Below are 142,500 nucleotides of genomic sequence, written 5' to 3'. Positions count from 1 at the left end.
GAGAGAGAGAGAGAGACAGAGAGACAGAGAGACAGAGACAGAGAGAGAGACAGACAGACAGAGAGCGGGAGAGAGAGAGAGACAGAGAGCGGGAGAGAGCGGGAGAGAGAGAGAGACAGAGCGAGAGAGAGAGAGACAGAGAGTGGGAGAGAGAGAGGCAGAGAGATAGAGAGATAGAGAATGGTGAGATTTCAGAAAAAGCTCACTCAGCTCAGCTTAGCTCAGTGCTGTAGCTTGGCTGAACTCACCATGAACTGGGGCAGATTTATTTTCTTCTGAGCCTGTTGCTCTCCCGAAGGAGGCCAGATTTACACGGCTCTCTCCCTCGTTCCCCACTCCCTGGGCCGCTGAGGACCTGGGCTGGGGAGGTTGGGAAGTGAGGATGGGGATGGGGGGGTTGCAGGGAAGGAGTGGGAAGGAGTGGGAGGGGGCTCTGGATGTGATAGTGATGAGATGGGGGATGGGGAACGAGAGGGAGGCAGGGAGATATGGAGGCAAGGAGGTAGTGGGGAGGAGGGGGGGGTGACTCTGGATGTGAGTTGATACAGCAAGGCCTGCTGGCTATATAGCCTGCACTCGGGGCCTAAAATATTCTCCTTCCCTGTCTGAGCTGAGCTGAGTGTTCACCAGGTCTGTGTTCTAACCAGAAACACTCCATCCATTACCAGGGGTGTTTCATTTAAACATCATTTAAAAACCTGATTCATGTCCTTCTCACAATGAGGTGGGCTATTAGAGCCCTGGTGCCAGAGACCCTGTGTAGAGGAGTGTGGGCCTCTGGTTCTCTGATTATTTCCCCCCCTGAAATAATCAGTATACTGACTGTTCACTCAGAATGTACAGTACAGTCCCTCACATACTGTTCTAGCCTACTCCTGAGCTAAAGTCAATCGACAGTACCACGTCAGTTTCCCAGTGGCAATCCCCACTCACAGCTTTACTCCTACACACACAGTGGATCTGTCATGCCAATGTGGGATACCCACAGTGTAGTGACCTCCACTCAACTTCCTCTTTGGTCTGTTACTATTTTTACCTTAGGAAAAATATGAAATATTTGAGGGCAAATATTGTGGTTATATATTTTGCTTTCCGAACACGTTGATAGAGGATATGGCTGATTTGGACAGCAGTTACGTTTCTCTCTGTCCTCTCTTTTTCTGTTCATCTTTCTCCTTGCCTTGCTGTAATGCCGTAGAGTAGTAATATGCAGGCTCATGATACAGCCACGCTAACCGTCCCCCAAAGACCTAACTCTGGCTCTCTAAAGGAAAGCTCATCTCTGGCTCAACTCTCAGTGAACTGTAGTGTAGAGTTGGAGGTCAGCCTCATTGGGTTTCTCTCCTTCACTCCATCCTTCTCTGTTATTGTTGGGAGTTCAGGGGGGGGGGGGGGGGGGGGGGCGGAGGCAGGAAGGCCCTCAGCTCCTGACCCCCAAAGTTCAGGGGCGTGTGTATGTGTGCGTGTGTGTGTGTGTGTGTTTGTTCTAACCCCCTCCGACTGACAGGTACTGTTCAACCCCCCTGGAGGAGAAGTAGAAGGACATATCTGACCCACAACAGAGAGAAATAGAGAAGTGTGGGGGGGGGGGGGAGAAAAGGAGGGCTGATATGTTATTAGACTGGGATTTAAATGTTTATTTAGCTATTTGTGTGTGTATGTGTGAGAGAGAGAGAGAGAGAGAGAGAGAGAGAGACACTTGCTTTGGCAATGTTAACACGTGTTTCCCATGCCAATAAAGCCCTTGAATTGAATTGAGAGAGAGAGTGTGAGTGAGTGAGTGAGTGAGTGAGTGAGTGAGTGAGTGAGTGAGTGAGTGAGTGAGTGAGTGAGTGAGTGAGTGAGTGAGTGAGAGAGAGAGAGAGAGAGAGTGAGTGAGTGAGTGAGTGAGTGAGTGAGTGAGTGAGTGAGTGAGTGAGTGAGTGAGTGAGTGAGAGAGAGAGAGAGAGAGAGAGAGAGTGAGTGAGTGAGTGAGCGCTGCGAAAAAGATTGATTTAGACTTGGATAAATGTAGATAAACTTAACATTTTTACGCAAGGACTTATACAGCATATTAACCTCAACATTAAAACCTTCAATCCAAATCAAAATTCTATACCTAAAACCTTGATTTTGGACAAAATGACCTGAATGGACTATTACTAACAAGGACTATCAAGGAAAAAAACTTCTAACAAACCAAAAACCTGCAGAAGAAACACAGTGGAACCTGGAAATACCCTCCAACACAAAACTGAGTGAGTAATATTCAGTCCGAAGCTACTAGCCAAAAATGAAAGGACAATAATCTCTAGGTAATTTTGTTATGTAAAGCTACTGTAAACAAGCATACTAAGCTACCAAGCTGCTAGGACAGAACAGCCCTGGCAGCCCCTTCAATTAGCACTGAAGTCTGATGTGTGAAAACTCTTGAGCCCAACAATGGCAGGAGAGTTTCACAGACAAATCCAGAGGCCTTGGAAGCCCCAATGGCTTCTCCCTGTCCAGAGGTTATTACAATACCACATGGATATTAAAAATAACCCTGCGCCTCCCGGGTGGCGCAGTGGTTAAGGGCGCTCATTTCGCAACAGCGACCCCTGTGGCGGGCCGGGCGCAGTGCGCGCTAACCAAGGTTGCCAGGTGTTTCCTCCGACACATTGGTGCGGCTGGCTTCCGGGTTGGATGCGCGCTGTGTTAAGAAGCAGTGCGGCTTGGTTGGGTTGTGTATTTGAGGACGCATGACTTTCAACCTTCGTCTCTCCCGAGCCCGTACGGGAGTTGTAGCGATGAGACAAGATAGTAGCTACTAAAAACAATTGGATACCACGAAATTGGGGAGAAAAAGGGGTAAAATTTAAAATAAATTGAAAAAAATAAAAACCCTGCAAGGAATAAGTACAAAAAAAGCTCCTCAAGGACAGTTCAGAGACACTATTTGCTGAGCGCTACACATTTCCACACAGATCATCCCCTGGCATTGCACAGTGCTATAAGAGCACACTATTTGCTGAGCGCTACACATTTCCACACAGATCATCCCCTGGCATGGCACAGTGCTATAAGAGCACACTATTTGCTGAGCGCTACACATTTCCACACAGATCATCCCCTGGCATGGCACAGTGCTATAAGAGCACACTATTTGCTGAGCGCTACACATTTCCACACAGATCATCCCCTGGCATGGCACAGTGCTATAAGAGCACACTATTTGCTGAGCGCTACACATTTCCACACAGATCATCCCCTGGCATGGCACAGTGCTATAAGAGCACACTATTTGCTGAGCGCTACACATTTCCACACAGATCATCCCCTGGCATTGCACAGTGCTATAAGAGCACACTATTTGCTGAGCGCTACACATTTCCACACAGATCATCCCCTGGCATGGCACAGTGCTATAAGAGCACACTATTTGCTGAGCGCTACACATTTCCACACAGATCATCCCCTGGCATGGCACAGTGCTATAAGAGCACACTATTTGCTGAGCGCTACACATTTCCACACAGATCATCCCCTGGCATTGCACAGTGCTATAAGAGCACACTATTTGCTGATCGCTACACATTTCCACACAGATCATCCCCTGGCATTGCACAGTGCTATAAGAGCACACTATTTGCTGAGCGCTACACATTTCCACACAGATCATCCCCTGGCATTGCACAGTGCTATAAGAGCACACTATTTGCTGAGCGCTACACATTTCCACACAGATCATCCCCTGGCATTGCACAGTGCTATAAGAGCACACTATTTGCTGAGCGCTACACATTTCCACACAGATCATCCCCTGGCATTGCACAGTGCTATAAGAGCACACTATTTGCTGAGCGCTACACATTTCCACACAGATCATCCCCTGGCATTGCACAGTGCTATAAGAGCACACTATTTGCTGAGCGCTACACATTTCCACACAGATCATCCCCTGGCATTGCACAGTGCTATAAGAGCACACTACCACTATGTCAAGAGAGAGGATATTGGCCCAGAGTGGAAACTCCAAATACTGGAGGAAATTGAAACAACCTCGTATATTCCCCCCCCCCCAGCACTGAACACACCCAGGTCCCACAACTGCACTGCTCCTCTATCACTGAGAGAGATACATTCACAGAGCCTGGAGGGCAGAAGGTGGAGATGGACAGCTGTCAGAGAGCTGGCTGCTCTACGGACTGAGGTAAAAGAACTTAAAGGGGTACAGATGGCACTGAAGGATGAGGTCAGAAAGCTGAGGTGTGACAGAGAGCAGGACAATCCCCCAACCCAACAGACCCCACACCCTATTAACAGCCCCCCCCCCCCCCACACACACACACACACATCCACTGAGGACACATGACAGAGACTGTGCTCCTCATTGACTCAAATGGCAAATACATTCAATAGGATAAACTTTTTCCCCAAACACAAAGTGGCTAAACCCTGGTCCCCAAACACAAGGCATGTCCTGGAGCTATTGTCAGAGGACAGACTAGGGTTCCACAGCCACATAATTCACACAGGCACAAATGACCTGAGGGCCCAGCAATTAAGGATGGCAACAGTACTCAAGGGAGTGATTGAAAAAGCTTCTTCCACTTTCCCCAACGCACAAGTGATAATCTCCACCCTGCTACCACGAAAATACTTTCACACTGCCACCTTACAGTGGGTGAATGCAAGCATTTCACGAGACTGTGCCTCAAAACATAATGTTTCCAGTGCCTTGCAAAAGTATTCACCCCCTTGGCATTTTTCCTATTTTGTTGCATAACAACCTGTAATTTAAATGGATTTTTATTTGGATTTCATATAATGTACATACACAAAATAGTCAAAGTTGGTGAAGTGAAATGAAAAAAATAACTTGTTTAAAAAATAAAAAATAAAATGTAATGGAAAAGTGGTGCGTGCGTATGTATTCACCCCCTTTTCTATAAAGCCCCTCAATAAGATCTGGTGCAACCAATTACCTTCAGAAGTCACATAATTAGTTCAACAATGTCCACCTGTGTGCAATCTAAGTGTCACATTATCTGTCACATGATCTCAGTATATACACCTGTTCTGAAAGGTCCCAGAGTCTGCAACACCACCAAGCAAGCGGCACCATGAAGACAAAGGAGCTCTTTAAACAGGCCAGGGACAAATTTGTGAAGATGTATAGATCAGGGTTGGGTTATAAAAACATATATGAAACTTTGAACAACCCACGGAGCACCATTAAATACATTATTAAAAAATGGAAAGAATATGGCACCACAAACCTGCCAGGAGAGGGTCGCCCACCAAAACTCACGGACCAGGCAAGGAGGGCATTAATCAGGCAACAAAGAGACCAAAGATAACCCTGAAGGTGCTACAAAGCTCCACAGCGGAGATTGGAGTATCTGTCCATAGGACCACTTTAAGCCGTACACTTCACAGAACTGGGCTTTATGGAGGAGTGGCCAGAAAAAGCCATTGCTTAAAGAAACAAATAAGCAAACACGTTTGGTGTTCGCCAAAAGGCATGTGGGAGACTCCCCAAACATATGGAAGAAGGTACTCTGGTCAGATGAGACAAAAATGTAGCGTTTGGGCCATCAAGGAAAACACTATGTCTATGCAAACCCAACACCTCTCATCACCCAGAGAACATGTTTTTCATCGGCAGGGACTGGGAAACTGGTCAAAACTGAAGGAATGGTGGATGGTGCTAAATACAGGGAATTTCTTGAGGGAAACCTGTTTCAAGTCTTCCAGAGATGTGATACTGGGATGGAGGTTCACCTTCCAGCAGGACAATGACCCTAAGCATACTGTTAATCAACACTCGAGTGGTTTAAGGGGAAACATTTAAATGTCTTGGGATGGCCTAGTCAAAGCCCAGACCTCAAACCAATTGAGAATCTGTGGTATGACTTAATGATTGCTGTACACCAGCGGAACCCATCCAACTTGAAGGAGCTGGAGCAGTTTTTCCTTGAAGAATGGCCAAAAATCCCAGTGGCTAGATGTGCCAAGCTTATAGATACATACCCCAAGAGACTTTCAGCTGTAATTGCTGTAAACGGTGGCTCTACAAAGTATTGACTTTGGGGGGGTGAATAGTGATGCACACTCAAGTTTTCAGGTTCTTTTCTTATTTCTTGTTTGTTTCACCTTAAAATATATTTGGCATCTTCAAAATGGTAGGCATGTTGGGTAAATCAAGTGATACAACCCCCCCCAAATATATTTTAATTCCAGGTTTTAAGGCAACAAAATAGGAAAAATGCCAAGGGGGGTGAATAATTTCTCAAGCCACTGTACCTGGCCCACCACTCCACCCTGGACTTGAACAGCCTTTACGACCAAATCCACCTCTACAAGGCAGCAATCCTAACTTTTGCCAGGACTCTGAAGGACATCACCCTCAGCTGCAGCCCCAGCACCTCACACAGGAGCAACAGAGCAAAAGACACCCTGCCCAGACCAGCGAGACACCCTCCTAGACCTGCAAGACCCCCTCCCGAAGGACATGCACAGAGAGAACCCCCGCCAAGAGGACCTACACTCAGACCACAGCATCACCAGCCACACCCCAACCAGCTAAGACCACCCCAAGCATACCCTGGCCACACCCTATGTAGGCCACCCCATATCAGACCTATGACCCTTCTGCCCTGCCCAAGCCCCCCGCCCTTGCGGCACGGACCTTAACATGACAGCAACCCCCGCTATTACACCAGCCCAAGTCCCATCCTGCGACCTAAAAGGTATGTATCAGATGCTCAACATGCTCTGCTCACACCTACTGTGATGGTCCGTACATAAACCACACAAAAACAACACTAGACACGATGGAACACAACGCTTTTACTATCTCATCTTGGAATATATAAGGTCTGAGGTCATCTGCCTTTGACCTAAAGAGCAGGAACCCAGACTTCATCAAAGAAATCAGAAATACAGACATTGTCATCCTGCAAGAAACATAAAGGAGACGGACCCACTGGTTGCCCTCTAGGTTACAGATAGCTAGTAACTACCAAACTACCAGGTGTGAAACAGGGAAGAGACTCAGGGGGTATGCTAATTTGATATAGAGCAGACCTATTCCACTCTATTAAATTAATCAAAACAGGAACATTTTACATCTGGCTAGAAATGAATAAGGAAATGATCTCAACAGAGAAAAATGTCCTCATGTGTGCTACCTATATCCCCCAATAGAATTTCCTTACTTAACAATGACGTCCTAGAGGAAGGACATTTTCAGGCTCAGGGACATGTGCTAGTCTGTGTTGACCTAAATGCTAGAACGGGACAAGAACCCAATACCCTCAGCACACAGGTGGACAAACACCTACCTGGAGGTGACAGCACTCACTCCCCCATATGCCCCCCTAGACACAACTACGACAACATACTGTAACCAACAAAAATGGGTCACAACTCCTGCAGCTCTGTCGGACACTGGGTATGTACATAGTCAATGGTAGGCTGAGGGGACTCCTACGGTAGGTACACCAATAGCTCATCTCTTGGCAGTAGTACTGTAGACTACTTTATCACTGACCTCAACCTAGAGTCTCTTAGAGCGTTCAGTCAGCCCACTGACACCCCTATCAGATCACAGCAAAATCATACTCTACTTGAACAGAGCTGTGTTCAATCATGAGGCATCGAAGCCAAAGAAACTGAATAATATTAAGAAATGATATAGATGGAAGGAAGAATGTGTGGAAAACTACCAAAAAACTATTAGGCAACAACAAATTCCATCCTTTCTAGACAATCCCCGGACAAGAGGTTTCAGTGTAATAGTGAAGGTGTAAACTTGGCAGTAGAAAACCTAAACAGTATATTTGACCTCTCAGCTTCCCTATCAAATAAAAAAATGTCAAGCAGACAACCTAAGAAAATTAACCAACAATAGTAAATGGTTTGATGAAGAATGCAAAAACCTAAGAAAGATATTGAGAACCTATCCAACCAAAAACAGAGACCCAGAAAACCCGAGTCTACGCCTTCACTATGGTGAATCACTAAAGACAGAAATACACTACAGAAGAAGAAGGAACAGCACGTCAGAAATCTGCTCAATGTAATTGAAGAATCCATCAAATCTAACCACTTCTGGGAAAATTGGAAAACTCAAAACACACAACAACACAAAGAGTTATCTATCCAAAACGGAGATGTGTGGATAAACCACTTCTCTAATCCTTTTGTCTCTATAACAAAGACCAAACAGCAAAAACATATACATGATCAAACACAAATCTTAGAATCAACTATTAAAGACCAGAACCCATTGGATTCTCCAATTACATTGAACGAACTACAGGACAAAATAATAACCCTCCAACCCAGAAAGGCCTGTGGGGTAAAATATACAGACCACAAATTCTGATTGGCTATACTTAAACTCATTAACATCATCCTTAGCTCTGGCATCTTCCCCAATATTTGGAACCAAGGACTGATCACCCCAATCCTTAAAAGTGGAGAAAAATTTGACCCCAATAACTACCGAGGGATATGAATCAACAGCAACCTTGGGAAAATCCTCTGCATTATCATTAACAGCAGACCCATATATTTCCTCAGCGAAAACAATGTACTGAGCACATGTCAAATTGGCTTTTTACCAAATTACCATACGACAGACCACGTATTCACCCTGAACACCCAATTGACAAACACACAAACCAAAACAAAGGCAAGGTCTTCTCATGCATTGTTGATTTCAAAAAATCTTTTGACTCAATTTGGCATGAGGGTCTGCTATACAAATTGATTGAATATAGTGTTGGGGGGAAAAACATACGACGTTATGAAATCCAAGATGCAACTTAAGCCCCACCCTCTTCAACATATATTTCAACGAATTGAAGAGGGCACTATACAGTCTGCAGCACCCGGCCTCACCCTACTAGAATCTGAAGTCAAATGTCGACTGTTTGCTGATGATCTGCTGCTTCTGTCCCCAACAGCAGCACCTGGAACCTAGAACCGATTCTGTCAGACCTGGGCCCTGACAGTAAATCTCAGTAAGACAAAAACAATGGGTGTTCCAAAAAAGGCCAAGTTGCCAGGACCACGAATACAAATTTCATCTAGACACCGTTGCCCTAGAGCACACAAAAAACTATACATACCTCGGTGTAAACATAAGCGCCACAGGTAACTTCCACAAAGCTGTGAACGATCTGAGAGACAAAGCAAGAAGAGCCTTCTATGCCATCAAAAGGAACATAAAATTCAACATATCAATTAGGATCTGGCAAAAAATACTTTAATCAGTTATATAACCCATTGCCCTTTATAGTTGTGAGATCTGGGGTCTACTCACCAACCAAGAATTCACAAAATGAGACAAACACCAAATTAAGATTCTGCATGCAGAATTCTGCAAAACTATCCAACATAAAACACCAAATAATGCCTGCAGAGCAGAGTTAGCCCGATACCCGCTAATTATCAAAATCCATAAAAGGTCCATTAAATTCTACAACCACCAAAAAGGAAGCGATTCCCAAACCTTCCATAACAAAGCCATCCCCTATAGAGAAATTAAACTGCAGAAGAGCCCCCTAAGCAAGCTGGTCCCGGGGCTCTGTTCACAAACACAAACAGACTCCGCATAGCCCCAAGACAGCCACACCATTAGACCCAAACAAATCATGAGAAAACAAAAATAATTTACTAAAAAACTGAGCAAACTAGAATGCTATTTGGCCCTAAACAGAGAGTACACAGTGGACTGACCCTAAATCAAGGAAAACTTTGACTATGTACAGACTCAGTGAGCATAGCCTTGCTATTGACAAAGGCCGCCAGAGGTAGACCTGGCTCTCAAGAGAAGGCAGGCTATGGGCACCCACAAATGAGGTGGAAACTGAGCTGCACTTCCTAACCTCCTGCCAAATGTATGACCATATTAGAGACACATATTTCCCTCAGATTACACAGACCCACAAAGAATTTGAAAACAAATCCAATTTTGATAAACTACCATATCTATTGGGTGAAATACCACAGTGTGCCATCACAGCAGCAAGATTTGTGACCTGTTGCCACAAGAAAAGGGCAACAAGTGAAGAACAAACACTATAGTAAATACCTATATTTAGGTTTATTTATTTTCCATTTTGTACTTTAGCTATTTGCACATCATTGCAACACTGTATAAATACATAATATTACATTTGAAGTGTCTTTATTATTTGGGACTTTTGTGAGTGTGTTTAATGCTCATTTTGAATTGCTTATTTCACTTTTTTTATTATCTATTTCACTTGCTTTGGCAATGTAAACATATGTTTCCCATTCCAATAAAGCCCCTTAAATTTAAATTGAGAGAGAGAGAGAGAGAGAGAGAGAGAGAGAGAGAGAGAGAGAGAGAGAGAGAGAGAGAGAGAGAGAGAGAGAGAGAGAGAGAGAGAGAGAGAGAGAGAGAGAGAGAGAGAGAGAGAGAGAGAGAGAGAGAGAGAGAGAGAGAGAGAGAGAGAGAGAGGAGAGAGAGAGAGAGAGAGAGAGAGAGAGGGGCTGAGTTGTTATACTTAGCTGTAGATGTATGATACGGTACACACACACATTCCAGACACACGTGTATGCCCCAGAGGTATTTTTATGTGCCCCAATATATCAATCATAAAGTCATCTTCACATACACATACACATACACACACACACACACACACACACACATAAAAACGGTCACCCAAGTCATAGACTGTTCTCTCTGCCACCACATGGGTAGCAATACCGATGTACCAAGTCTGGAACCAAAAGGACCCGAACAGCTTCTACTCCCAAGCCATAAGACTGCTAAATAGTTAACCAAATAGCTAACCGTGCCAAATAGCTAACCTGCATTGACCGGACTATAACACTTTGTCTCACCACATACGCTGCTGTTTATTATCTATCCCGTTGCCCAGTCACTTTAAATCAAATCAAGTCCAAGTTTATTTGTCACCTGCGCCGAATACAACAGGTGGTAGACCTTACAGTGAAATGCTGACTTACCTACATGTACTGTACATACCGACCTCAATTACCTCGTACCTCTGCACACCGACTCGGTACTGTTACTCCGTGTATATAGCCAAGTTATCGTTATTCAATGTGTATTTTATTCCTTGTGTTATTCTTTTTCTATTATTTTTCTCTCTGCATTGCTGGGAAGGGCCCGTAAGTAAGAATTTCCCTGTTAGTCTACACCTGCTGTTTACGACACATGTGACAAATACAATTAGATTTCACATCTATCGGAACAGGGTGGGGAAGAGTGAAAACACATGACACGCGCAGAATGACAGAGTACAATCATTCATTACTGTAATTACAACCTGCGCCTGTTCCCTATTGCATTCAGTGAGAGGAGAAAAGAGAGGGAGGGAGTGCTCCTGTGAGCAGCGGGGTTTAACACAGAATGCACTGGCCAAGCGAGCACTGATAACTGCGTTCCAACCACTACCTGCCTAGGATGGAGAGGCCGGAACCTAGAGATGGTTCCCTTGTCAACCCCCTGGGAGAGCGAGACAGAGCACCAGTGTCCCCTGCTGGATAGAGCCAGTACTACAACTTCACTTCTTAAATTGGGATAGACACTGTTGGAAGAGGCAGGCAACAGTCTGGGGGGCGATGCTCAATCGGAGAGTTTGTTCTCTCCTCGACTCCTTCTTCCTCCTCTTCGCCGTGACCCAGGAACCGATAAGTGACCGTCATATGTAGGAGACTGTCAATTCACGTTTGATCCTTTCCTCCACTGCCTCCTCCGGAATAGAAATACTCAGGCGTATCCTACCCCGGAAGAGTTTTGAAATCCACCACACCCCCTTTGTGTCAGCAGTGGTGTTCTCAGAGAAGAAAAGCACGCGCACATTTAAAAACAACACCTACCGCTATAAAACAACTAGAACAACCAGCCAAGAAATACCACTTCACACACGTGTTTTGGGATTCCTCTGTCAGCGTCACTCGACTGATGCACGAGTGGAGAAGTAGCCTCACGTCACACAAGCGCATTATTTCCACCGTTCCCTCGCTTTCCCGCCCCTCCTCGGTTATCTTTGACCTTACTTCTAAAAGAGGAGAGCAGAGAACGGAGGAGACGACCCGAGGAATCGAGGGAATCCAATTGCAATTCTCCCTCTGTCTGGTTTTACACTGACAAACAGAGGATGACCGTGACCCAAAGCACAGAGTAATATGTCCTCAGTCAAGTCACTCTTTTTGTATAGTATATACAGTATAATAAAAATATATAAAGTGCCTTGAGACCAATGTGAAATGCACTGTATATAAACCTGACTTGACTGTGTAAGGAAGAGTTAACAGGAGTAGCCTATGCTACGCTGGGTGGTGGGCTGTGTCAGGAGCTGTGTCAGGAGCCGGGCCTGTATCGGTCAGGGCTGTAGTGGGGAATCAGGAGGTCTGGAACAGTACTTGCAGTTCAAAATAAGATTCCGTTTCATTTCCCTATTCATTCACAATTCTAAAGTTCGGGAGAAAAGGGAATGGTAATGAAATCACAATGGAATTCTCGCACTCTGCTGGCCATCTCCTGCCCATGAGAACATTCTAGTTCTCAGTAACCCACACTGGTGTGTGGAATCTCCGTGCTCCAGTGAGGATGCATCCCACTGATCCCCATACTGTACAGCCCTGACCCCTCCATCTCCCTCCTGGTCTCAATTACTTATAATGGAGAGGCAGGGGTCTGGTGATCAGTGGTATGGGCCCAGTCCTCCCTCCTCTCACTCTGGTTCTGCTCTGGCCCATTTGAATCCACACACACATGCATGCATGCACGTGTCCGTGCATACTCACACACACAGCCTTCCATTGGTTGGGCAGCTGTGTTCCAGATCTGTGCATGGTGCTCGATGTTTTGGATTGGGGTTGATGTACGTGTCTGCATTAGTGTGTGTATGTGTAATCTGTTCACCTCGGTCTCCTCTCCTCTGGGTTTGGGGGACCAGCACGTCCCTTACCGCGGTAACTCAGAGCAGATTTGGCACGCTGAAACAGGCGCGGCGACAAAATTCCTGCTCAGCGGGAGGGAGGCACGGAGGGTTTGTGTGTATGCTGTGACCACCCTGCCCATCTCTCCATCCCACCAGGCTGACACATTAGTTAGCTGCTGCGGAGAATGTGGACTCAAATCCCTATGAAGGCAGAAGAGCTGGAGAGGAGAGGAGAGGAGAATAAATGAGAGGAGAGGAGAGGAGAGGAGAGGAGAGGAGTGGAGAGGAGAGGAGAGGAGAGGAGAGGAGAGGAGAGGAGAGGAGAGGAGAGGAGAGGAGAGGAGAGGAGAGGAGAGGAGAGGAGAGGAGAGGAGAGGAGAGGAGAGGAGAGGAGCAGTACACACCACCATTCACTTCTTTAACTGAATCAGACAGAGGTAGAAATGGGGGAGAGAGAGGGCATGAGAGAGGGAAGGAGAGAGAGAGCTGGAATCCATCTTTGATCAAAGTGACCGTTACTCAATGAGAATTGGCGGTGGAGGGGCAAAAGGGAGTGGGGGGGTGGAGAGACAGAGAGAGAGAGAGAGAGAGAGTTCTTTGTTTTTTCCCTTTCTTTTAAGGATATGAAAATGCCCCAGGGAGGTCGATACAGGGGTCATGACCTTTCCACCCCTCTAGGGGGGGGGGGGCAGTTTGAGGCTTGCACTTGAAGAGGACGCTGGCTGTCGTGTTAACTGTCTAACGGTCCTTTCAAAGATTCTCTCACTAACTGTCTTCTTATAGACAGGCACTTCTGTCTCTCTTTCTTGCTGTGTCCTCAAGGGGGACTGTGTGGGGGGGACTTGAAGAACCTAGTGGGGTCTAGGTTCTTCAAGCATCTGCTGTTGGTGTGTGTTGGGTCAAATAAGAGAAATCAGGAAGGAGGGGAGGGGGGTTGAGAATCTCATAAGACATGTGTAACTGTTATAGACATGGTGTTATTGACTCTTTTGTTATATCTGCCTCCGAAAACGTTGAACCGGAATGTTTGGTTATTAAAGGAACTGTTTGTAAGCTGCTCAACACATTCTGTACCAACAGCTGCTGTAAATGTGTAATGTCAGTTATTTCACTGTAGGATTCTCAAGAATTACGACAGGCCTGATACTTTTATTTAACCCCCTAGAGTCTATTGACGCACCGCTGCGTCAATTTAAGTAACATTTCAAAAAATAATCCCCATCAACATCCGTCAATTCAATCCACCGCAGCTGCCTATGGCAGCCATCTTTATCTGCTGTGGAAGGTGCTGCATTTTTTTTATACCTACAGGAGTCCTACAATTCAAACTCAAAAAGCCAAATGATCCCTGGCATGACCATCTTAAAACAATTCCATTTGTCAGCTTGGAATCCCCCCCTCCTAAGGGTTAGACTCTCTTAAGAACTCGTTTCAAAAACTGGACCAAATGTAACATACCTACAACCACACCGCACAATTCAAAGGATCTCTAACCACCGAAATGATGATCTCTAACCACCGAAATGATGATCTCTAACCATCGAAATGATGATCTCTAACCATCGAAATGATGATCTCTAACCACCGAAATGATGATCTCTAACCATCGAAATGATGATCTCTAACCATCGAAATGATGATCTCTAACCATCGAAATGATGATCTCTAACCACCGAAATGATGATCTCTAACCATCGAAATGATGATCTCTAACCATCGAAATGATGATCTCTAACCACCGAAATGATGATCTCTAACCATCGAAATGATGATCTCTAACCACCGAAATGATGATCTCTAACCATCGAAATGATGATCTCCAACCACCGAAATGATGATCTCTAACCATCGAAATGATGATCTCTAACCATCGAAATGATGATCTCTAACCATCGAAATGATGATCTCTAACCATCGAAATGATGATCTCTAACCACCGAAATGATGATCTCTAACCATCGAAATGATGATCTCTAACCATCGAAATGATGATCTCTAACCATCGAAATGATGATCTCTAACCACCGAAATGATGATCTCTAACCATCGAAATGATGATCTCTAACCATCGAAATGATGATCTCTAACCACCGAAATGATGATCTCTAACCATCGAAATGATGATCTCTAACCACCGAAATGATGATCTCTAACCATCGAAATGATGATCTCTAACCATCGAAATGATGATCTCTAACCACCGAAATGATGATCTCTAACCACCGAAATGATGATCTCTAACCACCGAAATGATGATCTCTAACCACCGAAATGATGATCTCTAACCATCGAAATGATGATCTCTAACCACCGAAATGATGATCTCTAACCTCCGAAAGTGCAACGTTAGAAACATTAGATGACAAGACGTTTGACTGATGTAATGTCCATTAGACAGAGAAGCACCTGGATGACAGTGATCTTATTTCTCACAGATTTTAGTGAGCATTTCTCCTTTGCCAAGATAATCTTAAACCCTGCAGTCAAATGAAACGTAAGATCCCCCGATCATTCTGTTGGATGGATTATCTTGGCAAAGGAGAAATGCTCACTGAAATCTGTGAGAAATAATATTTTTGTGCATCTGGAAAATGTCTGGGATCTTTTATTTCAGCTCATGAAACATGGGACCAACACTTTACAGGTTGAGTTCATCTTTTTGTTCATTGTATAATATATATGTATATAAATAGTTTGTTCTATTTTGGCGGACTCTTGTGGTTAGTTTCCTTCAGTTTATTCAGTCAACAGCAGGGGGCACTATGGGGTAACACTTCATTTGGATAGTCCATCTGCAGACTATCAGTAGCATTTCAACTAACTATCTACTAACCCTAATCCTTAACTTAACCCTCACCTTAACCTTCACCCTAACCCTTAACTTAACCCTCACCCTAACCCTTATTCTAAACCTAACTCTAACCGTAACCTTACCAAGCGGTTGCTTAGCGACAGATAGTTTGTTGATAGTATGACCGTCTGTGGAGCATCTACAGATGGATAATCCTGACCATCCAAATTAAGTGTCACCCAGTACGCTTCTAAAACTGTGAGGTGACAACATTATCTATCTTGTATTATTGATATCAATTCAATTGGATGGAGGGATGTTTTTGTTGTTGTTGAAAGCATTAACACCTCTGTCCTCCCCCAGATACATGCTCATGAAGACCAATAGGAACGTCAGATACTAATGCATAACTCACTCATTTTTTGCACAAAGCTCTGGGTTACCTCCAACACAAGAAAGGTGTGAAGAACGGCTTGAGTCTCAAGCGAGGACCTCAACGAGCCAAGGCCAGTACTGCCAAATATGCACAATGTGGGCACAATAGACACAGGAAAACACCTACTGTGACAATAGAATATAAAAGTAGAATATCACAGTAGAAACTAACAGTCATATCGCACCGCAGAATCTCACAGTAGAGTCTGACGACCAGAGCAGAAGTGTGTTTTCTCCTGTGGTTTAGCACAGTGCTAGGGTTTAACCTTGGCTAGATCACTACAGAGGGAAACACCCATTCATTACATAAACAAGCCAGCAACTGAGGAAGGCCAGAGAGTGTGTACAGACACACACGCACACATACACACAGGCACACGCTCGCATGCACCACGGATTGAGTGGTATGGGTTTGTGTTTGTCTATAAAACTCTGTACTGTACAGCTGTTTTTCCCTCCTCTCTCCTCTGCTGTTTTCTACTCCCTCTCCTCTGTCTGTGTCTGGTATAGTCATCACTCTGCCCCCCTCCAGCCCTACAACCCTACAACCCTCCAGCCCTACAACCCTAAAACCCACACCCCTCTGTTTTTCAGCTCGCTCCATGAAATCCAGCTCAGCCCCCCCCCCCTGTCTCTTTTCCTCCTCTCCCATTCTTCCTCCCTTCCCCTCTCTTCTTTCTCTCTTTCCTCCTCTCCCCCGTCTTTCTCCGTTCTCTCCACCTACAAGCTCAATCTCTGTTTTCAGCTGAACACTGTCAGGGCGATTGACTGTCTGTCTATGACATCACCCCGGGTATCAGGGCTCACCGCTCATCTCCTGTTCACCTCAGAAAAAGCTGGCCCGGGGACATGAATGTGACACCTGATGACTCACAAAGGAGTAGAGGGGAGGAAGTGAGGGGGTGTTGTTTTCTGGACAAGCCGGACTTGGCTCTCCGGTTCGCTGTCCCTTGGAAGTAGAGAAGTCACATGAAGAACCTGTGGTGGGTCTCTCTCCCTCTGACAACAACAATAGACAGCCTGGTGTTGCTTCAACACTCCTCCTCTCTGTAACTCCCTTGTCTTGTGGATGTCTGTGTGGGCTTTACACCTCTACCGTCACACAGATAGTTACACACACACACTACAGTCTCATTCTCTATCCCCAGGCCCTCTCCCGCTTTCTCTCTTTCCCTCACTTCCCCGTCTCCTCCATTCTCTTTCCTCCCATCTCTCTCTTTCTATCCCTTCCTCTCTCCTGTTCTCTTCTTCCAGTTGATTTCCCTGTGGTATTTCCCAAAGTAAACAGACGGCATGTTGTGTGTAGACAGATCACATCTGTCCACAGTACCCGCCGCGCTGCTTGACACACACACACACACACACACACACACACACACACACACACACACACACACACAGTCTGTCTTGTCTGTGGGAAACACCATGAGTGATTGAGATCTCCCGATGCCTGTGGATCCGATGTGTGCAAGCGGATGTTTTCACTCAGCTCCTTCAGTCTGTTTTGACAGTCAGCAAAACACCATGATTTGGTTAGTCCATCTGTAAAACCAAGGGAGGAAGAAGAAGAACACCCTGCCCGGAAAATATTTAGGACGAGCTTCCTTCCTTTTTAGAATTTGCATCTATAATAAAAAATGCAACTTAAAGTACAGTAAGCGCATACAATTTAGTGTGTGTATGTGATCGATGAAGGAAATGAACCCATGACCTTGGCATTGCCACACTTCTACTAACTGAGCCCTGCACGAGCTGTAGTAGCCTACTACTGCAACAGCCCCAGCCTCTGTCTGTCTTCTTGACAGCGTGCTGTGAACGTGGCTAGTTTTACAGATCCAAGCAGGATGGAAAACACTGCTCAACAATTATGGCTAGTGGTCCCTGGATCAGCTGTGGATGGTTGAAGTCGATGCACACGTAAACACACGCGCACACACACACGCGCACACACACACACGCGCACACACACACACACACACACACACACACACACACACACACACACACACACACACACACACACACACACACACACACACACACACACACACACACACACACACACACACACACACACACACACACACACAGACACACACACACTGAGGCCAGCACTGACCAACAGAGTGTAAACATGTTGCCTGCATGGGGTTCTTCTGGTTAGTCCTCCTCACATAGAGAATCCACAAGATGAGAGCGTGCATTGTAGTTTAGATCTTTATACTGTCATCATCAAGAAAACCGCGAGGAGACGCATATTACTGTACTCACACAAGCAAACACAGGTGTACGTACGGCACGCACACGTCCGGAGCATCACGCCATGTAAAATGAAGCCTCTCCTGAAAGGCGTTTTTGTGTGACGTACAGTAGATGAACAGCCACCAATCCTTTAGCCCCAGTGATTTAAAGATCACTGTCTAGCCACACTCACACGATCCGAAGCCACTGTCCTACACGCTCACAAACACACGCACACACGCCGTACACACACACAGTGCACACACGCGCATACGCACACACACAGTCTGCACCCACTGCCACCATGTGCTGGCCTACGTCTCACTCATAGTCACTTGACCAGAGTGGATTTTACAGGCTGGTGGAGAGATGAGTTTGTTGAAAACGTGAACACAGCCAACTAAACCACTCACTATAAACCCTGTTACAAAATGGCAATGGTGAATCATGGGATGTGAATATTGAATATGATATATATGATTATAACATTATTATACAGTATACATATTGTGATTAAGAGTGTAAGCGGAGGGTTGGTTTCCATTGCAACGCCATCGACCACAGTAACGCTAACTAGCCTTCACCCGCAGGTGTCTGCTTTGTCAGCTCCAGCACAACACCACAGCTAAACAGACCACACACAGAGTTACTAGGAAAGGAAGAGGGAGAAGAGGAGGGGAAAGACAGAGCCAACGAGGGAGAGGTAAAGCTAATGGCCTTGTCTTAAAGACAGAAAGAATAAAGAAAAACGTTTCCCCCCCCCCCCCCTTTCTTTCAAACATTTTATTAGACATTTTCCGTACATCACAGTCACCAACAACAATGCAAAACAACCTAAACATACTTTGTGTAACACGTAACACAAAAGCAACAGGAGATGTCGAGGTCTTCCAAAAAATAAAACACGTCAGAATAAAGCAAATGAGCAAATAATGTCGTTGTATTTTACTCAACTCATTCCTCTGGTCCGAGGTATAATAACATCATTCATGAACACTGCCTGTTGTCTCTTTCTTAGTCAAATGAAGCTCTTCTCTTCCAGTGCTTCTCTCTCTCTCTCTCTGTCTCTGTCTCTGTCTCTGTCTCTGTCTCTGTCTCTGTCTCTGTCTCTCTCTCTCTCTCTCTCTCTCTCTCTCTCTCTGTCTCTCTCTCTCTCTCTCTCTCTCTCTCTCTCTCTCTCTCTCTCTCTCTCTCTCTCTCTCTCTCTCTCTGTCTCTCTGTCTCTGTCTTCTCCTGTTCTCCTCTCATCTTTAGCTGTGTGTCGTCCTCCCTCACGTTGCTGCTGTAAAAATGGGATTTTGTTTATTTTCTTTTTATATTGAGTTTCCATCATGTTGTTCCACTCCTCTCTGGCTGTGGTTCCCTCTGCCTGGCCAAATGGCAGTAGCACGGCTCCCAGGACATCAAGAGGGAAAAACAGACCTATTTGTTGGCCTAACTAAGAAAAGCTCTCCAGTCTTCAAACAACTGGTCAACACGTGAAATGGTGACATGGACGAGCCAAGGTTGTACAATAAAAAGCTGTGGCAAGGTTAGGGGCTCCAATATTGCAACCTGTAGTGGCCAATCACAATCTTCCTTTCAATCCAGGTCACTGGCGTTGACAACCAATGAATGGGCGCTGAACTGGGTGATACTACTGGCTCAGTAGTATCAAGGTTTCCTGGTCTTTCTTCAGTCCTGGTCTAGTACAGTCCACAGACGCATGCAAACGGCAACGCCGTACAAACATCAATGACATCACATCCTGGCCTGAAACTGCACCTTTTTGTTTCTCTCTGTAGCCCACGCACTTTCAATATTTCAATAATAAATCAGTCGATTTTTCATTATGTTAACGGTGGCTGATTGATTCGTTTCCACGTTTTAGTATATGTTTCTCAAGATGAGTGATGAGAAGAGAATCGTCCAGCCCATTGGGTGTCTCACTACACCCCCATATGCCATGTCTTGAAATATGCAGACAGACGGATTAAAAGTATGTTTACATTGTCATACTTCAGACAGTCAACTTTCTAGCTCCGCCCACAATTTCCAGACTTTAAGGCATTCCCAGAAAGCATGGATTATTGAGTCAGTAGTCGGCTAAGCGAACCGAACGAATGTGTTCGCAAACTCCCTTAAAATACCTCCGCTTGAAAAAAAAAGGTCAAAAGTGGGAAAAGTACTGTTAGCCCATTTTGAGATGTTGTATCTAGTATACACTTCCTCAAAATAGTCTGAAATTATCTAAAATAACTCAAGAAATATTTCATTCATTTTGATTTTTTTGCTGAGGAGATCTTAGTTCAGCAATTTTCCAACTAACCAAGATGTTTAGTGCAGTATTTCTCAAAGAATCAATGTCCATGAAAACGAGTCGTCTGTCGTTGAATGACAACAAAGAATTTATTGAAGAATCCCTCCTGTTGACCAATCACCTACGAAGGGGTGTACACTTCTCTTAGCGACTTCGGCTTGCATCCAGAATTTTTTGTGTACCCGAACAGCCGGATTCCGAAGTCCAAAACAAACAAAAATGTCACAAAATGTGGTCATAATATACAGTGCCTTGCGAAAGTATTCGGCCCCCTTGAACTTTGCGACCTTTTGCCACATTTCAGGCTTCAAACATAAAGATATAAAACTGTATTTTTTTGTGAAGAATCAACAACAAGTGGGACACAATCATGAAGTGGAACGACATTTATTGGATATTTCAAACTTTTTTAACAAATCAAAAACTGAAAAATTGGGCGTGCATAATTATTCAGCCCCCTTAAGTTAATACTTTGTAGCGCCACCTTTTCCTGCGATTACAGCTGTAAGTCGCTTGGGGTATGTCTCTATCAGTTTTGCACATCGAGAGACTGAAAAATGTTCCCATTCCTCCTTGCAAAACAGCTCGAGCTCAGTGAGGTTGGATGGAGAGCCTTTGTGAACAGGAGTTTTCAGTTCTTTCCACAGATTCTCGATTGGATTCAGGTCTGGACTTTGACTTGGCCATTCTAACACCTGGATATGTTTATTTTTGAACCATTCCCTTGTAGATTTTGCTTTATGTTTTGGATCATTGTCTTGTTGGAAGACAAATCTCCGTCCCAGTCTCAGGTCTTTTGCAAACTCCATCAGGTTTTCTTCCAGAATGGTCCTGTATTTGGCTCCATCAATCTTCCCATCAATTTTAACCATCTTCCCTGTCCCTGCTGAAGAAAAGCAGGCCCAAACCATGATGCTGCCACCACCATGTTTGACAGTGGGGATGGTGTATTCAGGGTGATGAGCTGTGTTGCTTTCACACCAAACATAACGTTTTGCATTGTTGCCAAAAAGTTCCATTTTAGTTTCATCTGACCAGAGCACCTTCTTCCACACGTTTGGTGTGTCTCCCAGGTGGCTTGTGGCAAACGTTAAACAACACTTTTTATGGATATCTTTAAGAAATGGCTTTCTTCTTGCCACTCTTCCATAAAGGCCAGATTTGTGCAATATACGACTGATTGTTGTCCTATGGACAGAGTCTCCCACCTCAGCTGTAGATCTCTGCAGTTCATCCAGAGTTATCATGGGCCTCTTGGCTGCATCTCTGATCAGTCTTCTCCTTGTATGAGCTGAAAGTTTAGAGGGACGGCCAGGTCTTGGTAGATTTGCAGTGGTCTGATACTCCTTCCATTTCAATATTATCGCTTGCACAGTGCTCCTTGGGATGTTTAAAGCTTGGGAAATCTTTTTGTATCCAAATCTGGCTTTAAATTTCTTCACAACAGTATCTCGGACCTACCTGGTGTGTTCCTTGTTCTTCATGATGCTCTCTGCGCTTTTAACGGACCTCTGAGACTATCACAGTGCAGGTGCATTTATACGGAGACTTGATTACACACAGGTGGATTGTATTTATCATCATTAGTCATTTAGGTCAACATTGGATCATTCAGAGATCCTCACTGAACTTCTGGAGAGAGTTTGCTGCACTGAAAGTGAAGGGGCTGAATAATTTTGCACGCCCAATTTTTCAGTTTTTGATTTGTTAAAAAAGTTTGAAATATCCAATAAATGTCGTTCCACTTCATGATTGTGACCCACTTGTTGTTGATTCTTCACAAAAAAATACAGTTTTATATCTTTATGTTTGAAGCCTGAAATGTGGCAAAAGGTCGCAAAGTTCAAGGGGGCCGAATACTTTCGCAAGGCACTGTATGCACGTTGAACATTGAGCACACAGCAATGCATTCTCCATAGACAAACATTGGCAGTGGAATGGCCCATACTGAAGAGCTCCGTGCCTTTCAACATGGCACTGTCATAGCAGGCCACCTTTCCAACAAGTCAGTTCATCAAATGTCGGCCCTGCTAGAGCTGAAATGTCTAGGAGCAACAATGGTTCAGCCATGAAATGGTTGGACCGCCGAGTGCTGAAGTGCGTAGCGCATTAAAATCGTCTGTCCTCGGTTGCAACACTCACTACCGAGTTCCAAACTGCCTCTGGAAGCAATAACTGTTCGTCGGGAGCTTCATGAAATGGGTTTTCATGACCGAGCAGCCGCACACAAGCCTAAGATAACCATGTGCAATTCCAAGCATCGGCTGGAGTGGTGTTGGACTCTGGAGCAGTGGAAACGCATTCTCTGGAGTGATGAATCACGCTTCACCATCTGGCATTCCAACTGACAAATATGGGTTTGACGGATGCCAGGAGAACACTACCAGCCCCAATGCATAATGCCAACTGTAAAGTTTGGTGGAGGAGGAATAATGGTCTCGGGCTGTTTTTCATGATTTGGGCTATGACCCTTAGCTCCAGTGAAGGGTAATCTTAACGCTACAGCATACATTGACATTCTAGATGATTCTGTGCTTTCAACTTTGTGGCAACAGTTTGGGGAAGGCCCTTTCCTGCTTCAGCATGACAAAACCCTGCAGTGCACAAAGCGAGGTCCATACAGAAATTGTTTGTCGAGATCAGTGTGGAAAAACTGACGTCAACCCCATTGAACACCTTTGGGATAAATTGGAACACCAACTGCAAACCAGACCTAATCGCCCAACATCAGTGCCCGACCTCAATAATGCTCATGTGGGTAAATGGAAGCAAGTCCCCGCAGCAATGTTCCACCATCTAGTGGAAAGCCTTCCCAGAAGAGTGGAGGCTGTTATAGCAGCACAGGAGGGACCAACTCCATATTAATGCCCATGATTAAGGAGCAGGTGTCCACATACATTATTTTTTATTATGTTCCAGCCCCCTGACCATTCGCTCAAGAAGAAAATCAGCCCGCGGCTGAATCCAGTTGATGATCCATGATGTAAACCCTGTAGGCCTGACAGGCAGACATTGTTGTGACTGGGAGCACTGGAGCACATTGTGCAGCTCAGGCCAGGCCAGCCATCCAGCCACTCTCCTTTCCAGCCAGGGCCCTAGATAGTGCTCTGAACATTTCCTCTGCAGCCCCAACAGACAGACACAAGCCAGTGATAAACCAGCAGCTGAGCTATTATACCAACAATGGGCTGAGAGAGAGAGAGAGAGAGAGAGAGAGAGAGAGACAGAGAGAGAGAGAGACAAAGAGAGAGAGAGAGACAAAGAGAGAGAGAGAGAGAGAGAGAGAGAGAGAGAGAGAGAGAGAGAGAGAGAGAGAGAGAGAGAGAGATTAGGACTGGTGAGCTGGCTGATGAGTGCTGGCTAAAATAAGGAATGTTTAGAGTAGCAGAGGGGAGAGTAGCAACACAGTACATTAGCTATGTTCAGACACAAGTACATATATACCATATACAGTAAACTCAAAGAATCAATCATGATGTTCTGAGGACTTAATAAAGACTTTATACACCGAGTATACATAACATTAAGAACACCTGCTTTTTCCATGACATAGACTGACCAGGTGAATCCAGTTGAAGTCTACGATCCCTTACTGATGTCACTTGTTAAATCCACTTCAATAAGTGTAGATAAAGGGGAGGAGACAGGTTAAAGAAGGATCTTCAGGCCTTGAGACAATTGAGACATGGATTGTGAATGTGTGCCATTCAGAGAGTGCATGGGCCAGCATCCCTGTGGAACACTTTCGACACCTTGTAGAGTCCACGCCCTGACGAACTGAGGCTGTTCTGGGGGCAAAAGGGGTGTAACACAATCAGTGCCAGGGGTTCCTGATGTTTGGTATACTCAGTGAATATGTGTTACAGAAGTGTGTTTGTGTGCTTTACTGTACTACATGTAATGTAATGTTCCATTTCTTTACACCTACCACATTGACCGTGTGTGCGTGTGTTTGTGTGTATGTGTGTGTGTGTTGTATGTATGTGTGTGTGTTGTATATGTGTGTGTTGTATATACAGGTGTGTGTGTGTGTGTGTGTGTTGTATATACAGGTGTGTGTGTGTGTGTGTGTGTGTGTGTGTGTGTGTGTGTGTGTGTGTGTGTGTGTGTGTGTGTGTGTGTGTGTGTGTGTGTGTGTGTGTGTGTGTGTGTGTGTGTGTGTGCGATTATTGCTTTTTGAGGTCGGTTGGATTTCGGTTTAACATTTTTGGGGGGACATTAAATGCACTATGCAGGGGGTTGAATACTGTAACAACACAGAATACATAAATGAATAAAAGTCACATGATGGTAGTGACTGCCCATTGCTGCTTATCATTTAGCAACCATCATTCATCCACCGAGCTGCAAAACCTGGACCCGTACAAATCAGCTGGGCTTGACAATCTGGACCCTCTATTTCTGAAACTATCCGCCGCCATTGTCGCAACCCCTATTACCAGCCTGTTCAACCTCTCTTTCATATCGTCTGAGATCCCCAAGGATTGGAAAGCTGCCGCAGTCATCCCCCTCTTCAAAGGGGGAGACACCCTGGACCCAAACTGTTACAGACCTATATCCATCCTGCCCTGCCTATCTAAGGTCTTCGAAAGCCAAGTCAACAAACAGGTCACTGACCATCTCGAATCCCACCGTACCTTCTCCGCTGTGCAATCTGGTTTCCGAGCCAGTCACGGGTGCACCTCAGCCACGCTCAAGGTACTAAACGATATCATAACCACCATCGATAAAAGACAGTACTGTGCAGCCGTCTTCACCGACCTTTCGACTCTGTCAATCACCATATTCTTATCGGCAGACTCAGTAGCCTCGGTTTTTCTGATGACTGCCTTGCCTGGTTCACCAACTACTTTGCAGACAGAGTTCAGTGTGTCAAATGGAGGGCATGCTGTCCGGTCCTCTGGCAGTCTCTATGGGGATGCCACAGGGTTCAATTCTCGGGCCGACTCTTTTCTCTGTATATATCAATGATGTTGCTCTTGCTGCGGGCGATTCCCTGATCCACCTCTACGCAGACGACACCATTCTGTATACTTCCGGCCCGTCCTTGGACACTGCGCTATCTAACCTCCAAACGAGCTTCAATGCCATTCAACACTCCTTCCGTGGCCTCCAACTGCTCTTAAACGCGAGTAAAACCAAATGCATGCTTTTCAACCGTTCGCTGCCTGCACCAGCACGCCCGACTAGCATCACCACCCTGGATGGTCCCGACCTAGAATATGTGGACATCTATAAGTACCTAGGTGTCTGGCTAGACTGTAAACTCTCCTTCCAGACTCATATCAAACATCTCCAATCTAAAATAATATCTAGAATCGGCTTTCTATTCCGCAACAAAGCCTCCTTCACTCACGCCGCCAAACTTACCCTAGTAAAACTGACTATCCTACTGATCCTCGACTTCGGCGATGTCATCTACAAAATAGCTTCCAATACTCTACTCAGCAAACTGGATGCAGTTTATCACAGTGCCATCCATTTTGTTACTAAAGCACCTTATACCACCCACCACTGCGACCTGTATGCTCTAGTCGGCTGGCCCTCGCTACATATTCGTCGCCAGACCCACTGGCTCCAGGTCATCTACAAGTCCATGCTAGGTAAAGCTCCGCCTTATCTCAGTTCACTGGTCACGATGGCAACACCCACCCGTAGCACGCGCTCCAGCAGGTGTATCTCACTGATCATCCCTTAAGCCAACACCTCATTTGGCCGCCTTTCGTTCCAGTTCTCTGCTGCCTGTGACTGGAACGAATTGCAAAAATCGCTGAAGTTGGAGACTTTTATCTCCCTCACCAACTTCAAACATCTGCTATCTGAGCAGCTAACTGATCGCTGCAGCTGTACATAGTCTATCGGTAAATAGCCCACCCAATTTTACCTACCTCATCCCCATACTGTTTATATTTATTTACTTTTCTGCTCTTTTGCACACCAATATCTCTACCTGTACATGACCATCTGATCATTTATCACTCCAGTGTTAATCTGCAAAATTGTAATTATTCGCCTACCTCCTCATGCCTTTTGCACACAATGTATATAGACTCTCTTTTTTTTCTACTGTGTTATTGACTTGTTAATTGTTTACTCCATGTGTAACTCTGTGTTGTCTGTTCACACCGCTATGCTTTATCTTGGCCAGGTCGCAGTTGCAAATGAGAACTTGTTCTCAACTAGCCTACCTGGTTAAATAAAGGTGAAATCAAAAAATCAAAAAACTCAAATATTTCAGTTGTTGTGTTTATTACATGTGCTTTGTTAGAATACTTTATTATTTCATTTCATGTCATCATCTCATCATTATAGAGCTGCTGCCTATGCTGTCTGAGAAAATCACAATTACTTCTTCGAAGGAAGTAAGTCATTATTTTATGACTGCTGAATACCAAGTATCAATCACTCAGGTAGAGATACCTCGTGAATGCTTTTTATATCTCTTGATCGCACATTCTCTCTTCTCTCCGTCTCCGTCTCCGTGTCTGCTCCACGCAGACCCGACAAGTGGGCGCACGTGCAATGGATTATGGTCATTGTAGTTAATTACCATATTTTCTGCTAAACTATGTCGAATATTAGCCTGTTGGAAACTGTCGGAAACTACAACTCCCTGCTACATCACAGAGTTCTGATTTATCTCTTGAGAAACTGCTCATCTAGCTCACAGAAGAATTCAAATAATTTAACCAATGTTGGTTAAACTAATTGAATCAATTTGTCACGCCTTGGTCTTAGTATTTTGTGTTTTCTTTAATTATTTGTTCAGGCCAGGGTGTGACATGGGTTATTGTGTTGTCGTATTGGGGTTTTTGTAGGCATTGGGATTGTGGCTGATTAGGGGTGTGTCTAGCATAGGCTTGGCTGCCTGAGGCAGTTCTCAATCAGAGTCAGGTGATTCTCGTGGTCTCTGATTGGGAACCGTATTTAGGTAGCCTGAGTTTCACTTTGTATTTCGTGGGTGATTGTTCCTGTCTCTGTGTAGTTTCACCAGATAGGCTGTAATTAGGTTTCACGTTCCGTTTGTTGTTTTTTGTATTTATTATAGTTATTTCATGTATCGCCTTTTTTCTTCATTAAAGACACGAGTAACCACCACGCTGCATTTCGGTCCGACTCTCTTTCTACAAACGACGAACGCCGTTACACAATTAGTTGTTTAAAAACGGAAAAATAACTGACATTTCGGGTTAATCGCTCAGCACTAGTGTGTGTGTGTGTGTGTGTGTGTGAGTGAGTGTGTATGTGTGTGCGCGGCTGGTATTGACCTCATCTCTCCGTGCTCTTTACTGTAGGTCATAAGCCCATAAAAACTGTGTGTGTGTCATCCTGTTTTTAGCTGGTCTTTTATAATAGCGTAGATTTAGGCATTTGTAAATTCCACTTATGGCACCTAAACTGTGAATTATGTGAATTATTTGGGTATATCACACACGTGTAACCGGTGTAAAATGGCTAGCTAGTTAGCGGTGCGTGTTAGTAGTGTTTCAATCGGTGACGTCACACGCTCTGGTCCCAGATCTGCTTGTGCTCTATAGCCAACTTCTATGGTCATTGTCATGGGCTTGTACGAGATGTTTTGTCCTGGACAGCCAGTCCTATGTTGTGTCAAAACATGACAATGACCACAGGCGATGACAAGACAGCACAAACCGATCTGGGACCAGGCTACCATCGCTTTACTCACTGAAGACAACTGCTATGTGCTTATGTATCTATATGGAATCAAACCTCTTCAACATCAGCTCTGCAGATGGAACTGCTATGTGTTTATGTATCTATATGGAATTAAACCTCTTCAACATCAGCTCTGCAGATGGAACTGCTATGTGTTTATGTATCTATATGGAATTAAACCTCTTCAACATCAGCTCTGCGGATGGAACTGCTATGTGTTTATGTATCTATATGGAATTAAACCTCTTCAACATCAGCTCTGCAGATGGAACTGCTATGTGTTTATGTATCTATATGGAATTAAACCTCTTCAACATCAGCTCTGCGGATGGAACCACATTTGTTGACAAACCACTGAATATCTCATATCAGACATAAAACCATTGAAACCAGGTAGATCGACTGAACTAGGGCAGGTATTGTAGGCTACTGTGTGTATCTGACGGCTGAGGTGGAACGTAGTAGTGTTTAGTCGGTAGAAACCCAGGTCTAAAACAGTCCTGATTATCCCCTCACAAAACTTTTACAGCCTGGCTAATGATTCATTAATAGTTCACTCTCACACCACAGTCTAAAATCTTTCTTTCCAGTAAAACTGTAGGTGATTAAACAGAAATAAGACATTAGGCTATACTGGACACTCACAGAGGACAGACTTATAAACAAAACAATACAGTCTACTGATTCGTGAAATATTTCAGGTTACTACTAGTTTATTGAAACGTTTGCGGTCAAACGCACACACTTAAATCATCATTAATCATCATTAAAAACATAGGTGCTGGGCTATTAAAGAATACCAGTATAGAACAAGAAGGCCGCACACTGTTAAAGCTCCCAATTCGACGATTTATTGAGAACGTTTCGACCCGAAAAACGGATCATCCTCTCATATTCTGTTTAAACTATAGTAATAAGCTTTCTACCACTTACAACACAATCAATTCTCAAATAAAATCAGCGTTGAGCTCTGATGCAATATCCTGTGCAGTTCCTACCATAGTTCCTGGCACAAGTGGGCTTGACTCCCTGCGAAATCTGATCCTGCATTTGGCCCTTTAAAGGAATAAGGGATGCATTAAGGGACTGGAGAATCGGGATCCACGGCACGGTGACACAGTCCCCTGAACTCTCTCAGTCTCTCTACGTGCATGAGAGACACGGACAACCGGGGTTATACCGGACGATACTACAGCATGAAACGTTGAAAGAAGAGGAATAAGTAGGCTAGGAATACAGTCAGAGAGTGAGTGTTAATTGCAGCGTGATGTGATTTACCAGGGCGAGTTTACTAGGCTTACGTGAAGCAAGAGAGAGCAAGAGGGAGCGGACTGACTGCAGGACTACAAAGTCACAAGGTGAGAGGTACTGGTGTTAGAAATAGGTCCGCTAGAAGCTAGAAGCAGCAACGCGTAAGTTGTTGTCTATTTCCGATTGTAGCATACTGCTCATCCGCTTTGATTTATGCTCTCTGACAGGGACCTACAGTAGTTATTACGAGTCTGCGCTATTGTAGTCTTACTATTCGTTTTACATCGTTAGAAGAGAAACGCAACACGAGTTTAGGATTGAGCATTGCTACTTTGCTATAGACGTGTTCATGGTGGTTTATAGTCCAGTGTGTGTGTGTGTGTGTGTGTGTGGCACACCTGTGCGTTGCTTGTGACCATTCTTGGACAATATCACACCAGCAATGTAACTTTGACGTCATCCTCTTGGCATGCAAGAAGAAGATCTACAGAAGATGATTTTTTTATGCAATAAACATACAAACTTTTGCAGTTTCTGTGTGTGTGGCCACATGCCTGTTTGCGTGTTTGTGTTGTGGAGTGTTTTGGTGTGTATCTCTCGCCAGCTAGCCAACTGTCTGTGTATCACATTCACATCCATAATAATGGTCATACTAATGAATACATGTATACCTAAACAGCCCAGGTGTTATCCAAGGGCACCAGGGACAGTGGCCTACCATCTGTCCTGCACTGCCACTTCCACACTAAATGCATTCGGTTGGGTGTTGGCAATTCAGCTTTTTCCACCATCAGAATTGGATCAGGTGGTATGTACAGTACAGTAGCATCTATTTGATCGGAGTGGTAAATCACAGAGTCTTATTTATGACATGGGTATTAACCATGACGGTATTTCATCTCGTTCCTCCTTTTCTTTCTAACTCTAAATATGTAGGCTACAGTCGGTACAGACAGAATCCCAAGCATGGCAGATGTGCACTTATTAGGTCAGTTCAGACTCCACACCTAGTTCCCCGTGTTGAGCTTTTGATCGAGGACCTGTGTCAAGGCATGCGCTGCTATATGCCTCTACCCTACTGTATGTCCGAGCTGGGGATTATGTTTACTCTGCTGCAACGTTTTCCCCACAGCACAGTCCTGCTCCCTCCTCTCCTGTAGTTAGTCATGCATTGTTGAGGGGAGACAGGATTGTGTGTGTGTGTTTTCCGCTATGGGACAGCAATGCCCTGGTCTGTATTTACGGCAGAGACTGATAATGAGTGTGGTCAGTTTACAGAGAGCCTGTCATTAGACTACCCTGCTTGCACACTCAGCTTCCTATAGAGGTAGGGAGGGAGAAGAGGGGGTGAGGAGAGAGGGGTAGAGGAGAGAGAGGTGGAGAGGAGAGGTGGAGAGGAGGAGAGAATGAGGAGAGGGCAGGAGAGGAGAGAATGAGGAGAGGGCAGGAGAGGAGGGCAGTAGAGGTGAAGAGGAGGAGGAATAGAGGAGGAGAGAGGTGGAGAGGAGAGAATGAGGAGAGGGCAGGAGAGGAGGAGGGCAGTAGAGGTAGAGAGGAGGAGGAATAGAGGAGGAGAGAAGGACAAGGGGAGAGGTTGTGAGGAGAGGGAAGGAGAAGAGAGGAAAGGGGAGGAGAGAGGTGGAGAAGAGAGAAGATAAGGAGGAGAGAAGAGAGAAGGAGGAAAGTAGAGGAGGAGAAAAGAGGGGGAGGATAGAAGAAAGGAGCGGAGGAGATGAGAGGTGGAGTGGAGAGGGAAGGAGGAATGGAGTGGAGGAGGGAAGGAGGAGAGAAGAGGTGGAGTGGAGAGGGAAGGAGGAATGGAGTGGAGGAGGGAAGGAGGAGAGAAGAGGTGGAGTGGAGAGGGAAGGAGGAATGGAGTGGAGGAGGGAAGGAGGAGAGAAGAGGTGGAGTGGAGAGGGAAGGAGGAATGGAGTGGAGGAGGGAAGGAGGAGAGAAGAGGTGGAGTGGAGAGGGAAGGAGGAATGGAGTGGAGGAGGGAAGGAGGAGAGAAGAGGTGGAGTGGAGAGGGAAGGAGGAGTGGAGTGGAGGATGGAAGGAGGAGAGAAGAGGTGGAGAGGATAATAGAAAGGACAGGAAGGAGATGGGTGGTGGAGTGGAGAGTGGTGGAGAGAAGAGGAGTGGAGAGTGGTGGAGAGGAGAGAAAGAGGAGATGAGAAGTGGAAAGGATATGAGAAGAGGAGAGGGGAGGAGAAGAGAGGAGAGGAGGGGAGGAGAGAAAAGGAGGAGAGGAGCGGAGATGAGGAGAAAGGTGGAGAGGAGAGAAGGAGGAGAGGAGAGGAGGGTAATAGAAGAGAGGAGAGGAGGAGAGAGAAGGAGAGGAGGAGAAGAAAGGGGGAGAGAGGGGAGGAGAGGAGAAGAGAAGAGGGGAGGAGAGGAGGAGAGAAGAGGGGACGAGAAGAGGGGATAGGAAGAAAGGGGGGGGTCCTACATTGGCTCTTAGGTGCCCCTGCACATGCCAGTCTTTGAATGTACAGCTGTTACAGACCCTTGAGCTGCATAATGTGTATAAAGCTGCATTCATAAAACCACTAAAGTTGGGGTTTGGACAGTATACCATGTAGAGGTCGACCGATACCGATTATTGGAGGACCAAAAAAGCCGATACCGATTAATCGGCCAATTCTTATTTATTTATTTGTAATAATGACAATTACAACAATACTGAATGAACACTTATTTTAATCTAATATAATACATCAATCAAATCAATTTAGCCTCAAGTAAATAATGAAACATGTTCAATTTGGTTTAAATAATGCAAAAACAAAGTGTTGGAGAAGAACGTAAAAGTTCAATATGTGCTATGTAAGAAAGCTAACGTTTCAGTTCCTTGCTCAAAACATGAGAACATATGAAAGCTGGTGGTTCCTTTTAACATGAGTCTTCAATATTCCCAGGTAAGAAGTTTTAGGTTGTAGTTATTATTGAAATTATAGGACTATTTCCCTCTATACCATTTGTATTTCATTTACCTTTGACTATTGGATGTTCTTATAGGCAGTTTAGTATTGCCAGTGTAACAGTATAGCTTCCGTCCCTCTCCTCGCTCCTCCCTGGGCTCGAACCAGCAACACAACGGCAACAGCCACCATCGAAGCAGCGTTACCCATGCAGAGCAAGGGAAACAACTACTAGAAGGCTCAGAGCGAGTGACGTTTGAAACGCTATTAGCGCGCGCTAACTAGCTGGCTATTTCACTTCGGTTACACCAGCCTCATCTCGGGAGTTGATAGGCTTGAAGTCATAAACAGCTCAATGCTTGACGCAAAACGAAGAGCTGACGGCAAAACGCACGAAAGTGCTGTTTGAATGAATGTTTACGGGCCTGCTTCTGCCTACCTCCGCTCAGTCAGATACTTAGATACTTGTATGCTTGTATGCTCAGTCAGATTATATGCAACACAGGACACGCTAGATAATATGTTGTAATATCACCAACCATGTGTAGTTAACTAGGGATTATGATAGATTTTTTTTTATAAGATAAGTTTAATGCTAGCTAGCAACTTACCTTGGCTTACTGCATTCGCGTAACAGGCAGTCTCCTTGTGGAGTGCAACGAGAGAGAGGCAGGTCGTTATTGCGTTGGACTAGTTAACTGTTAGGTTGCAAGACTGGGTCCCCCGAGCTGACAAGGTGAAAATCTGTCGTTCTGCCCCTGAACAAGGCAGTTAACCCACTGTTCCTAGGCCATCATTGAAAATAAGAATGTGTTCTTAACTGACTTGCCTAGTTAAATAAAGGTATAAAAATAATAATAATAATAAAATTAAAAAATCTGCAAATCGGTGTACAAAAATACCGATTTCCGATTGTTATGAAAACTTGAAATCGGCCCTAATTAATCAGCCATTCCGATTAACCGGTCGACCTCTAATACCATGTTCACTTCACCGTAAAGTTGCACGCTTCTGTTTAGACGTCTAGAGTAAAAGGCTGGTAATTTAAATCTCTATAGCTTAGTGTTTATTTTGTTTCCAATAACAAACCTCCTCTTTAAGAACACACTCAAAACAAAGTAAGGAAACCCCATAAAAGGTGTGTGTGTATGTGTAATCTTTCCTTTCTGCTTGCTAATCTAAATGGAATACTGTAGCTACTTTGGTGGTAAAGTGAGGCACTGAGACCAAAACATTGAGTCATAGTTTTAAACAAGAGTGTATGTGTGTGTGTGTGTGTGGGGGGGGGGGGGGCTCTGTCCTAGATAGTTATGTGAACCAGACAGGAAGACCATACTGGATATATCTATGTAATGTAACCTGTCCCTGACCACTCCACATCTATAAACATAACTCTCTCCTTGTGTTGTTTTCTGTCTCTTTTTCTCTATTACACGCACACACGCACACACACACACATTTAGACACTTGGTCCTCCCTGATCTGAGTCATTCTGGTTAAAAGACAGTGGGGATTTGAAATGTCTACTGGGATGATATCATCCCATCATCGGCCCAATCACCTAATCTATTACATCACCCCAGCTGCATGCTCAGCACTGTGTATGCATGTGTGTGTGTGTGTGTGACAGTGAGAGAGAGAGAGATAGAGAGAGAGTGGGTGTGGGTGTGTGTGTGAGTGTGTGTGACAGTGAGAGAGAGAGAGGGAGAGGGAGAGAGAGAGTGGGTGTGGGTGTGTGTGTGAGTGTGTGTGTGTGACAGTGAGAGAGAGAGAGAGAGGGAGAGAGAGAGTGGGTGTGGGTGTTAGTGTGGGTGTGGATGCGCTTACCAGTGTTGAAGATTTATGGCTGGCTGGGGAGTGTGTGTTTGAAATGGTTGCTAATTGAAGAGGTAGTGGTTGAGTATGTGATCAACTAGCGAGCTCTCTATGCACTAGAGACCAACACACGCCCTCCGACCCAACACACACACACACACACTGTCCACAATGTTTAAGCAGTGAGTTAGCCATGTACATTTTTGCACATAGCTCATCATGCTCAGATTATTGCCAAACATTTAAGTCAATAGCCATTGTCATGGAGCCAGACGTTTTCAGAGTTACTGAGTCAGTGTAGCTCATATGTAGATAACATGTACACTGCCGTACAAAGGTTTGGGATCACTTAGAAATGTCCTTGTTTTTGAAAAGAAAAGCACATTTCTTTGTCCATTAAAATAACATCAAATTGGTCAGAAATGCAGTGTTGACATTGTTCCTTGTTGTAAATTACTATTGTAGCTGGAAACGGCTTTTTATGGAATATTTACATAGGCGTACAGAGGCCCATTATCAGCAACCATCACTCCTGTGTTACAATGGCACGTTGTGTTAGCTAATCCAAGCTTATTATTTTAAAAGGCTAATTGATCATTAGAAAACCCTTTTGCAATTATGTTAGCACAGCTGAAAATTGTTGTTCTGATGAAAGAAGCAATAAAACTAGCCTTCTTTAGACTAGTTGAGTGTCTGGAGCATCAACATTTGTGGGTTCAATTACAGGCTCAAAATGGACAGAAACAAATAACTTTCTTCTGAAACTCGTCAGTCTATACTTGTTCTGAGAAATAAAGGCTATTCCATGCGAGAAATTGGCAAGAAACTGAAGATCTCGTACAACGCTGTGTACTACTCACTACTTCACAGAACAGCGCAAACTGGCTCTAACCAGAATAGAAAGAGGAGTGGGAGGCCCCGGTGCACAACTGAGCAAGAGAACAAGTACATTAGAGTGTCTAGTTGGGAAACAGATGCCTCACAAGTCCTCAAATGGCAGCTTCATTAAATAGTACCCACAAAACACCAGTCTCAACGTCAACAATGAAGAGAGTTCCTCTGTCCAGTGTTCTTTTGCCCATCCTAATCTTTTATTTTTATTGGCCAGTCTGAGATATGGCCTTTTCTTTGCAACTCTGCCTAGAAGGCTTCTTTAATCAGCCGCACAGTTTTCAGCTGTGCTAACATAATTGCAAAAGGGTTTTCTAATGATCAATTAGCCTTTTTAAAATGATAAACTTGGGTTAGCTAACACAACGTGCCATTGGAACACAGTGATGGTTGCTGAAAATGGGCCTCTGTACGCCTATGTAGATATTCCATTAGAAATCAGACGTTTCCAGCCACAATAGTCATTTACAACGTTAACAATGTCTACACTGTATTTCAGATCAATTTGATGTCATTTTAATTGACAAAAAATGTGCTTTTCTTTCAAAAACAAGGACATTTCTAAGGGAACCCAAACTTTTGAATGGTAGTGTATATCTTGGTTCCAGCGAACTGCTTGCAGCAGGGTTTCAGTCCAGTATCCCCCAGACAACTAGTGTTTTCTCAACTCAGTAGGTGTTTCAAGGTCTCCCAGCTGGAGAAGAAGGGAGCAGAGGAAGGAAGACCCACAGAAGGCCTAGACAGGGACCAAGGGAGGGAAGGTCCAGGGAGGGAAGGCTCAGGGAGGGAACACCCAGGGAGGGAACGCCCAGAAAGGGAAGGCCCAGGGACGTAAGGCCCAGGGAGGGAAGGCCCCAGCCCAGGCTCCTTGCAGCAAGAGGAGAAGGGACCAACCCTGGCCCACTCTCTCCCCCCTATGTTAAACAAGCATGCAGTGCTAAAGGAACTAAATGAATTGTTCCATGGAGAATTAGCATGGTCATGCTGAAAGTGTTTAACCAGCAAATGGTTTGTTTGCACCCATTAGCTAGCGTACTGGTGGAGGTGGCCTGGCCTGGGCTTACCATAGCAGAGATGTTTTGGCCTGGTCTGGTCTAGCCTGAATGGACTAGCAGGGCCTACCATACCAGGGTTGGCCTGGTTTGGCCATAGCTAGCTGGGCCTACCGTAGCAGGCCAGCTCTATGCTAGGCTGGCAGGGTCTAGCATGGCAGTCTGCTTTCACTCCTGCTGACCTCTCCTCCCTTACACACCGTGTTTCCCTTTGCCTGGCTGGTTCTCCTAAACCTCCAGAGAGATCCATCCAGCACTCGACCAGGGTCTAGGCCTTGTGGTGGGCCAGAGGAACCTCTGGATATATGGCTTCTGTAATTAGCCTGCTAGCCGGTGCTAACCCTACACTTATGAGCAGGCTAATTGCAGAGAGTACAGAGAGAACTGGCTCAGTTTCAACAGCCATCTGTTTGTCTGGCCGGCAGGCTGGTTAGCTAAGTGGCTGGTTGTCTATCTGTTTGTCTGGCTCTCTGGCTGGCTGACTGGATGGCTTCTCATCTGTCCGTCTGTCTGTCTGAGTCTGTCTTTATGAGTTACACATTCAACACTTTGTTATCATTACTATAATCAACTTTTCCCCCCATTGAATTCCCGCTTGAGCCTTTATGAATAAACATGCTAGAGTGTCCGTCTAGCCATAGAAAAAATGAGAACTAGTCCAATCATTTTATTTGTCACATGCTTCACAAACAACAGGTGTGGACTAACAGTGAAATGCTTACTTACGGGCCCTTCCCGACAATGCGTAAAGAAAAAATGGCAAAATAGTCAAACAAATAAATAAGGCAAAATAATAACACAAGGAACACAATGAGTACCGATAACTTGGCTGTATACACGGGGTATCAGTGCCGAGTTGATGTGCAGGGGTACGACGCAGTCGAGGTGGATATGTATGTTGAACGCTGAGCTCTAGTCGATGAACAGCATTCTCACGTAGGTGTTCCTTTTGTCCAGGTGGGAAAAGGGCAGTGTGGATTAGAGACTAGGTCATCTTGGGACGGTATGCGAATTGGAGTGGGTCCAGGGTGTCTGGGATGATGGTGTTGATGTGAGCCATGACCAGCCTTTCAAAGCGGTCCATGGCTACAGATGTGAGCGCTACGGGGCGATAGTCTTTTAGACAGGTTGCCTTGGCATAACGGGATTTCTTACAAGTTTCCGGATTAGTGGCAGCTCTAGCCTTGAGCTGAGTGGGGATGTTGCCTGTAATCCATGGCTTCTGGTTGGGATATGTACCTAGGGTCAGTGTGGGGAGAATGTCGTTGATGTACCTATTAATGAAGCCGGAGACTGATCTGGTAAACTCCTCTATGCCATCGGATGAAGCCCGGAACATATTTCAATCTGTGTTAGTGGAACAGTCCTGTAGCTCAGCGTCCGCTTCATCAGACCACTTCTGTATTGAGTGCGTCACTGGTGCTTCCTGTTTGAGTTTTTGATTGTAAGCAGGAATCAGCAGGATAGAGTTATGGTCAGATTTACCAAATGGAGGGAGAGGGAGAGCTTTGTATGTGTGTGGAGTAAAGTTGATCTAGAGTTTTTTCACCTTTAATTGCACAGGTGACATGCTTGTAGACACACTATTGTACCGGCCTGGATCCCGTTTCACTCCTGCCCTGTAATTAAGAAGGGATTGCCTGGTCTGGCTGGGCTGGGGAGAGCTGGGGGCTGGGAGTGGGGGTGGAATACATGCCTTGCATGGCCAGGCTGCGCTAGGCCTTGGCAGCACATATACTAAAGCCATGGAGATCTTGGTGTGGGACTGACACTGGGGGTGGGGCACAGGGACTGGGTTAGGAGGCATTAGGTCATTTAGTTAAAAAGCACGGCCTGGGCCTGCTGTGTGTAGAGCTAAAGACAGTTTGAGGTTCAAAGAGGAAGCTTTTATTTAACTGTCATAATGAAGTCATCGCTGAGAGGTGAGTGTTTGCTTTTCTCACATTGCCCCACTGAGTCACAGGAAGTGAAGTGAGGATGAGTTGTAAGGTGAAACTATTTCCATAAGATCTTCAGAGGGGTTTCACATGATTTTGCTTAGCAAAAGATGCTGTATCTTAATTTGATCATCCTATTGTTGCAGGGATTTTTCTGTACAGAAAGGAAATACAAGCTTGTATTGTATTCAAGGTTTAAAAAGGCTTCTAAAGTTTGTCATTTCCACTTTAAAATGTCAGACTGGATTTACTCTAACAAATCATTTATTTACTTGAATGTCCATTCATTATAATCCACATAATAATAATGTCCTCTTCAGTGTTGTGATTAGTTACTTGAAAGTAACATATTACATATTTCTAGTTAATGCGTGACATTAAAACATTACTTTGTGTGGAAAGTAACACGCTATATTACTAGTTCTATTACTTTGCGTTACTTTCATGAAAAAAATCGGATTGTTTGAGGAAGCAAGGCGAGCCGCACACACACACATACCAAAGATAGACTACTTACTAACTCACCCAATGATGCGCAGCTCACGCACCAGAGATGACGATGTGCTCGTGCCAAAAACCTCTCTCTCTCTTGTTAAACAATGCTGTTGGCTCAATATGCCTATTTGGAAGTTGATAGGATATTTTGGAACAGACAGATTCGATTGTTCTATTTTCAGCAGGGGAGCTATTTGCTTTCCAACCTGTTTTATTCTTCCCGCGATTGTATTTGAAATATTGTGAAGGCCTGTTTTGGCTGCATGCTGTTCACTAGGGCTGGGCGGCATTCTGTATTTTACTAGGGTTGGGCGACATACTGTATTTGACTCTATACTGGTGTAGCAATATTGATGTTACACAGGAAACGGAACCCAGTTGTTACTTACTTCATTAATGTGCTGGTTGACAACATGCCTAGTAAAGTCAAGTTTGCTTAACTATATATCTTTGTCTGTCGTGACCACAAACACAAAGCATATTGAAACATGGTGGCAGCGGGAGTCAAAAGAACCTGGATCTCATCGATGTAAATGAAGGATACATCCCAGGCGGCAGTTTGAAAAAGCGCCGCGTTTACAGGCTAGTCATCGTGCCGAACGTCTACGTTAGCTGGCTATCGTGAGAGACTCCGTGCTAAAAGCTAGCTGGCTATTGGACACAAGCAGATTCGTGAGTAGCCAACGTTCCATTCTACCAGTAAATCGCCATTGGAAAATGCACTGAAACCTCCGGGAAAAATAGACTTTGATGATTGTATTTTATCACTTCTCTACGGTTTGCAAAAGGGTAGGGACCAGCAAGAGAAACAATAGTCCTGGCAATGGAAAATGCATCAGCTGACTCAGAGAGCGGTGAGGATGTTCTGTGCATCACACTAGGGCCAAAGTCAGAGAGCATCAACGTGGTGCAGGAGAAAACCACAGACCCCAATGCAGCTCTCTTTGCAATCATGCTGGTCAACAAAAAGTCAGTCAGATTTCAGCTAGATTGTGGTGCTAGTTGTAATGTTATCCCTGCAAACCTCATAAAAGCCAGTCACCTAGAGCCCTGCAGTCGGGTATTGGTGATGGACAACAAGTGTACTCTGACGCCACTGGGGCAGTGCGCACTTAAAGCGATCAATCCACGCAATAAGAAAACCTACCGAGTTGAGTTCATCGTAGTCAACAAGAATGTGCACAGGCACATTCTAGGCAGTAAGGCTATCCAGGCAATGGAGTTGATTACTGTGCAGCATCACAACATCCTGGCCATCGATCCTGGACTAGAGAGCCAATTAAACAGGACTACGCTGATGTATTCCAGGGAGATGGATGCTAACCCGGCAAACTGAAGCTGGAAGTGGATGAGCGAGTGGAGCCCGTCCAGCTGCCAAAGAGAAGAGTGCCAGTAGCACTATATAAACCACTCAAAGAGGAGCTCAGTGGTCTAGAGAAAAGAAGGATGATTAAAGCAGTTGAAAAAAGCACAGATTGGATTAGCAGCCTGATTGTAAGTGAAGAAACCGTCTGGAAAACTAAGAGTGTGTATTGATCCGAAACCTCTCAACAAGGCGCTCGAGGGGAGCCATTACCCACTTCTCACTATTGAAGACGTGCTGCCAGATCTGAACCGGGCACGCGTGTTCTCTGTTTGTCATGGAAAAAAAAGAAGGATTTTGGCATGTGGAACTGGAGGAGGAATCCAGCTATCTCACCGTGTTCTCTACTCCCATGGGACGCGACAGGTGGCTGCGCCTGCCAATGGGAATAAGTCCAGCCACAGAGATCTTTCAGACGAAGTTGAACCAGGCAATGGAAGGTCTTCCAGGAGTCAAAATCACTGCAGATGACATCCTGATTGTGGGACAAGGAGACAACGATGAAGAGGCGACTCTGGACCATGACAAAAACCTGAAAATGCTCCTGGACAGATGCAGGAAGCTCAATATCAAGCTGAATCCGGAGAAGCTGCAGCTCAGGCTGAAGGAAGTGCCCTACATTGACCACCTGCTAACATCGGAGGAGTTGAAAGTGGACCCAGGAAAAGTGACAGCCATCAAACAGATGCCTAGGCCTACAGATGTGCAGGGGATGCAGCGCTTCCTGGGCATGGTAAATTACCTAGCCAAGTTCTGCAGCCATGCCACGGAGCTCTGCGAGCAACTGCGATAGCTAACACTCAAGGACTCACTGTGGGAGTGGTCAGAGAGACATGAGCAAGCTTTCAATAAAATCAGGGATACCATTGCACAGACCCCTGTACTGAAATACCACAACCCAACAGAGCAGCTACAACCAATAGCATACGCCTGCAGAGCCCCGACGGACTGAAAAAGGGTATGCACAGATAGAGAAGGAGCTGCTTGCAGAGCCCTGACAGAGACTGAAAAAGGGTATGCACAGATAGAGAAGGAGCTGCTTGCAGACCCCTGACAGAGACTGAAAAAGGGTATGCACAGATAGAGAAGGAGCTGCTTGCAGAGCCCTGACAGAGACTGAAAAAGGGTATGCACAGATAGAGAAAGAGCTGCTTGCAGACCCCTGACAGAGACTGAAAAAGGGTATGCACAGATAGAGAAGGAGCTGCTTGCAGACCCCTGACAGAGACTGAAAAAGGGTATGCACAGATAGAGAAGGAGCTGCTTGCAGAGCCCTGACAGAGACTGAAAAAGGTTATGCACAGATAGAGAAAGAGCTGCTTGCAGACCCCTGACAGAGACTGAAAAAGGGTATGCACAGATAGAGAAGGAGCTGCTTGCAGACCCCTGACAGAGACTGAAAAAGGGTATGCACAGATAGAGAAGGAGCTGCTTGCAGAGCCCTGACAGAGACTGAAAAAGGGTATGCACAGATAGAGAAGGAGCTGCTTGCAGAGCCCAGACAGAGACTGAAAAAGAGTATGAACAGATAGAGAAGGAGCTGCTTGCAGTGGTGTTTGGCATGAAGAGGTTCCACCAGTTCACACATGGACGAACTGTGGAAGTGCAGTCAGATCACAAGACCTCTAGAGAGCATCATGACAAAACCTCTCCACAGCGCACCAAAAAGAGTACAATGCATGCTCATGAGGCTCCAAAACTACGAGGTCAGTCCCCGATACATTCCGGGAAAACATGTGGTGCTGGCCGAGACCCTGAGCAGGGCGTACCTCACAGAACAAGCCAACAGAGGCCCTGTGGAGGTCGAAGTGGAATCAATTAATATGATACACTACCTCCCTGTGTCAAGCGAGAGACGAAAGCACACCCAGAGAGCCACTGAGCTGGACCGGGAGCTCCAGACACTGAAAAAATGTGATCCTGCAGGAGTGGCCTGAAGTGAATAGACATGTACCCTTGGAAGTAGCCATGTATTTTCACAACAGAGATGAGCTGAGTGTGCAAAATGGAGTTATCTTCAGAGGTGAGCGAGTCGTTGTGCCTACTGCCCTCAGGTCAGAGTTAATGCCGAGAATCCATTCGTCACACATAGGAACAGAGGGATGCTCTGAGTGTGTCTACTGGCCTGGCATGAATGCACAGCTGAGAACATACATGGCACAATGTAGTACCTGCACTGCATGGGGTATGAAGCAGCGGCAAGAAACGTAGAGACAACACGAAGCACCAAAGCATCCCTGGGGAAAAAAATAGGGACTGACCTGTTCCAGTTTAACGACAGAGACGACATGGTCACAGTTGATTATCTCTCCAACTGCTGGGAAGTGGACCATTTGGAGAACACGCAGTTGAAAACAGTCATTCGAAAACTGAAGACACACTTTGCACGCTATGGGGATGCTTGACATCCTTTACTCAGACAATGGTCCCCAGTACTCGTCAGACGAGTTACAAAGTTTCAGCAAGGCTTGGAACTTTATACACAAAAAACATTGTCTCCAGGATACCATCAAAGTTTTGGGAAAGTGGAATCGGCAGTGAAAACAGCCGAAAAACTGATGGCAAAAGCAAAGAGAGCAGGTGCTGATACATACCTGGCCATGCTGGATCACAGAAATACCCCATCACAAGGAACAGACAGCAGCCCTGTAATGCTGCTCATGGGAAGACGAACAAAGACTACTTATAATGAGTGAAAATCTTCTGAGACCGGGGATGGCGAACTGTCAGCTGGAGAAGTTCAAAGAAAGACAACAGAAACCGGCAAAGCACTACGACACCTCTGCTAAGGATCTCACAGAGCTGCAACGAGATGACAGGGTGAGAGTTCAGCCACGCAGAGGACAGAAACAGTGGTGGCAGAGGGCCACAGTAGTCAGACCTGTGGATTAAAGGTCCAACGAGGTGAAGACAGAACAGGGACAAGACTTCAGGACGAACAGGCGTCACCTGAGGAAGAGCAGAGAAATAGAGGAGGATTTCCCCACTGTTGAGGGGCCTGGCACAGAGCCAGTAAACAGAGCACCATCTGACGCCCAGCAGGGTGCTGAACACAACCTAGAGGTGAACACTGCACCTCAACAAGAAGATCCAAACATCTCAGGTCAAGCACCTCCAGATGTAATCAACACTCCCCATGCAAGGTCTGGTAGGGCCATCCGAAGACCTGTACACCTGAAAGAATTTGTGTGAAGGTAAAAAATGATAATAATTAATAGACAGTCAGAGACAGTAAACAAACATTCAGTTCACATTCCAGTTTATTGCAGACATGGATACAATCCAAAGTTAGGTGGACGCTGCCTTTGTTGTAAAAAAAAGAAAGAAAAGAGAACATGTAGCAATATTGATGTTACTCATATTGATGTTACACAGGAAACGGAAACCAGTTGTTACTTACTTCATTCATGTGCTGGTTGACAACATGCCTAGTAAAGTTTGCTTAACTATATATCTTTGTCTGTCGTGACTACAACACAAAGCATATTGAAACAACCAGTATTTATGCACGGACCGGTTTGAGTTTTTACTTTACCTTCTACAATGGCATTTTAATGTTTGGTTTGTTAAATGTAATGCGCCATGTGTAACGTCCATTTTTATAGTTTACACCGCTACTTGAGTCATCCCTCTCTGCTCTCTCTCTCTCCATGCGGCTTTCCACACAGACCTAACCCCGCCCCCGTCACTCAAGGAGCGCGTTTGTTGTTGCTTGACAACGAGACACTTGCGTTCAGTCTGCATGGGCAATGCAGCACATGCAACAATGTTGATGACAACGTTGCTGTTTCTACTTTGATCTTAATATAAATCCACAGGCATTCTATAATTACAATATTAGTTTGTGTTTCTTACATCTGCAAACAGCTAGTTTGTATTTTCTTTGCAAGTTAAGCTAAATCGTGTTAGCCACTAATGCTAATCGCTAGTTAGCTGGCTAGCATGTTGTTTGTGCAACAGTATCTTCTAAATCAAAGAGCAATAGGCAAAGCATGAATATGTTGGCTATATGAATGAAGATTTAATATAACCAAAGATTATAGGGTCCACTCGAAAACACTGATCATCACCTTGGTTCCTACCCTGTTACAATAACTCGTCCATGGCATTTTCATCCGTTGTCATGTCAAACAACACTATATTCAAAGTGCCCACTATTAGTTATATTATAACTATAGAATTATAATAAACATTCTATTTCCACAATTCCAAAAGTTCAAATCGCAATTGCAACATTTGGTTAAAAATAAGGCCTAGTATTTCTGCCCATATCGTGGCAGTGTGGAAATGATCTCAAATGAGTGCAGGAAATGCAGAAATTGGTGGAAATGCAGGAAATTATTTTAGGTTGAAGTTGAATTGAACAGTATAAACCAATCAGAATGGAGACAGACCCATTGAAATCATTTAGAATATATGTGTTTCCACCCTAGGGTCACACTCTACTCATAAAGCAAATTTAGAACTTTTATTAATCAAAAACATAAAATACTGTCAAATACCGTCATACTGTCAAAATCATACCATGATAGGATATTTTGGCCATATTGCCCAGCCCTACTGTTCACTGACAGATTTTCCGCCATTCTGATTGGGATACACACAATCCACAGCTAGGCAATAAACAACAACAACAACAAAAAACAATTCTTCTTCCGTGTCTAAATTATAGGCCTACTCCTGGTGTAGTATTCTGAATTATTACATTTCTTTCTGAACAGACAGCAGTAATTCTATACATTTGGCAAATGTATTTCAATTTATCAGTGGTGCTGCAGCACCCTTCCCACAGCTATGATTCTATAGAGAGATGGTAGTTGCAGGCTCATGTCTATCAGAACAGAGAGAGGGAGAGAGATAATAGAACGTTCATCTCATTCTAGTTCTGTGAGAGATAGGCTGCAGGCATGCTTCTCTCTCTCACCACAGCAATGGGTCACACATTGGTCTCTAGGCTACAATGTTGTGCAAACCATAAACCCGGGCCGACCAACCCAAATCAATTCTTACAATATCAGGAACGGGCTGAAAATCTACATCAACATTCGCTTTTATTCAAATTTTCACCTCTCAGTGACAAAAAATTGTTCATGCCACAAGAGGTACCGAATCCTGGCAAATAGGTTCAGGAACGAAACCGAGAGGTGCTAGATCCAGCTCAAATGACCCACAGTCGTTACTTTTGTAAGTCGTTACCCCCCCCCCCCCCCAACAATCTCTCACAGGCTCACGTCAGAATTAGAAGTTCATTCATGTTTGTCAAACGTAAAATGTAGAAGTTGTTCCAAACGTCAAATTTCAAAGTGTTTAAGGTTACGTTTAGGCATTAACTCTGAATGGTTAAGTTAAGGTTTGGGATAGGCTTAAAACAAAAATATTAAAAACAACTTTCTATCACTGGATTTGAACATGCAACCTTTGGAAACAGAAGCAGATGCTTACACACCGATCCACCATCCCTGGCCACAAAACCCTAGCAAAACCTGCTTGAAAGTAACAGCACTCACTGTTGCCCCAAGTGTCTGGTTTTCACATCATCTCCCAATGTCCTCAGACATGGATGGACGTCGAATACTGACTTGTACCACGGGTGATCTGGCTGTACCCCCAACACTAGTCCTGCAGTATTATTAAGAAGCTCCATCTGTAGCTATCTGCTCATCCATTCCTGTGGCCTGACGCTTGACATCTCTTTGTGTGAGTGACGTGGTGCTATGTGCTGTGTCTGCTTAATGCTGTTTAATATGCATTTGTAATGTTGTTTATTGAGCTGACCAGGGTAGTGTGTGTGTGTGTGTGTTTGTGTTAATCACTGTGTGTTGTTTGGCAGGTCCGGGTCAGTCGGTCGGCTACCAGTCTGCGAGTTCTGTCGGTCAGCGGTCAAGATGGCGGACGTCTTGGAGAGTGGCGGGGCGGGAGCAGGCTCTGTAGGAGGAGCCGGCAGCGTGGATTGGCAGAAGCATTGCGTTGCCTTGGAGATGCAGCTGCTCAGGTTCCGTCTGCAGGCGGGGAAGATCCGAGAGCTGCTGGCTGAGAAGGTGAGAGAGGGGGGCATCATGGGTAATGTAGTATATCCACCATCACGTGCCATTGCTACTTTGTACTGTCTAAGGCAGCGTTTCTTTATCCTGGCCAAAATAGGTGCACATTTTGTTTTTGCCCTAGCACTAGACCTGATTCTACTAATCAACACATCATCAAACCTTTGATTAGTAGAATCAGCTGTGTAGTGCTAGGGCAAAAACAAACTGTGCACTTAGCTGTATTTGAGTCCCCAAGACCAGGATAAAGAAATGCTGGTCTGATGGAAAATAACAAATAGTTGTACCCAAATCTACATGATTTTGTCATCACATAACATAAAGTACCGGATTATGTTTCCCACCCACGGGGCAGCCTTGCCAGTGTGTGTTTTGACCTGACATTGATTTGCTGTGCATGAATGAACTGTACTATGTCCAAAATGCACCGTTTGTTTACCATTATACAGCCAACAGACACAGACCGTGTGGGATCTGGTTATGCTATGATGATGATCATTTGTGTTGATTTAGTAGAACCGGCTGGTTCAAGAACATTTTCTTTGAGTATTCCTCCTTGGCCAGTTGCCACACTAACACAAAAGACTACCTGTGAATGAACACCTACAACCTCCCTCCTCCTATCCCTCTGTCTCTCCCTCTGGTGCTTTTGTCGTCCTCTAGACTCTGTCATGCTGCATTGACCTCTGTGTTGCAACAAATGGTTAACTGTCTGGTCCTTGTCTGGTCCAAACAGCCCTGCATGAAAGCAAGTAAACTGCTGACTTGTGTGAATGAGTGCCTGAGGGGAAAATACAGGTGTGTGTGTGTGTGTGTGTGTGTGTGTGTGTGTGTGTGTGTGTGTGTGTGTGTGTGTGTGTGTGTGTGTGGTTTGTGCTGTGTGTGTGTGTGTGTGTGCGTGTGTGCGTGCGTGCGTGTGTGTGTGTGTGTGTGTGTGTGTGTGTGTGTGTGCGTGCGTGCGTGTGTGTGGTTTGTGCTGTGTGTGTGTGTGGGTATCAGGGAGGCTGCTGAGGGGAGGACGGCTCATAAGAACGGCTTGAACGGAACAAATGAAATGGCATTAAACGCATGGAAACCATGTATTTGATACCATTCCACTGACTCCGCTCCAGCCATTACCACGAGCCCGTCCTCCCCAATGAAGGTGCCACCAACCTCCTGCGTAAGTGTTCTGAGTTCCTTATAAAATCCTTCCAGGAACAGTATAGCAACATTTACGAGGGATAGTTCTTCACATTTTTTATTGTAACATGAAACATACATTTTCCTTGCTTGTTTCAAAACATTCTAATAATGTTCAGAGTATATAAAAAAAGGGATAACCAAGAAAAACTTCCAAAAATACTAATTCAAGGCAAAACATTGTTGGAGCAACAAAAAAGGCAGAGATCATTTATTATTTGCTCACTTGCTTAGTGTTCGGAGTAACGTTGTTCTTAAGCAACCTTTTGAAAGTCATTTTGCTCTGGGACTGCTTCTTGCTAGCTGTAAGGGAGTATAAAACCAAGTATATTTGCATTGTTTTGGTAAGGAGGACTGTCATTTCAAGTTTCACCCCTTATCCTCCTGCTGCTGTAGGTCAGTCAGCCGGATGTTTACAGGGCAACTTTAGGATTAATGATAAGATCATAAAGTCTCTCTGTTGCCCAGTGGCCTCTGTAGGGTTTTCTTTTCTGGCTCTTGTCAATTTATCAGCCCTCTACCTTCACTCTCTGTGTGTGTCTGTGTGTCTGTGTGTCTGTGTGTGTGTGCGTGTGTGCGTGTTAATCACTGTGTGTTGTTTGGCAGGTCCGGGTCAGACGGTCGGTTACCAGTCTGCGAGTTCTGTCTGTCTGTCGGTGTCGCGTGTGTGTGGCAGGGGTGTGAGGCAATCATTCCAAACAGCAATAATATGGCCGATTAGCACTCAACACCCTCCCCCTCCCCAGAGAGAACACACTCAGAAACAACACAGACCTCCACCCACCAGCCCACCAGTCAACTTATCAGCCCTCTACCTTCACTCTTTCTCTGTGTGTGTGTGTGTGTGTGCGTGTGTGCATGTGTGCGTGTGTGCGTGTGTGTGTGTGTGTGTGTGTGTGTGTGTGTGTGTGTGTGTGTGTGTGTGTGTGTGTGTGTGTGTGTGTGTGTGTGTGTGTGTGCGTAAAATATGCCTCATTTGCTCTTTATAGATGAGCTGTTTTCTATTAGTGATGGGTTGGCTACATTATGTAAACACTAGGCATGTGGACTTAGGAAGAAATTCATGTAACTATGAATGTCTTCCTAATGGCCCTAAGAAGTGGAGACGTGCTCTATCATGTGATGCAGGTCAATGGTCACCCCAGAGAGGAAGTCTATAGAAGGCAAAAGGCTACTGGCTCTGAGTGCACTGCACATATAAACATGATTTGTTGGGTTAGTTTGTTGATTTTATAGTACTGGAACCAAACGTGTGGAGCCTAAAAACATAGGATGAGGATAGTGCAAGGGAGACTAGAAGCTGTGTTCTCCAACCAAATTAGGTCTCACTGGACTTTGGGAAGAAACCTGCAATAAGATTTTGGACTGGAAGATTAGAGAGAAAGGACTCTTTCTCTGTCTCTCCCACCCATATTCCCTTTGTCTATCTCTCCTCATGTAACATGTTGACCTCTGGATGTCCACTTAATGATTGATCCAACTTTTCACTAAACCATCAACAGTAACAATGGCTCTCACTAACCATTAACAGCCACATCACTGGGTTAATGATTATACTGTAGTCAGTTACAGCTGAAACACCTAGGTAGATGGATGTTGGAGTTTGGCGAAGAACAGCCTGCGCTCTCTCTCTCTCTCTCTCTCTCTCTCTCTGGTATTAAGACAATATAGTATAAGTTGCAGGTATGGCTAACCTACAGACCAACAGCAGCTTTCTGAGGGTCTGCAAAAAAGGAATGCAGGCATACATTCATGGGAGTATTCTTAGATGTGTGTTACTGCTAGCTGCATTTCCAGGTCCTCTTTCAAATACTCGTTTCGATGTCTCACTATGGGATTCCCTGATAGGCGGATCACTACAGGAGGAACCAATCACACAACTCCTGTCAGGGAGACAGACCGGGTTGAGTGGCAAAAGCGGTGAGTCCTTCCCTGCCAGTCGCCCCACCGCTTGTTATTCTCGCTCTCTTTCTCAATAGTCTGTGATTGCGGCTCGCAATTCGGGGCATTCCTGCATGTGGGCATTCCTGCATCGGCAATACCACCACCTACTGTACTGGAGCGCCCACGCCCCGCCCCCGCCCCTGCCTGTGTACTGGAGGCCTAGCTTAAAAATGGACCACTATAAGTATGAAGAGGGGTTCCTGCAGGTGCAGGAATTCCTACAGAAGGGTGCATGAACCTTTTACTTTTTAGTTTTGGTCCACCAGCTTCAAACAGGTGTAAAAAAATATATATATATATTTTTCTGTACTTGAAAAGATATTTCACAGCGATTTAGATGTTACAATGATTCCCTACACTAATCAGTGCTTGTTTTCTCACATAAACTGAAATTGAGCAAACAGTATAGAATTTTTGCAACCAGAAAAGGACCAAGCGATTTCCACTAGATAACACAACCACAAAGTCAGAACAGCTTTCCCATTTTGACAGATGCTGCTCCGGCGGGAGAAATCAATAGGCAAATATCTCAATACTGTGAAACACTATCATTTCACTATTACTGCAGACACTTCATATATTTTGAACATTTTCAGAAATTCCAAAGCAAAAATCCTATGTGTTGTACCTTTAAACATACAAAAAAAGGCTAGTGAATTTGCCAGCTTGTCCCAATGACTTAGCATGAGTTTAGGTTAGCATGCTAATCGATTAGCATGCACCCCAGCCTGGATATTTTTGTCAGTTAAACATGGTGAACTGAATACATTATGTACAGTATATTAATGCATCATTATCAAATATTGTAATGAGGAAACATTTGAGAAGTGAATGGTCAACATATTCACTCCAAAACAGGAGATGATTTTCTCTCAACTCAGCTCAAAAACATCTGCCATGTTTTCCAAAATATTTTAGAATGGCAGACTCATCACATGACCAATATCTGTTCTCTGATTGGAAGATTCCAAAAAATTGCCCACTAGGTGGCACTGCCGATCAAAATTGCTCAGTTTTATGGAAAAATGTTGCAGCAACCATTGCCGCAAGGCCAGCTAAACCACCAAACTAGCTTTTCTACCTAGCCAGACTGTAAAAATGCTAGCTCTCCTCTCTCATTTAGTTCAACCCACTTTCCCTCGTGACGTGTTGAGTAGACTGACTGACCTACCTTCACAGCTCGACTGTCAAGAGCGACGCTTTGTTCATTGAGAGACAAAGAAAGCACATGCTTTCTCCAGCTGGCATTGTGCTAATTAGCTAGGGTTTTAGCTTTTACCTTTCTCCTTTTTCTCTACATTCACTTGTTTGTGTTAACTAGACCGACCGGTTTAGCCTCACTGCCTTACGTTCTTGAGAGAATATCAGCCCGAAGTCAAACAACGCAACCATTTAGGGATGCAGGATGGGTAACAGTGGTTTTGACCGCGGACCAACCCAATCGTTCAAAATGTAACAAGTAGTTTTGGGTGTCAGGATTTTTTTTTAAAGTGCATTCTTTTCTTTAGGAATGTAGTGGAGTAAAAGTAAAAGTTGTTAAGAATATAAATAGTCATGTAAAGTGCAGATTACCTAAAAACCTACTTAAGAAGTACTTTAAATTATTTTGCTTTACACAACTGGAGGAAGCTCATGTTCCGTATGCTTACGCTTAACATGCTGTCTCACTCTGTTTGTCCAGGCAGCTGGTTCGCTTCAGTCGACATACAGGACGCTGTTTTACGAAGGAAGACCAGTAAACGGATTGGGGTCCCCACAGTTACGCCATGCTATTATAAACTGCCTCAAACTGCTGACATGGTTCCTTTCATTGAAACACTTTCAGCCTTTCCTTCAGAATTGTCACATCCTAGGGCCTCCTGAGTGGTGCAGTGGTCTAAGGCACTGCATCGCAGAGATCCTGGTTGGAGTTCAGGCTCTGTCTCAGCCGGATGCGACCAGGAGACCCATGGGGGCGGCGCACAATTGGCCCAGCGACGTCTGGGTTAGGGGAGGGTTTGGCCGGCAGGGATGTCCTTGTCCCATTGCGCTCTAGCGACTCCTGTGGCGGGCTCGGCGCGGTGCACGCTGACACGGCTGCCAGGTGCACGCTGTTTCCTCCGACACATTGGTGCGGCTGGCTTCCAGGTTAAGCAGGCATTGTGTCAAGAAGCAGTGCGGCTTTGCTGGGTTGTGTTTCGAAGGACGCGCGGCTCTTCACCTACGCCTCTCCTGAGTCTGTACGGGAGTTGCAGCGATGGGACAAGACTGTAACTAACTACCAATTGAATACCATGAAATTGGGGAGAAAAGGGGTACATTTAAAAAAAAGACAAAATAATAAGGAAAAATATAAAAGAAAAAGAAAGATCCAATAAGACTGTGGTGGCATGCATCAACTGCCCGGGTGGCACTCGCTCTCTGCGTCTACACAGACGAGCTGTCAATGCGTGCTGAATGTGGGAGCGGACTTACATATCTCTCCCTTGTTAAAACTGCTTTGCTGATTGCACACCTGCAAAGCGAGTGAGTGAGCTGCACGCACTGTCCATCCCCAATTCGTGCCTACAGTTTGCCCGGGGTTATCAAAGGGTTACTTAATTGGCTTTTGGTTTCCACCCGCCACTCTTCTCTTCTACGGAAGAGAAAATCGTCTCTACAGTTTGTGTCCACAACACGCTTTGCACACTTACTTGGATAGAACAAGAGGATTACGTTAGAGCGACCAACTCTTCGTTTCTTGGGCACCTCCCTACAAGGGTCGGCCCTTCTCTCGTCAACGGCTATTCCATTGGACAGTGGAGGCTATTATAATTGCCTGGACGGACCCCGGACGGCCTGAGGGCTCATTCCACTAGAGGTATGGCTACCTCTTGGGCCCTGTTCAAATGCATCTCTTTGCGAGAGATTTGCGATACAGCATGTTGGGCCACCTCTCACACATACCAACTGGATGTCACTGCACCTTTGTTGGTGCATCCTGTCCTCAGTGACAAAGCCTCCGAGGCAGTGGTGGAGTGGTGCCTAGAGAAGTGGGTACACTTCAATTTAGCTTTTAAAAAAAAGGAAAGGCATCCTGTGTGAAAGTTTTTATGAGAAACAGTTGTAAATCCCATATTGGTCTTTCAGAGTCAGGCCAACAACCCAAGCTGTACTGTGCAAGTAGGTTAATAGTAGGCCTACTATTGAAACAGATACAGTAAATGAGACTCAACTGAGTCAGGAGAAATTGACAGATTTCTGATTTTTCTGACATTTCTTTCAGGTTTTTGCTCTCAAAGTTACAGTTCAATAGAAAAACCTCAGGAGACCATTTTTGAGGTCTGGGAAAAATCCAATAAATGTAGATTTTTTTTTGCGTGTATAATTACCCTTCAATTCAAGTGCACAGGCACTGCTGTTTGCTTAGCGGTGTTTCTGTAGCACATGAGATGTCGTTTCCAAAACAAATGGCCACTGGATTGATGCAAATCATCATGATATCATTTTGCCAGGTAGGCAATAGGTGACTTTGTAGCTAGTTAACATTTCATTGAGAAGGTTTTTGTGAAAGCCTTTCCCTCTGTCATAAGCGGCGCTATATTAGCGTCGCTAATTGTTTGAAACCTGGACGTTTTACATCCTATAATGAGGCATGTCTTACGTTGCTTCAAAGTAGCCTATAGCCAAAATCCCACCATAGAAACGTGGATGCAATTATTTTACAGACTTCCTCATATGCATTCTCCTGTACTATTGGTTTCCTTTCAACATTCTTTCATTGTCTAGCAGCCAAAGGCATTATCTTAGTCATATTATCAACCCATGATAGTTGTTGCATCTTTAGATCTCCCCTCTTTCTAAATTTAGAACAGATCCTTCCATCTCTGTTCATGAAACCGCTCGCGTGTGCGGAGCGCATTTAAGAACGGTGTTTTCCCATAAATGTTATTTTGGAACATTTGCGTGTTGGCCTACCGCCGCGTGCACTTCGCTGGGCCTAAAATGTGAATAAATAATAGGTCAGCATTGTAAGCGAAACATTCTGATCTGTTCCATCAGCCTTATTAATTGATACGGCGTAGACCTCCCCTACACTACTTCAACACACATTGTGGGGACTAAGAAGTGAGTATACGCAATGCCCACTGAAAGATTAAGTGGGTACCCCGTGTATACCTGCGTATACCCTCCACGACACCACTGCTCTGAGGGGTGATATTGTTGAGACTACCCTGGCTTCGGGAGAGTATGTCTGTGATGCGAGAGTCGGCCATAACCCATTGTGAGACATCAAAACGAGTATTTGAAAGAGAACTCAAGGTTACTTTTGTAACCCCCTGTACTCTGAGGACGAGTAAGATGTCCCAGTACATTTCTCTGCTAGCAAGAGGGCAAAGAAGAGAGACATGCTCGAGAATAACCAGAGGGTCTCCGACAGACATTGTGTTATTGGTTCTTCTTGTAGTGATCCTCCTATCAGCAAATCCCATTGTGGGGCATCTCACTCATCTTCTCAGAGAACCGAGGTTACAAAAGTGACCTAGTTTCTCCATTTGTTTACTCATGTCCAGATTCTTAAGATAGTTGCAGCAGGAGTATGTTAACTGCGCTGTTGTCTATGACGAAGCTATCAGCTGTTAGTGGATGAGATGACCCGCTGTGTCTCGTCCAGTCTGTTATCCTGTCTGTCACTCTCTCTGTCCACCTCCCTCCCTGGATACTATCAGCCCCTCTGGATTCCTCAGTGTTAAGAGAGGAGAGGAGTACCATACCATCACCCGACCCACCTTCCAACCTTACAGCATTTACAACTCCTCTCAGCTCAACTTTCGAAACACAGGACTCCATTTTGAAAAGAAAATCTAGGCTATTTTATCTTCTACACAAAGAAATACTAAGCATTTAAATAAACATGTAATACATATATTCATCTTAGATTCTATGCTCATACAAGTAACTTGGTTGAGGTACTTGGTGAAATATGTATTAAATGTAGCAGAAAGATGATTCTGAAGTCAGTCAGAGTGAACAACAGTTGCTGGATACTTGAGATACTGTACTGTAGTTGTCTAATGCCTGGTCAGTTGACCCCCCCCCCCCCCCCCCCACACACACACACACAAGCACACACACAAGCACACACACACACATACAAAACACAGTAATGTCAGCCTTCAATCCCATGACTCAAGTTGATTCCCTTTCCCAGCTCCTTCAACTTCTAACCTGCTCTGACCTCCTTTGTTTTTTAAAGCTCCACTCCATTGATCCACGTGCGTTCGCGTGGGTAAAGTGGGATTTCGTGAGCAGCATACACATTCACAAGGGGGCGACAGCAACGTTTTTTTTTCTTGTCATATTATTTTGTGAAAGAGTCACTTCACTAGCTAGTAGTAGCTAGCTGGCAGCCTGGCTAGCTGGCTTTAGACTGGCTAAAAACATAGTACGCTAGTTAGCCTTTTTAGCTCCCCACATCTCCATGTGGAATAATACGATTTATAATTAAAACAATATGCCTTGGCAAATATTTGTATCCTTGCCAGTGTAACCTAAAACATTATCCCATGCTGCTTTTGTATTTATTCCCATATCAGCTACAAATACAACATCATCATGTTTTGGTCACGGAGAAAAAAAGCACATGGCTAGCTAGTTGGCTCCAGTAGCTTCTTCTTAGTTAATACTTGGATTATTTTTGGTTGGTTTACTGTTTGAACTGTCGCTGGGATTATATTTGGCTATTCTGATGATCAGATATACTGGAGATCAGAACAAGGAACCAAACGACAACACTGCCCCCAGAGATGATACGGCACGTCTCAATTTTCAGCGAGTACAAAAGGATGTTGAATGCCGGAGCGTATATAAACTCGGCAAAAAAAGAAACGTCCATTTTTCAGGACCCTGTCTTTCAAGGGTAATTTGTAAAAATCCAAATAACATCACATATCTTCATTGTAAAGGGTTTAAACACTGTTTCCCATGCTTGTTCAATGAACCATAAACAATTAATGAACATGCACCTGTGGAACGGTCGTTAAGACACTAACAGCTTACAGACGGTAGGCAATTAAAGTCACAGTTATGAAAACTTAGGACACTAAAGAGGCCTTTCTACTGACTCTGAAAAACACCAAAAGAAAGATGCACAGGGTCCCTGCTCATCTGCGTGAACGTGCCTTAGGCATGCTGCAAGGAGGCATGATGACTGCAGATGTGGCCAGGGCAATAAATTGCCATGTCCGTACTGTGAGATGCCTAAGACAGCGCTACAGAGAGACAGGACAAACAGCTGATCGTCCTCGCAGTGGCAGACCACGTAGAACAACACTTGCACAGGATCGGTACATCCGAACATCACACCTACGAGACAGGTACAGGATGGCAACAACAACTGCCCGAGTTACACCAGGAATGCACAATCCCTCCATCAGTGATCAGGCTGTCCTCAATAGGCTGAGAGAGGCTGGACTGAGGGCTTGTAGGCCTGTTGCAAGGCAGGTCCTCACCAGACACCACCGGCAACAACGTCACCTATAGGCACAAACCCACCACCGCTGGACCAGACAGGACTATGCTCTGAATCTTGCATCTCCATAGAGCTTGTAGTAAGCTTTACTTGGATGTGTCAGATACTTTAATGTTCATTCCATTTTATAAGTACCTCCTATGTCCCCTCGTTGTCATATTTGCCTGCTTAAAATCTTCCAGAGAGACTTGTGACTATAAGCTAACCATATGCTTTTTACTACTGGTTAATGTGTGGTGAAAACTTTGTTTACTTTTCTGACCACTTTCTCACTCGGCCAGTAATGCCTTTCTTTGGACTCATTCTCAAGGTTTTTGACCTTGAGGTGAAGAGTCACTTCACCACTAACCACTAACACCCTACGCCCACTCCTTCCCTCTGTTCCCCCCCTTCTCCCCTAGATTTAGTCAGTGTTAATCCAGCCGTGAGTGACTAAATCTGTTTAGTGCACTAGTTTTGACCAGAGCCCTGTAAGCCCTGGTCAAAAACAGTGCACATACATACAGTTGAAGTCTGAAGTTTACACACACCTTAGCAAAATACATTTAAACTCAGTTTTTCACAATTCCTGACATTGAATCCTAGTAAAAATTCCCTGTCTTAGGTCAGTTAGGATCACCACTTTATTTTAAGAAGGTGAAATGTCCGATGAATAGTAGAGAGAATTATTTATTTCAGCTTTAATTTCTTTCATCACATTCCGAGTGGGTCAGAAGTTTACATGCACTCAATTAGTATTTGGGAGCATTGCGTTTAAATTGTTTAACTTGGGTAAAATGTTTTGGGTAGCCTTCCACAAGCTTCCCACAATAAGTTGGGTGAATTTTGGCCCATTCCTCCTCGCAGAGCTGGTGTAACTGAGTCAGGTTTGTAGGCCTCCTTGCTCGCACAAATCAAATCAAATCAAAATTATTTATATAGCCCTTCGTACATCAGCTGATATCTCAAAGTGCTGTACAGAAACCAGCCTAAAACCCCAAACAGCAAGCAATGCAGGTGTAGAAGCACACACTTTTTCAATTCTACCCACAAATTTCCTATAGGATTGAGGTCATGGATTTGTGATGGCCCCTCCAATACCTTGACTTTGTTGTCCTTAAGCCATTTTGCCACAACTTTGGAAGTATGCTTGGGGTCATTGTCCATTTGGAAGACCCATTTGCGACCAAGCTTTAACTTCCTGACTGATGTCTTGAGATTTTGCTTCAATATATCCACATCATTTTCCTACCGCATGACACCATCTATTTTGTGAAGTTCACCAGTCCTTCCTGCAGCAAAGCACTCCCACAACATGAGGCTGCTTCATGGTTGGGATGGTGTTCTTTGGCTTGGAAGCTTCCCCCTTTTTCCTCCAAACACAACAATGGTCATTATGGCCAAACAGTTCTATTTTTGTTTCATCAGACATTTCTCCAAAAAGTACGATCTTTGTCCCCATGTGCAGTTGCAAACCCTAGTCTGACTTTTTTTATGGCGGTTTTGGAGCAGTGGCTTCTTCCTTGCTGAGCGGCCTTTCAGGTTATGTTGATATATGAGTTGTTTTACTGTGGAGATAGATACGTCTGTACCTGTTTCCTCCAGCATCTTCACAAGGTCCTTTGCTGTTGTTCTGGGATTGAGTTGCACTTTTCGCACCAAAGTACGTTCATCTCTAGGAGACAGAACGCGTCCCCTTCCTGAGCGGTATGACGGCTGCGTGGTCCCATGGTGTTTATACTTGCGTACTATTGTTTGTACAGATGAACGTGGTACCTTCAGGCATTTGGAAATTTCTTCCAGGGATGAACCAGACTTGAAGAGGTCTACAATTTTATTCTGAGGTCTTGGCTGATTTCTTTTGATTTTCCCATGATGTCAAGCAAAGAGGCACTGAGTTTGAAGGTAGGCCTTGAAATACATTCACAGGTACACCTCCAATTGACTCAGTTAGCCTATCAGAAGCTTCTAAAGCCATGACATCCTTTTCTGGAATTTTCCAAGCTGTTTAAAGGCACAGTCAACTTAGTATATGTAATCTTCTGACCCACTGGAATTGTGATACAGTGAATTACAAGTGAAATAATCTGTCTGTAAACTATTGTTGGAAAAATCACTCATGCACAAAGTAGATGTCCTAACCGACTTGCCAAAACTATTGTTTGTTAACAAGAAATTTGTGGAGTGGTTGAAAAACGAGGTTTAATGACTCCAACCTAAGTGTATGTAAACTTCCGACTCCAACTGTATATGGGCTAAACGTATCCTTATTCTAGTATTAATGTCAGAGGTCGAGGCAGTCTTTGCGAGGTTTCCACAGCTAAGCTTTAACTGACGTGTATCTCAATCGTTGTGCTCTATGTTTAGCTTATCATGCTCCAGTGTTGAAGTACCAGTCCTCTAGAAATGTAAAAACATCTGATCTCACCACAGATAATTCCTCCGAGACTCCCGTCACACACACGCGCACACCCACCCACACACACACACACACACCCACCCACACACACCCACCCACCCACCCACCCACCCACACACACACACACACACACACACACACACACACACACACACACACACACACACACACACACACACACACACACACAATCCTTGTGGGGACCAAGCAATTGATTCCCATTCAAAATCCTATTTTCCCTAACCCCTATCCTTAAACCTAACCCTTAACCTAACTCCAAATCCTACACCTAACCCTAACTCCTAAACCTAACCCCTAACCCTTAACCCTAATTGTAACCCTAAACCTAACTCCTAAGCCTAAACTAGCCTTTTTCCTTGTGGGGACTGTCAAAATGTCCCCACCGTTACCTTGTTTTACCATCCTTGTGAGGTCCCATCAAGGATAGTAAAACCAAAAAATACACAGACACACACAGACCGTAGCCCCCTCTGATGAGCTCAGTATATGGCAATTTCGGGACCACCCTCCACTATAGGAGGAAGTTAGGTTCAGTGTTTCCTGAGAACCCTCTGATGACCTTGCCTAATAATGTTCAAGGTTTTATTGTTCAGTAGAATTGCATGCTGTGAAGAGAAATGTCTGAGTTGAATTGGTATCATGCAATGACTCTCATAAAGGTTGACAAACCAAGGGTCCTCCCTCCTCTACCCCCTCTCCCCTCTCTCCCAGACCCCCCACAGCTGTGTGTGTGTGTTTGTAGTCTATAGAGCTAACAGAGAGTGTGTGTGTGTGTGTGAGCTAGCCTACATTGCAAGATGTGTCTTGTCTGAACCTGTGCATGGCAGTGTCTCTGAGTTGAGTTGTTGAGTTTGTGTAAGCACTAGAGCTAACAATTGTGATTGTGGAGGCTCAATAGTTACCCCTCAAAAAGAGGGCAGTGCAAACTCTCTCTTACACAACCACACGCACACACAGGATTTTCCAGTGACCCTCTTGGACCCCATACTGACACAGCTGACCCGTAAGAAGGAGTAACCATGGCAACCTTTTTGTCCCCTAGATGCAAGAGCTGGAGCAGAGAGTTACAGAGTCTGACCAACGGGCTGAGAGCGCTGAGAAACGGGTACGGCAGAGTTTTAAAACCACGGCTTCAGTTACTGGAGAAGCTTCAGTCGCCTCAAGTCGCTGCAGCACAGTCTGCCCAGAGTCAGGCTCGTCTCCACTACACACAAGTCAAAAGAGATGTTCAGAACTTTCTCTCTCCTTCACCTTCTTCCTCTGTCTTTGTCTCGCTCTCGTTCCTCTAAGTTCCGCACTATGCTCCGTATAAACATTGAGGCTCTACCTCTACCGAGAGTCAGAGAAAGAGCCCGCTTATTCCCGTCTACCTTGCGAGTCTGTGAGCATGTAATCCTACTGTAGTTAATGATCTATTACAGGTCCATGTCATGGAAGAGAAGCTGAAATCTGCAAACATGCTACAACCCAGCGAATCAGAGAACTCGTTGTACAGAAGGTACCAGGAGCTGACCAATCAGGTGCAGGAGAAAGATGCTGTGATAAAGAGATTAGAGGTGCAGCTGGAAAAACAGGTATGGAAGTTATAGGGTGAGTCACAAATGGTTTCCTATCCCTTATATAGTGCACTACTTTTGAGCAGAGCTCTATGGCCCCTGGTCCAAAGCAGTGCACTACATAGAGAATATGGTGCCATTTGAGAAGCAACCATACATGTCCATTTATGTTCATAATGATGTGGGTTTTGATAAACCCCTGACTAACCCTAAAGCCCTGTTTTCTTGGCCTATAGATCTTAGTCAGAGCCCAGGAGGCTAAGATCATTGAGGAGAAGGCTGCTAAAATCAAAGACTGGGTTACATTCAAGCTACGAGAGGTAAGCTCAAATACAGCAGGCAGTATTGTTGTCACGATACCAGTGTGTATCACAATACTATGAAGTAAGGAAGAAAAGGACACAAAACGTGAATTGGACTTAATTTCCTGAGGAAAATAGTCCTAATGTAGGGAAAAACAGCCTTGTGTTGTCATTTGTTTACTTTGCACGGTACAGATGTAGGATGTCTTTTCGAGACAGTTTGGAGGAAAATGATCCTCCAGCAACAGGACATTTGAATTATTACGTGGATTATAATGCAGATACATTTTTGTTTTTGAAGGACCATCGGAGTTTAGCCTGCTTTGTATGTTCTCTTTTTGGCAAGGAACATTTTAGTATCACAATACTGGCATCGTGTACAGTACATGTAAATCCTATATGGACCAGCCAAGTCAAAGATTTCTTTGCCATTATTTCAACTGGAACACAAACATAGGGTCATGATCAGTTGATAAAGACAATGAGAACAATTCACTCAAAACTTCTACTCTTTGTTATCTTCTTTCTGTACGGTTATTCAGATGGAGATTGAGAACCAGCAACTGAAGGTGTCCAACCTGAAGCAGGCAGAACAGATCATGATGCTGCAGGACAAACTCCAAGGTGATCCTCCTTCCACCACAGCTGTACAAAACTCATGGGAACTTTAGTTAATCTACCCAGAATACTCTCTGAGAGTGCCACACTCTGTTTTAATAGACAGACACCCTCGCCCAGAGGCCTTGGATGCTTGCCAGCTGCTAGTCAACTGTTTTCCCCGCAATAACAACTACAAGGATCTGTCCGAGTGGGAGTATGTAGATTATGAAGAGAAGGGGGCCCAGCACAGAGCCATGGAGCACACCCTATGTTACTTTGATAGTATCAGGGCCTAGTCACCTTAGTGGAAGACTGCTGTTGGCCTATGTTCTACAGAGCATGTTGTGATATTGCCAAAAGCTGCAGTTGTGTTGCTAGATTGACTATATTTTCCCCTCTCGTTCAATAGCTATCTTGGAGAATCCTTCATCTCCTGGACCACCCACCTCTCCTTCCACAGACACCCACCAGGTACCCTGCAGCCCCTTATATCCCCCAAGATGTCCAGGGACCCCGCCTGTCCAGGAGGAGACAAGCTGGGGAAGACAGACAGGCATAGGGGACAGGTCAGAGCAGCCCTGTAAACGGAGCGGTGACCGAGGGGACAGAGACACAACAGGCCACGGCACAGTGACAGTAACCCTGTCAAACACTCCCTGTCTGGGCAGCAGGGGCAGGGAGACTAGGGCTGGACCTGGTAGTCCTGTTCCAACCACTCGAGGTCAAGACCAACCACTAGGTGGTGCTACTCCCAGAGACCACTCCTCGGACGAGCTCAGCAGCAAGTTCCGCTCCCAAAGTCTCCGCTCCTCCTCCTCTTCCTCCTCCTCCTCTTCCTCCACCTATGAAACAACCCACGGGGGTCCCAGTATCCCTGACACCCCTACCCCCACCTCCACCCCTAAAAGCCCTCTCCTCTGCCGTTCTCCGTCTAACTCCCACCCCTTCCAGACCACCGCCCAGACCCTGGCTCTACCCTCCCATACTGGGACCAGCATGACCTTACCCAAGGTGTGATACGTTCTACATTCCTAACTAGTGGCCCTAATCACCTGTCATTACAGTGCTCTTTCCCTTGCTTGTATCTGTGCACCTGTGTCGTTCGTTCCTTGTGACTCAGGGATTCTTGGAAAACGGAACGATCTGTACTTTTTCCCCCACATTGTTTCTTAATATTAACAACTTTGAAATACTGTATATATTTTGATAGACCGAAGTATCGGCTATCACACAATGTAAAGGAACAACCTCCTAATTCTCCGTCAGACACCATAAAAGGCATTTCATTTTACATTTACATAGGCCTTGATTGTTTAATTCTAACATTATATGTAATACAAATAAGTCTAACTTAATATGTAATACAAATCTCTGAACGTATTTTTGTATTGTTTTAGAGCGCTATACACTGAGTGTCCAAATCATTAGGAACACCTGCTCTTTCCTTGACATACACTGACCAAGTGAATCCAGGTGAAAGCTACGATCCCTTATTGATGTCACTTGTTAAATCCACTTCAATCGGTGTAGATGAAGGGGAGGAGACGGTTATTAAAGAAGGATGCTTAAGCCTTGAGACAATTGAGACATGGGTTGTGTGTGTGTGTGCCATTGAGAGGGTGAATGGGCAAGAGAAAAGACTCAAGTGCCTTTGAACGGGATATGGTAGTAGGTGCCAGGCGCACCGGTTTGAGTGTGTCAAGAACTGCAACGCTGCTGGTGTTTTTCACGCTCTACAGTTTCCTGTGTGTATCAAGAATGGTCCTCCACCCAAAGGACATCCAGCCAACTGGACACAATTGTGGGAAGCATTGGAGTAAAAATGGAACAGCATCCCTGTGGAAGGCTTTCGACATCTTGTAAAGTCCACGCCCCGACAAATTGAGGCTGTTCTGGAGGCGAAAGGGGGTGCAACTCAATATTAAGAAGGTGTTCCTAATGTTCTGTGCACTCAGTATATAATGCTCCAGGGCTAATTTCATTAGTATTTAGGCATGTTTTTCTAGCTTCAGAACTTGAATCAACATTTATAAAGCAAACATTCTGCCTCAGATCAAGCACAGCAAATACTTCAATAGTTTAAGCATATGTTGCAGAACAGTGGTAAAAACGATCTTAGGGGGGTTAGCCATCAGTGACGGAGTTGACAACAAATACTCAAAACAGACACATTTTCGCTTCTAAATATAAAAGATGAAAATAAGCATTTGTTCAAATCCCCAGTGAAACTGAACCATTCTATCAGATCTTTCAGCAATCTGACAGGATTGAAGCTAAGCAAAAACCTGACAGGGTTTGTATTTTACAGAGTTGACAAAAATGTCATTTTTCTTCTTCATTTCAAGTGGCATAAAAAAGTGTCAATGTAGAGTGGCGTTATGACTAAAACCTCATTAAAATCAACAAAATTCTATTTTATCTTAATCTATCAGGGAGCTGGAGTTGACAGTTTATGCTTGTAACCATGGTGATTTTTTTTAAAAATGGTATGAAGAGAACTTTACAGACCTTGAGTGATCTTGTTGCACGAAATGTAATGAGGACATGAACAAGGGGTACTTATGGGGAAGCGAACCCTGCTCATTCCTGATTTCATTTAGGATTTTAGACACATCTGAAGAGAAAAATATTCCTTAAAGTTAGAGAGAGCTATTACAAGAAACTACATAAGACCTTTTTCAGTTCATATTCATTTAATGGCAGTTTCTAGAATTCTAAACACTTTTTTGGGGGGGAGAATTGGGATCCTTTGCTTCGGACAAGGGCATTTCCAGGCATAGAGCCGACATGGAAATGAATACTATCGAAAATATTTTGAACATTCTAAAAACAAATCTTTCCCCTTATAGAATTGCCCTAAATGTCATTTTTAAGCTCAAATAATGTAACAAAATCAGACAAGAATTGTCCCAACTTTCAAGAATTCCTGCACTGTTTGACAGTACCTATGTGTGATGGCCGCTCTGGGATGTAACCCGTTACTAAACTTAGTTGAACTTGAACCACATCAGTCTTATCAATCAAATTTCAATCAGTCATGTCATCTTTATTTGTGAACTAACAGTTGCGGACGCCCCTGACCCCCCGCGATAGCGTCCAGCTGGTGAAGAAACACTACAGCCAGCCCCAGCCTGGAGGTCTGGACCGGCTGCACCACATCAATGTCCCCATAAACATGATGGCCTCCAGCACCCAGGTAAAGAGAGGGAGCCTGCTCAACTCTATCCTGTTGTACAAAAACAGTGAGAGGGTGCCTGAAGTCAACCGCCTGTCATGTAACAACGGGGGAAAAAAAGAGGACCTGACCTCACTCACTTGATGTAGTTTCAATTGTAGCATTTGTTTGTTGTTTTTGCATCTTCTGCACCCTGTAGAGCCCTGTGTCCCCTTCCAACTGCAATCATGTCCTGGAAGAGACAGACATAGATGACGGGCTGCCTGACGGTATGGAGGGGGTGGTGGAGGGGGCCGGGGACAAAGGTCCTCCCAAGGAACAAGTGTTTGTTAGGTTGGCTGAGGATCTGGAACTGCTGGATCCAGATGTCCTGAAACCCCCCACCCCTCCTCTCCACCGGTTCCCTTCCTGGGTAAGATCAGTGTTGAGGGTAACGCGTTACAAAAGAAACGCGTTACGTAATCAGATTACTTTCATGAGCAATGGAGTAAAGTAACGTGTTACTTTTTCAAGTTGGGTAATATTATTACAGTCACTTTGTGTTTCCATGACCCGTTCTCGACTTGTTTCCTCATTTAGTTCCCGAGCGAGCCGGAGAAAGGCTGTTTGGAGAGAAATGTCGTAACAGGTGCTGTCCATATAAATGTATAAAGGACGCACCGCTGATCATTGCCATGGATCACTTCTGTGATAAGCAGGGCTTTCCCGTCTAGTGTCAAGTGTGTGGTCTCTAACCAGAACTAGTGGCTCGAGAGAAACATTTTGAATGAAAAGATAGGAAATCTATCCAGATGTTTGGCTTACAGTATATTATGGCTAATTAAACAGCCCCTATATAGATATAGATATATATCTATATATAGCGCAGTACTTGTAGAGTAGCACAGGAAAGCAGCGCCACAGATAAAAGAAGCTAGTGATCAAACCTGAGTTAGTAAGTAACCTATCTTTTTTCATGAAAGTAACGCAAACTAATATGCCATGTTACTTTCCACACCAAGTAATATTGTAAAGTAATGCGTTACTTTTGGTAAATGTAACGAGTAATATGTAATATATACTGTATTTCTAAGTGTTTTTTTGCAGTTGTCTCATATCTGTGTATGTGTGTGTTCCTGTAGAGTGGCTGAGAGCAGCCAAAGTATTTTTATACAGATGAGGTCAAATATATTGACACCCTGCCACCATGTCCTCTAAAATAAGTTGGAATTGAAAAAACTTTAATTGTTCATATGTGTATTTGTTTGATTTACACGTGCACAGGACCCCCCCAATTTTTTTTTTTGCAAACTGAAGTTGAGATTTTTTCACTTCAAAGTTCAAAATAAATGACTTAATAATTTATCATTCAAATGAATTTGGTTGGAGGCAAGTGATTCTTGTTAACTGCAAATCTATCTCACCTGTGGTAAGTTTCAGGGTAAGAAGAGAGAGAGCGAGAGCTCTATTGCTAATATATTTGACCACATCTGTGGAACACAAACACACACTCATGCTTTCACATTGATCTATGTGCTCTACAGGAGAGCCGTATCTATGCTGTGGCCAAGTCGGGGATGAGAGTATCAGAGGCGACTGCAGGAGCCAGAGGTCCTGGACGAGGTGAGTTACCCTGCTTATGTTGGAAAAGACTCTCTGTGTCTGTGGGGGGTTACAGTATGGGATCTGTCAGTGCTCCTTTTGATGGTAACATCCTCTCAGCAGACCGGGCTAAGTAACACCTGTGCAGCTGCGATCTGGGAAGCTTTTATGAGCTCTCCAAAGAGATGTATAAGGACGGAAACCTTTTTTTTTTTTTTCATCGGCTGTGATGAAACAACAATAGGACAGTAAGACACACAGCTATAATTATCACCTTGCGTTCTCTCTGGATCACATACATCTCGTGCTTTCTGCAGGATCCAGCTTACCGCAGTACCCCTCCACAGGACCGTTCACTCACCTGATTTACAAGAATATCAGTGTGCCCGTGTATACCACTCTCAAAGGGGTAAGTACCGTACTCTACAGTAGCTCGAATTGTGACCGATTGACAAGGACATATCGACTTCCTATGGTCTGTGGTATGTGCTGAGGAATATCTAAAAAGTCTCTCCTGTGTGTGTCTGCAGAAAGCCACTCAGATCAGCAGTGTGCCCCTGCATGATGATGACTCCGGTTCGGAGGACGACAGTGGCTCTCTGGCCAGCCTCAGGACCTCCACCCTTGGCCCAGACAGGAAGGGAAGCACCCCTGGGAGCCCCCGCGCTGTCAAGAGGGGTGAGCATTGCTACATCAGCGTTGTTATCCTTCATAGTTCGCTGACACTGATTTAGTCTGTTGTCCGGTGCTTATTTGAATGTAAACGGTCTTCCAACTAGGAATAACTATCGGTTGTTGGTCCCTGACACAAGAAGAAACATATACTACATGACCAAAAGTATGTTGAAACCTGCTCGTCAAACATCTCATTCCATAATCATGGGCATTAATATGGATGTTGGTCCCCCCTTTGCTACTATGACAGCCTCCACTCCTCTTGGAAGGCATTCCACTAGATGTTGGAACATTGCTGTGGGGACTTGCTGAAACAGGAAAGGGCCTTCCCCAAACTGTTGCCACAAAGTTGGAAGCACAGAATAGTCTAGAATGTCAATGTATGCTGTAGCGTTAAGATTTTCCTTCACGGGAACTAAGGGGCCTAGCCCGAACCATGAAAAACTGTCCCAGACCATTATTCCTCCTCCACCAAACTTTACAGTTGGCACTATGTATTGGGGCAGGTAGCGTTCTCCTGGCATCCGCCAAACCCAGATTCGTCAGTCGGACTTCCTGATGGTGAAGCGTGATTCATCACTCCAAAGAACACGTTTCTACTGCTCCAGAGTCCAATGGCGGCGACCTTTACACCACTCCAGCCGATGCTTGGCATTGCGGATGGTGATCTTAGGCTTGTGTGTGGCTGCTCGACCATGGAAACCCATTTCATGAAGCTCCAGACAAACAGTTCTTGTGCTGACGTTGATTCCAGAAGCAGTTTGGAACTCGGTAGTGAGTGTTGTGTGGCCTACCTAGATGTTTCCACTTCACAATAACAGCACTTACAGTTGACGGGGACAGCACCAGCAGGGCAGAAATTTGACGAACTTTCTTGTTGGAAAGGTGGCATCATATGACGGTGCCACGTTAAATGTCACTGAGCTGTTCAGTAAGGTCCTTCTACTGCCAATGTTTGTCTATGGAGATAGCATGGCGGTGTGCTCGGTTATATACACCTGATAGCAACAGGTGTGGCTGAAATAGCCGAATCCACTAATTTGAAGGGGTGTCCACATACCTTTTTATATATAGTGTAGTTACAGGTTTTCTCAACTTTTTTTGTACTGTACCAGAGACCAACAAGCTATGGTTCTTCTCTATGGAGGCCTGCTTACATGTAAACTAATACTAAACTAGTACTTACATGTAAACTAGTACTAAATGAGTGCTTGGCTAGCTAAGCATCTAAGGGACCATACAGCAACATCCTGAGGACCAGTTGAGAGACACTGGTCTAGTGTATGACAATAAGTCCATCAGCTGTCAGTCATCTGAGTCCCCTGTCTGTCAATTTGTTGACCTCTGACCTTCGATCTCTCCAGGTGTGTCCATGTCGTCCATCAGCTCTGAGAGTGACTACGCCATCCCACCTGATGCCTACTCCCTGGACTCTGACTACTCTGAGCCGGAGCACAAAGTCCAGAGAACATCCTCATACTCCTGTGAGAGCCTGCGAGAGCCCGTGAGTGACCATTTACCGTACAATACAATGCAAAAATTAAACTAAATCATACCATACCATACAATATAACAATGCTGGAGGTTACCATACAGGAGATGCTGGAGAAGTCAGGGTACCTGCTGAAGATGGGCAGTCAGGTGAAGGCTTGGAAAAGACGCTGGTTCATCCTGAGGAACGGAGAGATACTCTACTACAAGTCTCCTGTGAGTCGCCACACGTCACCACTATGTGCTTTTCTGACAGAATTAGTTCAACAATAGCCTGGTCCCAGATCTGTTTGAGCTGTATTGCCAACTCCTATGGTCTTCCTCGTGGTCTTTCAGAGCGACGTTATACGGAAGCCTCAGGGTCAGATGGAGCTGAACTCTTCCTGCAGGATCATCCGTGGAGAAGGAGCACAGACATTCCAGGTGAGTGATATTGAAGAGGGACTGAAAACCAAGATTTTGGTTCTGGTTCCGAGAGCACCTCTACACACGTACACATGCACACACACTAACCTACCACCATTACCAAACTGGGTCAAAGAGAAAGGGCAGCATTCCTCTAGAGGGGCTTAACATCATCAGGGATAGCCTTGCAGGGAATGGAATGTTGTGTTCTAAAGCTGATTCTCATCTGTACTGATCTGGTGATCTGGAGTGTTTGTTTGTGTTTCTGCTGTGCGTGCGTGTGTGCATGCGTGTATGCGTGGCGTACATCCGTGTGAAGAACGCCGCTGGAATGTATAGCGGCTGTTTTTTCGGGCTCCTGACCAGTTCTGCTATGTTGTGTGTTTTTTTACATTTTAGTTTACATAATTACATAACATTACATAATGTTTCCGCCATCATTTCCTATGACCAAGAAGAGCTTCTGGACATCAGAACAGTAATCACTAACCTAGATTCGGATGGCAATTTCTACTTCAATGAGTCGGCGGCACAGGACATACTGCTCACCCCGGATCAGTTCCTAGTCCCTGACACTCGGAAGGGAAAGAGACAGAGATATAGGGGCAACGTGTAGGTACCCTGATGAACCTGTGGGCACCCTGATGAACGTGTGGGTACCCTGATGAACTTGTGGGTACCCTGATGAATGTGTGGGTACCCTGATGAATGTGTGGGTACCCTGATGAACGTGTGGGTACCCTGATGAATGTGTGGGTACCCTGATGAACCTGTGGGCACCCTGATGAACGTGTGGGTACCCTGATGAACTTGTGGGTACCCTGATGAACGTGTGGGTACCCTGATGAACGTGTGGGTACCCTGATGAACGGTGTAGGTACCCTGATCAGTGTGTGGGTACCCTGATCAGTGTGTGGGTACCCTGATGAATGTTTGGATACCCTGATGAATGTGTGGGTACCCTGATGAATGTGTGGGTACCCTGATGAACGTGTGGGTACCCTGATGAATGTGTGGGTACCCTGATGAACCTGTGGGCACCCTGATGAACGTGTGGGTACCCTGATGAACTTGTGGGTACCCTGATGAACGTGTGGGTACCCTGATGAATGTGTGGGTACCCTGATGAACGTGTGGGTACCCTGATGAATGTGTGGGTACCCTGATGAACTTGTGGGTACCCTGTTGAATGTGTGGGCACCCTGATGAATGTGTGGGTACCCTGGGGAACTTGTGGGTACTCTGGTGAACGTGTAGGTACCCTGATGAACCTGTGGGCACCCTGATGAATGTGTGGGTACCCTGATGAACGTGTGGGTACCCTGATGAACGTGTGGGTACCCTGATGAACGTGTGGGTACCCTGATGAATGTGTGGGTGCCCTGATGAACTTGTGGGTACCCTGATGAACATGTGGGTACCCTGATGAACGTGTGGGTACCCTGATGAACGGTGTAGGTACCCTGATCAGTGTGTGGGTACCCTGATCAGTGTGTGGGTACCCTGATGAATGTTTGGATACCCTGATGAATGTGTGGGTACCCTGATGAACCTGTGGGTACCCTGATGAACCTGTGGGTACCCTGATGAACGTGTGGGTACCCTGATGAATGTGTGGGTACCCTGATGAATGTGTGGGTACCCTGATGAACTTGTGGGTACCCTGATGAATGTGTGGATACCCTGATGAATGTGTGGGTACCCTGATAAATGTGTGTGTATCCTGATCAGTGTGTGGGTACCCTGATGAACATATGGGTACCCTGATGAACGTATGGGTACCCTGATGAATGTGTGGGTACCCTGATGAACGTGTGGGTACCCTGATGAACGTGTGGGTACCCTGATGAACGGCGGCGAGTAAGTAAAGCACCTCTACCCTCTGTTGTGTTGCCGAATGTACAATCACACGGGACAAGCTAGACAAGCTCTATCCTATCAACGGGACCTGAAGAACTGTAATATCCTATGCTTCTCGGAAACTTAGCTGAACATGGACATGGATCATGTTCGAGCTGGTTTTTCTATGCATCGGCAGGACAGAACGGCAGCGTCGGGTAAGCTCAAGGTGGGTGGTGTGTGTCTCTTTGTTAACAACAGTTGGTGCGTAATCTCTGATATTAAGGAAGTCTCGAGGTTCTGCTCACCTGAGTTAGAATACCACATGATAAATTGTAGACCATAGCATTTACCAAGAGAGTTTTCATCTATATTTTTCATAGCTGTCTTTTTACCACCACAAACCGATGCTGGCACTGAGACCGCACTCAACAAGCTGTATAGGGCCAAAAACAAACAACAAAATGCTCATCCAGAGGCTCATCCAGAGGCGATGCTCCTAGAAGCCGGTGATTTTAATGCAGGAAAATCCGTTTGACCTCATTTCTACCAGCATGTCATCTGTGCAACTAGAGGCGAAAAATACTCTAGATCACCTTTACGCCACATACAGTGATGCATACAAAGCTCTCTCTGACCATTACTTTATCCTCCTGATTCCTGCTTAAAAGGAAATCTCAAACAGGAAGTACCAGTGACGCTCTCAATACAGAAGTGGTCCGATGATGCGGATGCTAAGCTCCAGGACTGTTTGGCAAACACAGACTGGAATATGTTCCGGGACTCATCCGATAGCATTGAGAAGTTTACCACATTAGTCACCGGTTTCATTAATAAGTGAATTGATGATGTCATCCCCACAGTGACAATTTGTACATATCCCAACCAGAAGCCATGGATTACAGGCAACATCCGCACTGAACTAAACTAAAGGCTAGAGCTGCCACTTTCAAGGAGCTAACCCGCACGCTTTAAAGAAATCCCACTATGCCTTCCGATGAACCATTTGAAGGCAGCGTGTCATTAAAGGACTAAGATCAAAATCCTACTACACTGACAATCAACACATATGGCTGGGCTTGCAAACTATCACTGATTACAAAGGAAAACCCGGCCGCGAGCTGCCCAGTGACCTGAGCCCACCAGACAAGCTCAATGCATTCTATGTTTGCTTCGAAGCAAGCAACACTGAACCATGCATGACAGCACCAGCTGATCTGGATGATTTTATCATCACGCTTTCCGCAGCCAATGTGAGTAAGACCTTTAAACAGGTCAACATTCACAAGGCTGGATCAGGGTGCATACTCAGAGCATGCACTGACCAGCTGGCAAGCATCTTCACTGACATTTTCAACCTCTGTAATACCAACATGTTTGAAGCAGATCATCATAGTCCCTGTGCCCAAAAACGCCAAGTTGTCTAAATGACATCTGCAGCCATGAAGTGCTTTGAAAGGCTGGTCATGGATCACATCAATATCATCATCCCAGACACCCATCCCACTCCAATTCACATAACGGCCCAACAGATCCACAGATGATGCAATCTCTATTGCACTCCACATTGCACTTTCCAACTTGGACAAAAGGAACACCTATGGGAAAATGCTATTCATTGACAGCTCAGCGTTCAACTCCATAGTGCCCTCCAAGCTCATCACTAAGCTAAAGACCCTGAGACTGAACATCTCCCTCTGCAACTGGATCGTGGATTTCCTGACGCGACGCTTATTCCTGGCACGCCATGCTTATTCCCCTCCTGTACTCCCTGTTCACCCACGACTGCATGGCCATGCACGACTCCAACACCATCATTAAGTTTGTCAATGGCACAACGGCGGTAGGCCCGATCACCGACAACAATGAGACCATCTATAGGGAGGAGGTCACAGACCCCTGGCAGTGTGGTGCCAGGTCAACTACCTCTGCCTCAATGTCAGCAAGACAAAAGAGCTGATCCAAACATACCAACATGATCCAAACATACCAACACAGTCGTGAAGAGGGCACGAGGGCCTCTTATCCCTCAGGTGGCTGAAAAGATTTGGCATCAAAAAGTTCTACAGCTGCACCATTGAGAGCATCTTGACTGGCTTCATCACCGCTTGGTATGGCAACTGCTCGGCATCCAACCGCACAGAGGGTAGTGCATCACAGAGGGTAGTACATCCCTGTCATCCAGGACCTCTATAACAGGTGGTGTCAGAGGAAGGCCCTTACAAATTGTCAAAGACCCCAGACACCCTAGTCATATACTGTTATCTTGGAAAGCAGTAGCGATGCACCAATTCTGGAACCAACAGAACCCTAAACAGCTTCAGTTAACCAAATAGCTACCCGGATTATCTGAATTGACCCTTTTTGAACAAACTCATCACATATGCTGCTGCTACTATTTACTATCTGTCATTTTTATTCCTAGTTATATGTACATTTATACCTCAATTACCTCGTAACCCTGCACATGGACTCAGTACTGGTGCCCCGTGTGTGTATATAACCAAGTTATCATTACTCATTGTGTAGTTATTATTACTTTTATTATTACGTGTTTAACTATATCAAATTATTGATCTATTTCCTTTCTCTCTGCATTGTTGGGAAGGGCCCATAAGTAAGCATTTCACTGTTAGTCCACACCTGTTGTTAATGAAGCATGTGACAAATTAAATTGTATCTGATTTGATTTGTGCGCCTGTGTGTGTGTGTGTGCTTGCTTACATGTACGTGTCTGTGCCTACCTGCTTGCACAGGCACACTTTCACCGGCATGCTTTCACAACTCAATAATGCATTTCTCTCATATTTTCTCCATCTCCTGTTCTAATCAGTTGATAACGGAGAAGAAGACGTTCTACCTGACAGCTGACTCTCCCAACATCTTAGAGGAGTGGATCAGAGTTCTACAGAACATTCTCAAGGTCCAGGCCAGCAGCCCCGTCCCAATGGAGACCACTGCAGCCAAACCTACCATGAGGGGCTGGCTCACTAAGGTCAGGGGTCAATGCAATCACTAGGCTGGAGGTGGGGCCTAAGATATGAGGGTTATGGAGATGAGAAACAGACAGCATGTTTAAGGGGATTGGCTTGAGCAAGGTGAGGTACAGAATGACTTATCTTGATCACATGATGGGTGGTTCATTGGGATGTAAGCAGGATGGTTTGTAGATCACCGATTCTGGACACAGCCTTGCTCAGGCGATCCTTTCAAACACACAGTTGTCATGGAAGCGTTTAACTTGTCTTTTTAACGGGAGACAATACAGAACAACACAGCTATTCTCGCCCAACATAGAGGGAGACCTGTTATATCAACCATATGTTTCATACTAGGACACAGGAAAGTTTAAACGAACCATTCTTTCGACTGCAAGTCACAGTTTGACAGAAGGCTTTCACTTTCGGCAAGATTCCTGGAAAGCTCATTTGCGTTGGGACACGGCTATGGTTAGCACCCCTTACTGGTCAGGGTATGATGGAATGTTTGAGTGATATCCTCCCTTTCACTCCATCCCCCTCTGGCTCTTTCTTGTCTCTCTCCACTGAGGTGTATCTGTCAGTATGGTTAATACAGGGGGCTTGGCAACCTTCTAACATCAGAGGAGTGTCTGTTACGGCTGACGGACAGGTGAAACCTCCCTCTGCTCTTCCTTTAAAGAGGCTTTGATCTCGACACTATGACGTTATACACCTCAGAGCTCTATAGTTATGTACTGTTGGTTCACTACCTCTCTCGCTGCATATTTGACCTTTGACCCCGATGAAGAGATGTACAGCTGGGATTATGAGTCATGATGACATGTGGCCAGGAATCCACAGACACACATACACACCAACTCTCTAGTGCCACCTGGTGTTCAAAGGAGAAATATGTGATACAGTCAGTGGTTAATGAGTGTATGACCCTCAATACTTTCTCCTCGCTCTCTTTTTCTCTTTCTTTCTCTCACTCTCTTTCTCTCTCTCGCTCTCTGTCCTCTAGGTGAAGCATGGTCACTCTAAGCTGATGTGGTGTTCTCTGGTCAGCAAGGTGTTTTATTACTACAGGAACCAGGATGACAAGGTACTCCCTTCCTTTTCTCCTCATAAACTTACCCTCAAGTGTCCTCAATTGTTGCCTGTCTCTATATCAGGGGTGCTCACATTTTTGGGCTTGGTGGGATGCAGGCCAAACAATAAAGGGTAAGCAAAATATTTCTACACATTTATTCAGAAAAATAAAAGGTAAGCAATAGCTTTTTAGGGTCTTGAATCAATAGCTTTTTAGGGTCTTGAATCAATAGCTTTTTAGGGTCTTGAATCAATAGCTTTTTAGGGTCTTGAATCAATAGCTTTTTAGGGTCTTGAATCAATAGCTTTTTAGGGTCTTGAATCAATAGCTTTTTAGGGTCTTGAATCAATAGCTTTTTAGGGTCTTGAATCAATAGCTTTTTAGGGTCTTGAATCAATAGCTTTTTAGGGTCTTGAATCAATAGCTTTTTAAAAAATGTAATCATAAAATTACACTTCAAACATGAATCAAATTGTGGCCATATATTTTGACACTCTGATTATATTAGTATTATTAGTATATTAGTATTAGTATTAGTATTAGTATTAAAGATTTATTCACATTTTTACAATTATAGTATAGAAACTGCAACCAAGTTTCTATGTTCATAAAACTGAAAACAACTGTAGCGTTCTAGTTAAAGGTGCTACACACAGGATTTTGTATAATGTTTGCAATTGTAATTTCAGAAAATGTCCATAATGTATCAGGCGCTAATAGTGGAATGATAGTGTTTCACAGTATCACTTAACCGCCATTGTTGTGATTCGCTTGTTGATTTCTCTCGCGGGAGCAGCATCCGTTCCGACTTTGTGGCTGGATTATCTAGTGAAAGTCTCTGTCATTTTTCTGGTTGCTAAAATTCTTCACTGTTCGCTCAATTTCAGTTTGTGAGAAAACGAGCACTGAATAGTGTAAGGAATCATTGTGCTGTTTAAATCGCTGTAAAATATCTTTCCAATAACAAAACAAATGTGTTACTACGGCTGTTTGAAGCACTTTTGGTCCACCAGCTTCAAACAGCTTTAAAAACAATCTTTTCAGTTGTTGAAAATATATTTCATAGCGGTTTAGATAATATGGCAGGTAGCCTGGTGGGTAGGAGCTCTGGGCCAGAAACCAAATGGTTGCTGGATCAAATCCTCGAGCTGACAAGATAAAAATCTGTTGTTCTGCCCCTGAGCAAAGCAGTTAACCCACTGTTCCCTTGGCGCTGATGATGTGGATGTTGATTAAGGCAGCCCCCGCACCTCTCTGATTCAGAGGTTAAATGTGGAAAATGCATTCAGTTGACTGACTAGGTATCCCCCTTTCCTTTCCCTACACTATTTAGTGCTTGTTTTTTTCACAAAAAGTGAAATTGAGCGAAAGGCTTAGAATTCTAGCAACCAGGAAATTAGTTATTTCCAGATAACACAGCCACAAAGTCAGAACAGCTTTCCCATTTCGACAACAGACGCCACTCCGGCGGGAGAAATCAATAGGTGAATATCCCAGCCAATCACAACAATGGAGGCTAAGTTATACTGTGAAACACTATCATTCCACTATTACTGCAGATATATTATGGATATGTTCTGAAATGCAAAAATTCTAAACAATCCTATATGTAGCACCTTTAATGTCCTGCAATTCCACATATTTTGCCATGGGATGGAGTTTTGTTTTTGCAGTTTTGATGCTAATTCCCTGCATTTCTACATATTTTGCCATGACTTATGCCATGTTCAAATGATTTCTGAGTGAGAGTGACTAAGAAAGTAAATCAATGGGGGCCCCCTGGAGGTCAGGACCCCTGGGCACGTGCTTTGGGTGCCCGGTCAGTAATTCAGAAATGATTACTACAAGGCTTAGATAGCTGGCTAGACTAACTTATCTAGAAAATGTTAGCTGACATGGACTAATTGATTGACTGTCAGTGACTGACATAACATGAGGAACACTGCTGATGCACTAGCACATGTATTTGTTTTTTGGTCAGGGGCCCCATAGTGGTCCTGGAGGGCCAAATCAGACATCACCCTAGTTTGGTTGGCTCTGCTCTATATCATATGTGAATATATTCCCTAAATGTGTGTGTGCGTGTCAGCTCCCCCTAGGCCAGCTGCGGATGCGCGAGGCGGTGGTGGAGGAGGTGGACAGGTCATGTGACTCGGACGAGGACTACGAGGCCAGTGGGCGTGGCTTCTTGTCATCCCACTGTACGCTAGTGGTGCACCCCAGAGAGCAGAGCCCCACCTACCTGCTCATAGGCACCAAGCAAGAGAAGGTACAGCACTCTAAAACTACATTACCCACACACCCCCTCACCTACATGCTAATAGGCGCCAAGTAAAACTCCACACTAACCCTAATCTATGACCTCTTCCTATGGAGGTAGATAAGTGCCAGTATTATGTAAATAAGTACAGTGCAACTCACAATATTTGTAAACAGGAAACACAATACTCAAATGTAAATCGCAATTCACAGACAAATCAAATCAAATGTTATTTGTCACATGCGCCGAATACAACAGTGTAGACCTTACCGTGACAAGTGTACTTACACACCCTTAACCAACAATGCAGCATAGTTTGAAAAGTAAGAACATATTTGCTCAAAACATTTATAAAAAATAAAATAAAGTTTAAAAAAGTAACACAATAAAATAACAATTAACGGGGCTATATACAGGGGCTACCGGTACCGAGTCAGTGTGCGGGGTAATTGAGTTAATATGTACATGTAGGCAGGGTTAAAGTTACTATGCATAGATAATAAACAGCAAGTAGCAGCAGAGTAGAAAAAGGGGTCAATGCAAATAGTCCGGGTAGCGATTTGATTAGCTGTTTAGCAGTCTTATGGCTTGGGGGTGGAAGCTGTTAAAGGAACCTTTTGGACCAAGACGTGGGCATCCAGTACTGCGTGCAGTAGCAGAGAGAACAGTCTATGACTGAGCTTTGAGGGCACTATGGTGTTGAATGCTGAGCTGTAGTCAACAAATAGCGTTCTCACGTAAGTGTTCCTTTTGTCCAGGTGGGAAAGGGCAGTTTGGAGTACAATAGAGATTGCGTCATTTGTGGATCTGTTGGGGCGGTAGGTGAATTGTAGTGGGTCTAGGGTTTCTGGGATGATGGTGTTGATGTGAGCCATGACCAGCCTTCCAAAGAACTTCATGGCTACAGATGGGAGTGCTACGGGCCGGTAGTCATTCAGGCAGTTCATTTTGGCAGTTAGCTACCTCCATATTGTAAACTGGGTGGTTTCGAGCCGTGAATGGCTGACAACCGTGGTACATCCGACCGTATACCATGGGGATGACAAAACGTTTATTTTTACTGCTCTAATTACATTGGTAACCAGTTTATAACAGCAATAAGGCACCTTGGGGGTTTGTGGTATATAGCCAAATACCACGACTAAGGGCTGTATCCAGAACAGCCCTTAGCCATGGTATATTGGCAATATATACCACACCCCCTCCGGCCTTATTGTTTAAATATAATACACGGTCGCACTTTGGCACTTACCTGTCCCCATTCTTTCCCATTCGTTCCTGTCCAGGACACCTGGCTGTATCATTTGGCGGTGGCAGCGGGCAGCAGTGCCAGCTTCAAGGTGGGCACAGAGTACGAGCAGTTAGTCGGGAACCTGCTGGACGTAGAGGGTGACCCAGGTAAGACATCTACAGTCACCAAATCAGCCAGTCGGTCAGTCAGCCATCCAATCGATCAGTCTGTATGTCTGACATCACAAAATATGACACATGAGAGGGCTACTGACTAACAGCAGTTGACTAGGAATACCTTAAAAGATCTGTATGAGATGCCAAGGATCCAAGGATTTAGTCAGGGGCTCTTTAATGTTATTTTCAACCAGGAGGACTGACTATTGAAACGTCTTTATCCAGTCGTCAATCTGCAGACAGTGTTTATGACTGGGCTCTAGTAGGGCTGTTCCTGGTCAGCTGTTGCACCACTTGAGTTTGTAACCCAATCTCTGTGTGTGTGTGTGTGTGTGTGTGTGTGTGTGTGTGTGTGTGTGTGTGTGTGTGTGTGTGTGTGTGTGTGTGTGTGTGTGTGTGTGTGTGTGTGTGTGTGTGTGTGTGTTCTCAGACTCTGCGTTGTGGAGGAGTGAGTCTCTATGTTTCTGTAAAGACGGCCTGCGCTCCCCTCTCACCACTCTACCCTCTGAAGCTCTGCAGACTGAAGCCCTCAAACTCTTCAAGGTTGGTCCCTTCATCTCTCTCTCCTCCTCTCCTTTGCTTCCAACTTCCTTCACTTCCTTTCTTTCAGTCCCTTTGCTTTCTCTTCCTTTGTATTTCCTCACGTCCCTCCTCTCTTTCTCCTCTCCTGGCTGCATTCATGTCTACTGCTCTGACTGAGGCTCTCTCTTGGCCCCCTACTCCATGGCCCTCTACCCTACCGTCGCTCAGAGATCAAAGCCTCACAGTAGGGGTCTCGAGCTCATTAGAGCGGTAATGGGGGTGATCATCTCATCTGATTGAATGGAACCTTTCTTCTTGTACTTGTCCTTGTTGGGCGGTAAGATGGATGTAATCGAATGAGGAGGGAGTGTGACAGACAGACAGCACGGTGAATGTGAGAAGTAGTTGGGAGAAGGGAGTGGGACAGGGACGGGGGTAATAAAGTGGATCTGGAGGAGGATGGACCTTGATCTTGATGTATCCTGTTCCTCTCTTTTCAACCCGGCCGCCCAGTCCGCCTCCCCCCTCCCCTTCTCTCTATGCTTTACTGAGCTTTCCCTCTGCCCCACATTTCGGGTGGCTTTGTCTGATTTGGTGTTCCATATATAGAGGAATGGATTAATTGAGCTCACTCGCAACCCTTTAAAGTCTCTGTTCCTGTTCAAATACTTTGAACCTGCACCCTTCTCTTCTGTCCTCCCCATCTTTGAAGTATAGTCCCTGATCCGACACGACTGGGTTAGTGAAAGGCCCTTTCATTTTCACAATATTCATTTATACAGTGCCTTGATCCTGATGGTGAACATTCTCTTGTTGCCCTCCAGCCATGACATGACAGGCTTGTTTGACGGCTGCATTCTGACTTGGTTTGATTAGAATAGTAATCAGTCTCCAAGTAGGAAACACCATCATGTTGCTGCATGTTTCATTACAATTTTTCTACCTGAGTTAGGTAGTCTCACAACTGTATGTATTTGCCTCCACCTGCTGGTAGGAAGGTGGTATTACACTGACATATCATTGCAGGTGTTTTAGATTGACTTCGCGGTCTGACTGCACAGAGCCACTGATCTACAAACCTTCTTACAAAGTAACTACTCATTATGTGCTCAAGACTACCGATTCTACCCCTTGCTTATACCCTTAAATACATTGATTATATTGTTTCTCAACACATAAACTCAGCAGAAAAGAAACATCCCTTTTTCAGGACTCTGTCTTTCAAAGATAAAAATCCCCAAAACTTCACAGATCTTCATTATAAAGGGTTTAAACACCGTTTCCCATGCTTGTTCAATGAACCATAAGAGAGGCTGGACTGAGGGTTTGTAGGCCTGTTGTAGCAGGTCCTCACCAGACATCACTGGCAACAATGTCGCCTATGGGCACAAACCCACCATTTCTGGACCAGACAGGACTGGCAAAAAGTGCTCTTCACTGGCGAGTCGCGGTTTTGTCTCACCAGGGGTATTGGTCGGATTCACGTTTATCGTCAAAGGAATGAGCGTTACACCGAGGCCTGAACTCTGGAGCGGGATCGATTTGGAGGTGGAGGGTCCGTCATGGTCTGGGGCAGTGTGTCACAGCATCATCGAACGGAGCTTGTTGTCATTGCAGGCAATCTCAACGCTGTGCGTTACAGGCAAGACATCCTCCTCCCTCATTTGGTACCCTTCCTGCAGGCTCATCCTGACATGACCCTCTAGCATGACAATGCCACCAGCCATACTGCTCATTCTGTGCGTGTATTCCTGCAAGACAGGAATGTCAGTGTTCTGCCATGGCCAGCGAAGAGCCCGGATCTCAATCCCATTGAGCACGTCTGGGACCTGTTGGATCGGAGGGTGAGGGCTAGGGCCATTCCCCCCAGAAATGTCCGGGAACTTGCAGGTGCCTTGGTGAAAGAGTGGGGTAACATCTCACAGCAAGAACTGGCAAATCTGGTGCAGTCAATAAGGAGGAGATGCACTGCAGTACTTAATGCAGCTGGTGGCCACACCAGATACTGACTGTTACGTTTGATTTTGACCCCCCCCCCCCTGCCTTTGTTCAGGGATACATTATTCAGTGTCTGTGGAACTTGTTCAGGTTATGTCTCAGTTGTTGAGTCTTGTTATGTTCATACAAATATTCACACATGTTAAGTTTGCTAAAAAATAAACGCAGTTGACAGTGAGAGGACATTTGTGTTTTTGCTGAGTTTACATGTATCACAATCATTGCAAGTAAAACCTTTATCCTCTTTATCCCTCCTTTCTTCAGTCCTGTCAGCTATTCATCAACGTGCTGGTAGAGTCTCCCTCCATCGACTACCACACATCCCTTGCCCAGAATGCATTGCAGGTGTGCCTGACGCACTCCGAGCTCCAGAACGAGATGTACTGTCAGCTGATCAAGCAGACCAACCGACGCACGCCACACAACTACTCCCTCACTCAGGTATGTTAGAGACTGGAACCCCTTTCCACTACTCAGCATGGCTGGCCTGGTTACACATCCACTAAGTGTCGAATAGCACTATCTGGTAAGCAAATATCAGAGTTAGCACAGTTTGGTTCTGGTGAGCAGATCTTCCTGTCACTTGTTAAATGTTATGCTTGGTTGCTTTAGTGTTGCATGAGCTGTTGTGAATAGTGTGTTCTCCTCTCCTCAGTGCTGGCAGCTGTTGTCTGTGTGTGTGGCTCTCTTTCTGCCTCAGCAACACTTCCTGTGGTACCTCAGACAGTATCTGCAGCGTCATGCAGACCCCAAGTATACACAACGATGCACGAACACACACACAAACCAATTGATTAATGATAATCCACTGTCAAAGATAATCCAACTACAGAATAGTATGATCATTGTTGATGACCCTGTGTGTGTGTGTGTGTGTGTGTGTGTGTGTGTGTGTGTGTGTGTGTGTGTGTGTGTGTGTGTGTGTGTGTGTGTGTGTGTGTGTGTGTGTGTGTGTGTGTGTGTGTGTGTGTAGGAGTGAGGTGGGGAAGTATGCAGTGTACTGCCAGAGGTCTGTGGAGCGTACCCTACAGAACGGGGAGCGAGAGGCCAAACCGTCACGTATGGAGATCCTGTCCATCCTACTCAGGAATCCCTACCACCACTCACTACCCTTCAGCATCCCTGTCCACTTTATGAACAACACCTACCAGGTAACCCACTAAACACAGGCACGCAGCCAACTAGCACGCAAACAATCAGACACCTACCAAGTCAGAAAGATGGAGAGGCACACACAAAAAGTTGGCAAAGTGCAGACCACTGGACAATAAACTATGAAAATGCACACGTTCTGTTACACCCAATCATTTAAGAAGACACACTCTCCTCTCCCGTCCTCTAGGTTGTAGGCTTCGATGGCTCCACTACGGTAGATGAGTTCCTGAGCACCCTGACCCAGAGGGTGGGCATGAGGAAACCACACCTGTCTGGCTTCGCCCTCTTCACTGACGACCCCTCAGGGAAAGACCTGGAGCACTGCCTACAGCCCAGCGTCAAGGTCAGTGTGGACTAACATACTCTGATTATATACCTGCACATGGATTGTGGCAGTTGTTCTAATACCGCACAATCAAACCTTTTAGTGCCCGCAACTAAGTATTAGGCAGTAAACAGACAGGTAGACTGGAATCAGAACAGGGAACAGGGAATAATGTACAAGAGAGCAGGGTCTGCCCGTAGAGATAGATAGAGGACTCATCTTTTTATCGGTGCCGTTATAGCATCTGTGACAGCATGGGCAGCACCATTGAGGATATCTCCATTGTAAAGTAGTCAATTGTCTTCTTCTTCGTTGGCTGATTGCGCCCAACTCGTAGGAATCCCCACTCACGTGACTACTTTAAAATGGTGGAAGCACTCAATTTTCAACGGCCATATTATAACAGGTTTGATCCACAGTGAGTCCTGTATCTATGTCAATGGGTCTGCCTGGTCAGTTTGCACGGTCAGGAAAACTCCTGGCTCCAAAGTAGAAGACAATTAACTAATTGATCTTTTAACTCTCACCTCTGCCAACAGATCTGTGATGTCATCTCCAAGTGGGAACAGGCCCTGAAAGAGCTGCATCCTGGGAAATATGAGGGGACACGCATCGTCCGTCTGACATACAAGAGCAGGTAGGCTTTGCCTTGTTTTAGTTCCTTGATGTGTTTCATTGTTGAGCTGAGGACACCCAAAATGGATGACGAGGTGCAGACCAGCGGATGTTTGATTTAGATTTTTACGAATAACGTATCACTCAGTGCCACACACATCAAGCGTTAACCATTGTAATGTCTGTTGTGTAGGTTGTGTTTCCGGGCCCAGGCTAAAGGGGAAATGGACCGTGAGCGCCTCCTGCTGGCCTACCAAGTGAATGACGAGGTCCACCAGGGACACTTCCCCGTCAACAAGGAGTTGGCTCTGGAAGTGGCTGCTCTCATGGCTCAGGTTGGTAGTGCTTTGGTAAGGAGAGGGGCATTATGGGAACTGAAGCACATCATGCCAAAGGTTTTTATTTTTTATTTTAATGGTCTAATACGATTGACTTCAAATGTGTTTTTATTACAAATCACAACCTCTCCCTCTCCAGGTAGAGCATGGTGACCTGGACCGTCCGGCTCCCTTCTCCCCCAGCAGTAGCTCCTCTCCTCAGCCTAAAGCCCAACAGATCTCCCCTAGCTGCAACTCTCCTCAGCCCAAAACCCAACAGATCCTCATACAGGCCCTGGAGCGCTTCTACCCCAAACGCTACAAACAGGACTGCAACATGGACCAATTCAGGTAATACTCCCATACGCACAACCAGCTCAGGTGATGCATTACCCTCACACACAGATGAAGTAAGACACAGGCTTCTACCCCAAAAACACTATTAACAGGACTGTAGCATGGGCCAACTCGGGCAATACTGGCCACGTGCACGCATTATACTCAGATAAAGATGCCTACACAGACACAGACAAGACTAATTATTTCTTCAACTCCCCTCAGAGACCTATCAGAGTGCCTGGCCACTAAGTGGTCAGTCCTGCGTGGCTGCAGTGCCTCAGAGTGTGTAAGAATCTACTTGACCGTCGCTAGGAAGTGGCCGTTGTTCGGTGCCAAGCTCTTCAGTGCTAAGGTACGTGGGGATGCAAGTAGACTGAACAACCTCTACCGCGTTCCTGAACGAGTATTCTACTGCAAGGGTCCAGCAATAGTGTATCTGTGCAGTATGTTTCCAGCTTTTGCTGAATCTGTGTCTCCAGTGACGTGGAAGGTCTCTCTATAATCAAATAATTGTTTCTGTCTTCTTTCCTCTTTTTGGAAGGCCAAGTGTTTCAGTATTTACCCAGACAATAGCCCATTCCTATTGAAACCGTTAGTGGCACCGATATACATGGAGCAGGTACCGGTGTAATCAAGTCTGACACCGACAGGCTCCTGAACAGCTTCTATCCCCAAGCCATAAATCTGCTAAATAGCTAACAGATTTTCATCAAATCAAATTTTATTAGTCACATTGCGTGCCAGTACAGCGGGTGTAGACCTTACAGTGAAATGCTTACTTACGAGCCCCTAACCAACAATGCCATTTTAAAAAATACGGATAAGAATAAGAAATCAAATTAACAAGTAATTAAAGAGCAGCAGTAAAATAACAATAGCGAGACTATATACAGGGGGGTACCGGTCAATGTGCGGGGGCACCGGTCAGTTGAAGTAATATGTACATGTAGGTAGAGTTATTAAAGTGACTATGCATAGATGATAACAACAGAGAGTAGCAGCAGTGTAAAGGGGGGGGGGGCAAATAGTCTGGGTAGCCATTTGATTAGATGTTAGAAGCTGTTTAGAAGCCTTTTGGACCTAGACTTGGCGCTCCGGTACCGTTTGCCGTGCGGTAGCAGAGAGAATAGTCTATGATTAGGGTGGCTGGAGTCTTTGACAATTTATAGTGCCTTCCTCTGACACCGCCTGGTAGGTCCTGGATGGCAGGAAGCTTGGCCCCAGTGATGTACTGGGCCGTATGCACTACCCTCTGTCTGAGTTGACCCTTGTGCTTTATTCTCTATGCATACTCACAGGACTCACACACCATGACATTTCAACACACACATAACATGCACACACATTTATACTGACTCTACACACATACAATCATAGTTTACGCTGCTGCTACCCGTGCTACTACACCTGCATTGCTTGCTGTTTGGGGTTTTAGGCTGGGTTTCTGTACAGCACTTTGAGATATCAGCTGATGTACGAAGGGCTATAAAATAAAATTGATTTGATCATAGATCCCGATGTCACGCCCTGACCATAGAGAGCCCTCGGTTCTCTATGGTGTTTAGGTCAGAGCGTGACTAGGGGGGTGTTCTAGTAATTTATTTTCTATGTGGCTGGTTTGTATGGTTCCCAATTAGAGGCAGCTGGTAATCGTTGCCTTTAATTGGGGATCATATTTAGGAAGCCCTTTCTCCCAGCTGCTTTGTGGGATATTGTTTTTGAGTGAGTGTATGTAGCACTATGTTTGTTCACGGTAGGGGTTTATGGTTTAGTTTAGAAGTTTCACTTTAACTTTCAAATCACGCTGCTACTTGGTCCGTCTTTCCACACGATCGTGACACCTGATGCCTAGTCACCTTACCCCTATACATACAGTATCTACCTAGTATCACTCCAGTATCCCTTCACATTGTAAATATGGTACTGGAACTGAGGTATTTGAGGTATTTGGAGGTATTTGGACACCCCTTCAAGTTAGTAGATTCGGCATTTTAGCCATACCCGTTGCTGATAGGTGTATAAAATTGAGCACACAGCCATGCAATCTCCATAGACAAACATTGGCAGTAGAGGTGCTCAGTGACTTTCAACGTGGCACTTTCATAGGATGCCACTTTTCCAACAAGTCAGTTAGTAAAATTTCTGCCCTGCTAGAGCTGCTCCGGCCAACTGTAAGTGCAGTTATTGTGAAGTGGAAACGTGTAGGAACTGTCTAGAAGTGGATACGTCTAACTGCTCAGCTGCAAAGTGGTAGGCCACATAAGGTCACAGAACAGGACTGCAGAGTGCTGAAGCGCGTAGCGCGTTAAAATCGTCTGTCCTCCATTGCAACACTCACTACCAAGTTCCAAACAGCCTCTGGGAGGAACGTCAGCACAACAACTGTTTGTTGGGAGTTTCACAAACCTAAGATCACTATGCCCAATGCCAAGCATCGGCTGGAGTGTTATAAAGCTCGCCACCATTGGACTCTGGAGTGGTGGAAAAGCGTTTTCTGGAATGATGAATCACACTTCACCATCTGGCTGTCAAATCTGGGTTTGGCGGATGCCAGGAGAACGCTACCTGCCCCAACGTCAACTGTAAAGTTTGGTGGAGGAGGAATAATGGTCTAATAATTGGCTCCTTAGTTCCAGTGAAGGGAAGTCTTAACGCTACAGCATGCAATGACATTCTAGACAATTCTGTGTTTCCAATTCCCTTGAGCCAGGCCTAAAGGCCCAACATCAGTGCCCGACCTCACTAATGCTCCTGTGGCTGAATGGAAGCAAGACCCCGCAGCAATGTTCCAACATCTAGTGGAAAAGCCTTCCAAGAAGAGTGTTATAGCAGCAAAGGGGAAACCAACTTCATTTGAATGGCCATGATTTTTGGAACGAGATGTTCGATGAGCAGGTGTCCACATACTTTTGGTCACGTTGTGTAGCTTCTCACTTTCTCGCATTCTTCTTCTTCTTTTTTTCTTTTTTTCTTGTGTGTTTTTGTTTTACCTTGTTTTATTTTTAGCGCTACATTGACATTGATTACTGCATTGTTGGGTTTTAGATGGCAAGAAAAGGCATTTCACTGTACTTGTGCATGTGACATTAAAAAAAAACTTTAGGCTTGAGCTACTGTCTCTGTATACCATCTGCGCCTCTCCTCTGTCTCTGTCTGCAGCCTATACCTCCCTCGTCTGTGGAGCAGTCCCAGGTTTGGCTAGCCGTCAATGAGGATGGACTGTGTGTGCTTGACTATACCATGGTAAGTGTGTGTTTATCTACATGTTTATATGTCTGCTTCCTTAGCTCATTTACCATGGAGTAAGTGATTATTAACCGTAATCCGACCATGTGGCATTACTGGTACTAAAAAGGGCCACAAGGGGGGGGCGTGTTTCATTGCTTCAGTACCCACAGCCAGTGGTCAGAGGACCACCATCAGAAGAAAGCTCTTGAACAGATAATGACATCATATTTCAACCATTAATTACCTTCATTACACTTTTTTTTTTTTTTAAGACAACAACCTTTCAGAATCCAACCAAAAGTTTTATGCTTTTGGTATTCTCTAATTCCTTTTTTAATCGGGCACAATCTTAGTTTATATTCAGAGCACTTAAGGTTTGGGGTTTCTCTTCACTCTTTACCAGTCTGCCTGTTGCCAGACCACAGGGGCAGAAGCTTGTTGATCTACTGGTCTGGAATGATTTTCTACTGCAGCGTTTGAAACACCAGATCCCCACAGGGAAACAGAAACTGCTGGCCTACAATTTTACCAGACATGGGTTCAATTCAAATACTATTTGAGAGCATTTGAAATACTTAAGCTGGGCTTGATTAACCTGGCCTGGGTTTATAAAACCAATGAAAATGACCCAAAAGTGCAAATCCCACCCATCTGGTTCTCAAGGCAGTCTAGAGAAAAGGGCCAAAGTATTTGAAAGATTTCAAATAGTATATGAAACCAGAACTGGGTCTACCCAGAGATCGAAATGCTGACTGAGATATAAACAACGTTAAACTTAAAACACTATAATTATCTTAGCCGTATTCCTCTGTCATTTCTGGTTTGGCGTCCTTTCATGCTCCAATACATTTACTAGTTCTTAGGGAGAAAATAAGGAAAATACACAATAAAGCATAAGAAATGATGTCTGGCTGCTTCATTGGTTCATGCTCAATTTGCCTCTTGAGAAAACAATAACAAGAAACCAATTCCCAAAGAAAGGATCCTCTGGCCTGTACCAGGAAGAGAGATGAGACAGATTACTTAAAGGAAAATTCCACTCAAAAACTATCTTTTGGTACTTGTTTCATTAGTCCACTGTTGATACAGTCCCAAAATGTTTTGCATGTCAGCAATCAACTTTCAAAATACAGAAAGTGTCACAGTATGATGTGTTTTGCGTCATCATTTTCGGACAGTATCAACAGTGGACTAATTAAACAAATACCAAAATATAGTTTTTGAGTGGAATTTTCCTTTAAGTAATCTGTCTCATCTCTCTTCCTGGTACAGGCCAGAGGATCCTTTCTTTGGGAATGGAGTGGTATTTTCCTTTAAGGGCTTTTTACACTACTGAACCGAACAAGACAAACGTGAAAAGATCAGAGTCATCAAAGTCAAAAGAGTGCAATTTGTTTTCCTATTCACATACAGACAGTACCAGTCAAAAGTTTGGACACACCTACTTCAAGGGTCTTTATTTTATTTGGACTATTTTCTACATTGTAGAATTATAGTGAAGACATCAAATGCCAAGAGTTTGCAAAGCTGTCATCAAGGCAAAGGGTGGCTACTTTGAAGAATCTAAAACATATTTTGATTTGTTTAACACTTTAATGGTAACTACATGATTCCATATGTGCTATTTCATAGTTTTGATGTCTTCACTATTATTCTACAATGTAGAAAATAGTACAAATTAAGAAAAACCCTGGAATGAGTAGCTGTGTCCAAACTTTTGACTGGTACTGTATTTAAACAACTGAAATAAATCATCCATTCCTTTACAGCACCTTCTGGTCATGTACTCCTACCAATCAGTGATCACCTTTGGCGGTTGCCGTGACGACCTGATGGTGGTAGTGAGCCAGACCAAAGAGCAGGGTGGAGGGAAGAAGAGTGTGGAGAAACTGGTCTTCGCTATGGCTAAACCCAAGGTAAAGATACCTAGTCGTCTCTATTGCTAAACCCAAGGTAAGGTTACCTAGTATCCAGTATGTCTTAACTCAAGGCAAGGCCATAAAAATATTATATATTCTATTTCATTCTATAATGAACAAAAATATAAACGCAACATGCAACAATTTCAAATATTTGACCGAGTAACAGTTAAGGAAATCAGTCAATTGAAATGAATGCATTAGGCCCCAATCTATGGATTTCACATGTCTGGGAATACAGATATGCATCTGTTGGTCACATATACCTTAACAAAAAGTAGGTGAGTGAATCAGAAAACCAGTCAGTATCTGGTATGACCACCATTTGCCTCATGCAGCATTAATCAGGCTGTTGATTGTGGCCTGTGGAATGTCCCACTCTTCTTCAATGGCTGTGCGAAGTTGCTGAATATTGGCGGGAACTAGAACACGCTGTCAATCCAAAGCATTCCAGTCGTGCTCAATGGGTGGCATTTCTGGTGAGTATGCAGGCTATGGAAGAACTGGTTAGTGGTTTGTATTCATGTATGCCAAGGAAGACAGGCTTCCCCCCAAAATGTACCAAATAATTCATCTTTCGTCTCCCTGTGGTTCATAATTTTCCTTAAATTATCATGAGTGAATGTATCTCACTGGAGAAAGCATCCGAGTGAGCAAAACAGCGCCCCTCTGTTTCTATATGTGTAGGCCATCTATCTGATGCTGTCTGGTCATAATGAGTATGACATTGTTGCCACCCGTAGCATTGAATGCAAGGGAAGCCAGCAAGCATTTGGGATCCCTTGACAAATAAAGTATAAAATAATACCCAATCAGCGTTGAGCTAAACTGAGTGAGCTCAACTGTGAATGATCCTGGCCCACCAAAAAAAAGGGTTAAGGGAAGCCATCTTGGATTTGGCGTAACTCCTATCAAATTGCATTGAGAGCATACGTCATGGACAGAAACAAATTGAACTGTTGCATCTCGTTGTGTTGTTGTCCTCCAGTGGCTAGCTAGCTTGGTAAAATTGGCACTTACCTATATTAGCCATGGATGGAGATAGGGATTTGGACTTACTAATTATCCATACTGGCCAATGATTATAATGGTAATTCTGATCCAATCATAAATTCATATATTGTGCCCCTGGCCTGAGAGGATGGAAGTTCAATATGTAGCTAGATGTAGAAGGCAAATGCTAACGTTTCCGATGAAAGGAAGTTAGGCTAGCGACCAAACATTTTTGCCAGGTAGCCTTCGACAACAAAAAAATAAAAGCGTGTACTGTGTGACAGAGTGATAGAGACCGTTTTGTCAACATGAAAGAGAGGAGAATGGCATTGGCGTTTCTCTACAAGTAGGGTGAGTCAACATGTTTTTTTCTACTTACATGAATGCACACAGAAATCAGAAACATGGACAGCCACATATTTAGCTTACGTTGATTGGACTCAATTGTTTTTGGTATCTTTTAGTTGTCACTGATTTCACCCCAAGTTTCCTGAAGAACCTCCCACAACAGCTCAATAGGGTTGAGATCAGGTGACTGCTGGTCACTCCATTATAGACAGAATACCAGCTGACTGCTTCGACCCTAAATAGTTCTTGCATAGTTTGGAGCTGTGCTTTGGGTCATTGTCCTGTTGTAGGAGGAAATTGGCTCTAATTAAGCGCCGTCCACAGTGTATGGCATGGCGTTGCAAAATGGTGTGATAGCCTTCCTTCCTCAAGATCCCTTTTACCCTGTACAATTTTTTCTGGGTTGGCTTCCCCAGTGATTTTACCCATGTACCGCTACTGGAATCGGGACATTTTCAGTTTCCAGGAATTGTGTACAGGTCTTTTGCGACATGGTGCCATGCATTATCACGCTGAAACATGAGGTGATGGCGACGTATGAATGGCACGACAATGGGCCTCAGGATCTCGTCGCGGTATCTCTGCGCATTCAAATTGCCATCCAATAAAATACAATAGTGTTCGTTGTCCGTGGCTTATGCCTGCCCATACCATAGCCACCCCGCCACCATGGGGCACATTTTAGATTGGCCTTTTATTGTCCCCAGCACAAGGTGCACCTGCGTAATGATTATGCTGTTTAATCAGCTTCTTGATATGCCACACTAGTCAGGTGGACGGATTTTCTTGGCAAAGGACAAATGCAAAATTTGTGCACAACATTTGAGAGAAGTAAGCTTTTTGTGCATATGGAACATTTCTGGGATATTTTATTTCAGCTCATGAAACATGGGACCAACACTTTACCTGTTGTGTTTATATTAATGTTCAGTGTATTTCTACAGATAAGACTGACAGTAGGTTTGGCTTTACCTCTCGCCAAGTGCAAGTGATTAGTGGATAATTATCGTCATGGACCACAACAGCTCTGCCAACTTTCAGTCAGTCAATAGGATCTTACCGTGCAGAAAGCCAGTGTGAAAAGTAGGAGGTGAGCTCCTGCTATGTTGCACGGTCCACAAGCAGTAACCAGAGGCTCATGGGTTAAATTCCCACAGGGATCACATCACTGTACCTTAAATAGCTTTGGATAAAATCTCATATTACGTGATATAATAGCAAGGTTACCCTCCACTGCCTTGGGCAGATGCAGAAAGCAGGTTGATGCTCCATTTTATTTCATCTGTTCTGCCTCAGAGGAGCCAAAGGGAGCGATTCAAAGAAACACAAATAAATGACCAGTGCACTGAAATTGTCTTTAAAGGGTGATTTTGGTTTGAGCCATCAGTTGTTAATCTGTGTTGGGTTGATGCCTGGCCTAAGCATACAGTAGAGTTCATTTACTACGTGCTAATAAGGCCCTGCTGTATTCATGACAGGTTGCTCAATATCAAGTTATTTCTATGGTTTTCTCATTGGCTTTAAACTGAACTTCTAAATGTGAGCATATGGGCATCCAAGCTCCCTTGGATCAAATTAAATTCAATCATTTAAAATGGTTAAACAATTCCCCCTCCTTACTCTGTCTTCTCCTCTCCCCTCCCGCCTTCCCCTTCTGTCCTCTGCTCTCTCCTCCTCTCTCTCCCCTGCACGGTCTCCTCCTGTCCTCCCTCCCTCCTCTCCCTTCCCCTTCTGTCCTCTGCTCTCTCCTCCTCTCTCTCCCCTGCACGGTCTCCTCCTGTCCTCCCTCCCTCCTCTCCCCTCCCGCCTTCCCCTTCTGTCCTCTGCTCTCTCCTCCTCTCTCTCCCCTGCACGGTCTCCTCCTGTCCTCCCTCCCTCTTCTCTCCTCCCAGATCCTGGAGTTGACTCTGTTAATGGCCAGCTATATTAACTACTGGACCCCCAACCTCCCTGGGGCCCAGAACCAGTCCCCAGGACCCTGCTCCCCTCTGGGTCCCCGTGGAGCTGGGGCTGAGGCCAGGAAGATGTGGGACGTGGATAGCAGACACTTTCCCTCCATGACCTACACAACCAAAGGACCCACTCTACTGTGAATACAGAAACAACAATCAACCCCCTGTTCCAGTGCATCTCTGGGAAAACATGGTCATGTTCCTTAGCCAATGAATGGAAGAAAACTGACTGAAACAAGGAGGATCTATACCTGGACATGTCAAATAAGAAATGCTCACTTTTGTTTTCCATTTCAAACGGTTTTGCGACAGTGTACCCTACTGAACATGATCCAGGACTGAGAAACTACAGGGTATTGTGGGAGTTGTGGTACAGAAGATATTTAGCTCCACATACATTACCTTACACCTGAAAATGGCCATTGTTTTATTTTGCCCTCATTCCCTCTGGCCAGGAGTGGATTCTGTTGCATATACACATGACATTTATTTTTAACCATGATGAATGGGAGATGGTCGTTTGTGGAAGGGGACCATAGATAAAAGGGGTAACAGTTGGTCGGAAGAAGTGGGAGAGGATATCGTTTGTGGTTCATATGAAGATGTCGCTCTTTGAATGTCTGTGTTTTAGTCTTTAGATTGTTGTGTTTATTCCTGTAACAAGAGTGTTCACCTCTGCTTAATTTACAAAAATATGCTCATGTTTGCGGACTATTTGAAAAACAATTGAGACTTGAAAAATGAGATTTACAGTGTGGGATCAGTATAGAGGACCAACACACACAACTTGTTGACCTTGGTAGTCTGGCCATTAGCTATACAATGAGAAATAATAAGCTTCTCCCTCTTCATTTAAACCTCAACTCTCCCACACCCCCACCCTTGTCTGTTCCAGAGAGTGTATGCCAAATGGCACCCTATTCCCTTTATAGCCCTTTATAGCTGTTTAAAAAAAAAAAAAGGAAAATGCGGTTGATTTCTTCTGGCTCTTTGGTACCTAAAATAGACTAAAGTTATTAAACATTAAACCAGTACTAAATTATTATAATATTCAAGAAATCAAATTGTACTTGATTTTTTTCATTCAAAGAATTGAACAAAATGTCTGACTTTTATAGAAAACACCAGGCCAGGGCCTGAGGAGGAATCATCAAAGCTCTATAACGTATAATACAAGTGATGATTGTACCATTCTGACCAAGCGATGTTTCTAGAACCATTTTGACCACATAATGGTTATCAATATTTTATAATTTTTAAAGATTATAGTGAAGAATAGAAATAGAGATGGAATACAATGTGTGATGTGTCTGTCAGATGTATGAACTCATTGGGTGGCATGTTCCTACTGAAGAAGCAGCAGCTGTTCTTCCTGGGGTCCACACAAAACGTAGAACGTGAAATAATACAGAGCACTAATGGACAGGAACAGCAACACCAAATTGAAGCGAACAACGCTACGACAACACAATGGAAGGTCATGAGAACACAGCCAGGCAAGACGGATTACATGGAGAGGTCCAGCCACATACAACTGGTACGATTACAGATATTCAAATGTTATTAGTGACTTGAATTGTTTTGGATCAAACCACTTGTTTTTTGTATTTATTTCATTTTTGGCATTTTTGTGGCTATTTTTTGTATGCTGTAAATTATGTTTGGCAGAACGGTTAGGTTTTCAACTGAAACATTCAAAACGGACAATGACTTTGTTTGTCTAAAATAGCTGAATAGTTTAACTTGACAGTTTTACACTGTATGAATGCAGTATGATTTGCGAATTAGGGATGTTAAGTCAATGAAACAGATTTATATACGATGTGCTTAGCTGTTATTGAGATCCTGTGTTTAAAATCAAATAAACAGTACAATCTACACAACTGTTTTGTGTGATACATTTTCAATTCCACTTTCAAGGGACATTTAGCCCCATAATTATTTCTCAATGTGGAAATAATCCTACATTTTTAGCCTAATTGGAAAATATGTTGACGTTGAAAGTGCTTATATCCTGTATGATGGAATTTGGCATGGCTTTGACCTAGGAAACATTTCGAAAGACTTCAAACATACTGGCGAATACAATACGCTTGTTCTTATCTTGTTTTGTTTTTTTTACACCCAAACTATCCACATACATTGGCAAATGTGCCAGTGTGATGTACAGTAGGCTATGCATTGTGCATATGTTGACGTAGGTGGGGTTTGGTAGCTAGGGTGGTAGTTGCTCTGATTTGCTTCATCCAAACAGGTCAAAGTGGTAATGCTGTTTTGCTGCCAACAGCATTGCTATCAATCTTTCTCTTTTTCTTGACTGATTTCTCAAAACCTCATGTTTTTGTAGTTACTCTAATATGACAAAAAATTATAGTAATTACTGGACACTGCCAACTTAGGAAAAAGACAATTGTTTGTCATTGTTTTTGCTCTCTGTTGAAGAGGATGGAAGCATAGCTTGTTGTAGGTTTGGCCATTCCGTAACGTTGCTTATGTGTTTGTCTCTATTTTAGCCTTTGTGATTTTAAATAGCAGTGTTTTGCTTTAGGCCCTATGGGGGGAAATTCAGAAGTTACACATGTAAATTCAAAGTTACACATGTATAAATGGAACTGGTTCTCTTTTTCTGCACTTTTCTCCCTATGTGTTTCTGACCTTGAACCTATGCAGGGGGGTAAATGTCAACAAGGCAAAGAGACATGCCAAATGTTTTCAACATATGCCCCAACTGTTTCCTTAAATGTCTAGGCTATAGGCTATGTTAAATATCATTAGCCGCTATCAGTAGCGGCCTTATGTAATAAGCATTTATATATAACTTTTCATTTAGTTTTTGTTCCCTTCCCTGCATTAGTATCATTCCATTCCATTGTTTGATTCAGCCAACCTTTATTTCTTTCCCCTGTAAAACACTGTCACGTCCTTGTGGTTTTGGCTGAGGGTCAAGTAATAGTGGATACTAGGCCAAATACAAATTATAGTAAAAAAACAAATGTGGACATGTAGGTTTAATAAATCATTATGGAGCTCATTATGGCGCTCAAACCTGAACTTGACACATGGTACAAGACTTGGCATTTGCCATCACACAGTTCCATGATCAGTGCAGGCAATTAGGGTATATTTATTATATCGTACCATTGCATACTATTCTCCATAGTATAAATATAGTGTAGGCTACATTACTTCCAATGTTGCCATTGATGAACTGAACGTGGCAACTTTCAGAATGAATCAAACCAACTTTTTGGGGTTTGTGCGTTAAAAGCTCTATTTTTTTTCCAGTAGGATCCGTGATTTTTCCCTAAACATAAATAATGTGTAATAATGTGTACATACAGTGCCTTGCGAAAGTATTCGGCCCCCTTGAACTTTGCGACATTTCAGGCTTCAAACATAAAGATATAAAACTGTCGTTTTTGTGAAGAATCAACAACAAGTGGGACACAATCATGAAGTGGAACGACATTTATTGGATATTTCAAACTTTTTTAACAAATCAAAAACTGAAAAATTGGGCGTGCAAAATTATTCAGCCCCTTTACTTTCACTGCAGCAAACTCTCTCCAGAAGTTCAGTGTGGATCTCTGAATGATCCAATGTTGACCTAAATGACTAATGATGATAAATACAATCCACCTGTGTGTAATCAAGTCTCCGTATAAATGCACCTGCACTGTGATAGTCTCAGAGTTCCGTTAAAAGCGCAGAGAGCATCATGAAGAACAAGGAACACACCAGGCAGGTCCGAGATACTGTTGTGAAGAAGTTTAAAGCCGGATTTGGATACAAAAGATTTCCCAAGCTTTAAACATCCCAAGGAGCACTGTGCAAGCGATAATATTGAAATGGAAGGAGTATCAGACCACTGCAAATCTACCAAGACCTGGCCGTCCCTCTAAACTTTCAGCTCATACAAGGAGAAGACTGATCAGAGATGCAGCCAAGAGGCCCATGATCACTCTGGATGAACTGCAGAGATCTACAGCTGAGGTGGAAGACTCTGTCCATAGGACAACAATCAGTCGTATATTGCACAAATCTGGCCTTTATGGAAGAGTGGCAAGAAGAAAGCCATTTCTTAAAGATATCCATAAAAAGTGTTGTTTAAAGTTTGCCACAAGCCACCTGGGAGACACACCAAACATGTGGAAGAAGGTGCTCTGGTCAGATGAAACCAAAATTGAACTTTTTGGCAACAATGCAAAACGTTATGTTTGGCGTAAAAGCAACACAGCTCATCACCCTGAACACACCATCCCCACTGTCAAACATGGTGGTGGCAGCATCATGGTTTGGGCCTGCTTTTCTTCAGCAGGGACAGGTGGCGCTACAAAGTATTAACTTAAGGGGGCTGAATAATTTTGCATGCCCAATTTTTCAGTTTTTGATTTGTTAAAAAAGTTTGAAATATCCAATAAATGTCGTTCCACTTCATGATTGTGTCCCACTTGTTGTTGATTCTTCACAAAAAAATACACTTTTATATCTTTATGTTTGAAGCCTCAAATGTGGCAAAAGGTCGCAAAGTTCAAGGGGGCCGAATACTTTCGCAAGACACTGTATGTTTTCATGGCTATCTTTCTGTGTTCTGAGCGCATTCTCCATAGTCTACATTTTAGTCTTGTGCCAATCAAATTCTAATTAAAGGTACACCATATTTAAAGGAATTACTTGGAAGAAATGACCAGAAAAACAAATTGAACAAAAACTCCCTGATTAAATTGGTAGGCTACCCAGTGGGTGTGTTTTCTGGGGTTTAATTAAATGTATTCAGATAAGGTTTTCCCATCTCCACAGCTCTGTCAGAGTGACCATTGGATTCTTGGTCACCTCCCTGACCAAGGCCCTTCTCCCTCAATTGCTCAGTTTGGTTGGGCAGACAGCTCTAGGAAAAGTCTTAGTGGTTCCAAACTTCTTCCATTTAAGAATGATGGAGGCCACTGTGTTCTTGGGGACCTTCAATGCTGCAGAAATGTTTTGGTACCTGTTACAGGAATTAAATTCCTTTATGTTTTATTTAACCAATTCAATTAATCATTCTGCCCACTCCTAAGAATTTGTAAGACCCTTATTTGCATAAAATGGACAGAGACCAGTCTCAAAATCAATCCGTAGCGTTTATTCTCGAGAGTACTGAACACGATACAATTTACCACAGGTTATAAACTGAAAATGACGTCATTAGTTTTCTAACTGTCCCGTCTCTTCTCCACTCTGGTACAATGGCAGTATAGTTCTCAAGCCTTCCTACATCGACTCCCACCAGTATAGATAATTTATGACCCAGCCAAGGTCTTCCTGTGTAGATAAGCATTCTAGCCAGTTCATTCGTTTCTACCAAGGAACAGACAGCCATTGTTCAATTCTTGATTATAATTACACATATTATATTCAGTACTAGGATTAAAATAAAATGCATACATCTATACAGTAACATAATAGTATTCTGATTAGTCAGTCCTGATTGAAATGTATACATAATTAGTCATTATTGATAAAAAATCCCTTAACAGTACCCTTCCCCAGATCTGTGCCTCAACACAATCCTGTCTCTGAGCTCTACAGATAATTTCTTTGACCTCATGGCTTGGTTTTTGCTCTGACATGCAACTGTCAACTGTGGGACCTTATATAGACAGGTGTGTGACTTTCCAAATCATGTCCAATCATTGAATTTACCACAGGTTGAATCCAATCAAGTTTAGAAACATCTCAAGGATGATCAATGGAAACAGGATGCAGCCCAAGTCTCATAGCAAAGGGTCTGAATACGTATGTAAAAAAGGTATTTCTGTTTTTATTTTTTAATAAATTAGCAATAATTCTAAAAAAATGTTTTCAATTTGTCATTATACGGTACGGTGTGTAGAATTATAAGGGAAAACAATAATTTAATCCATTTTAGAATAAGGCTGTAACGTGGAAAAAGTTAAGGGGTCTGAATAATTTCTGAATGCACTGCACGTGTGTATTTAATACACAGCCCAAAACAAATACTTTTATTTGAATATTTAAATAGTTATAAAAACCAAATGTATTATTATTTATTTATTTCACCTTTATTTAACCAGGTAGGTGTCACGCCCTGGCCTTAGTTATCTTTGTTTTCTTTATTATTTTGGTTAGGTCAGGGTGTGACATGGGTTTTTTATGTGTTTAGTCTTGTCTAGGGGTTTGTATGTTTATGGGGCTGTTTCCTGTCTAGGTAAATTGTATGTCTATGGTTGCCTAGATTGGTTCTCAATTAGAGGCAGCTGTCTATCGTTGTCTCTGATTGGGAACCATGTTTAGGAAGCCATATTCTTTGGGTATTTTGTGGGTGATTGTTTCTTGTGTCAGTGTTTGTGCCACACGGGACTGTTTCGGGTTTTCACATTTCTTGATTTGTAGTTGTGTTCCTGTTGAGTTTTCCTATTAAAACCATGGACACTTACCACGCTGCATTTTGGTCCGATCCTTGTTTCACCTATTCAGAGGAAGAGGAGGAAATCAGCCGTGACAGTAGGCCAGTTGACAACAAGTTTTCATTTACAACTGCGACCTAGCCAAGATAAAGCAAAGCAGTGAGACAAAAAACAACAACACATGGGATAAACAAACGTACAGTCAATAACACAATAGAAAGTCTGTATACAGTGTGTGCAAATGAAGTAAGGAGGTAAGGCAATAAATAGGCCAATAGTGGCGAAGTTATTACAATTTAACAATTGACACTGGAGTGAAAGATGTGCAGATGAGGATGTGCAAGTAGAAATACTGGTGTGCAAAAAAAAGAGCAGAAACAAACTAAAAACAAATATGGGGATGAGGTAGGTAGTTGGTTAGATGGGCTATTTACAGATGGGCTGTGTACAGCTGCAGTGATCGGTAAGCTGCTCTGACATCCAATGCTTGAAGTTAGTGAGGGAGATATAAGTCTCCAACTTCAGTGATTTTTGCAATTTGTTCCAGTCATTGGCAGCAGAGAACTGAAAGTAAAGGCGGCCAAAGTAGGTGTTGGCTTTGGGGATGACCAGTGAGATACAGTGGGGCAAAAAAGTATTTAGTCAGCCACCAATTGTGCAAGTTCTCCCACTTAAAAATATGAGAGAGGCCTGTAATTTTCATCATAGGTACACTTCAACTATGACATGCAAATAACTATACTTATTTTCCACCGTAATTTGCAAATAAATTCATAAAAAAATCCTACAATGTGATTTTCTGGATTTTTTTTCCTCATTTTGTCTGTCATAGTTGAAGTGTACCTATGATGAAAATTACAGGCCTCTCTCATCTTTTTAAGTGGGAGAAGTTGCACAATTGGTGGCTGACTAAATACTTTTTTGCCCCACTGTATACATGCTGGAGTGCGTGCTACGGGTGGATGTTGTTATGGTGACCAGTGAGCTGAGAGAATACAGAGCTTTACCTAGCAAAGACTTATAGATGACCTGGAGCCAATGGGTTTGGCGACAAATATGTAGCGAGGGCCAGACAACGAGAGCATACAGGTCGCAGTGGTGGGTAGTATATGGGGCTTTGGTGACAAAACAGATGGCACTGTGATAGACTGCATCCAATTTGCTGAGTAGAGTGTTGGAGGCTATTTTGTAAATGACATTGCCGAAGTCAAGGATCGGCAGGATAGTCAGTTGTACGAGGGTATGTTTGGCAGCATGAGTGAAGGAGGCTTTGTTGTGAAATAGGAAGCCGATTCTAGATTTAATTTTGGATTGGAGATGCTTAATATGAGTCTGGAAGGAGAGTTTACAGTCTAGCCAGACACCTAGGTATTTATAGTTGTCCACATATTCTAACTCCGAACCGTCCAGAGTAGTGATGCTAGGCGGGCGGGAGGGTGCGGGCAGCGATCGGTTGAAGAGCATGCATTTAGTTTTACTAGCATTTAAGAGCAGTTGGAGGCCATGGAAGCAGTGTTGTAAGGCATTGAAGCTCGTTTGGAGGTTTGTTAACACAGTGTACAAAGAAGGGCCAGATGTATACTGAATGGTGTCGTCTGCGTAGAGGTGGATCAAAGAATCATCCGCAGCAAGAGCGACATCCTTGATATATACAGAGAAAAGAGTCGGCCCGAGAATTGAACCCTGTGGCACCCCCATAGAGACTGCCAGAGGTCTGGACAACAGGCCCTCCGATTTGACACACTGAACTCTATCTGAGAAGTAGTTAGTGAACCAAGCAAGGCAGTCATTAGAGAAACCAAGGTTGTTGAGTCTGCCGATAAGAATACGGTGATTGACAGAGTTCAAAGCCTTGAGCAGGTCGATGAAGACGGCTGCACAGTACTGTTTTTTATCGATGATATGATATATTATGATATCATTTAGGACCTTGAGCGTGGCTGAGGTGCACCCGTGACCAGCTCGGAAACCGGATTGCAATGCGGAGAAGGTATGGTGGGATTCGAGATGGTCGGTGATCTGTTTGTTCACTTGGCTTTCAAAGACTTTAGAAAGGCAGGGCAGGATGGATATAGGTCTGTAACAGTTTGGGTCTAGAGTGTCTCCCCCTTTGAAGAGGGGGATGACCGCGGCTGCTTTCCAATCTTTATGAATCTCAGACGATACGAAAGAGAGGTTGAATAGACTAGTAATAGGGGTTACGACAATAGTCTACCAAATTGTAGGGTGAGTATTGGTAAAGTGGGACACTTTCTGAAAATGTCATTTCTTGAACACCTTACAGATTCAGCCCGTTGTCTTAATCCCCAACATGATACCATTCTAAATAGCTTAAGAACTCTACTACACTATACAAAATATTATATTTTTTCAGCCAATATTGGGAAATTTGGACAACTTGATTGGCAAAAATGGGACACAATTATTATTTATTGTAAAGAAGGAGAAATTTGAGTAATTTCTATATTTCAATGATAAAAAAATAATTTGTACAAATTAAATATATATTTTTGGAAATTAGCTATTTTTGTGGAACAATAATCATTGTCATTTATTGTTAGTATTATTATTTAATTAGTATTATTAATATCATCATACTTGAATGTAATTGTTTTATGTAGTAATTGTGTAGTATATACATTTATTAAATGAATTATACTGAATAAAAATCTAAACACAACATGTAAAGTGTTTTGTTCCATGTTTCATGTGCTAAAATAAAAGATCCCAGAAATGTTCCATATGCACAAAAAGCTTATTTCTCTCAAATGTTGTGCACATATTGTGTTTACATCCCTGGTAGTGAGCATTTCTCCTTAGCCAAGAGAATCCATCTACCTGACAGATGTGGCATATCAAGAAGCTGATTAAACAGCATTATTATTACACAGGTGCACCTTGTGCTGGGGACAATTAAAGGCCACTCAAAAATGTGCAGTATTGTCACACAACACAATGCCACACATGTTTCAAGTTTTGAGGGAGTGTGCAATTTCATGCTGACTGCATGAATGTCCACCACATGCAGAGCACATGTTACCATTCCAGCCCAGGACCTCAACATCTGGTTTCTTCACCTGCGAGATTGTGTGAGACCAGCCACCCAGCCAGCTGATGAAAACTGAGGATTATTTCTGTCTGTAATAAAGCCCTTTGTGGGGAAATACTCATTCTGACTGGCTGGGCCTGGCTCCCCAGTAGGTGGGCCTATGCCGTCCCAGGCCCACCCATGGCTCCGCCCCTGCCCAGTCTTGTGAAATCCATAGATTAGTGCCAAATTAATATATTTCAATTGACTGATTTCCTCATATGAATTGTAGCTCAGTAAAATCATTATAAATTGTTGCATGTTGCGTTTATATTTTTGTTCATTATACATTTAGGCTTATCAGCTCAACATTCTCAACATTAAACTCAAGTGGACATTTCGTTGAATGCAACCAGAAAGACCCCCTCACCCCTCAACAATTCCATTGACTGTTTTATTGTCACCCTAGTCAAATACTTCAAAATAAACGTTTTTAGTCATATCTGTATGGTTATGAATATAGCTTGCTAGGGTTTTTTAAAGTTGGGGAAGTCATGTCTTTCTAAGTAAAATCCAGCTACGCTAGCTTTCACTATCAAGCTAGCTGATTGCAAATTTGAGGAAAATTAAATTGATCCTATTTAAAAAATGGATTTCTGTTAAGAAACATGTATTTCACAAACCTCCCCCCAAAAATTATCCATTATTTGACAGTAACAGGGACAATATTCTAAAAAGGTGAGAGTATTAAGAAAAGAGTCATTTTGATTCACAATTACATCCCATTACAAAATATGTTGTAATGAGACACTGAATATCCTTTCTTAGTTTTTTTTATAGCCTTAGCATTGTTTACCTCAGAAGGCTAAATATCATTTTACTTACTATTATGCCGCTTGAGACCGTTGCCACGCCCACTATGATGACGGCATACCCATTGAACCCGTTTACAGAGAGGGGGTGACGCGAAAAGATAGTACTCCGCCCAAAATCTGTCAGCGTGAGATAGGTCCTTTTTCGGATGGAGGTCTATGGAGAGACTGTTGAATTATGTGCGTCTTATTTGATCGAATAGAAGTTTCATAATGTTTAGGCTGTTACAAAAACAACGTATTGCACACATGTTTTATTTATTTAACTAGACAAGTCAGTTAAGAACAAATTCTTATTTACAATGACGGCCTAGGAACGGTGGGTTAACTGCCTTGTTCAGGGGCAGAACAACATATCTTTTACCTTGTCTGCTCGGGGCCCAACGCTCTAACCACTAGGCTACCTGCCGCACCATGACAGCTTAGGTATCACACTATGTTAGTAACTTAACAAATACTAACCCTATTTGAGAGTATTTTCAAATACTTATTTCAAATACATGGGTTAAATGCATGGGAGTGTATTTGAGTCAGTGTATTTGAGTATCATTCCACATGTATTTCCAAATACATGAAAATATCAAATTACTTGTAAAAAAAAAATGGAATACTTACTTCAAATGTATGTTAAAGTAATTGAGATATTTTAAATAGTATTTGAACCCGGGTCTGGACAGTAGTCTGCCATAATGCGCATGTTCCTCTGAATGACAATGCCTGTATCACCACCTGGTATGGCAACTGCACTATCCGCAAGGCTGTCTAGAGTTTGGTGTGGTCTGCCCAACACATCACCAGGGGCACACTGCCTGCCCTCCAGGACATCTACAGCACCCGGTGTCACATGAAGATAATCAAGGACCTCAGCTACCTGAGCCACGGCCTGTTCACCTCGCTATCAACCAGAAGGCGAGGTCAGTACAGGTCCATCAAAACTGGGAAAAGAGACTGAAAAACAGTAAATATCCATCATTAGCCGACCTCCACCCAGTACCCTGCCCTGAACTTAGTCACGGTCACTAGCTGGCTACCACCTGGTTACTCAACCCTGCACCTTAGAGGCTGTGGCCCTATGTACATCTGTCCTTTGGTCTGATGAGTCCAAATTTGAGATTTTTGGTTCCAACCGCTGTGTCTTTGTAGGACCCAGAGTAGGTGAATGGATGATCTCCACATGTGTGGTTCCTACCGTCAAGCATGGAGGAGGTGTGATGCTGTGGGGGTGCTTTACTGGTGACACTGTCTGTGATTTATTTAGAATTGAAGGCACACTTAACCTGCATTATTCTTCATCCACCAAACTTTATTTGGCACTATGCATTCGGGGAGGAAACGTTCTCCTGGCATCCGCCAAACCCAGATTTGTGTGTCGGACTGTCAGATGGTGAAGCCAGGGTAAGCCTACATGAAACACAGCCCTTATTTGAAGTGTTTCTTAAATTCCCTATGGGAAAACTATTGTGGAAAAACGTTTAGAACCATTTCCCTGTTTGACCGCTAGGTTTTATGGGTATTATAACCTCCACTGTGGGCTCTATAACAAATATCATGGCATTATTTTTTGCATAGCCTATAACTTAAACTTGAGGTTATATGTTTTGAGTTTTTCTTGTAGGCTATGCTGTTACATCATGCACCACTACCGTAGAAACCTTACCATCGTCAAGGTTAAAATTAAACTGAGCGTGTCGAGTAGGGCTACACCATAGAGAATGATAGAGGCCTCTTGTGGACAGAAGGCCATTTTAGCGCCATTTAGGGCTTCCTTTATAACGTAGCCAAATGGGTGGGACTTCCAACTTCATTGGCTGATCCCTCCCGATACCCATTATGCACAGTTACAAATGAGTTCTCTATCTATCTCTATGGGCTACACAACTCGGAAATGCATCATTTTGCTATTGCGCTGGTCAACGTTACGCTCGAAACGAAATTGACAAGCGGCAGAATATGTCCATAGAGAGTTTCTATTGGATAAATTCAGGTAGGTCCCGCCCCGTTTCGTGTTCTTCCGTTTAAAACACGTTTTTCAACAGAATCGGTGTTATGAATATGCCCAAGCTGTCATTTCTGATCCACTAACAGGTAAACCCGAAGTTTGAATAGCCTGAAATTCCAGTTGCAGCTGCCCATGTTTGGGACATACTCGACAATTTGGTCACCCCCCAAAAAATCACTAGGTCATAGTTACACATTGTATTTCACCACGTTGAAATGAACTTACTGTAGATTTTGTATCGCGTTTTTCTGGAAGGTATGTCAGTGAACTCATGTTGATGTGATGTGTGCTTTTGCAGGCAGACTAACGAAACAACATGACATCCCCCAAAAAGCAAGGTTTATTACGGGAGGCATCTCACCAGATCATTGCCGGTGGATCAGCAGGTAAGACAAACTTTAGGTTAGTAACAATTTTACTATATCAAATATGGTCTACAATCGGTTGTATGGTTCAAATGAATAAGCGGCTGCGCTTGTTTAAGTACATTTTCCAACATGCCTACTGTAGAATGTCAGTTTTAGTGGGAATATTGCTTTCCATAATGTCTATCTGAGTGATATCACTGTTTTGTACCGGATGGTCTCCTTTTTTATATGCCTTCTGAAAACATAACTGTTCGCATTGGGTTCCGCATTCCAGATTCCTTTACACATACTGTATGCGGCTGCTTGTTGGTTTTTATGAAAATGTGTGCATGCAAGTCCCTCTCCGGTCAACGCCTCTAGAATTCAATCAAACCCCCCCCCAAAAAATATATAAAATATATATACAGTTGAAGTCGGAAGTTTACATACAGTTAGGTTGGAGTCATTAAAACTCATTTTTCAACCACCCCACAAATTTCTTGTTAAAAAACTATAGTTATGGCAAGTTGGTTAGGACATCTACTTTGTGCATGACACAAGTAATTTTTCCAATAATTGTTTAGACAATGTTTCCAATTCCAGTGGGTCAGACGTTTACATACACTAAATTGACTGTGCCTTTAAACAACTTGGAAAATTCCAGAAAATTATGTCATGGCTTAAGAAGCTCCTGATAGCCTAATTGACATAATTTGAGTCAATTGGAGGTGTACCTGTGGATGTATTTCAAGGCCTACCTTCAAACTCAGTGCCTCTTTGCTTCAGCCAAGACCTCAGGAAAAAATTGTAGTCCTCCACAAGTCTGGTACATCCTTTGGAGCAATTTCCAAACGCCTGAAGTTACAACGTTCATCTGTACAAACAATAGTACGCAAGTATAAACACCATGGGACCACGCAGCCGTCATACCGCTCAGGATGGAGACGCGTTAGGTCTCCTAGAGATTAACATACTTTTGTGCGTAAAGTGCAAATCAATCCCAGAACAATAGCAAAGGACCTTGTGAAGATGCTGGAGGAAACCGCTACAAAAGTATCTATATCCACAGTAAAGCGAGTCCTATATTGACATAACCTGAAAGGCCGCTCAGCAAGGAAGAAGCCACTGCTCCAGAACCGCCATAAAAAAGCCAGACTACGGTTTGCAACTGCACATGGGGACAAAGATCGTACTTTTTGAAAAAATGTCCTCTGCCCTGATGAACCAAAAATATAACTGTTTGACCATAATGACCATTGTTATGTTTGGAGGAAAAAGGGGGAGGCTTGCAAGCCAAAGAACACCATCCCAACCGTGAAGCACGGGGGTGGCAGCATCATGTTGTGGAGGTGCTTTGCTGCAGGAGGGACTGGTGCACTTCACAAAATAGTTGGCATCATGAGGAAAATGATGTGGATATATTGAAGCAACATCTCAAGACATAAGTTAAAGCTTGGTTGCAAATGGGTCTTCCAAATGGACAATGACCCCAAGCATACTTACAAAGTTGTGGCAAAATGGCTTAAGGACAACAAAGTCAAGGTATTGGAGTGGCCATCACAAAGCCATGACCTCAATCCTATAGAAAATGTGTGGGCAGAACTGAAAAAGCGTGTGGGAGCAAGGAGGCCTACAAACCTGACTCAGTTACACCAGCTCTGTCAGGAGGAATGGGCCAAAATTCACCCAACTTATTGTGGGAAGCTTGTGGAAGGCTACCCGAAATGTTTGACCCAAGTTAAACAATTGAAAGATAATGCTCCCAAATACTAATTCCGTGTATGTAAACTTCTGACCCAGTGGGAATGTGATGAAAGAAATAAAAGCTGAAATAAATCATTCGCTCTACTATTATTCTGACATTTCACATTCTTAAAATAAAGTGGTGATCCTAATTGACCTAAGACAGGGAATTTTTAAAAGGATTAAATGTCTGGAATTGTGAAACTGAGTTAACATATACCTTAGCCAAATATATTTAAACTTTAACTGTACAGAACCAGTCAAAAGTTTGGAGTCATGTACTCATTCAAGGGTTTTTCTCTATTTTTACTATTTTCTACATTGTAGAATAATAGTGGAGACATCAAAACTATGAAATAACACATGTAATAATGTAGTAACCAAAATCTGTTTGAGATTTGAGATTCTTCAAAGTAGCCACCCTTTGCCTTGATGACAGCTTTGCACACTCTTGGGATTCTCTCAACCGGCATCACCTGGAATGATTTTCCCACAAATGTTCCCACAAATGCTGAGCACTTGTTGGCTGCTTTTCTTTCACTCTGCGGTCCAGCTAATCTCAAACCATCTTAATTGGGTTGAGGTTAGGTGATTGTGGAGGCCATGTCATCTGATGCAGCACTCCATCACTCTCCTTCTTGGTCAAATCGCCCTTACACAGCCTGGAGGTGTCTTGGGTCATTGTCCTGTTGAAAAACAAATGATAGTCCCACTAAGCGCAAAACAGATGGGATGGCGTATCGCTGCAGAATGCTGTGGTAGCCATGCTGGTTAAGTGTGTGTTGAATTTTGTTTGTATATATTTTATTCACTAAAGTAGTACACTGGGCCTTTAATATTCCTCTACTAGCAGACATTCTCTCTACCCCACCCTCATCACCCCCAAACTATGCTTCTATTGATTCCCTGTTTATCTGAGTTATTGCCATTTCAAGCATGCAGAAATCCATCCGGCATGACGTAGCACTGTGATGGTCACTCTCTCTAGACTGATTCTCCATGTTGCTACAAACCTTACTATAATGCCAAAATGAAACATTTGTTCACAACAAAAATATTGTTCCCACATATTGGTGTTATTAACACTGTAAATTAAAGGAATGAGTGGTTTTGGGTGGATTTTTCCTTTTAATTGTAGTCTAGCATTTTTGGATGAAATAATAGGATTTCATTATTGATTCAAATAGATTCAGAAATACAGAAAATATTCTTTACACTCTAATCTATATATTGTAGCCTATTTGTTCTGTGTGTAGCTTATGTTATAGGCACAGAGGTGGCACCACCGGTTCCAAAGTGGTGTGGCAAAATGTGTACTAGTCTTTTCTGGGGCCTGGAGTTTTTTCTGATCTAATGAGCTGGTCAGGTAAAACTCTGGGTCCTATTCATAGGCTATGTCAAAATATTTGTATTATTATTATAGATAGCTTGCTTCCCTTTTAATCTGTGCTATGACTATAGGGTTGGGAGTTTTCTTGTCAGGTTATGTGAATTGGAAACACTCCGGGCCAAAGGTCGATGAGACCCTTTCAAACTACAACAAACCTTGTTATTATTCATTCTGAATTGGATATCAAATGAGCCAGAAACAACTACTTCAATGGACAGCATACTCTGTAGTTTAGCGAACTACTATAAAACGGCTGAGCATTATGCAAAGAACGGTCACAATGTATTTAAATGTCTATTTCACTCGAGACACAATGTTAAACAGTGGACCTTGAAAAATAAAAAAAGACAGACACAATTCAAATTGTTCACAACGTAGAAAAGTATGTCAAACTGTTATTTGTTCATCTGACGACAGTGCTCTTCTGCAATTATTCAGTCTGTAAGCTTTATGTAAGGTAGGGTTACATTTAACACTATACACAGTAGACTTTGCAAGCTGCCTGTCTCTATTTGTGAAAGTTATGGTGGTGCTAGAATACAAATATATTCTCTCTCTCTCTCTGTTATAGTTGGACAAATCTGTTTATATTGTCTGTGTAGACTGCCCTGTGGCGATTTTCTTTTTTTCTTTTTCTTCGTTTAAGACAGTGAAATTTGCACCACAAACATTTGCGAATAATCACCTGCAGAAAAACAAATTAATATTCCAACATTACTGGACTAACAAACTGTCTGACTCACCTTTCTCAGGAACGTCACTCACTATCCCTTAGACTTGGGTAGCAGAATCCGATCATTTTACCTTCTTTATCCTGTTCCAAACACATTTATTGAGTGAATCGAAGTTATTAATGTTAGGGGGGGGGGGGGGGGGGGGGGGGGGTACTGTGTAAACTTGTCTAATAAGAAATGCCTGCATTCTTCTTAGTTGAAAAACCTTTTTTTTTTCAAAAATGTTCTATGATGTGAACTCATGAATATGTCTGGTAAACGGGCTTGTTGCTGCTGCTTGAAAGCGACCAGATTGAAAAGTACTGGGGCAAGTGCTATCTCGCCACACGTTTTCTGGCAGCTCATTGATTATGTTTATTTTTTTTGGTTTTGTGGAGACCTTTGATGTGTGCTTTGATGTGCCACCTGATGTAGTTGTCCTCCTAGATTTGGTTTGCCATTGCTGGGTCTCAAGGAATGGGTTACAGCCAGTTCAAGCAAAACAAGGGATTTTGTTCTGATAGGGGCTAAAGAACGAAGCACCTATCCTGAACTCTTAAATTGGCTGGATGCCCAGAGGCCACTGACCTTGAACAGACAGTAAAACACCCACACCTGAAGTCAATTGTGAGATAAACACAGTGCATTCAGAAAGTATTCAGACCCCTTGACCTTTTCCACATTTTGTTACGTTACAGCCTTATTCTAAAATTTATGGGGGGGAAAAAATCCTCAAATTACACACAATAACCCATAATGACGAAACGAAAGTAGGTTTTTAGAAATGCTTGCAAAGATAGTATACAGACCCTTTGCTATGATTTGGAAAGGCACATCAATCAAATCAAAGTTTATTTGTCACGTGCACCGAATACAACGGTGAAATGCTTACTTACAGGTCCTAACCAACAGTGCAATTTTTAAGTAAAAAATAGGTATTAGGTGAACAATAGATAAGTAAAGAAATAAAAACAACAGGGTAAAATAACAGTAGTCAGACTAATTGAGGTAGTATGTACATGTAAGTATGGTTAAAGTGCATATACAGTCGTGGCCAAAAGTTTTGAGAATGACACAAATATTAATTTTCACAAAGTCTGCGGGCTCAGTTTGTATTATGGCAATTTGCATATACTCCAGAATGTTATGAAGAGTGATCAGATTAATTTCAATTAATTGCAAAGTCCCTCTTTGCCATGCAAATGAACTGAATCCTCAAAAAAACATTTCCACTGCATTTCAGCCCTGCCACAAAAGGACCAGCTGACATCATGTCAGTGATCCTCTCGTTAACACAGGTGAGAGTGTTGACGAGCACAAGGCTGGAGATCACTCTGTCATGCTGATTGAGTTCGAATAACAGACTGGAAGCTTCAAAAGGAGGGTGGTGCTTGGAATCATTGTTCTTCCTCTTTCAACCATGGTTACCTGCAAGGAAACACGTGCCATCATCATCAATGTTTTGCACAAAAAGGACTTCACAGGCAAGGATATTGCTGCCAGTAAGATTGCACCTAAATCAACCATTTATCAGAACATCAAGAACTTCAATGAGAGCGGTTAAATTGTTGTGAAGAAGGCTTCGGGGTACCTAAGAAAGTCCAGCAAGCGCCAGGACCATCTCCTGGGCACCACCAGTACAGAGCTTGCTCAGGAATGGCAGCAGGCAGGTGTGAGTGTATCTGCACGCACAGTGAGGCAAAGACTTTTGGAGGATGGCCTGGTGTCAAGAAGGGCAGCAAAGAAGCCACTTCTCTCCAGGAAAAACATCAGGGACAGACTGATATTCTGCAAAAGGTACAGGCATTGGACTGCTGAGGACTGGGGTAAAGTCATTTTCTCTGAATCCCCTTTCCGATTGTTTGGGGCATCCGGAAAAAAGCTTGTCCGGAGAAGACAAGGTTAGCGCTACCATCAGTCCTGTGTCATGCCAACAGAAAGCATCCTGAGACCATTCATGTGTGGGGTTGCTTCTCAGACAAGGGAGTGGGCTCACACACAATTTTGCCTAAGAACACAGCCATGAATAAAGAATAGTACCAACACATCCTCCGAGAGCAACTTCTCCCAACCATCCAGGAACAGTTTGGTGAATATCAACAAAACATTGATATTTTGGGTACATGGACAGGAAACTCCCCAGACCTTAATCCCATTGAGAACTTGTGGTCAATTCTCAAGAGGCGGGTGGGCAAACAAAAACCCACAAATGCTGACAAACTCCAAGCATTGATTATGCAAGAATGGGCTGCCATCAGTCAGGATGTGGCCCAGAAGTTAATTGACAGCATGCCAGGGTGGATTGCAGAGGTCTTGAAAAAGAAGGGTCAACACTGCAAATATGGACTCTTTGCATCAACTTCATGTAATTGTCAATAAAAGCCTTTGACACTTATAAAATGCTTGTAATTATACATCAGTATTCTATAGTAACTTCTGACAAAAATATCTAAAGACACTGAAGAAGCAGACTTTGTGGAAACTACCCTCTGTAGTGCCTTGGGGTCGGAGGCCGAGCAGTTGCCGTACCAGGCGGTGATGCAACCAGCGAAAATGCTCTCGATGTTGCAGTTGTAGAACCTTTTGAGGATCTGTGGACCCATGCCAAATCTTTTTAGTTTCCTGAGGGGGAATAGGCTTTGTCATGCCACTCCAAGACACTACTGTCTTGGTGTGTTTGGACCATTCCAGCATAGTCCTGTAGTTTAGCATCTGCTTCATCTGACTACTTTTTTTATTGACCGACTCACTGGTGCTTCCTGCCTTAATTTTCGCTTGTAAGCAGGAATGAGGAGGATAGAATTGTGGTCAGATTTACCAAATGGGGGGGGGGGGTGAGGGAGAGCTTTGAATGCGTCTCTGTGTGGAGTACAGGGGATCTAGCATTTTTTCCCCCTCTGGTTGCACATTTAACATGTTGATAGAAATGAGGTAAAACTGATTTTAAGTTTCCCTGCATTAAAGTCCCTGGCCACTAGGAGCGCCGCCTCTGGGTGAGTGGTTTCCTGTTTACTTATTTCCTTATACAGCTGACTGAGTGGTGTCTTAGTGCCAGCATCTGTCTGTGGTGGTAAATAAACAGCCATGAAAAGTATAGAAAACTCTCTTGGCAAATAGTGTGGTCTACACGTTTACATAAGATTCTCTACTTCAGGCGAGCAAAATCTAGAGACTTCCTTAGATTTCGTGCACCCGCTGTTGTTTACAAATATGCACAGACCACTCTTACTGGAGTGTGCTGTTCTATCTAGCCAGTGCAGCGTATTTCCCGCTAGCTGAATATCCATGTCATCATTCAGCCACGATTCCGTGAAACATAAGATGTTACAATTTCTGATGTCCCGTTGGTAGGATATTTGTGATCGTACCTCGTGTAATTTATTTTCCTTTGATTGTACGTTGGCAAGTAATACTGACAGTAATGGCAGCTTTCACACTCGCAGTCTGCGGATCCTTGCGAGGCACCCCGCTCTGTGTCCTCTGTACCGGCGTCTCTTTCTCTTGCCAATGATGGGGATGTTGGCCTTGTTGGGTGTTCGAATTACATCCTGCTTGTTGAAGAAAACATCTTTGTGTAATCTGAGGTGAGTGATTGCTGTCCTGATATCGAGAAGCTCTTTTTTTCTGTAAGATATGGTGGCAGAAACATTATGTACAAAATAAGTTACAAACAATGCGAAAACCCCCTACATAATAGCACAATTGGTTAGGCGCCAGTAAAACTGCTGTGATTTCCTCCAGCACCATTTTATCTCTCCTGTCTATAAGGTACCACAGTTGACAGTGCATGTCAGAGCAAACACCAAGCCATGAGGTCAAAGGAATTGTCCGTTGAGTTTCGATACAGGATTGTGTCGATGTACAGATCTGGGGAAGGGTACCAAAAAATGTCTGAACCATTGAAGGTCCCCAAGAACACAGTGGCCTCCATCATTCTTTTATTTATTTTTTATTTTTTACATTTAACTAGGCAAGTCAGTAAAGAACAAATTCTTATTTACTATGACGGCCTACCCCGGCCAAACCCGGACGACACTGGGCCAATTATGGGACTCCCAATCACGGCCAGATGTGATACAACCTGGATTCAAACCAAGGACAGTAGTGACGCCTCTTGCACTGAGATGCAGTGCCTTAGACAGCTGCGCCACTTGGGAGCCCTATTCTTAAATGGAAGACGTTTGGAACCACCAAGGCTCTTCCTAGAGGTGGCCGACCGGCCAAGCTGTGCAATCGGGGGAGAACAGCCTTGGTCAGGGAGGTGACCAAGAATCCGATGGTCACTATGACAGAGCTCCAGAGTTCCTCTGTGGAAATGGGAGAACCTTCCAGAAGGACAGTCATCTCTGCAGCACTCCACCAATCAGACTGTTTTGTTTTATTTATAATACTTACTTATATTACTTACCTTGAATTTGGCTCCCCCTATTGTTGATCTGGAGTATTTTTCTTTAGCTAGAAAATGTCTCGTCATGTGACCTGTTAGGAGGAAGTTGGTCATTGTTGCCTTATGTAGAGCTCAGAGTGCTCTGTTTGTTGTTTTGTGGAAGCTTTGTCTGAGTATTTTCAGTCCTTTTGCATATATCTTTCGTTTCAGTGCATTATTTGTGGAATTTACATTACTTTGTGGAATAGATGGATAGCACTAGCTTCATTGCTACAATATGTTAGGTTACAAACTAGCTTTTGCTAGTTGTCCGTGTGAGCAAAATATCAGGTTAAGTTCATATCTAGTTTGTATTTTAGGACAGATTACGTTGTTTTATGCAGGCATTGTCTTTGTTTCAGTTTCACTGTTTCAACTCAATAAATCTTGTGACCATGGAGATCATGCTTTGAGGGTTATTGATGTGAAGGCGTTTATCCTGCTGTCAAGATATGCACAGTAACTCATATGGAGGACAGTATACAGGCCTTCATGGTAGAGTGGCCAGACGGAAGCCACTCCTCAGTAAAAGGCACATGACAGCCTGCTTGGAGTTTGCCAAAAGGCACATAAAGGATTTAGACCATGAGAAACTAGATTCTCTGGTCTGATGAAACCAAGATGGAACTCTTTGGAGGGAATGCCAAGCATCACATCTGGAGGAAACCTGGCACCATCCCTATGGTGAAGGATGGTGTTGGCAGCATCATACAGTGGGGATATTTTCCCACCCAGGGACTGGGAGACTAGTCAGGATCGAGGGAAAGATGAACGGAGCAATGTAGACAGAGATCCTTGATGAACTTGCTCCAGAGTGCTCAGGACCTCAGACTTGGACAATTGTTCACCTTCCAACAGGACAATGCAGGATTAGCTTTGGGACAAGTCTCTGAATGTCCTTGAGTGGCCCAGTCAGAGCCCGGACTTGAACCCGATCGAACCTCTCTGGAGAGACCTGAAAAAATCTGTGCAGCGATGCTCCCCATCCAACCTGACAGAGCTTTCGAGGATCATCGGAGAAGAATGCGGGAAACTCCCCGAATACAGGTGTGCCAAGCTTGTAGCGTCATACCCAAAAAGACCTGAGGCTGTAATCGCTGCAAAAGATGTTTTAACAAAGTACTTCAGTAAAGGTTCTGAGTACTTATGTAAATTTTATATTTCAACATTTTATAAATTAACAAAAATGTCTGAATCTGTTTTTGCTTTGTCATTATGGGGTATTGTGTGTAGATTGAGTTAAAACAACAATTTAATCAATTTTAGAATAAGGCTGTAATGTAACAAAGTAGAAAAAGTCTGAATACAGTACTTTCAGAATGCACTGCAATTGGTCCTGGCCTGTTTCCTTCTTCCAGGGGCTGGAGTCTTGGAACTATCTCCGAGGACTTAGAGAGCCAGGATCTGGGTTCTAGGGGGCTGCACCTTGTGTAGAATCAATGACTGCAGTGTTTCCCCTCCTCACCTTCCTTAGGCCTGTGTGTGTGTGTGTGTGTGTATTGTTAGCATCCTTACTTCCCTGTTAACGAGGTTGGAGCGGAGACCGGTGTTTATTTATGTGCGACCCGGCCCGGTCTGTGTGTGTGTGTGAGTAGTGTATACTATAAATGGAGTAAATCTACCTTGGCTTTGGTGCTCTTTACAATCTGCATGTGTGTGGACCTTGGTACTTTTGGCTCTCTGTTCAGTCTGGACACGCTTTGGTTATTTTGAACTTTTGAAGGCTGAGGTCAACAGTCTTTGGTTTGCATAGTAACTTAGTAATGTGGTTAGTTTCTTCATTCATTGCTTCACACTACCATCAGGGCAGCGAGTTATGGATTTTGGGTAACAATTAATTGCTATGCTTGTCAGTTTCATTTGATTTATTTGAAATAAAATGTTTACGCCCTTTTCTCCCCAGTTTCGTGGTATCCAATTGTTAGTAATTACTATCTTGTCTCTTCGCTACAACTCCCTTACGGGCTTGGGAGAGACGAAGGTCGAAAGCCATGCTTCCTCCGAAACCCAACCCAACCAAGCCGCACTGCTTCTTAACACAGTGCGCATCCAACCCGGAAGCCAGCCGCCCCAATGTGTTGGAGAAAACACAGTGCACCTGGCTACCTTGGTTAGCGTGCACTGCGCCCGGCCCGCCACAGGAGTCGCTGGTGCGCGATGAGACAAGGCTATCTCTACCGGCCAAACCCTCCCTAACCCGGACGACGCTAGGCCACGGACCTCCCGGCTGCGACAGAGCCTGGGCGCGAACCCAGAGTCTCTGGTGGCACAGCTAGCGCTGCGATGCACTGCCCTAGACCACTGCTCCATCCGGGAGGGCCATCATAATTTTCACTTTTGCTAAAGACGATTTTGAGCTTACTGGTATAATCTATCATAATGCGTCTTTGAAACTTAGCTACGACATATGTCAACCTAAAGAATACAAAACAGCTTTGGTGAATGGTTTTGACAGCTTGGAGCTTTGGGAAATGACACTTCCCCCCTCGACAGTGTCCTACTACTCGTATAATGAGTATGGTCTTTGTTGAGAAATTACCAACATTACATTACCCCCCCTCCCAAATTGTCAATAATAGGATTATTGTGCCAGCCCCACAGTATGTATCATGATGCCTCAATAGTGGATGAATAATAATCCTTCCGATAAGGGCAGTGGCCAGTTGTGAATGAATGTGTCCAGGTCCTCTATGTGTTTGTACAAGGCTGACTGGATTCCATGTGTGTTATGTGTATCTGATTGCTTTATTCTTGTACGGTGACGCCAAATAAAAATATCCATCCTTGGATGGACAATAAAGTTATATTCTATTATAACAATGACATTTTTAGAATCATCATTCTGTTCAACGAGGAAGATTGATGTTGACATCATATTTCTTCAGAGGTGGGGGATGTAGTTGTTTTTCAAGGTGACGCAGGCAGTGCATTTCACCCATAGATGGACTTAAAAGTAGACTCAGCAAGATGCCTTACATGCACAAAGTAAACAGCACTAGTGGGTCAATTTCTGCAACAACTAAGAAACTTGAAGTGCGTGGCTAAACTTCTCTGCTGTTTTGGTCCCATAGCTACCATGTTGTAGCAGTGTGAAGGGAACCTCTGCACATGTGTTTGACTGTGTGAGAGCAAAGTCTTGCATCGTGCTCATCACAGTCTCTGCAGTGCTGTTTGGTGGCAACGGCATCGGCCCTTTAAAAAAAAAAAAATCTGCTAAAATGACACACCCATATCTAACTGCTCAGAACCTGAAGCAAGGATATGGATTTTCTTGGTAGCATTTGAAAGGAAACACTTTGAAGTTTGGAGATGTGAAAGGAATATAGGAGAATATAACACATTAGATCTGGTAAAATATAATCCAAACAAAAAGCCAATTTCTTTTGTTTTTGTGCACCATCATTTTTGAAATGCAGGAGAAAGGCCATAATGTATTATTCCAGCCCAGGTGCAATTTAGATATTGGCCACTAGATGGCAGCAGGGTATGTGCAAAGTTTTTGCATTTCTGTTCAAAATGTTGTATCAAGACTGCCCAAATGTGCCTAATTTGTTTATTAACTACTTTTCATGTTCAAAACTGTGCACTCTCCTCAAACAATAGCATGGCATTCTTTCACTGTCATAGCTACTGTAAATTGGACAGTGTAGTTAGATTAACAAGAATTTAAGATTTCTGCCAATATCAGATATGTCTATGTCCTGGGAAATGTTCTTGTTACTTACAACCTCATGCTAATCGCATTAGCCTACGTTAGCTCAACCATCCCGCAGTGGACCCACCAATCCTGAAGAATTAACGAGAAGTGGCATGGTTTCAATTCAGTCTTTTCACCACAATGGGGCAGCAATTACCTACTCTTTCACTTTTCAACAGGAGGGTACAGTATAACTTTCTGCTGCTTCTTAACCGGAGTTTGGCTTGCAAATGTAACACTACGTGGAAGTCTGTAGCATATAGCGGCCGTGTGTGTGTGTGTGTGTGTGTGTAAATGTTCTGGATAATTTTCGTACTTATACACATTGCAAAATTACATTGACTTTTGTCTGATGTGAAGTATTGCGAATGTATGATGATATATCAAATATTGCTGTTTTAAGAGAAGTAGATATGTTGCTCCCAAGGTGCCCCCAAAAGTGAATGCTTTTCCTGTGAATAACTACTCATGTTTCTGGGGGAAAAAATGGTCAGCTGTTATTTGTTTTATTCTAGTATAGATTATTTCCTTTTTCCTTCCCACTTGAAAATGTAACTTCATAACATTTGCAGTTTTCTTTAACGGCTTAGTAAACCAATCCTTCCTTAGCAAATGAGGCGTGTCGATACTAGTCAGACACCCTAAGTATGATTAGATACACTCCCAGACGACGTCCATGTAGTAGACTGTCAGAATCTTACTTAAAACATACTTCATTTGAATTGGTTTTAAACTGTGAACCTAACATGAGGCGGCAAATAAATCCCACTTCGTTTAAATAAAGAAGAAGAAGAAGACGACGAAGAAGAAAAGATAAAGAGGAAATCAAATAAATAGAACCAATCAAAGTGAGTGGTGGAACTCCATGAGGATGACGAAGAGAGTCCATTACAAATGAGCGTTCCTTTTACTTACACTTCCAGACTAGACCAGGTTTGCGATTGGATTGCCTGCCACAATCAGAGCTGAATTAATGTAGGCCTGATATTTATTTCCAGAAACAATTGTACATGTTGTAGCGGGCGCTTTGATTGAACTCCCAGCGGACATGCTGTAGACAGATGTTTAGATGACCTCATGTTTGAAGTAATGTTGATTTTGGATGGGGTGCTGCTTTGCAGTTTTCTCTAAATTACCCCCCTCAGACCCCCCCCCCCCCCCCCCAGCGCTCTTCGCGTGACTGTGCGTCTGATACAGCGAGGGCAGGGAGAGGTGCATCCTTCAGAACACACACACACGCGGTCGGGCGGTGTTTCGACTCGGAAGGAAGAGAAGATATTTATGTTCCTATTTCTTTGACAGACAGATGTCTTGGGGGGGTGGGGGTGGGGGGGGGGGCTGGGTGATAATGAAGCATGACAGTGTTGAAGGATGGATACTGGTGGTGTGATATATTCTGTTTCTTCCTCTCTCTCTCTGTGTGTTTTACTGAGGCGTTATGACATACCATCAACATAATTCTCAAAGACGTGTCTAATAAACACCACATTGTCTGAATTCCATCTATAGATAATTAGCTGTCCAGACTCCAAAGCGACTTTCTTTGTAACAGACTGTTGTAGATTAAGTCTTTCTCAGTAAGACATTTAGTTCGGATAGAAGGGATTTCATTAAAAGATTTAAATCTCTCTGAGGGAATCCATTATTCTGATGTTGTTCCTTTATGAAGCAGCCATTCCATTATGCTACTCTGACTTTTACAGTGTCCAAAATGGCACCCTATTCCCTATGTAGAGCACCATGGGCTCTGGTCAAAAGTAGTTCACTACATACGGAATAGGGTCCCATTTGGGATACTGCCTCCATCTTCGTGTGTAGCCTAGCCTAACTGATAGAAACTCTCTCATTTTAGATTCTAGAATGGGAGGGGAGGGAAGGGGGGGGGGGGGGGAGTAAATTAAAACACAACCAAACATTAAAAAAATAAACAAAAGATTTATTGTCCTAGTCCCCCTAATTACTGTAGTCAGGAAATGTGAAGGATCATAACGTCAGTAGAAATCAGTTGACTGCAACCATGCATGAAGGGTAATGGGAACAAATGGACCCATGGACCCTGTGCTTCCCAAAATAGATTTGATATGTCCCAGTGGTCTTAAGGCGTCAGCATCCCTCATTTCGGCTGGTTGACCTGAACGAGTGTGCTCGCATACTCCCTTGAAAGACCTTCGCTCAAAGAATGAGGAAAAGTGGCAATAGTACTGTTTGTCTGTTTTTGAGATGTCGTAGTCAGTATACACTTACTCAAATGTTCTGAATCAATCTAGGAAATCTGTCATTTTGATGTTTTTTTCAGAGATCTTAGTCCTGCAATTTTACACCTAAGATATTTCATGCAGTATTCTTCAATGGAAAAATTGGCATGAAAATGAGTCGTCTCTCGTTTTATCTTACCTTTATTTAACTAGGCAAGTCAGTTAAGAACAAGTTCTTATTTTCAATGACCGCCTAGGAACAGTGGGTTAACTGCCTGTTCAGGGGCAGAACGACAGATTTGTACCTTGTCAGCTCGGGGGTTTGAACTCGCAACCTTCCGGTTACTAGTCCAACGCTCTAACCACTAGGCTACCCTGCTGTTGAATGGTGACAAAGACTTTATTGAAGAATCCCTACTGTTGACCAATCGCCGACGAAGGGGTGTAGACTTCGGCGGCTTGCCTCCAGAAAAAATGTTGTGTGCACGAACAACTGAACAAAAATAAAAACGCAACATGTAAAGTGTTGGTCCCATGTTTCATGAGCTGAAATAAAAGATCCCAGAAATGGTTCATTATGCACAAAAAGCATTTCTGGTCACAAATTTGTTTACATCCCTGTTCGAGCATTTATCCGTTGCCAAGATAATCCATCCATCTGACAGATGTGGCATAGCAATAAGCTGATTAAACAGCATGTTCATTACACAGGTGCACCTTGTGCAGGGGACAATAAAAGGCCACTAAATGTCAAAATTTTTGAGTGAGCGTGCAATTTCATGCTGACTGCAGGAATGTCCACCATAGCTGTTGCCAGAGATTTGAATGTTTATTTCTCTACGTCGTTTTAGAGATTTTGGCGGCACGTCCAACCGACCTCACAACCGCAGACCACGTGTAACCACGTCAGCCCAGGACCTCCACATCTGGGTTTTTCACCTGCGGCATTGTCTGAGACCAGCCACCCAGACAGCTGATGAAACTGTGGGTTTGCACAACCAAAGAATTTCTGCACAAACTGCCAGAAATTGTCTCGGAAGCTCAATTGCGTGCTTGTCGTCCTCACCGGGGTCTTGACCTGACTGCAGTTAGGCATCGTAACCGACTTCAGTGGGCAAATGCTCACCTTCCATGGCCACTGGCAAGGTGGAGAACTGTGCTCTTCGTGGATAAATCCCAGTTTCAACTGTATCGGGACGATAGCAGAGAGCGTGTATGGCGTCGTGTGGGTGAGCGGTTTGCCGATATCAATGTTGTGAACAGAGTGCCCCATGGTGGCGGTGGGGTTATGGTATGGGGAGGCGTAAGCTACGGATGTAGCCGGATGTGGAGGTCCGTGGCGGGCATGGTTCACATGTTCTACTGTTGTGAGGACGGTTGGATATACTGTCGATTTCTCCAAAAAGACATTGGAGGAGGCTTATGATAATTTAATGTTAATTTCCCTATCTAGCAACAGCTCTGGTGGACAATAAAGATTCAGCATGCCAATTATGTTGTGACAAAATTGCCCAATTTAGAGTGACCTTTTATTGTCACCCACCACAAGGTGCACCTGTGTAATGATCATGCTGTTTAATCCGTTTCTTGATATGCCACACCTGTCTGGTGGATAGATTATCTTGACAAAGGAGAAATGTTCACTCACAGGGATGTAAATGCAATTTGTGCACAACATTTGAGAGAGAGAAGCTTTTTGTGCGTATGGAACATTTCTGGGATCTTTTATTTCAGCTCCTGAACCATGGGACCAACACTTCTTGCGTTTTTTGTTCAGCGAATATTTGTCGAGGTAGTTAACATTAGCTAGCGCTAGTCGGCTGTACCTGTACCAAAACTCCAGTGTTTCTCCTTCTATGTTTGGAACATGGAATCACAATTTAAATCGCAGTATCGAATCGCAATACACATAAAATCGTGATGCGTATAGAAGTGCAATTCATATCGTATCGTCACCTAAGTATCGTGATAAAATCGTATCGGGAGGTCCCTGGCAATTCCCAGCCCTATGCAGTAATTTGGTCGTCAATTTCTGTCTCAAAGAAGATAATGTGCCATTCAATAGATATCTAATGTCAACATAAAAGAGGACCGTAGGCCACCTCTTAATCAGCAGTTGTGTGTGTGTATGAGAGAGTGGTTGGGTGGTCTAGTGGAGATTTAGTCTGTGCTGTAATGTACGACCCTCAGACCAGCTGCTGACGTTATCTTAATAAGGTGATTTATGGAACTGCCTCACTGACTGAGTGGGGGACCACAGGATGCAGTGTGTAGGAGGAAACTTCTTTATTGTGATGCTGAAGAGTTAGCATTAAACACATTCACTCTCAAATACAGGCACGCACACACACACACACACACACACACACACACACACACACACACACACACACACACACACAAGCCATCCATCATGCATGTTAGGTTGCTGTGACCAGTAAGGATAATTGCAGTGTTATGTTAGGAGCAGAATCTGCAGGATAATTATGATTGTTCGAAATGGGAGGCTGTCCCTGGACTATCGCTAGTCTCATTTACAACGGTACAATTATTACTAGGGCACTGCATCCTGTCGAGGTGGCTAGCGTGCAGTGACAACGTTTTGTATGGGGTAATATTGTAATGATGTTTTTTATGTCCTCTCTGACGTCTAGTGAATAATCTTCGGTTGGGTCAGCATGACATTACATCCTCCTCACCCATGCTCAGCAAATCCACTACTTACTAGAGGTCGACCGATTTTTTTTTATTTTTTTTTCATTTTTTTTTTCAACGCCGATACTGATTATTGGAGGACAAAAAAAGCAGATACATTTTTAAAATCGGCCGATTTAAATCAGTATTTGTAATAATGACAATTAAACAACACTGAATGAACACTTATTTTAACTTAATATAATACATCAATAAAATCAATTTAGCCTCAAATAAATAATGAAACATTTTTCAATTTGGTTTAAATAATGCAAAAACAAAATGTTGGAGAAGAAAGTAAAAGTGCAATATGTGCCATGTAAGAAAGCTAACATTTAAGTTCCTTGCTCAGAACATGAGAACATATGAAAGCTGGTGGTTCCTTTTAACAGGAGTCTTCAATATTCCAAGGTAAGAAGTTTTAGGTTGTAGTTATTATAGGACTATTTCTCTCTATACCATTTGTATTTCATATACCTTTTGACTATTGGATGTTTTGGCACTTTGGTATTGCCAGTGTAACAGTATAGCTTCCATACCTCTCCTCGCTCCTACCTGGGCTCGAACCAGGAACACAACGACAACAGCCACCCTCGAAGCAGCGTTACCCATGCAGAGCAAGGGGAACAACTACTCCCAAGTCTCAGAGCGAGTGACGTTTGAAACGCTATTAGCGCGCACCCCGCTAACTAGCTAGCCATTTCACATCACATCGTCACACCAGCCTAATCTCGGGAGTTGATAGGCTTGAAGTCATAAACAGCAGAGCTGCTGGCAAATGCACGAAAGTGCTGTTTGAATTAATGCTTATGAGCCTGCTGGTGCCTACCATCGGTCAGTCAGACTGCTCTATCAAATCATAGACTTAATTATAACATAATAACACACACATGCGAGCCGTAGGTAATTAATATGGTCGAATCCGGAAACTATCATCTCGAAAACAAGACATTTATTATTTCAGTGAAATATGGAATCGTTACGTATTTTATCTAACGGGTGGCATGCATCAGTCTAAATATTCCTGTTACATTGCACAACCTTCAATTTTATGTCATAATTACGTAAAATTCTGGCAAATTAGCTCGCAATGAGCCAGGCGGCCCAAACTGTTGCATATACCCTGACTCTGTGTGCAATGAACGCAAAAGAAGTGACACAATTTCACCTGATTAATATTGCCTGCTAACCTGGATTTCTTTTAGCTACATATGCAGGTTTAAAAATATATACTTCTGTGTATTGATTTTAAGAAAGGCATTGGTGTTTATGGTTAGGTACACGTTGGAGCAACGACAGTCCTTTTTCGCGAATGCGCACTGCATCGATTATATGCAACTAATATTGATTATGATTGATTAAGTTTAATGCCAGCTAGCAACTTACCTTGTCTTCTTACTGCATTCACGTAACAGGCAGGCTCCTCGTGAGGCAGGTGGTTAAGAGCATTGGACTAGTTAACCGTAAGGTTGCAAGATTGAATCCCCTGAACAAGGCAGTTAACCCACTGTTCCTAGGCCATCATTGAAAATAACAATGTGTTCTTAACTGACTAGCCTAGTTAAATTAAGGTGAAAAAAAAAAAAAAATGGCTTCCAAAATTACAGATTATTATGAAAACTTGAAATCGGACCTAATTAATCGGCCGACCTCTACTACTTACTCTACCGTTTGTAGCTCTGCACTCAATGACAGAAACCAAATCTTTTGGGGACTAATATATTCCATTCTGAAGAAATTGCACCGGTAATGTAAATGAGGAGAAGAGGACAGATGTTAAGGAAACAGCCAGACCATCTCAGTGAATTCCTCTGTAATAGAAATGTGAAGGCATACATACTACAGCATATGGTAACTATGAGGAAATCGGCTAAACAAGCTATGCTTAATTGAGCACTTAGTCTAAGTAGTCAAGGGGCAAGGCTAGAGTGACCCTGGAAGAAAGTGTGTGTTCCCTTCTCTCTGTGTGTGTGTGTGTGTGTGTGCGCCTCTGTGTGTATACGACTACGCCTGTGTGTGTGCACGTTGTGTCTCTGTCGTATGTTCTTTGTGTTTTGAAAAGCTCTATATTTCAGTAAGACCACTCCTGTCCAGGCACAGGCAGGCCCAGTCTTGTTTCTGAACCCATTTAATTAAGTTACAATGGAACAGAAGTACTGTATAGGCTCTCTGAGAAGAGTGGCGTTTGGCAGCACCCCTGATCATCACCATCCGGATAGCTGGGTTTCATTTTAATAAAGCAGAACCCTCCACTTCAGATGCTAGTATATAGCAAGGTCTTCATCCATGTTGCCATCCCCTCTGCTCTGTCCTGCCATCGCCATAGCCTGCAAACCAGACTCAATGCCTTGGAAGTGAGTTATTATTTGACATTGAACTTACTGAACTGTAGCATCTGTTGTACTGTACTAGAGACCACTACATAAGGGATAATCAGCCACGATCTATGCTATGTTCCACGATGCGCTGGTGGAGTGGAACTAACCTTCCACGGAGTCGCATTAATTTCCAGAGAATGCATAGAGCCCAGAGGTGATTATCCCGCTTTCAACGCTGTAGCTTAACACATTTGCAACAAGAAATGTGTTCATTTTGTGGTTTGAATGTGTTCAACATCCACTGAAGTAGCTAGGGAGTTTACTAGGTAGCTACAGTAGTTGCCTTGGGGAATTTCCATCTAAAAGGACCCATGAGAAGCAAAATGTGAAGGTCATAGGAGAATGTCAAATGAAAGCTAAGAGTCTATATTTAAAAAAAATTCTACCATTTTCCACGCTAAAAATGAGTAATACGCAAAGGTTTGATTTCTGGTCAAACGGGTGGAATAGGGGTCTTCGTCAACATCTACCAGAAATATTGTTATTAAGGTATTAGAAATGCATCAAAACACAGTTATGTTGACGTAAAGACCCCTGCCAGCTAATATCAACACTTATTTTTTATTTTGGAGAAATGATTTGCCTGTAAAGGCAGACCTAACGATTTTAGTTAAGGTTTTTACTGATATTATTAAGTGATTTAAAACGTGTCATTCTGTTAACAAATCTGTATTACAGTTGCTGCAATTGAATTGGCTACATTGGAAAGTCATAGTAGTCAGAAAAAACACAGTTGGGTCACCTGGTACTGTCCTCCTTTTCACTGGCATACTGTTATGACTTATGTTCAGCTCATAACAGTTTTTTTTCTCTCTTTCTGTCATCTGATGGTCAAAGCAAGACTGTGAAAACAGTCTGGACAACCCCTCTCTCTGCCGGTCTCTCTCTCTCTCTCTCTTCTCTCTCCAGTCACTTCTCCCGGGTCCTACTGACAACTGCCATGATACCTACCCTCTCTTCCCTGTAACGAGCGTCCTCGCCCACTGAGTAACGGCCGACACTGAACGTCGATGGATGTTGAAATTTGGTCAGTCCACCCTGGCCCGGAACATACCTGTACCAATCATAGACATCTAAGTTTCACAAGTTTGGACAGAACAGTAGAGAAAAGTAAAGTATAATCGAGTTCAGTACAGTAGAGTACTTTACTGTGATGTGCTCTACTGCACTGTGCCTTACTGTGATGTCCAAACTTGTGAAACGTAGACATCTATGATTGTTTCAGATTTGGTCTGGTCCGGAATGTGGAATGTCAAATAATAGGTAGTGTATAGAATAATACCCAAATATGCAAAAGAAGAATATTGTATATTTCTACCTTGTGTACATATTTAGGATACATCACCACGAAGAGAATAATATTAATATCCATAATTCTGCATTTCTGTATGGTACAGATCGGGAAGCCATGATGTCATTCCGTTAACAGATGTCATTCCACGGTGGTTCAATAACCAAAAGGCATTTCTTCAAATTCAGGGTGTCATGTCACAGCTGACACCCGCGTTCTTTCTGCATACATCTTCCAATCTTCATTCGTAGCAGTTTTCGGAAAACGTAGTCGCATGAAAAACACTGAGGGAGATTTTACCTTAATTCTGTTACCAAACTTTGCATCTGCGCAGGTTCTCCAACTAAATGTGTTTTTGTGAATTTTTTTGTGTAGATTTTTTTCAAAGTAGTCATTGTGCACAGACTTGCATGGTTTAAACTTTTGTTTAGCATATATTTTAAAGTGAAAAATCTCAGTCGGTGTAATTCCATTATTGTGGAATTGCCCCTTGGTAACCGAACAGACTTGATAGGTGAGTTAACCAAACCATCAGTCCTAGCTTGCTATAAAAATAGAATTGAACAATGCCGATAATGTTGTCAATTTGACTTTTGCTTTCAAAAGCAGCTCAAACATAGAACATGTAGGCTAAGAATGAACTATAGCCATTGAATTATTCTGTGCGTTATAGGGAAATAATGCACTCTCTAGAATGCCCTTCAAGCCAATCAGAAATGAGTATTCAACAATTCCATGGTATAATTAAGCAATAATTGATGAGGGAGTATGATATATGGCTACGGCTGTATACCACGGCTACGGCTGTATACCACGGCTACGGCTGTATACCACGGCTACGGCTGTATACCACGGCTACGGCTGTTCATATGCACAATGCAACGCAGAGTGCCTGGCCATATACCACAAACCCCCAAGGTGCCTTATTGCTATTATAAACTGGTTACCAACGTAATTAGATTAGCACATATTTTTTGGGTCATAACCATGGTATACGGTCTGATATACCACGACTTTCAGCCAGTCAGCATCCAGGAGCCAAACCAACCAGTTTGTAATGTGTATTATCAGTGATTGTTCAGATATAGATAAAATACTATGTTCTGCATGTGATTGCCAAAAACCATTTTTTTTTTTTGTTTGTTCTCAACATTTTGCGTCAGATAAAATCTAACTAAGGCAAACTGAATTTGATGCAAAAAAATCTAAAGTTCAGATAATTACAAACCTTGTTTCTACTGGAAGTACAGAAATATAAATAAACATAATAAGTACTCTCAAAAAAACGCAAACAAAAAAAGCCCAAAAGAAACAACCCTTGAATTACATGGCACTGTGGGGTGTGTGTGTATGATGTGAGTTTGTGTGTGTGCTCTTGTGCACGTGCGTGCGTATTGTGTGTTTGTCAGTGCGCATCATGTACTTTCCCCTGTGTGTGTGTGTGTGTTTTCTCTGGATAAGATGGTAGAATGTGTTTTACAGTAATCCTCTGCCAAGATGTAATCCAGTTTTAAAAAATAGCTCTCACCATGCATACAGCCTCCTCTCCTTCCCTCCCCCCTTTGTTAACTGTATCAAGATGAGTGTTTGGGCCAGTGCAGTAATCATAATGTGATTTGTTGTGCTCGTGAGCCAATTTGTACCTTTACTGCATGGGGAAAATATCCCGTGTGCCTGGTCGCTGGGTGAGCTTTTGTTTGCGTGTGTCAAAGAGGATCTTGCCACCAGGCTTTGATTAGGGGAAGCTCCAATATTTACACACACTTTAGATTATGTGTGATCTGGAGTTGGTAGAGAATGACATGGGTTTAGGAGGAGGACTTTGGCGGAGGAAGAGGTAACATTTGATAATGAGGAACAAAACTGAACTCATTTGGAATTTGTTTACAATTTCATTTTCCTTTCAAGGAGGGCAAGAGCCTCGCAGTGAAATCAAGGCAAACGCAAATGTCACAATCGTGAAAGTGCACATGAAGACAAAGGCAGCGACTCAGCTTTATTTTGTGAAATAAAGCCAATATGCTCTGGATATGAAGATATAAAACTGTTGCTGGGTCATGGAAATGAGCAGGTTCTGTCACGGTGGTTTTCACCCCTCCCTCGTGTTCTGTGTTCCCCAGTGTTCAGTGTCCTCTATAGGGTGGGGCTGGGACCCTTGGGCAGAGGGGGGGGGGGGGGACTGACTAAACTGTAATGTACTCTAGCTATTGTTACATTACATTTTAAACATCTGACAGAGGCTCTTATCCAGAGCGACTTACAATCAGTACATTGATTCAACTTAAGTAGCTAGTAACCAACTGGGTTGTACCTATTGTTTACAGCTACTGTCAATGTGATTGGACTGACTCACCTCTGGGCTGTGTTCAGAGCACTGGGCTGTAGCAAAGCGCTATAAAATGTTTTGCAATGGAAAAACGAAAATTAGCATTTTATTTTGGATGAATTCAGTTACAATTGGTTGAAGGCCATATTCAGACTTAGTCGCTGTGTGTTACAATCTGGACATTGAAAGAAATTGAAAGGGCTAGAGGAAATCAAACCATAGATTTTTACAACTAATTACTGTGCTTTGGTTTACGCTTAGCTTAAATGTAGCATAAGCTATAAGCCAACCATTACGCTGGCAACACAAGTCACCCTTTTGACTAACATTCTTTGTGAGTCTAGAGGGCAGAAGAGAGCTATGTTGATGGCAAAACACTACTTGCTTTGCATCAGAAACGCACTTGTACACCCGTTAACATTTTTCAGGGCATGACATTGACTTGAGTTTTGCCAAAATCACGAGAGGCCTCCAACACACAGATTTTACGGGGGTTCGGTATAGCTGTCAATGTGATACAATGTTATTCATTTGTATATCAACTGACAAAGATGTTAAAAGCAATGCAAACGACTTCCCATCCTTGTTGCGGTACCACAGTGGGTATGCCTCACCCCTCTTCTTGTCCCTGAAAGACTACAGTATTGTCACACCAGATACATCCCATGTGTAATGTGAGTTCATCACAGAGAAAATACATTCCATTACGCTGCAGGTGTCAGGTCAATGGTTCAAGGGCTTTCGCCTAATCTTCAGTCCCGGTCGGTAACTACTGCTGTGCGACTGTGAGGCGTTGAAAGGCTCACATATGTTTTCACCGCTGTGTCAAGTCGCACATCATTTGACGTGTCCTACTGGGAAAGGCTTGGTATGGCTCGCAAATCCACATCAAACAACGTGAGATTATATGCTTTTTTTCCCTTTCCTACTAATCGGACTCCAAACCTATCCAGTTTTCTGTTCATATTGATCTATTACCTGTATGGTTTTCCAACAACAGGAATTCACTCCGTGATCAGTATGTTAGGAAGTAGTGGACAGACCACACAGGGAAGGGAGCCCAGGAGCTGTTTGGGTCCAGGGGGAGAAGAAGAGTAGTGGACAAGGGAGGAGAGGAGGGCGAGAGAGAGCAATGGATGGATAGAGTGAGGGATGGGGGGGGGGGGGGGGGGGGGGGGGTTGAGCAAGGTTACATTATCAGTGTTTTGTGTGCTCAGTGGGCTGACCAACCACTGAGCACTCGTGTTTGCGCGTGTGCCTACTAAAGACCTCTCTGCTCAGCCGGTCTGCTCTCCTCTGCGATGATGAGATCCGTGACAGATGCTTTCTCGATAGGAAGAATCCCCCAGAAGCCTTTGGCAGGACAGAACACACAGGTCGGTGAGGCTCCGTTTCCATTGTGGTTGCGTCCCAAATGGCACCGTATTCCCTTTATAGTGCACCACTTTTGACCAGGGCCCTCATTGCACGACAAAGGGAATAGGCTGCCATTTGGGACACACTAAGTCAAGGGGCTGGATGGGGCCGGGGTGAAATATTGATGTTAATGTCTTCAAAAGGGGGAAAATATGACTGGTCTCTTACAAGGGAGATTCCAAATGTTCTTCATGTGTATCCGCGGGGGAGGTGATTTTATATCCTAACGCTTAAGTTCAGGTGTGCGTGTGCATGTGTGAACGTACATACACTACCGGTCCAAAGTTCTAGAACACCTACTCATTTAAGGGTTTTTCTTTTCTTTTTACTATTTTCTACATTGTAGAATAATAGTGAAGACCTCAGAACTATGAAATAACACATATGGAATCATGTAGTAACCAAAAAAGTGTTAAACAAATCAAAATATATTTTATATTTGAGATTCTTCCAAATAGCTGCCCTTTGCCTTGATGACTGTTTTGCACACTCTTGGCATTCTCTCAACCAGCTTCACGAAGTTGTCACCTGGAATGCATTTCTATTAACAGGTGTGTCTTGTTAATTGTTCATGTGTATAATTTATTTTCTTCTTATTGCATTTGAGCCAATCAGTTGTGTTGTGACAAGGTAGGGGTGGTATACAGAAGATATCCCTATTTGGGTAAAAGACCAGGTCCATATTATGGCAAAAACAGCTCATTTCAGCTCATTTCAAGAACTTTGAATGTTTCTTCAAGTGCAGTGGTAAAAACCATCAAGCACTATGATGAAACTGGCTCTCATGAGGACCACCACAGGAAAGGAAAACCCAGAGTTACCTCTGCTGCAGAGGATAAGTTCATTGGAGTACAGCCCACATAAATGGTTCACAGAGTTCAAGTAACAGACACATCTCAACATCAACTGTTCAGAGGAGACTGCATGAATCAGACCTTCATGGTTGAACTGCTGCAAAGAAACCACTACTAAAGGACACCAATAAGAAGAAGAGACTTGCTTGGGCCAAGAAACACACAAACGCTGGAACTCTGTCCTTTGGTCCGATGAGTCCAAATTTTGCTCATCTTGTTTGCTTTTAGTGGGACTATAATTTGTTTTTCTACAGGAGAACCTCCAGGCTGTGTAAAGGCTATTTGACCAAGAAGAAAAGGGATGGAGTGCTGCAGATGGTTTGGGATGAGTTGGACGGCAGAGTGAAGGAAAAGCGGCCAACAAGTGCTCAGCATATGTGGGAACTCAATCAAGACGGTTGGAAAAGCATTCCAGGTGAAGCTGGTTGAGAGAATGCCAAGAGTGTGCAAAGCTGTCATCAAGGCAAAGGGTGGCTACTTGAAAGAATCTTAAATATAAAGTTTGTTTTGATTTGGTTAACGCTCCGGTTACTACACGATTCCAGATGTTATTTTGAAGTTTTGATGTCTTCACTATTATTCTGCAAATGTAGAAAATAGTCCAAATAAAGAATGAGTAGGTGTGTCCAAACTTTTGACTGGTACTGTACGTGTGTGTTTGTTGCAGGGGAGGTGATAACTCACAAAATAAATGTCTTCCTTTGCTGCGTTAGTATTTTCCGTCTTCACTCTGGCTAGCTACCCCCCAGGAAACGGACTTTAGTGGAGCCCAGTGCTATGTTCTCCTCTGAATGGCTGTTCACTGGGGTGTATTTCATAACGGATCTCTCTGCTCTCTGTGCTGCAGCAGCCTCAACATATGGGGCCCAGGGGACAATCTGCACCAGCCACCAATTTATCAGCTCATATCCACACCAATGCAGACTGACACACTCAAGGATGCATCGAAACGGAGACGCAAGCATGCATAATCACACATGCGCGCTCACACACACAGAGAAACACTAGACACACACACACACACCCGTCATGATTTTCTAAAAGGACTGAGTTGATAGCGAGGTTTTTCTTAAAGGTAATGTCATCACGTGGTTCTACACAGACCATTTCCCTTTTCTATGCTCTGATTTTGTTCTGATTTATTTGAGGAAATGTTTTGTTTAGTCAAATCTACATTTGTACCCAAATGTAATATTTTTCAAATGTTCTAGTTGTTCAGAAATGCAAACTGTAGCAAAAGTGGAATTGTAATGACCAGTTATGCATTGTATTTGTACATTTCTGGCAAAGTTTGATACAATAAAACGTTTCTTTTTGAACAGGCAGATTGCATTACATTTTTTTAATGAAATTAAGTAAATGCATAACAAACAGTAAATTAAAAAATATTGTTGTAGAATAATAATTACCTAAATATGTAAATTATTGTAATGCATTTTATTACATTTTTTACATATGAGTAATGTAAACTTGTATTACTTATCATATATTTTATCATAAATTATTATTAATACACATTTTAGACTTGATAAGATGGCTGTTGACTTTTCTAAATAAGTGGAAAGGGGACCGGGTCAATCAGAGGGAGGAGGCTGAGAGAGTGTGTTTTCTAACCAAAACATCCTTGTCCTAGGGTACGATGCTGGGGTGGCTCGACCTCCTTCTGTAACCCCCCACACCCCCCTCCCCCGCCTAGCCTCACGGCCCTGCCCGCTCGCGGGGAGCCATTTGTGGGGAAATGGATCGGGCTTTGTTTTCTTTCCCTGGAAATCTGCCTCGGAAAGTTCTGACAAATGAGCAGCACCTGAATCCCCACCCAAGTGTCAGCCCAGAGGACGCCCCCTCCTTCCTCAAACACATGCTCACGCCTCACTCCTACAAGTGTAGGAGTGCTTTTTAGTCCTTAACACATACTGCACTGTATACAGTACACACCTACACACTGTATACAGTACACATGCACACTGTATACAGTACTCATACACACAAGACATTATTGTAATAGTAATGATAGTATTTATTTTCTAGAGCACATTTCCCATCCTCAATGTGGAATACACAATTCGTGGTTGCTCGTGGTCCGCTGTTGCGTTTAATGATATGAGAGTCATTCAGTCAGAGATTGCATCCCAAATGGCTACCTATTCCCTATACAGGCCCCTACCTTTGGCGAGAGCGCTGGTCAAAAGTAGTGCACTATAATAGGGAATAGTGTGCCATTTGGAATGCTGACAGAGGTGTTCAGAAGCCTAACATGTTGTATGTGAGACAGGGGGGCCCACAGGCGTTTTGGCGGTGGGTTTGGCTTTTTTCAGACCTTATGGGGGGGGCCCTGTGAAACTGCGGTACGCCACTGGTGATATCAATCAGACAAGAACAGGGTGGAAAAAGAGAGACATACAACAACAAAAAAACTCACATGAGAGAGAGATGTTTTGCGCGTGGGTCGAATCGAGCGTCATTCCAAGTGAAGCAGTGAGCTGACTAAACGACAAAACCAGTTCATTTATTAGTCCTTCCAGAGCAGAGCTATGTTGAAGTCCCAAATGGCACCCTATTCCCTATATAGTACAATCGTTTTGACCAGGGCCCATAGGGATCTGTATAGGGAATAGGGTGCCATTTGGAACAGACACACGGTTATAATATTTTTTTGACGTTATTTTCATCTTTTCCCCATTGCAGTTGATCTTAGGGTACTTTAAGAGCGAGAAAAAAGGAGCTGATATTTGCCTTATTCAAGACTGAATGAGAATTATTGTTGGCTCTCGGCCAGGCATGTCTAAAGGGCAAACGGTGTGTTTCATCATTCTGAGGTTGAGGTTTGGTGGGAATGAGCTTGATTAGAACAATCTTCCACTCTCACCTCGGCTAGGAACTAAGCCCACTCCTCTTCTATAGTCTGCGTCCCAAATGGCACCCCATTGCTTATATCAGGGGTTCCCCAACTTTTTTGCTTTGTGACTTGCCAATTTCAGTGTCTTTTGAGTCGTGATCCACCATAGATTTTAAGAGGTGGAAAAACATACACAGACCAAAGAATACGTTTCAAAAAAAATAAAGCAAATTTCCTATTTTGACAGCTATGTTCTTATGCTTAAACATATATATTTTTTTAATAAATGGCGGCCTTTTATTTTGCTGATTGTAGGTAACTCTGGGTCTTCCTTTCCTGTGGCGGTCCTCATGAGAGCAGGTTTCATAGCGCTTGATGGTTTTTGCTACTGCACTTGAAGAAACTTTCAATGTTCTTGAAATTGTCCGCATTGACTGACCTTCCTGTCTTAAAGTAATGATGGACTGTCGTTTCTCTTTGCTTATTTGAGCTGTTCTTGCCATAATATGGACTTGGTCTTTTACCCAAATAGGGCTATATTCTGTATACACCCCTACCTTGTCACAACACAACTGATTGGCTCAAATGCATTAAGAAGGAAAGAAATTCCACAAATTAGCTTTTAAGAAGGCACACCTGTTAATTGAAAGGTGACTACCTCAATGAAGCTGGTTGAGAGAATGCCAAGAGTGTGCAAAGCTGTCATCAAGGCAAAGGGTCAATACTTTGAAGAATTTCCAATATGAAATATATTTGATTCCATATTCTACATGATTCCATATGTGTTATTTCATAGTTTTGATGTCTTCACTATTATTCCACAATGTAGAAAATAGTACAAATAAAGAAAACCATTGACTGAGTAGGTGTGACCAAACTTTTGACTTGGTACTGTATATTTTTCCAACACACAATGTCGTCCCGTGACCCACCTGGACCCCCAGTTTGGGAACCACTGCCCTCTATAGTGGCCCTATTCCCCATAGGGCTCAGGTCAAAGGTAGTTCATTATGCAGGGAATAGGATGCCATTTGGGATGCTGCCATAGGCTACATACCTGTCAGAACTGGTTCCAGACCTGGGTTGAAATAACATTTGAAAGCTTTCAAATACTTGTATTATTTTCTTTTGCTTGCCTGGAGTTGCCACCTCCTTAAATGCTACTTTTACACTTTTAGGGATTTTCTATTGGTTTCATTCTAATAGGAAAGCTCGATAAGCCCAGCGAATTTAAAATGATTTCAAAAAATATTATAACCAAGGTCAGACGGGTTCTGTGATTCACTGTGGAATGAAATGTTGAGAGAAAAGAGAGATGACCCACTGTCGTTTTGATTTAGCTCCATTTTTGTTCTTTTGTAGAGTGGCATTTTTAGCTGTTGAGAGGAGGGGAAGGGAGTGAGTGTTTATGACTGTGTCCTAAATGGCACCCTATTCCCTACACGGCACACTACTTTTGACCAGGGCCCCATGCCCTGGACAAGAGTAGTGTGCTATGCAGGGAATAGGGTGTCATTTGAAACATAGCAGAGGAGGGGTTTATTTGTCATTGTGAGTTTGCAGAGTTCATAGTTAGCAAGCAATGCTGTGCTGGTGGGAGCGAGAGGTTTGCCATCGGTCCTCTAAAAACAACAAGCCTCTCCTGCCAAACTTCCTCACTAATTAGCTGAGTATGTCACACGCTGCATCACATCAAAAAGGAAATGGAAAATTGACAAATTAAGCGTGTCTGTGTGTGTGTGTGTGTATACTTTTGTATATATAGTGTATGTGGACAGACATTCAAATTAGTGTATTCAGCTATTTCAGCCACACCCATTGCTGACAGGTGTATAAAATCGAGCACACAGACATGCAATCTCCATAGACAAACATTGGCAGTAGAATGGCCTCACTGAAGAGTTCAGTGACCTTCAAATTTCTTCCCTGCTAAAGCTGCCCCGGTCAACTGTAAGTGTTGTTATTGTGAAGTGAAAACGACTGGGAACAACAATTGCTCAACCGCGAAGGTGTTGGCCACACAAGCTCACAGAATGGGACCGTTGAGTGCTGAAGCACGTAGCGCATACAAATTGTCTGTCCTCGGTTGCAACACTCACTACCGAGTTCCAAACTGCCTCTGGAAGCAATGTGAGCTCAAGAACAGTTCATCTGGAGCTTCATGAAATGGGTTTCCATGGCCGAGCAGCCGCACCAAGTTTAAAATCACCATGCGCAATGCCAAGTGTCGGCTGTAGTGGTGTAAAAGTCACCGTCATTGGCCTCTGGAGCAGTGGAGTGATGAATCACGCTTCACCATCTGGCAGTCCAACGGAATATCTGGGTTTGTTGGATGCCAGGAGAACGCTACCTGGCCCAATGCATAGTGCCAACTGTAAAGTTTGGTGGAGGAGGAATAATGATCTGAGGCTGTTTTTCATGGTTCAGGCTAGGCCCCTTAGTTCCGTTGAAGGTAAATCTTAACACAACAGCATACAATGACAATCTAGACAATTCTGTGCTTCCAACTTTGTGGCAACAGTTTTGTGAAGGCCCTTTACTGTTTCAGCATGACCATGCCCCCGTGCACAAAGCGAGGTCCATACAGAAATGGTTTGTTTGGAAGAACTTGACTGGCCTGCACAGATTCCTGACCTCAACCCCATCGAACATCTTTGGGAGGATTTGAAACGCTGACTGCGAGCCAGGCCTAATCGCCCAACATCAGTGTCCGACCTCACTAATGCTCTTGGGGCTGAATGGAAGCAAGTCACTGAGCAAATCAAGAGTGGAGGCTGTTATAGCAGCAAAGGGGAGATCAACTCCATATTAATGTCCATGATTTTGGAATGAGATGTTTGACAAGCAGGTGTCCACATACTTTTGGTGCCGTAGTGTAGTGCATTCGGAATGCATTCAGACCCCTTTACTTTTTCCACATTTTATTACATTACAGCCTTATTCTAAAATGGATTAAATACAAAACATCCTAATCAATCTAGTATTCAGACCCTTTGTTATAAGACTCGAAATTGAGCTCCGGTGCATTCTGTTTCCATTGATCATCCTTGAGAAGTTTCTATAACTTGGTTGGAGTCCACCTGTGGTAAATTCAATTGATTGGACATGATTTGGAAAGGCACACACCTGTCTATATAAGGTCACACAGTTGACCGTGCATGTCATTGTAAAAACCAAGCTATGAGGTCGAAGGAATTGTCCATAGAGCTCCGAGACATGATTGTGTCAAGGCACAAAACTTCTGCAGCTTTGAAGGACCCCCAAGACCACAGTGGCCTTCATTCTTAAATGGAAGAAGTTTAGAACCACCAAGACTCTTCCTAGAGCTAGCCGCACGGCCAAAATGGGGAAGAAGGGCCTTGGTCAGGGAGGTGACCAAGAACCAAATGGTCACTCTGACAGAGCTCTAGAGTTCCTCTGTGGAGATGGGAGAACCTTCCAGAAGAACAACCATCTCTGCAGCACTCCACCAATCAGGCCTTTATGGTAGAGTGGCCAGACGGAAGCCACTCCTCAGTAAAAGGCACATTACAGCCCACTTGGAGTTTGCCAATAGGCACCTAAAGACTTTCTGACCATGAGAAACAAGATTATTTGGTCTGATGAAACCAAGATTGAACTCTTTGGACTGAAGGCCAAGAGTCACATCTGGAGGAAACCTGGCACCATCCCTACAGTGAAGCATGGTGGCAGAATCATCATGCTGTGGGGATGTTTTTCAGTGGCATGGACTGGAAGACTAGTCAGGATCGAGGGAAAAATGAACAGAGCAAAGTACAGAGAGATCCTTGATGAAAACCTGCTCCAGAACACTCAGGACCTCAGACTATGGCGAAGGTTCATCTTCCAACAGGACAATGACCCAAAGCTCACAGTCAAGACAACGCAGGAGAGGCTTGGGACAAGTCTCTGAATGTCCTTGAGTGGCCCATCCAGAGCCTGGACTTGAACCCAATCGAACATCTCAGGAGAGACCTGAAAATAGCTGTCCAGCGACGCTCCCCATCCAACCTGACAGAGCTTGAGAAGAATGGGAGGAACTCCCCAAATACAGTATGCCAAGCTTGTAGCATCATACCCAAGAAGATTCGAGGTAGTAATCACTGCCAAAGGTGCTTCAACAAAGTACTGAGTAAAGGGTATGAATGCAAAAACTTCTATAACCCAGATTTGCAAAAATTTCTATAACCCAGTTTTTGCTTTGTCATTATAGGGTATTTTCTGTAGCTTGATGAGGGGAAAAAAACGAAATAATCCGTTTTAAAATAAGGCTCCAGCACAAGGGAGGGGGTTGGATAGTATTCAAATAATTCTCGCAACCTACCTCGGGTACATTCATACATTTCAGCAATGCAGAGTCAGCAGTGTTTTGCATTGCATTCAATCTAAGACGCATTATTTACTCTAAATTAATTCATGTCAATTAGTTTCCATTTGTTTATCAGTTAGACCCCATAACTGATGGTAAGAGTTGAGATAAGATTGAAAGGAATGTGTAGAATTGCATTTGAATGAAACCGCGACGTCTTGAATGTTGATTCTTTAACAGTATTAGTATGTTTTACATTTTGTTGGGGAATTTCCAGGTGTCAACCGGCTCCTTTTTAGTTTGAATTCAAATAAACCCTGTAAATTTGATCAAACAATGTCTGGGTTCTTTAAATGGTGATTTATTTCAATTCTTTTTTTAGGGGCACATTTCTGGGCCCACTTAAAATGTCTTAATGTGTCAGTTGTTGAGTGTCATTAATACCACATTGACAAAGCTTGTCCCTCCTTATTTTCTCTCCCTTTTTAAAACACTTAAAAGCCTTTATATAATGCTTTATAACTTGTATGCTGGGCCTTTATACAGTCTTAAGATTAAGGTTTATATTATGTCATATCTCTCTCTATGTATCAAATTGTCATTTGACTCAAAATGGCTGGTACTTCTGAAAGCCAATAAAACATTGACAGACAGCACTCAGTCTTCTCTATAGTCACAGTAACTTACCCAGAGGTGTCAATCGGGGAGGGGGTGTCCAAGCTCCAGCATCCGGGGACTAAGCTCAGCCACTTTGTACTTTTACCTGGACACTTTATTTACATTTTATTACAACAGGTTGCAATCCATCAGCCTTAGACACACACACACACACACACACACACACACACACACACACACCCTCTCCCTCCCCCCCCCCACTGATGGGGGGAAACTGTCACCGCGTCAGCCACAGCTAGTCTGGGGAGTTGAACTTGACTGAAACATATGTCTTCAATTTTAATAGCGCTCTTTCTCTCTCTCTGTCTCTCTCTGTCTCTCTCTCTCTCTCTCTCTCTCTCTGTTCGCCCCAGATGGCCTAAAGGGGGGGAATGTTGCCTGAGAAGCGGCGTTTCATGTAAGAATAATTTGTGTTAAGTAGCTGGGCGATCTGTTTGTTACGCTAGAGCTGACACTTGGTTTATGTTTCTTGAGGAGGATGATGGATGAAGCAGGAGTTGATGCTAATTAGCCTAAATTGTCGCAAAGAATGCAAGAGGGGGCTGGCCTGTGCCCAGTACGGCCCTGTGCCTGCCGCGCTCACGGCAGCACAGCCCAGGACAGTTTCCATTGTTCCTGCCTCTTCGCACTTTGGGCGTAATTGAATGGAGCTTGTGGCCATTCATCATTGTACTGGGCCGGGCTGGACGGCAAGAGGCAGTGGCAGGAAATAAATGGCCAGGGCTGTGGCTGTAGCAGGGTCCTGTTCAATAGGCACCAAAGGGAGGAAAATAGACTTTAGAGAGGGACGAGGGACTGTACTTGTTGAATAAGAAACACGTGCGTTTTGTTTTTCCATTGCTGAAACGTTTTGCTACGTTTTGTGCACTAATGACTACCAGGCTATTAGTCGTTGGGTGTTGATGGAGGGTGTCACTTCCCCCCCTCCCCCCCGACCAATTAAGAGACACAACCTGAGTCCAACGGGGCGTGACATGGATGGTTGCCAAATGACCTGCCCTGACTTTCAAACCCCTCCGCCTCTCCTCGCTGACAGTCTGACCGCGAAGAAATAGTGTCCCTGTCGGCGCCGAGCTTCCCTACCCTGTGTTCCTGTGCTTTCTCGCCGCAGGTTGATAGTGTGCCCTTGCAGACTCTCACAAAAAAACAAGAAGCAATTAGACCCACTTGTGTCCGTGATCGATCTGAGAAGATAGATCCTTCTCTGAGAAGAAAGATCCTTCTCTGAGAAGATAGATCTGAGAAGATAGATCTAAGAAGATAGATCTGAGAAGATCGATCTGAGGGTAAGATGGAATTCTCACCGTATTGCATAGAGCTACACAGGTAGTATACCTGTAGGGGTTGGGGGCTATGGGTTGATCTGGGATTGTGTGGTATTACCTAGGAGGGTGTCCTTCTCTACTCAGTGTCGCTCACCTTAATTCGTTTTTGCTGCTTTTCCCTCCCCGTTTATTTTTCCCTCATTTGCTGTTTTTCTAGCAGGAACCGCTGGGGGGGGGGAGAATGTGTGGAAAAGACTTACACAAATACTTGGAAACTGTTCCAGCAGCTTTGCGTTGGAGTGATGCTTGCGTAAACCAGCCTACACACACACACACACACACACACACACACACACACAGTCCTACTCTTAGCAATGCGGGAGATGTGAGTGAGATTCCTTGCCGCTTGTGCATGAAATGATGTTGCTCATACATTTCAGAGCCAACCAAACACTGGTGGTGCACAGCGCTCACACACGGGGCCGAACACCCTCTGCTCCATTGGGCTGTTGGTGGGTTCTGTTCACCAAGAAGCAGCGAGCCTGGCATATTGCATTGAACCCTACAACACAACCCCCCCCCCCCCTCGCAGCTAGAACATAACCAACATTGCATCTGCTAGTCATTAACCTTTCTGAGCATGTACAATACAACGCGGCCGTAAACAAAACGGCATCGTTGTAACAGCCCAGAGTGGATGTGTAGTGTCAAAGTCCTATAACAGAGAACAGAGCAAGGATCGGGAAGTACAGTGGGGAGAACAAGTATTTGATACACTGCCGATTTTGCAGGTTTTCCTACTTACAAAGCATGTAGAGGTCTGTAATTTTTTTTCATAGGTACACTTCAACTGTGAGAGATGGAATCTAAAACAAAAATCCAGAAAATCACATTTTAAGGAATTAATTAGCATTTTATTGCATGACATAAGTATTTGATCACCTACTAACCAGTAAGAATTCTGGCTCACAGACATTTCTTTCTTTAAGAAGCCCTTCTGTTCTCCACTCATTACCTGTATTAACTGCACCCGTTTGAACTCGTTACCACTCAATCAAACAGACTCCAACCTCTCCACAATGGCCAAGACCAGAGAGCTGTGTAAGGACATCAGGGGTGAAATTGTAGACCCGCACAAGGCTGGGATGGGCTACAGGACAAATAGGCAAATAGCTTGGTGAGAAGGCAACAACTTGGCGCAATTATTAGAAAATGGAAGAAGTTCAAGATGACGGTCAATCACCCTCGGTCTGGGGCTCCATGCAAGATCTCACCTTGTGGGGCATCAATGATCATGAGGAAGGTGAGGGATCAGCCCAGAACTATACATCAGGACCTGGTCAATGACCTGAAGAGAGCTGGGACCACAGTCTCAAAGAAGACCATTAGTAACACACTACGCCGTCATGGATTAAAATCCTGCAGCGCACGCAAGGTCCCCCTGCTCAAGCCATCGCATGTCCAGGCCCGTCTGAAGTTTGCCGATGACCATCTGGAGGATCCAGAGGAGGAATGGGAGAAGGTCATGTGGTCTGATGAAACAAAAATATAGCTTTTTGGTCTAAACTCCACTCGCCATGTTTGGAGGAAGAAGAAGGATGAGTACAACCCCTTATAATCTCCACCTGGCACATCCAGAAGAGGACTGGCCACCCCACATAGCCTGGTTCCTCTCTAGGTTTCTTCCTAGGTTTTGGCCTTTCTAGGGAGTTTTTCCTAGCCACCGTGCTTCTACACCTGCATTGCTTGCTGTTTGGGGTTTTAGGCTGGGTTTCTGTACAGCACTTTGAGATATCAGCTGATGTACGAAGGGCTATATAAATACATTTTATTTGATTTGAACACCATCCCAACCGTGAAGCATGGAGGTGGAAACATCATTCTTTGGGGATGCTTTTCTGCAAAGGGGACAGGACGACTGCACCGTATTGAGGGGAGGATGGATGGGGCCTTGTATCGCGAGATCTTGGCCAACAACCTCCTTCCCTCAGTAAGAGCATTGAAGATGGGTCTTGGCTGGGTCTTCCAGCATGACAGCGACCTGAAGCACACAGCCAGTAAGAGCATTGAAGATGGGTCTTGGCTGGGTCTTCCAGCATGACAACGACCTGAAGCACACAGCCAGGGCAACTAAGGAGTGGCTCCGTAAGACGCATCTCAAGGTCCTGGAGTGGCCTAGCCAGTTTCCAGACCTGAACCCAATAGAAAATCTTTGGAGGGAGCTGAAAGTCCATATTGCCCAGTGACAGCCCCGAAACCTGAAGGATCTGGAGAAGGTCTGTATGGTGGCGTGGGCCAAAATCCCTGCTGCATTGTGTGCAAACTTGGTCATGAACTACAGGAAACGTATGATCTCTGTAATTGCAAACAAAGGTTTCTGTACCTTTTCTGATGTATCAAATACTTATGTCATGTAATAAAATGCAAATTAATTACTTAAAAATCATACAATGTGATTTTCTGGATTTTTGTTTTGGATTCCGTCTCTCACAGTTGAAGTGTACCTATGAAAATTACAGACCTCTACATGCTTTGTAAGTAGGAAAACCTGCAATATCGTCAGTCCATCAAATACTTGTTCTCCCCACTGTAGATACGGAGTGGACGTACGTTCAACCTCACAGGGAAGTGAGACGCTAACAATGACAAGGTTTTGAGGTCCTTCGCTTGCAGCCTAGTTCAGGGTGACTTGCGCAGCCCTTTAGTTTGGCTCTGTACCCCTCTGGATGTTTCATGCTCTGTTTGTTTAAATGGTCACTGCCGGCATCCGCTAAATTGAGCATTTTTTTCAACCGATAGCGACTGTAACTCAACCTGATATTAGCATGTTTTAAATGTCATGCCCAAATCATCTCCAAGAAATGTCGATCCAAGTCATTAAGCCACACAATCCTTTTTGGGATGATTTGAATTTTTTTTGCCATGTTTTCAGTAGATATTGTGGCCAAATATGTTTTTTCTATGGTTTGGGTTGGGTTCTGATTTGGCTGATTTCTGTGGAGTGATGGAGGCTAGGGCTTGAGGGGTGTTGGGGGTGGGTGAACAAGGAAAGGGATGAGGAGAGGAAGTGAGTTAGGCTCGGATGGGCGAGAGTGAAACTTTAGTATGATTGAGTTAAGAGGGGAAAGAGCAGGGAGCCCTCAGGCTGCAGTGCCATCCAGCCACTCGGATCCTGTGTATGTACACATGGCGGTTCTGTCGTGTGTGTGTGTGTGTGTGTGTGTGTGTGTGTGTGTCTGTACACGGCGGTCTTGTAATGCTAGCCCCGTCAGTAGAGGGGAGATTGTGATGGAATTATTTGGTCTGCCTAACCTGATTGGCATATTGTGTACATGGAGCCTGTGTGGTGCCATGTATATTAGTTTGGTTCTAGGCCTTGTGGCCCTATCTTTTCTATATGTCCAATTTCATAGACACACATCCCTTTTTATAATGGATAAGGCTTTACAACATAATTTAAATGTTGTCCTTATTCCGAGGCTTAAGGGGTTTTCAGCAGTCCTGCTGTTGCATAGTGATACTGTTAGAGAGGAAAAGTCAAGTGTCTCGCTCTCGCTCATCTCTCTCTCCTCTCTCATTCTCTCTCTCTCATATTCTCTCTCTCTCTCTCTCTCTCTCATTCTCTCTCCCCTCTTATTCCGAGGCTTAAGGGGTTTTCAGCAGTCCTGCTGTTGCATAGTGATACTGTTAGAGAGGAAAACTCTCCTCTCTCTATCATTATCTCTCTCCTCTCTCTCCCCTCTTTCCTCTCTCTCCTCTCTTTCTCCCCTCTTTCCTCTTCCCTCTCTCTCATCGCTCTCATTCTCTCTCCCCTCTTTCCTCTCCTCTTTCTTCCTCTATTTTTTCTCTCCCTCTCCCCTCTTTCCCCTCTCTCTCCTCTCTCTCATTCTCTTTCCTGTCTCTTACCCCTCTCTCCTCTCTCTTTCCTCTCTCCTCCCCCTCTCTTTCCTCTCCCCCCTCTCCTCTCCCTTTCCTCTCTTTCCCCTCTTTTTCTCTCCCTCCTCTCTTTCTCCTCTCTTTCCTCTCGATTTCCTCCCTGTCTCTTTCTCTCCCCCCTCCCTTCCCCTCTCCCCCCTTTCCTCTCTCCTCTCTTTCCTCTATTTTTTCTCTCCCCCTTCTCTCTTTCACCTCTCTCCTCCCTCTTTCCTCTCTCTCCCCTCTCTCCTCTCTATTTCCTCTCCTCTCTTTCCTCTCTTCTCTTCTCTCTCCTCTTTCTCCTCCTCTCGATTTCCTCCCTCTCTCTTTCTCTCCCCTCTCTCCCCCCTTCCCCTCTTTCCTCTCTCTCTCTCCTCTTCCTCTCTCTCTCCTCTTCTCTCTCTCTCCTCTTTTCTCTCTCTCTCTCCTCTTTCTCTCTCTCTCTCCTCTTTCCTCTCTCTCTCCCCCTTCCCTCTTTCCTCTCTCTCTCTTTCCTCTCTCTCCT

The 142,500-nt window shown here is 43.8% G+C and overlaps 2 protein-coding genes across 5 annotated transcripts in view; both read left to right on the top strand.

Moving 5' to 3' along the window:
• Positions 1-29,391: 29,391 nt before the first annotated feature.
• Positions 29,392-93,096, top strand: plekhh1 (pleckstrin homology domain containing, family H (with MyTH4 domain) member 1). Of its 2 annotated transcripts, XM_031828620.1 has the most exons (31): positions 29,398-29,718; positions 45,916-46,123; positions 59,204-59,266; positions 59,583-59,735; positions 59,954-60,037; positions 60,562-60,643; positions 61,029-61,630; positions 63,684-63,815; positions 63,994-64,206; positions 65,318-65,396; positions 65,693-65,784; positions 65,906-66,053; positions 67,415-67,554; positions 67,647-67,757; positions 67,878-67,964; positions 72,619-72,780; positions 73,770-73,850; positions 75,928-76,107; positions 77,385-77,496; positions 77,936-78,048; positions 80,290-80,466; positions 80,681-80,778; positions 80,999-81,176; positions 81,368-81,523; positions 82,045-82,142; positions 82,314-82,455; positions 82,598-82,788; positions 82,999-83,128; positions 85,936-86,019; positions 87,774-87,920; positions 91,157-93,096. In XM_031828620.1, exons 2-31 carry the CDS (start codon positions 45,971-45,973, stop codon positions 91,355-91,357), a joined length of 4,389 nt encoding a protein of 1,462 aa, XP_031684480.1. In that variant the 5' UTR covers positions 29,398-29,718; positions 45,916-45,970; the 3' UTR covers positions 91,358-93,096. The 2 variants fall into 2 exon arrangements, with proteins under 2 accessions (XP_031684481.1, XP_031684480.1); XM_031828621.1 differs by lacking the exon at positions 91,157-93,096 and having other exon boundaries at positions 29,392-29,718; positions 87,805-87,916.
• A 10,284-nt stretch (positions 93,097-103,380) lies between these two features.
• Positions 103,381-142,500, top strand: part of slc25a21 (solute carrier family 25 member 21) — a 154,195-nt gene continuing 115,075 nt past the window's right edge. The window contains exons 1-2 of one of the 3 annotated variants that reach the window (XM_020487667.2): positions 103,381-103,507; positions 103,821-103,908. In XM_020487667.2, the coding sequence (XP_020343256.1) occupies positions 103,839-103,908 (70 nt within the window). In that variant the 5' untranslated portion in view covers positions 103,381-103,507; positions 103,821-103,838. Of the gene's footprint in view, positions 103,704-103,820; positions 103,909-142,500 lie in introns of all 3 variants that reach the window. The other 2 variants (XM_020487666.2, XM_020487665.2) reach the window with 2 other exon arrangements.

This window comes from Oncorhynchus kisutch, linkage group LG7 (genome assembly GCF_002021735.2).
Source record: "Oncorhynchus kisutch isolate 150728-3 linkage group LG7, Okis_V2, whole genome shotgun sequence".
Lineage (NCBI taxonomy): Eukaryota > Metazoa > Chordata > Actinopteri > Salmoniformes > Salmonidae > Oncorhynchus > Oncorhynchus kisutch.
Note: the sequence above shows the minus strand (reverse complement) of the source record. Positions and strands in the feature narration are given on the sequence as shown.

Coding starts and splice junctions, on each gene's coding strand:
- plekhh1 (XM_031828620.1), top strand. CDS start 45,971: ATGGCGGACGTCTTGGAGAGTGGCGGGGCGGGAGCAGGCTCTGTAGGA. Junction 60,038..60,561: donor TTACATTCAAGCTACGAGAG/GTAAGCTCAAAT, acceptor ACGGTTATTCAG/ATGGAGATTGAGAACCAGCA. Junction 87,921..91,156: donor TCGCTATGGCTAAACCCAAG/GTAAAGATACCT, acceptor CTCTCCTCCCAG/ATCCTGGAGTTGACTCTGTT.